Consider the following 144,179-nt stretch of genomic DNA (forward strand, 5'->3'; position numbering starts at 1 on the left):
AATGAAAAACAAAACAAAACAAAAACAAAGAAGTAAAAACAAATTTAACTACTTTGGAAGTTTGGAAGTATGATATCAAGTATACACAACATAACCAAACTATTCTACTAAGAAACCCATCCCCTTGGTATTTTAATCAAAAAGAAGGCTTACAAAACTTAATAAATAACAGTAAGGTCAGAGATAGAAAAAAAAGTTTTTTCCTTCTGTTTACTTACATTTCACAAAATTATTAAGGTATTTGTCATATGAAATGTCAGTCTTTGAAAAGTTCTCTCAAAGTAAATCATTATTGGGTAAATCTCGTAACCCCCTGTAGACACCAGATTTGTATCTCACTGATTGAGGGGTTGAATCAACCATCTCTGTCTGTGTGTATGTGTGTGTCAGGGGAGGGGCCACGGTCAGGTCTGCAGCCTCATGGCAGTATCAGAAGGTACATGTAAGGCCTGCAGCCAACAAGGTGGATTGCACAGAGCGCACATGGCAGCATGGAGAGCCATGTGGTTGGGTTGTCAGTCAAGGAAGGCCTGCCTGGTAGCCCCCAAATCCTCTGAACGGCTGCAGCACAACTCACTGGGGCTAGGGGGACACTGAGGGGTCAGTGAACGAGATGTCCCACATGGTTGGAGTGGCCACAGTAACCAAACTTGATAAACAGACACACACAAGGTCTCCATCTTGCCCTGGCCTGCTCTCCTGGAATGTGCCAATGTGTGACTTCTTGATGGCAACCATATTTTTCTCTCCTCCCTCTCTTTATTCTTTCTTGTCTTCATCTCTCTTCCTTTACTCTTTTCTTCTTTTTGAGGGTAACTTAAAACAGATTGTAGTATTTCGCTTGAATTGTAATGGGTTAGTGTTTGCTGTGTGCAAAGGAGATTCCCTACTCCACAACAATGCCTCCTGGTTGGTAAAACCCTTGGAAAGGTGTAGAAATAGAGCTCAGAATGATGTTAGGAGGTAGGCGAGGAAGTCCTTTTGTTCCTAGTAGCCTGCTATTTGTGTAATGCTTTTGTGGAATCTTTTTCCTTGGTTGTATGTCGCTCCTGTAGAACCTTTTTGCCAAAATGCCCATTTTCTCACTAAATTAAAAGAAATCTTTTAGAGAAAATGTGTAGCTTTTTTTTTTGGCCACAAACTCAAGGTATCAAAAAAACAAAGACTTTGCAAGAGTTCATGTGAGCTAAATCTCTCAAAGTCTGAAAATAAAGTGTAACACCTGGTAAAACTTAAAGCTTCTGAACCAGTGTGTAACATTCCCCTAGTCAGAAGCATAATTTTTGAAATTCATAACAAAGAATTATAATATGCTTATATTGAGTGAAAATGTTGTTGAAGACAGAGCAACACTGTTAAAATTTCTGTGACAGTAGACCTTGCTGCAACTACCTGCATCACACCATAAAGTAGTGACAATGGTGGAAACACAGTCTATATAGTCTCCAAAAGTCATACTTATCCACCAAGTTAGAAATCTCAAGAGAGAATGTTGTGTCACGTCCTTGCTTCATTACTGTGCTGCAGAAGTTTCTCTCACACATTGGAAAGACTGCTTCAGACACCTGTAGATTTGGGAGAGGAGTCTAATGTCTATCCCTGAAGCACACTGAAATTCTGGCTTTATCTGTCATCTTGTTTTGTCTTTATTTAAGCCTATGATACTGTATCTTCCTTAAACAAATTATTTTACTTATTCTGAATAACAAGATAGATATAAAGCTACTGGATAGATCCCAGAAATGGGCCACTGAGATGAATAAGAGGCTGGAACATCTCACCTATGAGGAGAGTCTGAGAGAAGTGGAACTGTTTAGCCTGGAGAGGAGTAGCCTTAAGGGGATGTCATGCAAGTATATAAATAACTGATGGGAAGGTATGAAGAAGACAGAGCCAGACTCTTTCAGTGGGGCGCAGTGACAAGACTGGAGGCAATAGAAACAAACTGAAACTCAGGAGGCTCTGTCTGAACTTCAAGAAACAATTTTTTACTGTGAGGGTGACTGTGCAGTGATGCCAGGTTGCCCAGGGAGATTGTGGAGTCTTCATCTCTGGATATTATAAAGCTGCCTAGACATGGTCTTTGGAAAACAGCTCTAGGTGACCCCATGTGAACCAGGGTGTTGAATAAGAAGACCTTCAGAATCCTCTTCCAATCTCAACCATTTTGTGATTCTCAGAATTATTCAATCACATCTACGTAGTGGAGATGCAGTATAAAGTTCATGTGTTTTGCTAGAAGAGTGATGTTGAAAGAATTCACTGCTGCTCTTAATGAGAGGTATATATTACAGAGAGGACTTTGAATGAATGGTAATACTGTAAAAGAACATTCCAACATAATGGCATAAATGTTGTAACTATTACTGCTATTGTTGGAAACAATGTTAATCCCTTTGCAACTTTTCAACTCAAAAAAAAAGCTGCAGTAGAAAACTTATTTGCTTTCTTGTAACTTGCAACTGAAACATTGTCTCGATTAACTGATCAAAAATACCCTAATAAAAATAGGAATTTTCTGTTCTGTTTTGTACCAAGGGAATTTGGACTGGTATAAAATAGATTACATTATGTAAATGAACTGCTGTGTAAGTAATCCTGACTAATTAAATTTGTAACTGTAAACTATAATTGTTTAAATAAATGCATCTACCTATTATTGTGTTGAATATAAAATAACAACAATAAAAAGTCACATCTAACAAATATTTGAAAATTTTATAACTTGACACACTGTAGCAAGATTGTTTTTTTTTTCCCAGCTAATTTTTTCGTGGAGTAGAAATTTCTTTGATGGTCATATGGGAAGGTTTTGCTGAAGTCATATTTATGCTACATTTTTAGGGGAAAGCAGTTTGTTAGATTTGAATGAGGTAGGTAGATAAACAGTCAAATTTCTGTGAAGACCTATTGATTTCTCTTTTACAGTATCACCTAAGTAAATGGAAATTTATTGAATAAATATTATAAGCTTATTCTCTATACTGGAATAAAGCTAAAATTGATGGATTTAGCATGGTTTCTAATAAGAAACTTATTTTGTAGCAATCTGAAATTCCAATTTTTACCATACTGAATAAATAGACAAGAAAATTACACATTAATTAAAATATTCCCATGTTGACTTTCTTGTACTATTGCAGTCCTTTTATAGGCTGCTTCTTCATATACCTTCTGGGATGTTTCTTATTTACATGGAATCCTGCAGGGTTCACTACTGAGATTGTTTGGTTGTGCAGAAATTCACATCAACTTTAAAAACTAACCATTTAGATTCATTTTTTCTAGCAAACAAAGGAAGTAGAAGATGAAGGCTTGTATGCAGCAAGGTCCCAACATAGTATACTTGAACTCAGAATCATTCTATTTACACTAGACTAGATATAGTTATACTGAGCATTAAATGACTCTCTAAGTTAAATACTGTGGTCTGCTCTTCCATATATAGGTTTTCAAAAATCTGACTTGCAGGAGTTTCCAGAAAGCTCTATCAAAAGTCAGGAAGAATTAACTTCCTTTCTGTTGATTCAGATTTGACATTATCCCCATCCATGTAAGAATGTAATTTAACTAGTTATTAAAAATGATCTGCCTGCTGCAATACGTACCAGATGCTCCAATTACTTTAAACACATACTTCACTTTTTGGAATTTTTTTATCTGGGATGAATAAGGCCTTTGCTATTAAAAGCTCTTTACCACTGGTACTGGTGTTGTGCAATTGAGTTCTGAACCAAATATCAGTGTCCAAGAAATAGTTACAAATAACTGTATGACATATATAAACAATATTTACGTCCATTAAAAAAATTATTTCCATATTTTTTTAAATAGTACAAATATTTTTAGGTTGTCATTCTGTGATTTATGATTTTTAAGTAAAACTCAGTGTCAATACAGAAGATTGCTTTTCAGCACTTCAATTCCTTTTGTTTCACTTCCTGCTCCATTTATTAGAATATCCTTAATCTATGTTAGTTTCTAATGTGGTTTTCTAAGTCTGTATCCCTTTGGAATACAAATGATTTATCCCTTGCAATGTATCATACAGAGGTTTGAGTCCACTTTGCCATCACGTTTCACTGTTTTGTGTGGAGATTTGAGGGTTTTTTTGTTGTTAATACACCTTAGTGTTTTGAAAGGTTGTCAATATCCTTGTTTCTTTTTTTGAATTATTGACTCCAGTTAATATCAAGTGCACAGCTAAACTAATTTGTTTTGTTGAATTTGAACAAAAAAAAAATTGGAGTAGAATGATCTGTCAACATCTATTATGACAGAGAAGCAAAGTAATTTTAGAAGTTTTATATTCCTGTCTGAACATTAGATTAAAACATTATGCAAATAAGGGAGATAACAAGAGTGTTCTTAAATTTACAAAAAAGTTAATAATCTCTACAGCTGCTTCTGTTGACATAAATAGAAATTTGAAAGTTGTATTAATTAGCTCACCTTTCAGACATAATGTATTTTTGCAATGCATTACTTGGGTTATTAGACAAATATTCTCAAAAATGCTGTGTTAGTTTTTGGGTTTGTTTTAAACTGAGTTTTGCAATACACCTATGAATTGCTAGTTGAATGGTCTTTGGTGTAGCCAAAAGGTTTAAGAATTTGCCATTCATTACTGAAAAAAAAGACTAACTTGAATCTTTAAGGAAATTGGTTACCTAATTTGTTAGATTAGGAAATGATTACTTAGCCAACAAAATTTTATTAAAATAGCTACACGAGTTTTTTATGTTTGCCACACCCACCTTTGGAGATTCATTTGACTGATTTTATTTGAAGATTGAAAGGTGCTTAAAATTAAGTCTTTAGGGGAATAATGAAGTAACAGATGGGAGTTTCTGTAATCTGTTTTCTACAGTTATTTGATTATGTGATAAAATTCTGATCTTAAGCATATATAGAAAAATTTCTGTGATAAAATAAATTCCATACCATAGGTAAGTTATGTGCTTAACAAGTTAATGCAAATGTGAATTAAATATCTTCATTTCTGTCATGCTGTTATACAGTTCAGAATAAATATTTTATATTCTTCCTGTGTCAAAAAAACTTCACTGAAAAAGTCCCTGCTTAGCCTTAAAGACCATAAAAGTCATTCACCTGCATGTATATAAAATGTCTCATTAGCATATTTCCCTAAAATGATGTTATCAATGTATTCACTGGATATATTGTATCCATTGGATACAATGAACAAGTGGTAGTGTGAAGGATGATTATGTTTGGCTTTTGCAGTTTTAGCAGGCACATGGAAACTTAAGAGTTTTGTCAAAAAAAAAAAAAGGCAATGATTTAAGAACAAAACTCCATGATCACATAATGCACACAAGATCCAATTCTGTTCCTGATTCCACTGAAGTTAGAAGAACAGAGAATATCCAAAAAGGTATGCAAAATGAAATATCATTTGTTATTAATATCCAATCAAGGATGATACTAAATTGCCAGAGACCTAGAATTTAAAAAATTTGAATGAGTTTTATTTCCAATTATGTGTCAACATTTTAATTGTATCAACAGTAGATCTAATTCCAGTTTAAAAGTACCACTTGGCTATTCTCAGATAATTTACTGTCCTTTGATCTTCATGCCCTGTGCCCAAATTTCCGTAACTGAGAGTTTTTCTTGCCATTAATTGGAGCTATCTTTTTAATTTCTATTTTGACTTCATGTAAGGTTATGAATTGTACCTGTAAATTCAAATATTTTTCTTTTTGCTTATCCAGTGTAACATGTATTCCTAGGAATAACTACAGTTTCATATTTTTTTTGAAAGTAATTACTTTTGTTTTTAACACAGTTACTATGTGTCTATGAGGATGGAGGCAAATAGACCCCAACCTCCTTTTCTCATGTTTTTAACGAGTTAATTTGGATCACAATTGTGTTGGCTGATGAGAAACAAGTGTACTAGCTCAGACATCTCCTCCCACCTCTATACCTGGGAAGTGCTGTCCACTTTTTCCTCACTATTTCTCTGCAAGACAAGACAGAAAAATTCTAGTTTTACTGTGTAAAAAAAACCAAACAAACAAACTAGCTTCTTCTGGCAGGAGACCCTACCCCAAACAGACCTACAATCTGATTAGAGAATGCATACAATGAAAGTCATCATGCAAATTATCATGCAAGTTCAACTGCTGATGCCGGGGTGCTGTCGTGGTGTTGAATACGCTAAAATCAACCTGGTTCACCAGGCTTTGAATACACATCCTGTTTTTGTCAGATAAGATGGTAGCTGACCTGTAAATTTGTGACTAGCAGTCAATCACTTTATACTATAAAAGTCCAGTCCTTCATACAGTCAGGTTCTTCTAACATAACCCTTCCTGGGTGTATGTGTGGAGTTTCTACCTTTGGGTGGGGATGACCTCCAAGGATACTCCTCAAGGCTGAGCAAAAGAGATCTCCCCACAGGCGTTGGTATGGGTGAATTACATCAAATCTCTACTTAATAATTATTTTCTTTTTGCTAGCTCTAATAAAATTGTGTCAATAATTGTTTCAATATAGTGCACTATCCTATCTTATACTGTCCTACTAGTAGTTTTAGCATTTATATTGTGTAGTAACTAATTCTGATTAAGATCTTTTGTCTGATCATTTGGAATAATAAATTATTCTTTTTATATAAATATTCTCATTTTACCAATCATTATATCTGCAGGACAAAAGTGGTTCAATCCCACCTATATAATTCCTTAAATTTAAACTGTTGACTAACAACTGCTGCCCAAGAGCGACTTGTGGTTATACATATGACCTGCTTCAGACAGCAGGGTTGTGAGTCAGTAGATCACCAGGGTGAAAACCAGGAGTGCTGCTTAGAAGATAGAGTGACCAGCTTCAGCTTTATCCTTTCTTGCAGCTTAGTAAAGAGGTGTTTAAAATTAAGAAAGGGGAATATGGGAATCACTGTATGATTTATCAACAGTGCTAAAGTTATAAAAGGTACTCTTTTTTTCTTTCTCTTTGTTCTTAGGCTTTGTCTTCAGTAACTTGACTCAATTGTATGTTTCAATGTGTGGGTAAAACTTCCTGCAGAGAACCTGTAACAATCTCATAAAACAGTAAATGTTGTTGAAAAAGTAATAAAATAGACCCTATATCTCTATTTATGCCCACTCAGTTCTGCAACTCATAAACAGTGGCTGTAGTAGTCTAGCAGTTATTTATATTTTTGAACCAGAACCTTATTGCAACTCTGACATTTTAATTCTCAGAAATAAATAGACAGTAACATATATTTAACAGAAGGAAAACATTGTCACCTTCATGATTTGTCATGAAAGTAATTTTTTGTAGTTTTAGGGATTCTTGAACCACTGAAGACTAATAATGCATACCAGAGGTATCTAATTCTTCTTTCTGCCATTTGTGCATCTCTGATACTGCCTGACTTAATGGATTGATGACACCTCTTCTCATCTATGTAGAAATGCCTCTAATCATGCAGTAAAATGTATTACATCAGTTATAATCAATAGTAGAAGTCAGGGGGTTTCCCCTGCCTTTTATTATTATTATTTATTTATCTATCTAATATGTAACGTAATGGTCTGTGAGAAACAAACTCTCTGGGAGTATTGTAAGAAATTAAAACACAATTTCTGAGCAGCATAGACATTGCTAGAAATAAAGAGACAATACTATTTACCATGAGGTGCAATTCCAAGCTTACATAAGGCCAATTGTGATTGATAATGGTTGAATGCATTGCAAAATTTTTACCATATTTTCTGAAGACTAGAAAAAGCTTTAAAGTGCACATGAACTAAAAAATGTAGAAAATTACAAGAACTCACACAGCATATTATAAAAAGGGAAATAAATAGGAATATATAAGAGGATATTAATTTCAACAAGACTATAATATTTTATGATGCCTAGTAATAATTGCAATTTTAATAATTAGGCACTATGTGGGAGAACTGACTTTATCATAGTGAATTAAGAAATTAAAAAAATCCCAACTATTATTTCAGGATTAAACATGTAGAACACAAAAACATTGGTCTATACTTTTAAAAAAAAATCTACATAATTAAGGCAGAATTCTGACATAATTAGTCAGACTATCTCAGCAGACATTTCAGAGTCTTCACTGGCTATGATATAGTTATTAAGAGATGTAGGAAGTTTTTGCATTTTTCATAAATTCTCCATTTTATTTTGAGCCAGAATCCAGAATGCCAGTTTGGCATAAAATTTTCTCAAGAATCATAATTCTGAGGGATGATATAATTAAAATATCATTATAAATATTTGTCATGATTTTGTTTATTGACCTGTTAGAAATGTATTAAAAATATTTATTATTCTAGTAATGATAAAAATATTACTAAATACTCCTCTTTGAGCTAACATTTTTTCAGCCAGCTCTATAAAGTCACAGAAACAAGTTTGTCATTAACTTAAGTTGCTAAACTGGGATTTTAATGTGCTTGTGCTGACAAGAGGTACATGTACCTGCAAGAGCCAAAATCAACAGTGATATGTCATAATTTATACTAGAGAACAGCTTTTTCTCTTCCTGATTTTTTCTACAGGAAAAGTCCTTGGGCATCTTTCATTTCATCTTGAGTGTTGTGATCATCTAAATGTTATTTAAAATATACCACCAGCCATTAATTTTCTTTGGAATAATATTTAGTCTTGGAAAAACAGCAAAGCAAATGGAAACAAGCTCGTTAATTTTTTTCCTCAAATAAAGTTTTGCAATAAAATAAAAAAAAAACCCACTGCCTAATTTTTTTCAGCATCTCATTTTTATAATTATTTTTTTAATACCAGTAAACACAGGGAAGGATAAGAAGTGGGTTAAATATAAAGTCAAATAGCTTCTATGAAGCGGAGTCCATTAGTTACAGTCAGTTTTATAGAAATAGCAATAAAATCTAATTTAAACTTTAAAGAAAATTTGTAGTTGAATCTTTCTAAGTACTTACATAATAAAAACTTTTTAATTAAGAAAATCTTTTTAATTATAGAAATTGTTAATCTTGACATGAGTATGAAAACAGAGATGGGGTTATTAATTTCAGTCTTTCAAAGATGGGAAGAACTGCAGCAAGAACAGTGGGGAATTTTCCATTTTCTTATGTGGCTTATGTGAATCCACATTCAGTTCTCTGCTACATGCACCTATTGGAGCTACAGGCATCTAAACCCAAGTTTGCTAGGTGTTGTTTATTTGGGTTGTACCTTGGTTTGCTATGTATTGAGAAGGAAGAAGAGAAGGTAAAAATTACCCTGACTCAGATGAGATTTCTTTTGGTTACCTTCTAGTTGGTGAACCAGGTTTTGTCTTTCAAAATGTTTGAATAAAGTGGTGGAATTGGTGTGTGATAGACTTGGGAACTGCTGAACATTCCTAAATTGTTTAGGTTAAGTGCACAAACACATAGAAAGGTGGCTGCTTTAGAATTGTCTTACCTATCATCTTCTTACTGCAACTGAACAGGATTCATCTAATCTATATTAAACATCTCCTTTAAGATATGACAAATTTTACCTTGAAAATGCTGATTTTTATTTAGTGACCACCTAGGGTCACACATTCCTATATAAATATAAACAGTTCATGTGTCTAAATCTGATGAAAAGGTTTTTATCTGTCTTTACTATTCAGGGAGATTTGTATCAAATGGCAAAAGTACTTTACTTGCTATTGTAGCTCTGTATTGCAGTATTGCCATTGTTAGTCAATAGCCATACTGGGGCTTGTTTGGAATGGAGGTAATTTTTCTTATATTAGCTTGCATAGTGCTGTGGTTTGGATTTGTGATGAAAACAGCATTAATATACTGATGTTTTCACTGTTGCTGAGAGTGCTCACACTGTGTCCAGGTCTCCTATGTTTCTCACCCCACCAGGGAGGAGACTGGGGGTGCACAAGAAGTTGGAAGAAGAAACAGTTGTGCTCAGTAAGAAGGAGGAATGGGTCACATTCAGAGTTCTGACATTTGTCTTCCCAGATAACTCCTAGATGTGATGAAGCCCTGCTTTCCTGGACATATCTAAGCATCTGCAAGATGATGGGAAATAATTAACTCCTTGTTTTACTTTGCTTACCTGCACACCTATTGCATATGCACACCTATTAAATTTCCTCTATCTCAACCCATGGGGTTTTTGTTTTTTGCCCTTCTGATTCCCTTCTGTGTTCTGCTGAGGGAACAAGTGACTGACCAGCTGTGTAGGTGTTTAGCTGCTGATTGAGGTCAAACCACTGCACTAACCATAACCTCTGTATCGCTTTTGGTAGGTCCCAGGACTGAGGTCTGTCAGGTCTGATTTCTGAAAAAGAATATTGGCTTGTCTCCTTCACCGCTGTTTGTCTTTGATGGTGGAGTCCTAGTTTTACATAGATAGCAGTAGCAAGCATCTAGGATCTAAGACATCTGGATAAAGGAAAAATTTATCTAATAGAGGACACACGGAAATTGCACTAAAACCAAAAAATATAATAAAAATAAAAAAAAAGACAGGAAAAACCTCTACTGTTCTCCATAGAATCATTTATATCATTCAACTACATGCAATCAAAAGGCAGTCAGATGCAATGCTACCTCAGCATAAGTATTTAGAAGTTGGGACACAAAGGAACGACATTCACAAGAAATTCAATGCCAGTAGTTTTTCTTCTCATAGGACAATTTATTTTACTTTTTCTTTAAAGATTTCATTCTCTTCTGATAAACAGTTTGCCTACCTTCCCTTTCATCCAACAGAAATTTTGTAAAAATAAAAAAAAATATCTTTTGGCTGAGGAGATTTTAGAAATACATTCAGTTCAAAAATTAAATTGATGCCATGGACACCTTTTCAACCTTCAGGAATCCAGATCTTCATTTAACTTTTACATTTGATCTACACAATATAATACTACTGTTGCATTTTTGTCCTACAGTGACATCAATTGTCATTACTATGCAGTTTAGATACTAAGCTTACAACCTCAAATGCTGCAGTATAAAAACCAAAAAGATCTTCCACAGAGCTTAACCACTCTTTAACACACACTTAAAGAAGTGTTGTTTAAATTAGACTAGGGTGAAACAGACTAAACACAGGAAAACAAATGTGAATTCATGAGAAATTAATTTTAGAATACATTGAGAGAGGGTAGGAACACTCCTCTCACTGACAAAAGGAGAACTCACAGGAAGTTTTGTAGTAGGCCCCATGAGAAGTGTTGTAGTCCTGTGAACTTGACACCTTTTCAACTTTAAAAAAAGCAAAAGCCAAAAGTGCAGTAGGCTGTCTGCTTCTACAGATGAGGCTTCACTGTCTTTTGGGGCCTGCCAGTACCTTATGTTATGACAGCAACTTGAAGTCAATTCATGGATTTCACCATTGAAGAAGCCTGACATCAAGAGTTTTAGGAAAATATTTTTAAACTATTTCTCATTTAAGAACAAGATGAGCTACTACTTAGTCATAGTTCATTTTTCTCTGCTGTATGAACTGTCTTGCACACTGGAAAGATAGAAAGGTCTTTCCAATTGCTCCTCAGAAATTATTTTTCCTCAAGCATCAGAAAAACTTGAAAAAGGAAAGAAGTGGACATATTACTGATTCTTTAAAAAGAAACTTGAAGTATTTTTTCATCCCTGCAGTAGGTTAAAGACAGAAAAGAGCCTGAAAGGCAAGTACAAAAGAAAGCATAAAAGTATTTTTATGGATCTTCTTTTCTGCTTGACAAGTAAAAGCTATAGGTGTTCATTTCCTTTTATTAAATTCAGTGTTATTTATTTTTCCCTCACAGGTATTTATTTACCTGGGAGGTTTTAGTAAAACTTTTTCCTTTGGGTTTTGGATTAAATAACGCAAACTGCCTAAGCCAAATTTTCTCATACAACACTGTTGTAAATCTGCACTAATTTTAGAGTGTTCAATTCTCTTAAAATTACCTCCATTACTCTTTTTCATGCTATGAATTTGCATCTTAGATTATATGATGGGTGTTAGAACAGGTTCCCCAGGGAAGTGGTCACAGCACCAAACCTGACAGAGCTCAAGAAGCATTTGGAGGATACTCTCAGGCACATGGTGTGAGTCTTGGGGATAGTCCTGTTCAGGGCTGGGAGTTGGACTTGATGATCCTTGTGGGTCCCTTGAAACTCAGCAGATTCTGTGATTTTGTGATTTTGTTTCACATAAATTTTACCTTAAGATCTTCATTTCAAGTACTTTAAATAAAATCATTTGAATCTATGAAATTTGACTACATTTTACATCCATTTATCATCTGCTATGATTCTCCAAATGTCCAGCTGAACGATCTCAGTAGACAGTGGGAGATCAGATACAAGATTTACAGAGGTTATGAGAGTACATATGAGAGTGGTCAGTCCTGTCACTAGACATCACTGGAAAGAGCCTGGTTCTGTCTTCCTTGCAACTTCCCTTCAGGTATTTATGTATATTGAGAACATCTTCCCTGACCTTTCTCTTCTCTGGGCTGCACAGTCCCAGCTCTTTCAGCCTTTCCCCACAGGAGACATGCTCTAGTCCTTTAGTCACCTTGTTGACGTCCATGTCTCTCTTATACTGAGGAGCTCAGAACTGGACCAAACACCCAAATGGAGCCTCAATAGTGCTGAGTGAAGGAGAAGGATCACCTCACATGATCTGCTGGCAGCCATACTCTTAAAGCAGCTCTGTTAGCTTTTTTTGCAGCAAGGACACATTGCTGATTCTTGTTCAAGTTGATGCCCAGCAGGACCCTCAGGTCCTTTTCTGACAAGCTGCTTTCCAGCTGGGTAGTCCCAGTTTGCACTGGTGCATGTAGTTGTTCCTCCCCACAAGCAGGACTTTATACTTCCCCTTGTTGAATTTCATGAGATTCCTGTCAGTCTATCTTTTTAGCCTTTCGAGGTTACTCTGAGTGGTAACACAACTCCCTAGCATATCAGCTACTCCTCCCAGTTTCCTGTCATTAGCAAACTTGCTGAGGATGCACTTTACCCTGTCGTTCAGACCATTAATGAAGATCATAGAGTCAAAGATTCATTGGAAAAGACTTCTATGATCATACAATGGAGTCCAACCATAAACCTAACACTGCCAAGTCCGCCACTAAACTCTGTTCCCAAATGCCACATTGAAATTCTCTCATTCTGCCATTTATTATCTGAGAGAAGAGACTGATCCCCACCTCACTACAACCTTCTTTCAGACAGATGTAGAAAGCAATAAGGTCCCCTCTGAACTTCCTTTTCTCTAGACTAAATTATCCCAGTTCCCTCCTTATAAGACCCTTTGCCAGCTTTGTTGCCTTTCTCTGGACATACATCAGCACCTCAGTGTCTTACTTGTTGTGAGGGACTCAAAGCTGAACACTATTCAGGGTACAGCCTCACCAGTGCCAAGTCAAGGGGGATGATCTCTGACCTCATTCTGCTGGCCACACTATTTCTTATACAAGCCTGCATGCCACTGGTACGTTAAAAAGGATCAGACCCATTACTAACCCCTTGGGTGTGTTTTTGTTTACTGACCTCCAACTAGACCATGTGTTACTGATCAGCATTCTCTGGGCTTATCTTAGGTCTCCCTGTTAGGTTTTGTGTATATCAGTCTGTTATACACAGGAAGGAAAAAAATATGCAAAATCTTTACATTAATTCTGACCTTATGTCACGGAATGGATAATCATCACGGCTGGGTTTCGCGAACCAAGATTTGGGAAGGGTTCTACCTACGTTTGTTACAAGTGCAATGGTGGCTAAAAAGACCAATACGAGACAGGCACGTCCGGTTGCAAAAGGTACAGCAGAAAGACTCCTTAGGTAGTATATTCTGCAAGGCACGATTCTTTCTGCATTGGCTTTTCTCCTCGAGAGTGATCCTGCTGCTTTCTCAAAGGAAGCAGCAGCGTTAAACATAGTGTGTCTCCAGGTCTCCCAATTGGAGGCCAGAGTAGACCAGTTATGTTGACCAATATGGCCAAGGTTGAGATGTTGTTTCAGGGACTCCTTGTATCTTCTCTTCGGGGTTCCTCTCATATGGCAGCCAGTGGCAAGTTCGCCATAAAGCAAGATCTTAGGGAGGCGGTGGTCCTTCACCCTTGAGAAGTGTCCTGCCCAGCTCAGCTGTGTTCTCAGTAACATGGTCTCAATACTTGTGACTGCTACTTGTTCTAGAACAGATGTATTGGTCACATAATCTGACCAGTGGATGTTTAGGATTGTATGGAGGTAGCGCTGATGGAAGCGTTCTAAGAGACGCAGGTGGTGGCGGTAGATGACCCATGATTTGGATCCATATAAAAGAGTAGACAGCACAATGGCTCTGTAAACACTGATCTTTGTACTTTTGCATAAAGCAGCTCCCGGACACGATGGTTTAAGGTCTTAGTGTGGGCCTTCAGTCACCTTAGGTTGAAAAGGCTTCCATCAGTATGGAATTGGATGTAGATACTGTCCTGATCCTCGAGGTCTGCCGTGTTGAAAGCATCGTGTTGAAAGACTGTGAATGGGGTTGGTGAGAGAACGCAGCCTTGTTTCACACCATTCTTTATTGGAAAGGGCCAAAAAGTGCATTGCCATATCTGACTTGGTCGTGTTGATCTTCATGGAGTGAGATGATAATTTTAAGGAACTTGGGGGGACAACCTAAACGTTCCAAAATCTGCCACAGACCTTTTCTGCTCACAGTATCGAAAGTCTTGGTGAGGTCAACAAAGGTTACATAGAGATCTTTGTTCTGTTCCCTACACTTCTCTGAACTTATGTCATGGAATGGATAATATAAATATAATTATAAGCAGAGATAATAATTTTCTAATGCTAAAAATCTTCATGAGATTAATACATTTTATTTTCTTGATGGTTGATCATAGTGGGAGCATGTACTTTCTTCAGCTTTCATGAAGTTTTATGTAAACTTATGTATGCACAGATATTACTCATCTGCACATTGTTATGAAGGTGTATATATATTAAAAAAATTTTGTGTATAATTTTAGTGAAAGTTGGTTGTTTTTTTTTCTGAACCATTCATCATCAGTACCATGCATCCACCAAAGCAAATACGATTAAGTGCTTCTTTTGGAATTAAACAGCATGACTCCCGTTTCACTTAGAGTTTGAGGCCCTGCTATTTCTTGGGGGATTAATGCATTTACCGTTCAAATTTGTTTCTCTGACACAGCAGGAATGTTCATTTCTGATGCTTCTTCTTTATGTTAACAGAGCATGAAATAAACAAATAACCAAATAAAAAATCATGATTTATAACACTAATTAACTAGATGTGTTGACATACCACAGATTTCATTTACATCACCCTCACCAGGACAAAAAAGATCCTGTTTTTGTAAGAACCATTCTTATCTTTTCCTACCTGAGTAATATGTAGCCAGGGAACAAAGAAGGAAAAAAAGAATTTTTATAAATAACTTTACAAAAATTTGTGCTACATAAAAATTTTTTATTAACACAGTTAAAAACAATTACAAGAATAAATTACATGAATCATATGAAGGTGCATGCAAATATCCTTATAGCAATCAAACCAACAGATATGCTTGTATGTATTTGTACAAGTATTTATTAATTCACACTTACAATCATGGTAATTTGGTGATTCAAAAAACCCCTTTAACTCACCTTTTGGTGATTAAAAAAAACCGTTTAACTGATAGACATGAATTTTCCTTTCCTCCCCAACTGAAAAGTAGAGTGAATAATTCAGATAGGTGGGTCTGTGCTAGATATTCTCACCAAACTCATCATCTCACCAAAACCCTAGGAGCTATCTAATCTAGTCACCTTTTAAATACCTAGTCTTGATGGTAGGAAGAACAGGTGTCTTTTGACCAATACCTTGACTTAAAACCTGACTAATATAACAAATTATCATAATGGACTACTTTATTCACAGTCAAATTTTCTGACAATAGACAGTGTACAAGAGTTGGAAAAAACTAAGTAGCATGGTCAAAATTTCACATAATATTCTGAGTTGGAAGAGACCCACAAGGATCATCAAGTCCAACTCAAATGAATGGCCCACACAGGGATCAAACCCACAACCTTAGTGTTATTAGCACCATGCTATAACCATCTGAGCTAATCTCAAGGTCAAAATAAAGAACATTAAGTGCCACACATTTAATTTTCTTTCTAAGAGTGCTTGTATTCACTTTATTGAACAGAAAGGTTCAGCTGGTCAAGGGGTATAAGAATTTTTAAGTTCTCCATATTAATTTTTTTTTAAAGTAGAATTGAATTTTAGCCTAGAGATTCTCTTCTTTGATAGATGATAAAAAAATGAAAAAATGTTTTCTTTAAATATGGTTTTATTTTTCATGTGGCTGTTAGAGGTTGGAAACATGGAGATACACATGCACAAATAGGAAAATAGTTACTTGCAGTGCACACAGTACACAGTTTAAAGGTGGTTCAGAGAAGAGTGGATTTTTTTTATAGTTTTTCCTCTTTATGGAACATTTAGATAAAGAGCAAAGAGTTGAGCTATTGCTGGATTTGTTGCAGAAAAATAAATTACACTGCAGTTAGGAGTGCTCTGAGACCCAGAAGGAAGCATAATAAAGTAGACCAATGAAAGAAGATAGAGGTATTTTGAATTTTTAAAGGTAAACCAAAACAAAAAAAGAAACTAGAAGCTCTTTACCATGGCTGTAGATACACTATGGAAAGCTTTTCAAGCAGGTTATAAAGATCAAATATCTAAATATTGTTAGCTTTTGTGGTAACCTGTGAATATTTTTTGTTATTCTCGTAGGAAATTCTAGTATTTTTAACATGTTTGATGTTTTGCATCTAATGAGACATGAGCAAATGTATCAATGGTTGCTCAGCTTTGCAAACAGATAAATGTAGTGAGTGTTTTTCTGGAGGGGAACTGATCTGGAGGAAGGGAGAAAGGAGGGGTAGGGAGGATGAGATCTGTGTAATGAAGTTGTGGTGCTAATGCCAAAAAGTTAAAGGTAAAATGTAACAGTTTGTCACAATTATGTTTCATATTGGCAGGTGTTCTGAACTTTCTGTTTGATAACTAGACATATAAATTTCAGTTCTTAAAGCTTTGCAGCCAATTTAAGGGCTCATTTATTTCCCTGACAGCAAGATATATATGCTGCCTGGCATAGTGAATTCTGGGGCCAAATCCACCACTTTGTTGCTTGTGTGTCTTGTGGGAAGTAAATAGTAGCAATTTTTCAGCACAGGCGTACCAGCACAAGGTGTTTAGCAAATAAATGAACATAAGATGACCTGTGGTGTCCTGAAATTACTAAAATTCATGAATAATAAAATGATCTATAGATTGTTAGCAGAGGGCTATAGCAAAGGCTAATTTGCAGTCACTGAAGCTTTACAGGATAATTTGTAATTTTTGAAAATTTAATGACTTCATCAGTTTTTACCTATTTTTTTTACCAATATAATTGTCTGAAAGGTACCATCAGCAGAGATCTTCTGTCTAGATAAAATCACAGTCACCTATATCATCGCATTATGGGTACTTAACTGACTTTGTAGAACTTTTCTCTTTCAGCCCTACAATATGGTACCTACCAAAAATATCTCTTTATCCTATGAACACATATTTTTCATTTTGTTAAATCATTAACATAAGAAACAATTATAAGGAAGAAAAATCAATGTTGCAACGCAAAGGGAAGAGGAATCGGAAAAAAAAAAGAGATTTTGTGAACGAATTACAGTTCTTTGAAAATAAATGAAGGCACTCTAAAACAAAATCACAGATATAAGAAGGAAAATTAAAAGGCTCAGCACATAATATTTTAAAAATTCTATGACATTTAGTTAAGACTATGAAAAGAAAAGAAGGAACTCATGACTTTAGGTCCTTGGTCATATCTAATTTTATTTATTTATTTTCATTGTTCGCTGACACATTTATACTGAGATAACCAAGAGAACAGGGACTGAAAGCATAGTTGTTCTCTTTTTCACCTGAATGGCTGAACACTTACTGCAGTTATTTTTTTCCCAGTTTAAAATATTTTTATTTCTACTCAGTGTATGACATCTTGGATGTTATTACTGGAAAACAGGATGTAAGGCCTGGTTATTTTTTTAAATGATGTCACTGTTTTAGCTTATCTGAATTCTCTGTTTTACCTGTCTCATATGTTTCCTTTGCATATTTATAAAAACATACAATCTTCACTATATTATGTCCCCCTTTCTACACATCAAACTCAGCTCTCAGTTGTATAAAGGTGAATATATGTTGATGGTTTCTTACTTAATGTATTTTTAAGAAAGAAAAGATCCACATATTACTATTGAAGAAACAGTCCCACACTAAGTTTTAATGGGGAGTAGCATCTTTTAATAACAAACTTAAGTATCAGGAGAATGTTCTGTTTGCAGTAATATACATTTCTTTTGGGAAATTTTGTACCATGGTCTAGAAAAGCAAAAGTAGAAAATGGGAGCATCATTGTAGTTTCTGCTTTCCCTAAATCACATTCTTAATTAAGGAAGCTAAATTTTGAAACCATTTAAAAAGGAAAGTTAATTAACATCATTTTGTCAATGTAGAGAAATAGTGACATTTGTAGATACTTGAGAAGTACTTTATGGGGATATTTACAGTGACAATATTAAAGAAAGAGAAAGTGCAAATGAAATATAGCAATATCTGGAAATTACCATTTAAAGAAAAAATATTCAAAGGAGGAAAGAGAAAGATAAAATAAATGAAATGAGCAGTTAGTCTGCTTATTTTAAAATTGTAATTGCTTTTTAACCTTTAGAATATTTCTAAAGGCAAAAAAATATATTAATTTATAAAGTCTTCTTTGGTTTTATTTTTTAAAGTAGTTATTCTCTGACAATGCAGAACAATTTTCTCCTTTTAAAGTGTTCTTGAATTATGATTGAAAATTTATAACTTAACAAGTACCATTCCATGAAGTATTTATATTGCTCTTCAACTTGTATTTTTGAAACAAAAAAAAAAGAGAAGAAAACTATTAATTTACAGCACTAAGTTTCTCTAGACAATGGACTTCCTGAATGAGACTTCACATAGGTAATCACAGTGACCTTGTTCTTTGTAAAAATTTATTGCAATCAGAGCATATGGACCACCTAATTAGTCCCAGAGCTTCAGAGTTGGTGCTTAAAACACAGTAAGTGAGAATTGTTCCTTAAAAAGGTCAGCACAACTGGAATGCCTAGGGGCTTTTCGATTTTGGTTTTATTCACCTTCTCAGTCAGTAAGGAAATGTATCCTTCTGAGGTTTCTTGGGCAGTGTCTAGAAGGAGAATAAATAAATAAATAAATAAATAAATACTAGGAATCCTGATCATGCCATGTTTACTAGTCTGCTACTAATTTTTCATCTCATCTTGATCATGCTTTCCCAGAAAATAAAGTTGACTAAACCAGAAGGAGTAGAAAAATTAAGCAGAAGTTTAATATTGCTTTTACCTTGCGTTTTTTCTGTCATTTTACTCTATAACCCTGTTTTATTCTTTCATGCTATGAATAGGCTGAGTGCTATATCATCTTTTTAGTAGTAAAATTATTACTAATTTCTAATAGCATTCTAACTTTTTGAAAGGTTAAAAGTAGGGGTGAATGCTCCTGAAAAGGTTGGCTTCTTGCAGACACTGTAAGCCTGTCAGGGTGATATCAGGCAAAGATACAACACCCAACATACCACATACTACTGACACACAGTTCTGCCTCTACCTGTTTGGCACCCAGGAAGCTGAAACTCAATAAACCTGTGAGTCTCCAGAAATTACCTTTTCATATCATACTAATCTATAAGATTGCTTTACTTCTGTGGTTGCATAACGGGTTTTCTGAATTTGTAAGGCTGCTGGATAACTTCATTCATTCTAAAATTGCATGGCAAAGCTCATGTACTCTGCAGGTAGAGAAACAGAAATTAATATTATCTACTAGGATGAAGGAGAGTCTCCTGCATCACTGAGGCTGTAGAATAGACATTACATATTTTTATCATCTTCACACTGTGTGAAGTTCACCTGTTCATTCAGTCTCCTTATCGTGGTCTAAATTTAAATAATCAGCTTAACTGTTGAAAGTGAGTGTAGCACAGACTTGACTAAGTGACACATCGGAGATCTAAACCATTAAATCAATTTAAAAACTCACTGAATTTAACTTGAGAGTTGATCTAGGAGCAATTATTTTATTGGGTACCATGGAATGTCTCTCCACCAGACTTTTTCCAAGGGTTACTCTGTGCAGGTTGTCCTTAATTGCTTTTGTTGCACTAAGTAGACCTGGCACTAACACAGCACTTTCTTTGCTCTACAGCAAACAGCATAAACTCCAGCACTACAGCTATCCAAAAAGAAATACATTGTGCCTGCTCAATAACCTTTGGGTAGGGAGATGTGTGAACCTCACCAAACAGATGCATTAGACCTATTAAATCTCTGGTCTGATAATTCTAATAGCCAGCATTCAAGCAAGTTAATTTAATGAGCTTAGTGCAGTAAGAGCAATTTCAGCTGTTTTCATGTATTTGAGTACTATATTTCTTTACTTCACCTTTTTAGTAAATCTCATTAAAACCACACAGATTCAGTTAATTTTTTTCAAATAGCCACTCTTTACAGAACTATAGGAATTAAGTGAAATTAATATAGTGTTCTGAGAGCTGCTTTGCACTGCCCTTGAGTTTAAACTTTTATCATTTATATATGTCTGGGTGGAGCTCATTGGATCAGATCCTAAATGACATTGTTTCCACACTTCAAGAGATTGTGTATGTTCTTTATGCAGAGATTTATTTTAAAAGTTCTTCTTTTTACCTGAATGTTTTAAGCACAAAGTAACTGAAAATGTAGTGCTGTTTCTTGAATATCTGAATGCTAGTGGGGTTTTCTATAGTCACTTAAGACTCTGACAGCCAAATGCTAAAGCAATAAATGCTAAGAACAGAACCAGGAAATCTGATTAAACTTTGCGAATGAAAATTTCTAACATAACTAAGGTTCCTTGGAAAATTATCCATTTTAATAAGCTAAACAGATAAATTGCACAGAAAAAACAGGTGCTTTTAAATGGCAGTATTTTGTGCAGACTTCCATATACAGTGCTGTGCAAATTCAGTATGGTACAAATATCTCTGAGTGACAACCTTTGTCTGAGGAAATATAAAGATTTACCCAACAGAAGGATCGTATGTATACAATGGTTAAATGATGTAACAAAAAGCTATGCAGAGAAACACCGAGATCATTAACCTTTCATATTCTTAGACTACAGACAGATACATAAATTAAAACAAAAGTAGAGACAGATTTTAAAATCTTCAAGAGATTTTTTTTCAATGTTTTTTTCTATTTTGATGCTCCATCACACACATTGCAAAAAACAATAATCCACTAAAGCCTACACCTCACAAAAGATACTAAACTGTTCTGGTAAGAAAGAAAAATATTGTCTAGGTGGTCCTAAGGGTCCTACCTATACTGGTGATTTTGCCGTCTCTACCCATATACAGGATCCGAAGATGTACCTTTACATCTCATGTTTTCAGTTTTAATCTGTGAGATCTAACAGCATCACTGCTGGAAAACCAGGGGCATGAAGTGGAAGAAACAGTGATGCCATAACAGCCATTGTTTATATACATGGCCAAAATTCAGCCTAGGATGCTTGGGGAAGGAGAAAAAGAGGGTTCCCTTCTTCTTCTATTTGGTGAAATGGAAATAGCAATACATATGGAAAAACACTTAGAAGAAACACATAAAGTTCTTTTTCTTTTTTCTTTTACCTTTTTTTCTCCCCAGACATTACATTCATTGTCTCCATGTTTAATATATAATGCAGTCATTCGTTTTCTGTTTTACTAATAATCTTTGTATATCTGTACTATAGACATTGAAAGCACAGTAATAATATTGCCAGAATAATGTGTTGCAAACTGACCCATTTGACAGCCACAACAGTTGTTTTGGGCTACAGATCTTCTCAAGAATCAGGATAGATACTTAGATGATTAGTCCAAGCTAAACTCTGTGTTACTTTGTGCGACATCCTACAACTATCACATTCTCATGACTGCAAAATGTAAGTGAGGCATATTCCAACAGTCACTGGATTTGAATGGCAGCCTGTTCACTATATCACATTCAAATATATAATACTTCTGGTAAATTTTTCAGGACTATGCAAAAAAGTCCTTTGATTAAAAAAAGAAAAATCACAGTAGCTATTACGCTTCAGGATTACAGGTTTATATTTTGAGTTGTACAGTACACTTTTTAGCTCCATTCATAGACTACAGTTCATTGTACTGTGCAGTCTATACAAGAGCTTTGAATCAAACAGACCCAGAAATAAGGAGAGGTGACTAAAGAAAAAGACACGGTTTTTAGTTCTAATGAGAGGCGGTCAGTTTGGTACCATGACATCGCAATAAGAATCATGGTGAGAGTCACAGTCTATTTTTGCTCTGATGCTGACTGTCTCCTCCTGTGATCTCAACCAAATTAATCAGGGCCTAATTCTGTCAACTTTAGTCACAGTGATTAATTCTTTACTCAGGGAGTAATCCCATATATATCAGAAAGTTGGGAACACTGAAGTCTCTTTCATGAATATCAGAAGGCTGAAGCCACTCAAAAATTGACCCCTTTCAGTATGAAACGTATCTCACTGAATTCCCTCTAATGACCAAAAACGCTCTGTGTACAGAGTTGAAGTGGGTGTTTTTTTGTCAGGTGTTTTAAAAATCTGCCATATCTGCCCAGTAGCGCTAATATTGGCCTTGGACTTCAGATATTTATAAATAATATTGTTCTACAGATTGCATGACTGCAGAACATAACTTATGTCAGGGCATTATGAATGCTGGTTTCTTGATAGAGGCAAAGCTACTGCAGCAGTCCCGTGCCTCCAGGTCCAATCAGTAGTGAGGCTGGGCATATATTCCCAGTAGGTACATACACATAAAGCACAGATATACACACAGCTGGCCACACAGATCAGTGCAGATGAAAACATTCATCACTCACAGACACAAACAGCACAAAAGCATCATCCTGTTCCCATCTCTCACTATATATCTACATGTATTTATATGTATAAATATACATATATGTACTCGATGGATCCCTCCAGCAGCTGAGCTCACCCAGTCTGCCCTTGGATCCCAGTCTCTCCAGTTGCTATCATCTGGATACATGATCCCCCAGGGCTGCAGTCACACTCCAGGTGTACAGATCATTGTACACACACACACACACACAAAGGTACAGATGAAGGCAGATATTTTAACCAATTCCCAGACCACATGCTCCTCCCAGCAGCTCTCTCGGACTCCCCTGGACCCTCTGAAAGCCAGCTTCTGCTGTGGTGTCACCCTCAGAGACACATACACTTGCCTGGCTCCCAGGTCACTTCACCTACTCAACTGGCTCATCTGGCCTATCTTTACTATCCATCACACTCGCACAGCCGCACTTGTGCAGTTGTCGGCACCATGAACACAAGGGTCTCTGGCCCCTGGTCTGATTCCAGTTGCTGGAACTCAGACCCCCACACACATACACCTGTGCACACCGAAGACAGATCCCCTTATACATGAAAGAGTGAGAAGGGAATTTAACAGGAAGGTAAAATAGGTTGAGTTGATCAGGTACAGGGAATGGTTGAAAACTATACAGACTAACAAACTATTTACATGCAGATGTCTTTTTTTTTTCCCTTTACCCCTTTATTTTCTCATTCTTGTTCCTTTTATTCCTTCTCTAAACATTCTGTAATAGATATTTTGTAATCCCAAATGCTCTTATCTTGCATCCCATAATGTGTTGCAAATCCCCTGACTAGTGGCTCACCCTTATTCTGTAAAATGATCTTACAGACATTTCCTTTGACTCATGGGATAGCTGTGACATGAGCCTGACGTTCTCCTAGGACAGCCCTGGGAACGGCCTGGACAGAGTCTCCCTTTCTCTGAGTCTTTGAGTTCCCACTTGACGTTGTACTTCTGTGCTCCTCTGAGTTTGTGTAGATCGTCACTGTGATGGGTTGATAAATCCCATGGTGGGTCTGGGTGTAGCTCAGCAGTTCTCCCTCCTGTCTCTGTTCCTCTAGGCTCACCCCTGTCTGTGAAAATGAACTTTTTTAGCAGAAAATCTAAAAATTGTTTTTTTGAATATGGTGTCCTTCCCTACATAATAGTGCCATCTGTAACATTTTGGATTTACAGACTGAAAAGACTGGGAAAAAAAGAAACAGGACAAAAGAATATAAAGGGCATAAGTGAGTGAGGGATACAAACTCTAAATGTAACCAAGGAACCTTGAAAAGTATAGTGTACAAGTTAGAGTAGCCTTGAACAAGGCTACGAACTTCTGTATTTAGCATTTATATAGTCAATAACTTCAATTGACATTGACCTTGGGAGTAAAATGGGCCAATATTTTCACTTGGGTGAACTGTTATTGGAGAGTTTCTCTAGTGTATTAGGCACAAACATACGTTCCATCAACATCAAGTACATGCTATCTTTTTCATCAGTTTTCTTTTATTTTGTGCTAACATTGTTATTGTGATAAGGACAGTGGAAAAAACCCCACATTTTCTGAGAGTTAACTTCATCTCTGACATAATACTATATTTTTTATTTGAAGAAAGCTTTGGACATTTATTATATCAGTAATAAAATATACTGCATGACTGAAAAAAAAATGTAGTTATTCTTTATAGGTTTTAAGATTAATTTCTTTGTAATTTCCAGGAGCAAATTTCCAATTTGAAAACTTCTAAATACAGTCTAAAATGTAATAGATAAAATGAAATAAATGTGTATATCCAGCAGAACTGCCAATGAGAGGGCACATTGATAGAATGTCCTACCTTAAATGACTTTAACTATGCTATGATTCAAAACAGAGGAATAAAAGAAGTGATACTGACCGTTCAAACAACAATGTATGTCAATTGGCAAAGAGTTAAAAGAGACCAGCCAAACCAGAAAAATGATGGCTATGTTATAAGTTACTTCAGTAACTGGGTTTGCTCAGCCTACTCTACCAGAAAGGACAGAATTTTGTTTCAAACCCACTGTTAGATCTATTTCTAGGTTACATTGAAATTGCAACCAAAACTTGTGATTGCTTTTAAGATCTAAGATTTTAAGTTTCCACTTTATACCAGGACAACCTGCTCATGCCCACAGAAATTAGTTTCCTTTTATTGCTGGTTCAGCTACACACAGAAGCATCTAAGAAGAAAGCTTATCTAGCCCTTCTCTTCTGAAATATTTACCCACCACACTCCTTAAAGCTGGAAGAAAGAAAAAGGAAATCAGTAATGCTAAATTCACTGGAATTGAGGAAAAATTAGATGGTGCTGAAGGGAAGAAAGAAGTGACATGTCTAACTGGATCAACTGTCCACGTTTTACTCTAATTGAGTTCACTAACTCCATTCTGTCTTGCATGGGAACATCTAGCTTCTGTTTATATGCAAAGGTAAGTTGTCATATTTCAGGAAAGCACCACTGAAAGAGAAAGTAAGGAAAGGTTCATGTATAATAAAATGTTTGCATATCTTGATTTGAAGAGGAAAACAGAAATAGAAAAGTAATATAGAAGAAAAGAAACCATGGGAAATTTATTTTTATGATCTTAAAAAAGTTCTATAATTATCCATTATATAATATAAAATCTAACAGGAGAAATTCTGTGTATGTGAAGTAATGGTAACAATTTTGTAAAGATTCTAATTTACTTTTTATATTTTAGAGATGTCAACAAGCATCAGGTAAAGAAAGGCCCTTTCATTGTGTGTAGCCTTATACATTGAAGCTGCCTCCCCTACAACTCCCAAATAGAATGGTATTCATTATCTTGATCAGAATGAGCTTTTTACTTATGAAAGTGCTGTCAGTGTGGGCTCTTTCCTGATTTTAAGACTGATAACTGACCATTTATTTTCTGCAACAGCTTCAATATCTCCACAAAGGTAATATTTATATCTCCAAGAAAATTCTAAGTTTTACCTTAGTGAAGATAGCTCAGAAACAATCAGAAATAAAACCACTAGCATACTTAAGGCTCCCGTGATGAATATAGGTCATTAGAATTTGAAACTGTATTCAGATAGGTTTTAACACGCTGGATGTTGGATAAGAAGAATTTGGGGTGAAAGGAGACAGAAATCACGCAATTCATAGATAACTGGGGGATAAAAAAGTGTGGGACAACCAGAAAACTATCTATTTGGAAATTAAAAGCATGTGAAATTAAAAATAAAATAATATTTCTTACTTTAAAACAGTATTTTTACAGTACTCTAGTGTGCCTCTCTCCTCCATGGAGGTATTGCTTTATTTTTGACCAATTTTATTTGACCAGGTAAGGATTCTGATTGCCTCTTCTGCAGAATTTTCATATTTTCCCTTTTTTTCATTAGGTGTCTCATTGTTGTTTTATGCCTGTAAATTGTCTACTAATGATCAGATCAGTTTGATATTTCCTAGTGATTTATCTGTCCTGAAGCCAGGTACAAGAGGTATCTTGGCCCTGGTATCCTTTTCAGCAGTCACAGTATCTCAAGCATACTGATGTTCTATGGTGTGTGGCTTTGCTATGATGATACATATTGCTCTGGAACCTTTTCGTAAACATGAAAGAGAAAAGCAGGAAAAAAAAGTGAAAGGATAGACACCCTGTAATTTCTTTTGTATCTAGAAATTAGAATATTTTTATAAATATCTGTTTCACAGCCAAAGTTAACTTTATTAACCTTCTTTTCTAAACATGCTTACCTCCCAGACTTTATATTTGGAGGACTGCTTGTCCAAGATCTTTCTTCTTTTGGTGTGCCATCTCTTTGAGAATCCTCTCTATTCTCTTTTCCTGTCCTTGGTCAACATTCTTTCTATTTTGTTGTTACTCTCCCTTTATTTCTTTCAATTTATTACTCAAAGCATATCTCTGAAAGAAAAAAAAATCATTGAGTCTCTGTTACCATTGCCATTACCATCACTTGAGAGAAAATTGGGGCAAAAAAGATATACTGTTTTCCTTTCACATTCCCTACTACTTTTCTTCGTATTATTAGGATTTAATAGATTCTATGAACATACTCAAGCAATAAATAGAACAATAGTGTTGCTTTTTTTTTTTTTTTCTAGTTCAGAAAATAAGGAAAAAAAGCCATAAAAAAAGATCTTGCTATGAGTCTGACAGAATTCAAGCTAAGTCCTCGCTTTCAGGTATGAGAAGCTGGCACTGCTTATTTTCTTAGGTTATGTTCCAAGACCAAGAGATTATGCTTATGTACACTGCTTCCCTCTATCCTTCACATCCTTGTGAAAGCTGACAGGAGCTGTTAGCAATCAGTGATTTTCAGTGCTTGGTTTCTCACTCCCTATTCAGCTTAGACATAGCAAAATCTCCTCAAGCAGAGCGATGGTCTCTATCAGTGAATTATCATCAAGGGCTCCCAGACCTCACAAATGCTAAACTTGTCTCTCCCCAGAAGTTCCAGATGGTTACAGAACTAGAATCTCTCTAAACTACTTGCATTTTAAAAATGATAAAACAGTCTGTCTCAATTTTTCAGTCATTAGGATAGGAAAAATTCTGTGGACATCTTAAAAAAAAAAAAGATCTGTTTACATATATGTTACCATAGGGTACTAATATCCCCTTAAACTATACTTTTCACATCTGTACTTTAGGAAAATGATCAAGATTGTGTGCTGTGATTTAGTTGGCAAGTGATTTTCAAAGGTGTCTCTGTGGTTTGGGATTTTACAAATTTCAGAGAAAATTACTCATACTAATATGATATAGAAGTCACAAAAAACTTCTGCTCCTAAAATGCATACTACTTTTGAAAATTCCCATTAACGATAAACACTAACAGAATTGACGAAGGGTTTAATGTTTTGTTCAAACAAGCTCTGGTAAAATTGAAAATCTACTCTTAAAGAGAGAGATGAAGAAAGAAGAGAGATGTTTCAGCTGTTAATAACTAATTCCACTGCACTGCAGCATCTGTTCAAGCACTGATTCTTTAGACAAAAAGCTTGATCTCACTGACATCAATTTGTGTATGTACAGAGCCCTGTAGAATATGGGCAATGTCCCTAAATCAGACTGCAGTGTGCTGCTTACATCACCTGTAAGAAGTGATGGCATACTGTGAAATGCTGTAACTACAAACTGCAAAGAGTTAATCTGGTTAACAAACTTTTGTTTCTAGCACTCGGCTTTAGGATGGACGTACATTTATAGGACTGTGAACATATACCTCGTCATAAGAATTTCAATTATCTGTAGGTTTCTTGACAAAAGAAAGCAAAAAATCTACTCAAAGGAATTAACTTTTATTAATTTTGTATATTGATATGGCAAACTCCAAATAATTTAGACTTTGGAGCTGCTGTAGCGAAATAGGTACTTTTAATATGTGATTTATTATACCTTGAAATAGATGTCCAAGTCAGCTATTCCCAACTAATATTAACTTCTCTTCAGCTGTTGCAATGGAGCATGTTAGAGATCTTAAAGCTAGGCGAGATAGATCCCTCTATCTAATTCCACTCTTAGACATAGAGAAGGGCAAATCACTACGAGCAGCCAATATTTGTTAACATATGTATACAACTCTTTTTATTTCTCAAGTGTCTTAGTCCGGTTAAACTGTAACAGTCTTAGTTGAATAAAATAGTTCTTCTTGAATTAATTCTGGGCATACTATAGTAAGAAATTATTTATTTGTTTTCTATTATTCTGCAAAAATTGATATCCTCTCTATTGATAAATTATCTTAATGAAAATAAGATTATTTAAGTAGAGTACTGCAACACTATTTATTTTGAATTAAATATCTTTGGTACACTATATTATGTATTTCTCATAGATGTTTTGTAGTTCCTCTTTTTGACTAACATATGAGGAAAATATTCTCATTATAGTATGAAACTGTAGTGTCTGTAGACAATATGAAAATACAGAAGCTTGTTTAGAGGCATAGATGAAAGAAGGATAGAAAACAGTGTAACAGAGGTTTTAAACAACCTTATTAATACACTATAGTGAGTAAAGTATTCTCCACATGATAGGAGTAGTGGAGGCCTGGTGGCTGTGCAGCTCTGATGTCTCAGGACTGTGCATCTCTGTATGCGATTTTTGCAGATTTTGAGGGGCTTCAGATATCATATACTAAATAGTAAAACTCCCAATGCACAGATAGTATTAAAAATGCGTTAATATTTTAAGTAATGCACTAGTGCTAAAACAAAAGTAGTACAAAGAAAATCTCTAAAACCTGTTTTATTGCTTTCTTTTCTTAGTGTTTTTATTTTGTGGGAAACATATATTCAGAGCTAATTATAAAAAAGACAAATTTTCAAAACTTATGAAATACACTGGAAATAAAGCAAAATGAATATATGAGAAACTTAAATATTCTGAAAATAAATACTCTGAAAGAACATTAGATAATGCTCATAGATAAAAACACTGTATATGTCTTTGCCAAAGGACAGTATTCAAATAGGAAATCTCATATTTTGGTTCAATTTTTAATAATCTATTTTATATTTTACTTTCCTTCTGTTTCTGCATGTATTTTTTGCACAGAAAGCTATGGGACAGTAAATTAGAGGTTTTGTTGCTGTATATTATATATTTTGTGTATTACAGTAATTATATTTCCATGCTAATAGTCTACCTATAAAAATTCTATTACTTTTAAAATAAATAGAATAAAACTTGTTAGGTCATAGTATTGTATTTCATCAAACATATTTAATATGGTTATAAAAAGAACCACTGCATTAAAACAAAAGTAAAGCTGCTAGTACAAACATCATACACAAAAGTAAGATTTTAAATGCAGGTATATGTAATCGCTTACAGTTAAAGCCACTCTTACAAGGAAGAGGTTGTAAAATTAGCATGCTTTACTGCAAGAACGAGATTTGTCAGAGGATACTGGAAGAGAAGGAGAGCTATGGTATATATGGAATAAGGTGTAACATAACATTTCACCATGTCCACTTGTTGCCTTGTTCCAACCCTTTAGAAGTGGTCAACCACAGAAGATAGCAGTAAATAATTGTCTCTGCATCCAAAAGAATATAATTTCGGGAAGAATATAGTATCATTGCTTTCAGATCTTGCCTGCGGTTGTTCCTTTTCACAAAGTATGTTCCTTCCTTGGTCACTAAATAGAAAAAGCCTGGAGATACTTGGGTGCAGATTGTTTTCGTACTGGAGAGTAAGGAGAGTCTATGTCTTGCATCTGGATGATATAGCTGCAAGGAATCTAAGAGAGGATGAAGGGGCTGATCAGGCATTCAGCACCTGTTATCTGCCTCACTGGCATCTTTAGAGGCCTTATCTGAGCACACTGAAGTAATAGCAATTCCAAAGCTCTTCTACTCACGCTGTCATTGCATTGGTCATCTGCTATTAGGCTTACCAGCATTTGTTATCTATTAGTGGATGGGGTGTTCATGAGAATCGGTAAGAGTATATTCTTGTCCTTATTCAGCTCAGCTTTACCCATGCAGTTTCACAGCTCAAAATGAGAGAAAAATCCTAGAATTTAGTGTCTGAGCCTTTTGGCATTGCCTTCTGTATAAACCCTGTTCCAGGACAAAGTGATTCTGAAAATCTCAACTATTATGCACTGGGTGTCTGCTTCTGTAATACCTCTAAAAATTTTATAACCTTGTATCAAATCTGCTATTGGAATAACCAGGAATTTCTGTTCAGAAAGATTTGTTTGTCCTTAGTGGTTGGAGTACAAGTCGTTTTAAGGTCACCAGTTCTCTCTCCCATCCAGTTCTGTAGTAGATACTCTGTATTCTGATTTTGGAAGTGGACTAGAAATAGAGAATTTAAAAAAAATACATCTATGGTATGATTGTACTCTACAACAAAAGTAGATTAGAGTTTTGATTTTTTTTCTCATGTAGTAAATTATTGAGTCTACTTCATTTACCTTCAGAGACCAATAGAGGAGTTTTAGTGTGTTCCAGACATTTTCACCACTAAACAGGATCATCTGCATCTTTCTTGGATATCCACACCCCCACCCCCAGCCCCACAAAATACCAAATCTACAAGCCATTGTTACACTTCAATTACAGAGCAGTCTTCGTGGAGCCGTTGGTCTCTAATTAAGAGTAAGTAATAAACCATGCAGAACAAGGGAATTCTCATGCATACTAACCCTGTAGAAAAATTATCAGGATGTCATAAAAAATAGTTTCTAACTCTGAAGAAAAATATATGCAGTGATAGAGAAGAAAACAAAGATTTTCAGGAAGAACTGTTTGTCTGGTTCTAATTCAAAGAAAAGAAAGAATAAATTCATGTTAGATAACACGACAACAGGAGCAAAGAAATACCTCAGAGAGAAAAGAAGTAACAGAAAGAAAATAGTTCAGTTAATAAATAAAGGTGTTGAAAGTAATACTAAATGAAAAATTATCTGGATGCTGATACTTTTAATTTTTCTTGAATAATCTCTCTTCAGCAGGAAAGCTAAAAGAAAAATGTTGGTATGATTAGGAATATGGTGAAATTTTTTTACAATGAAGCCTGGAGATAGGAGCACAGACAGTACTCGGGAAAGATTAGCATATAAACATCAGTATGAAAAGAATCATAGACAAGACTTCTCGAGGTGCCCACTATTTGCAGTTCCTGGACATTTAGCAGACCATGACCCTATTAAAGCAGTTATAACGAAGTATATATTCAGCATATGTGTGCCACAACGAGATCAACTGCCTCAGGTCACTGAACTCCTCTGAAAAGATTAACACTTCAGGTAGTTGAAAAAAATTTGACTTACATATCTTTGAAAATCTGGCTTTTCAAGGATAATTTAAATTTTATGAATTGTTAACTAATATTCTTGTCAAGTAAAACTAGAAAATTAAGAGACAACAAAAAAAGCATTTAAAATTTAAGATAGTATTTGTTTAAATACTTGATTTTCTCTCGTATTTGGCCAGAAAGTTTTGAAAAACAAATACTTTCTTTTAAACAGGAATGTCCAAAGTCATGCTGACAGTTACTCTAATGTTCTTGAATGTCACTGACAACTTAGGAGCAGAAGTTAAGGATTGCAAAGAGTGATATCAATATCTATAAGAAGCTTGAGAAAGCCTTAATAGCACTTGTTTACTCTGATATGATAGAGCCAATGATAGCATTGCATGTCTAGATCTGTTCAATGCATGTGTACAGAAGCATAGTTTCTGAACTGTACCAGATCTATCATTCTTTTATCTTTCATTTATTCCCTTAATGCTACATTCAGTCTTTAAGTATACATAACCACCATACAAGTATGTACAAATATTCAAACATTTTCAGTGCATCTTTTGTTCCTATCTAATGACTTAACAAGTATGTTTGTCACTTGAGAAAGGGTATCACTCAGATATTGGTTTTGATGCTGGCTTTCAAACATTTGCAATTATGCGTCTTAACTCCTCTCCGAAATGGCTGGAAGACCATAACAAACTGGTTCTATTGTCCAGGAAAAAAATTTATAGGCTGTATAAACACAGACATGTACAACTCTATCACGGTAGCAGCAACTCCATTACCTGTTTGTTTTTATCAAGGCAGATGAAAATATAGACAGAACAAACGCATAACTGCCTGAGCCCATTCATCTAAATACAGTCGGGTACCTCTGGAGGGCTTGTATCTACAGAACTGAGACAAACTGTTCTATATCCTCAACTAATGAGAACAATGAGGAAGGAAACCAAACTGCCACTCAAAAGAGAAGAAAATTAGGCTTACTTTATTAATTTCCAAATATCTCACTATCAGGGGAAAATGAAGGCAAATTGGAAAGAATTCATAGAATAACTGAAGAGGTTTTCAGAAGGCTAGATGAATTGATTACTGAAAGAAAATTAAATAACCTCAGTAAAAGTAAAGGCGTATACAATTGCTTCATTAAACAAAAAAATAAGTATATAATTACAATATTTAGATGTTTTAATACCACTAACTTCTGACAATGCGAAGATAGAGGTTCAACAGTCTGTCACAAAATATATAATTTTAATCTGAAGTTATTCTAGAATTATGTTTTGATTCATTTTTCCAAATGTGTGCTTACACTTTAGTAGTAACTTCAGCATAGAATATTTGAGATCTGTAGGGGTTGGGTTTTAGGAAGGATGCTGGATGAGGCATCCTGGGAAATGAAGTCCTGAAGTACTCCCAAACATGGGCAGCGAGATACCCATGGTGTTTGGTTGTCAAGGTCAAGGGAGTAAGGTGTCACTATTCGAACCCATATATAAGCTGTTGCCTCATTTAAATAAAGAGGATTTGGCTGTTGAACCCCCAACCAGCTAGCCAGGTCCATATGGTTTATTCACTTATTATATTAATAACCTATAGCTATCCACTCAAAATTCACTTGAAAATTACAGCTGGTGGAAAATTCAACTTTCATAAGTGGAATGAAATATTGCATGCATTAGACTGGTTTCTTGTTTACTACTACACAATTTCATAGCCTTCTGCTTCTGTAGTCCCCATGAAGTGATATCTAATTTCCAAATAGATTAATCCTCATCATTTTATTTGCTGTTGTGTCTGACCAGCTTCCCAACATTCTTCATGATTTCTACAAAAATAATAATTCTGAGGAAATGTGGATGAAAGTGCCTGATGCAAAACTTTTCTGAGGTTATCATTCTATACCATTGCTTTTAGGTGCTGCATTCTGGAATTCATGTTTCACGGAACATGGGTATAAAAAATGGCAAATAAAAATCAAGCAATGATGTTAATAGATGAGTTTTATTCTCCATCATTTTTCCACCTCAAATATTTTTTGCAGGCTGTTTTTAAATAAGACAAAGACTGGAAGCTCACTTTCATAGAATCACAGAATGATTGAGGTTGCAAGGGATCTCTGAAGGTCATCATCTGGTCCACCTTTCTTGCTCAAGCATGGTCATCTTCAGGTGGTTGCTCAGAACCACACCCAGAGAGCTTTCCGACATAACAAAGGATGGAGACTGCACAACCTTCCTCAGCATATTGTACTACAGCTCTGTCATCCCCACAGTAAAAGTGTTTCCTGATATTCAGATGGAGCCTCCTGTGGTTCCACTTGTGACCATTGCGCTGGTCCTGTCAAAGGACACCACTGAGGAAAGACTGACTCTGTCTTCTTTACACTTTCCCTTCAGGAATTTAAATATATTAATAAGATCCCCGTAGCCTTTAATTTTCAAGGCTAAAAAGCCCCAGTTGTCTCAACTTTTCCTCACAGGAGAGATGCTCCAGACTCTTAATCATGTTTGTGGCCCTTTGTTGAACCTGCCTGGTATGTCCATGACTGTATATTTCTTTTTTTTTTTTTCAGAAGTCATCTGCTCCTATAAATGACTTTGTATCTTTGAAAAATCTTATCTCTACATATGATGATGTTTATAGAAAAAAGATTACTGCTAGCTGAAGACAGCTTTTGAAAACAGGTTCTCAACTGGTAGCAAAAGATTAGAACTCATCTATTTTGTTACATGTCATGTTTTCAGGCTTGTTTTTGTTAGGGTATTTTGTTGTTGCCCCTTTTCCCTGGCTTGTCCATCCCAATGCAGCCTACCACTGCAGAAAAAAAAATGTATACTCCTTATTTGTAAAAATTACATCTGTAAAGCTACTTAGTATCATGATCTGGTTAATGATTTAATAATTTTATTTTTATGTGGGAAGTTAGTTCGTCAAGACAGACAGAAAACAGATAAATCTGTGAATTTGTCAGATCACCCAAGAAGGAATAGTCTGTTCTTCATTGTTCTTGAAGGATATTGCGGTTTTGCCCAATGCAGTCTCAGCTTTTAATTAATTTTGGCAGTACCTGATCACTTTATGTCTCTGCTTGTTCTCATGATTGATGCTGTCACATGCTCCCTATGTTGTTCTTATCTCAACCATGAAGCAAACACAATGGCTAACATTTTTCTTGATCTGTTTGCTTTTAATTTCAGAGAGTGAAAACAATGAATACTAATAACAACATGATGCCTTTACAGATAAGTTAAATTATTCTCCTTAGGTAAATGTTACAGGAGTCAAAACAACAAAAAAAATTTCACTGCAAGTGCTATAGATTCTTTTTGTTTGGTTAGTTATTATCAGAAAATAAGTTTTGAACAAACATGCAGCATGACTACAACAGACAATGTACCTGCTCACCAAGCTTTTAAATGCTGCTATTTCACACCTGTAAAATAATTAGGGTCTTAGGTATCAAAATGTATTTTCTCTCATATGGAAAATAATAAGCAGAAAAGAAGAGGTGGAATTCTTTATTATTGTAACTTTTTATTCCTACCTTATACGTTTTACAGCACTTTCGTTTGTATTATTTTTATTAACCTTTCCATAACTTTTATTACTGGTGTTTTGAAATATATACCTCCTCCCACCACTAGATGGAACTAAAAAACCTTGTAATTTCTCTTTTTTCCTGTTCACGGATACATGCCAATTTCTTCGTGATAAAAGCCTGCAACTAGTCCACAACTCGAACTTACAGAGTTAGGGGAGGGTTACTGAAGCACAGTAATTTCTACCTGGTGTAGTACTACCTTTGTTGCTTACAACTCAAACTGCCAAAAAGGAAAGATATTTAAAACATGTTGTACCTTCATAGCAACAAAAGTAAAAAAACCAAACAAAACCCAAAAACCAACCTGAGGAACCTGAACTAATTCCAGGGGACCCAATGACATGCACCCCAGTATCCTGAGGGAATTGACTGATGCAGTTGCCAAGCACCTCCTCATGATATTTGAAAAGTAATGGCAGCCAGGGGAAGTCCCAGAAAACTGGAAAAAGAGAAACACTGTACCCACCTTTAAAAAGGGTTTAAAGGAGGACCCTGAGAACTACTGACCTGTCAGCCTCACCTTTGTGTCTGGGAGGATCATTGAACAGATTGTTCTAGAAACTGTGCTAAGGCACATCACACAGGGACATGATTTGAGACAGCCATCACGGCTTCACTAAGGGCAGGTCCTGACTGACCAACCCAGTGGCATTCCACAGTGGAGTGACTACATCAGTGGACAAGGGAAGGGTTTTAAATGTCATCTGTCTGGACTTCTGTAAAGCCCTTGACATAGTTCCCTGCAACATCTATCTCTTCAAACTGGAGAATGATGGATTTGACAAGAATGATGGATTTCATGATGGACTGTTAGGTGGATTAGGAGCTGATTAGATGGTGACACCCAGAGGGTAGTGGTCAATGGGTCAGAGTCCCAATGGGCATCAGTGATGAGTGGTGTCCCCTAAGGGTCTGTATTGGGACCAGTGTTATTTAATATCTTCGTTAATGACAAAGAGAGAGGGATCGAGTGCACTCTCAGCAAATTTGCAGATGATACCAAGATGAGTGGTGGGGTTGACATACCTGAAAGATGGGATGCCATACATGGGGGACCTGGACAGTCTTGAGAAGTGGGTCCATGGGAATCTGATATGGTTTAACAAGACTACGAGCAAGGTGCTGCACAGGGGTCAGGGTAACTCCCAATATCAGTGCAGGCTTGGGGATGAAGAGGTCGAGAACAGCCCTGCCGAGAAGGACTTGGGGTTCCTGGTGGATGAGAGTCTAGACATGAGTCAGTAATGTGTGCTCACAACCCAGAAGGCCAATTGTATCCTGGACTACATCAAAAGGAGTGTAACCAACAGGTCAAGGGAGGTGATTCTGCCCCTCTACTGTGCTCTGGTGAGACTCCACCTAGAGTACTGCATCCAGCTCTGGGATCTCCAGCACAGAAAGGACATCAACCTGTTGGAATGAGTCCAGAGGACAGCCTCCAAGATGATCAGAGGGACGGAGTGCCCCTCCTATGAGGAAAGGCTGAGAGAACTGAGATTGTTAAACCTGGAGAAGAGAAGGTTTGGGGTGACTTAATTGTGGTCTTTTGGTACCTGAAGGGAACTTACAGGAAAGATGGAGGGAGACTATTTATAAGGGCTATAATGACAGGACAAGGGGGAATGGATTTAAATGTAAAGAGAGTAGGTGTAGATAAGATGTTAGGAAACAATTCTTTACTGTGAGGAGGGTGAAGCACTTGAACAGGTTGCCCAGAGAAGTTGTGAATGCCCCATCCCTGGAGGTGTTCAAGGCTAGGTTTAACGCAGCTCTGAGCAACCTGGTCTAATTGAAGGTGTCCCTGCCCACAGCAGGGTGTTTGCAACTAGCTGATCTTCAAAGTCTCTTTCCAACCCAACCCATTCTACGATTCTGTGACTTACTCTTCTTCTGAAAAGATACAAATGTGCAAAACTGTTAGTTTTATGATGTATTCATGTTAAAGAATGTATAATATAAAGTATTTGTTGATTTTGTTTTGAGGATCTATCACCTGCTCATTTCCTGAATATTTGTTACTGTAGATGGATGATATCAATAGACTGATGCAACAGATCATCTGCATTTTCTCCATACCCAGCAAAAATAGTTAATTTTAAAACTTTTAAACTAGCATAATTTGTGTTGTATTCCTCAGTTCATTTGGAATCCTTTAAACTGACCAGAATATCCCGTGTTTAGACTGAACTGAAGTATTACTTCTAATTAGAAATACTTCTTTCTCTCCTGAATAGTGACTGACCTGTCAACCTTTCTGTTAAAATTTTCAAATAAATATTTTCTCTCTTGTCTTGTGACGCATTATTATATGTGTAAATTTTTTACAAGGCAAAGCTGCAATAAATACATAAGAAATGAGGGCTTTTAAGCATTGTTCTACAATTTCCAGAAACCTGAGAGCTGCTGCTTTTCAACTTGATACCTGGAAGCTCAGTCTGACAAAGGTCAAGTACATATAAGTTGGGAGGTGTTTCCTTTGGTGCTTTTTTTGTTTTGGTTTGGTTTTGGGTTTTAATGAGTTTGTATTAAAAATTTAGTAATTAGCATATTAAACACCAAATGATCAATATGCAAGCGTCATAGACTATAAATGCTTGTTTATGGTTTTGTATACCTGTGTATAATAAGAAAAAGCAGCAAAGGATGTCACTGAATTACATATAACTAAGCTTCTTGATATTTCTCACATTTATTTCACAGAACACAGTTAACAGATGTGGTTTTTTTTCTTTCCCTTTATCTCTATTGTTACCAGATTTTCTTATTCAATTCCTTGACCTTTTCCTTGTTGCCATTACAGTTCCTTTAATTCTCTCTGAATTTCTTTCCTTTCTACAGCCTGCACCTAGATCTCCTATCTCTTAGAAATGTATCATATCCCTAGTGTTGTCAACATTTATACAGAAGGGCAAAACACTGTGATAATTTGTATTACAAACAGAAAACTGTGACATATGATCAACTCCTACCTAGAAAAAAATAGCATTTTTTTTTGACAAATGAACATCAACCTCATATCCTCTAAGTAAACTAGGTTGAACAGTAAAGTAAAGTTGGATGAAATACTGTTTACTGAGGAGTTCTGAGACGGAGAGATAATATTTAAAGAGGAAGTAATATCTTATGCTTTTTGCCTAAAACCCTTACTGCAATGTTTCTTTGACTGTATACATTAAGCTATTAACTGCACAGAGCTGCTACCTGTTTCTTTTATTTTTTATAAAGCAGCCTACATGCTGCCAGCCTTCTGCAGCACCAGATGACAGTCTGCTAAAGCCTGTCAAAGAGCTGAAGACAGTTTGCATGCTCTGTGAAATCCCTGAAAAAGATTAAGAAGAGAAAACAACTTCTTGTGGTTTCATAAAGGAGGTAGGAAAAAAAGTCTGTATGATAAGGTGTGGTCTCTTAATTTAGTTCATGAGTCCCCCTCAGAGTTGGGAAGAGGGAATAAAACTCATGTATTAGAGTTATGAGCCCTTCCTTCTTTTTTTTTTTTTTTTTTTTAAGATGAGCTCCAGAAAGAGCCTTTGGTGCTAGAAAACAGTAGCGTAAAATAAGTACCTATGCCAAAGGTGAATATGTGAATTGCTCTATAATTTTATTGTTGGATTAAGCTACCGTAGAACTACCGTCTTTTGCTGCAAAGATGGGTGCTGCTCTTCAGGAGTGTCTCTATTAAGAATTGCAGTGATTTGCTGTAGTATTTAATATTTTAGTACCTTGAGGAACATCTAATTTTAGTACCTTAAAATACAACCACATCATGTCCCAAAGGTTCTTACATTTACTTTATATGATTTAATCTTCTCAATTCATATTATATAATAGCATTATGTTATTATTACTGTGTCAACTTCTCAGGAAAGTAGACATTAACCAGTATTGAACTGTACAATTTACTACTGCAATTGTACAAGTATGTAAGGTATTTCAAACACTAGGTTATAAGGGTCCAGAAAACTAAGACAATCTGAGATATGGAGGTAGAAACGGGAATACTTTGTTGACCACATGTACGCTATTTAAGGGTCTTAGGGGCTGGACATGTTAATGAGGAGGACGAGTTATGTTAATTAGGGGATGGCTTTGTGCTAACTAGAGGATTACACAGGTTTCTGCTACAGTTACACAATTGATTAATATTTCCCTTAACCAGGATTACATGTGGGGGAGGAAAACAAAGGGCTTTCAACAAGGTTTGATAACTTCATCTCAAAATCTTTCCTTATCCTACTGAAGGAACCAGGTTAATCCACATGGTTGTACATCAACAGGTCTTGTGAGGAAGGTCCAGTCCTTCAGATTAAGGAATTTCTTTCAGCCTCTGCTGCCCGAGGTTTATCGCTTAATCGTAGCAGTTCTTTTTCTGTTGGTGTCCAAATTTTGGACTCCAACATTAGGTACATACCTGGTGTAAATCAGAAATCTTGGTAGACTTAAATGGAAATAGTGGTTTTTACCAACTGAGGCTAGGACAAAAAACAAAGTACATTCCATTTCTTGCCAAGACTTTTATTGAAATTGCAATGTTTTCAGTATATTTCCCAAGTGAATAGCCTAAATGTTGCATGTGATTATACATTTTCAACCTTGCTTTTCAAACAATGTTGCAGTTCATACTCTGAGAACAAGCAAACAGACAAGAATACTGAAGTATATACCCGGTTCTCAATACACATTGATATTGCTCTTTACTTGTTTATCAGTATTATTTCAGTAGCTTAGGTGTTGAAGCATTGTTACAAGTTGACTAGAAAATATTTTAAGCCCTACCTCAGAAATGCCGGATATTTCATGCCACATTTCCCATCCAATTTTTTTTAGTTCTTCATTCCAGTTTTCATTTTACATTGGTAGTCATTTCAGTAGTTGAAGTAGTACTTGAAAAAACTGCTTAAAGACCATTTTTTGTCAAGCATGTACCCTATGCCTAAGTTTCAAGTAAGTTAGCAAATGAGTTTATATCAGAAAATGTTTTACTGGAAGATCAGTGCACTGATATGTTGTCACACACAGTTTTATTTAAATACTACAATTTTGCATGATGAATCCAGTTTAGAGATGATGTACTAGACCTAAAGAACGACCAACCTGTGCTCCTTAACTTTTTGTCAGATGCACATTGTGCTGTTTGGCTTCACAAGAGCTCTTAAGATAATTAAAGATCAACAGAGAGCTTTACCCAGATTGCTCTCTGGAAGTCTTGATTTGTTCTTTGCACTCACAGTGCAAAAAGGGTGGTGGAAGCTCTGACTCTGTAAAAATTCACCCATATATGAGAATAATACCAAGAGCTGGAAGTCAGCTTTTCGTTTATCCTTTGATTTAGTTGAATAACTCAAAATTCACCTGTTTATATGTTTTCAATATGGTCAATTTTCAGAACTTCTAGTCTGAAATGTACCTTTTATTCCTACAGTTTGAATCTGATTTTTTCATTTCAGTGTTGTTCTGTAGATAAAGAAAACTAAAATAATAGTTTGTTCATGATCTCTTATGTTGTCTTATGACCTCTTCTATAATCACTAACCTAACCTCTTTAAATGGAGCTTAACTGCTTTTACATAAAAACCAAATATTAAAGAAAAAAAAACCACCAAAACGAAAATCAATTACAAAGAAAAATATATCTCCCCCAATATCTTTATGAACTGAAATAAGTAATTCATTGGCCAGCACCAAGAAGGGTATGCAAAGAGAAATAAAACATACCCATAATCCTATCTATCTATTAAAATATGAAGTCACACACTAGCTTCCTAAATAGGATTATTATGGGCTTTTTTATGGCATATAGCACAGAAGTCCATCAGCCTTCTGGGTTGCATTACAAGCGTTGTCAGCAAATCAAGGGAAGTGATCTTTCACCTGTGCTCAGCACCAGAACTGGAACTCCGCAGCTCCAGTTCTGGGCTCTTCAGCTCAAGACAAACATGGAAAAATTGGAGACAGCCCAGAGTAGGGTAGCAGAGATGATTCAGACACTGGAGTTTCTGACATAAAGAAAGAGGTTCAGAGAGTTGTGTCTCGCAGCTGGAGAGTCAGCTACAGGAGTTCATTCCAGAGGACAGGGCTGGCTCAGGGGGATCTTGGTAATGGGGATAAATACCTAATAGGAAGGAATCAAGAAGATAAAATCGAACTCTTCTCAGTGGTACCCACTGACAGGACACACAACAATGGGCACAAATTAAAACACATGAAATTCCATTTAAACACAAAAAAATACAGTGTGTTTTGTTTGTTTGTTTGTTTCCTTCTTTTTTTTTTCATTCGTTTTTTTTTTTTCTTTTACTGTGAGGGTGATCAAACATTTGCACAGGTTGCACAGAGAGGTCGTGGAATCTTCAACCTTGAAGATATTCCAAATCTGACTGGATATTTCCCTTGAAGACCTATTCTAGCTGACCCTGCTTTGTACAGGAGCAAGATGGACTAGACAGACTCCAGAGGTTCTAACGATTCTGTGATTCTATTTCTGTGAATTTAAAATCAGCTGTAGACAATAGATATTTCTGCTTTATTTTAAACCTTGATAACCAAAGTAGGACCTTGTACAAATTAAAGAACTAAATGGCAGTGAGAACCTGTCCTTTCTATATATAAAACTAACAAGAATTTATTAGGCTGTTAACATTTTTGACTTAGCTTAATTACAGCAATTAAGAGATTACCTGGACTGAAGCACTTATCTGCAGCAGTTCTAGCCTAGAGGTGAAAATCAAAGGGAGAGGAAAAAGGAAATAGTTCATTTATTCTCTGTTCAAGACTTTAAGGTATATTTGTCACCTTTCCACAGTTTTTAAAGCAAATTTATAAGTGACTGAGCTCTTTGGAAGAGAAAAATGCAGTTAAAGGTCTCATGGAATTTTCAGTCTATTTACAGCTTTGCTACTAATCCTGGGATGAACATAATCCATGATTTTTCTGCATCGGTCCTTGAATTTTGTTGAGTGCTACCACATTTGGGCATCCTAAAAATTTGAAAGTTCTAACAAGTGGAGAGGGTGATGGTACTATCATAGAAATATGATTTTCAGATATAAACCCATTTGCTAACTTACTCATCATACTCATCCTATTGAGTATTTTCACCAACTGAGCTTACGCTACTGAAGTATAGGGTACATGCTTGACAAAAATGGTCCTTAAGTAGTTTTTTCAAGTACTATTTCAACTACTGAAATGACAGACACCAAATCAAAACTGGAATGAAGAAAAAACAAACAAAAAGGAATGGAAAATATAACATGAAATATTTGGCATTTCTGAGGTAGGGCTTAGGATATTTCCTAGTCAGCTTGTAGCAATAATCTAGTTCAACACCTAAGCTACTGAAATAACAAGAATAAGTAAAGAGCAACATCAATATGTACTCAGAATTGGAATTTTTTTCAGTTTTCCATTCTTGTCTGTTTGTTTGTGCTCAGAGTATGAACTGCACCATATATATTTCAACCCATATATGGATGTGATTTTTTGCTTTATTTAAAGACAGGTCTTCAATGACTTCTAAATAACAGAATAGATCACCAGTTCTTTCAAAGCAAAACTTAAAATTTCAAGGTTTTCCCACATTGAAATTGTGATCTAATTTGTCACAAATTGATCTTTTGCATTTATCACAAATGTAGTCTTTTGCACAAATTGCTCTCATTTACATTACCTCTTGTAATCTCTATTTTAACTGGTCCTAAATATCTTATTGGACTAAAAATATTTTAAATCAGGTATGGTGTCCCACCCCGAAGAGGAAGGAAGGAAGCACCAAAGATTCGTAGGTGCTCATGGTCAAAAAGAATGACAAAAGTCAGAGGATCCGCAAAAGCTTATAAAGCTTTATTGATAAATTATACAGTTGACATGAAAAATGATATATGACTCTTTTATCTCCTTATTTGAGCACAGAACAGTGGGGTTTGGATAAAGGGGTAGGGTGAAAGGGAAAAGAGAGAGGGAGATGGATTAAACATAGGAGAAAGTAAGGAAGAAAGGAAGAAAGAGGGATCACCAATCCTGGCTCCAGCATTGATCCACCAGGTAGGGTATCCATGTGCCTCTGGGTTTTGTGGGGGTACCTCTTTATAGATAAACTTCTCGTTTTCTATATAAATTGTTATCATGTGCAGTCCGTTCATTTAGACCTTTCCGGAAATGAGTTGGAGGGCAACATGGATCTTTGATGGTCTTGACTCCCCCCCACACTGTCCATGTCTGCTTCTCAATCTCATTTCTGCATTTGCACTGTCATGTGTAGTGCTTATCTCCAGGAGCCAGAACAAGGACATTTTTCCAGAAAAGTGCTTCTTGCCTCCGTATGGCCCCCTTCTCCAGTCACATCCTTTCTTTCTCACAGCATGTTATGGTCAACAATCCTTTGTTGGCTCCACAGTTATCCACCTATCAGTGTTTGAGTTATACACATTAGCCCCCTTATCTTCTAGACTTCTACAACAAGTAAGAGAGATTTTACTTTGTTTGTTTATTTGTTTGTTTTTCCAGAGCAGTGAGCCAGTTCTCTGAGTTCCTTCTGAGATAAATTCTGATCGACTGATTGCCCTGTTTCCGATTACTCACCCTCACTACATAACACAGTCTTTCTAGAATGAAAGAAGTTCATCCAAGGTGTTCACCAGTGTTGGTAGATTCTTCCATTTCAACTTCTTTATTAAAAAATTAATTTTAAACTTGTATTTTTCAGCTTGATCTTTGTTCTTTTGTTCTGGTTTGATTTGGTTGTTGGCTTCACCCGCTCCTCCCACCCCAAGTTACTTGTCATTCTTGTCTCATTCTACAAATAATTAATAATCCCCTTTAATCCCAAATCTCATGTCACTAATGGGAAGTGTTGTATGCATTTCTCTAATCATTCAACCCTGAATGCAATAGGCTGGTCATTCTGTAGTTTTAGAGGTAGGTACCTTATCTCCCATGAATGGATATAAAAGTAATGCAAGTGAACAGAATGCCTGAAATATGCCATACTGGGGGTATATAGGGTACTGTTTCGAGTCCAAAGAGTATTTTGTGCTCCAAATGGGGAAGTGTGTTGGAACTAAAGATAAGATGATGAACTAATGATTCTACTGAAATTAAAGGGGAATGGGAAAATATGGAAAATGCATACTGTATAATTCAGATACATATTATGAGTTTTCACCTTGCCTTACTGATCAGATTGGGTAGCAAAATCTATGGGTTTTTTCTATCACCTTAGAGGAAAATATTATCTTCCATAGTCTTCTAGGGAAATAAGTTCTACTCAAAGATTGGTATAGTATTTGAATACAAACATCTATTTAGCTGATGTAAAGAAATGAAGACAGCTGTTCAGACTTCTGAAACAGGTAAAATATATATATATGTGTGTTTCTTTAAGCTAAAGGTCATCCATCTGTCTTAGAGTACTCTCTTATGCATTTCTTACTTAAATCTACTATTTTGGCATTATGTTACTTGCTCATCAACCAGTTCTGAACTGCAGTTCAGAGAGAGCTATGAGCTCTCACAGTGATATATTGGTATTCCTATGCTGTAGTTTAAACTTCAATATTCAGTGAATCCTATATACTGTGCATATGTAAATATGTATTTACATGTGTAAATGAGCTGCAGGGCCTTGGACATTGAAAAAAAAAATGATTGAAGAACAAGCTAATTTGAAGAACCATTTTTTTACTTCCTTAGTCTCCAAGATCAAAGCCATAGCCATAGCAAGACTCATACTCTGGGTATATTTGCTTTCAGAGCTTGACTCTCACCTGCCATATTGAATAGATCCTGTGAAAATTTCCTTGAGATTGATGGATACCATACTTCTGCTGGGTGGAGAATTTTCGTCTTTTCTTTGGGGCAAAACCAGGATCCATCACCTCTGTTTCTTTAACCATTGGAGGAATAGACTGTTGAGAGGAATAGATCATGGATTCTCTGGGATTCTAGACAAATAATCCAAAGACACTTTACAAGGATACTTTGATCTTGCAACTCAAGAATTTCACATTCATATAATGAAGGCAGACATGTAGTCAAATGTGTGGTATGTGCCAGAAAACATTTAGTTCTTCTTGTAATGCAATAAGAAACAAGACCATTTAAACAGAAACCACAACACACACAGTATTCTAAAATAAGTATTATGGAAACAAAACTATGTAATATCACATACTTTAATAAATGCAATAGGAAAAAATGTATTTGATCATTTATGACTGTGTTGAGGAATACTTTTGTGCAGGTGGCTCAGTGTGCAAGCATCTGTGTTGTTGGAAATGATATAACTTTCCTACTTTTTTTCTTTTTAATAGTTTTAAGTAACTTTTAAATTTATTATTTTAGATGGTCATGGGTTTGTCCACATTTGCCAGTGAGTGGCTAGGTTTCTCTTCACAGACTTTTGTTAGTTTGATATTTACATCATCAAGGCTTTGGGTTTCTCTGCACTAGACCTGATAAGTTTCAATAAACAAATCCTGAGGGAGTTGAAGGTTGGATATCTGGGATCCTAAATTTACATATTGAGAGTAACCAGAAGATACAGAGGAGATTAACAAAGATATTACCCTGAAAGTTGGAGACTCTCTGTCTGAGGAAGAATGATAAGAGTATCAAAGAATGCAGACCAAACTAGTATTAAGGGCAAGAGATCAATAACCAATACACGATAGAATATTAATAAATGAAGAGAATTGGGTAACTTAGAACCAATAAACATTAACTTCTTTGTTTGCTAACAATGTATAAATCCGTGAAAAGTCTTGAAAGGGACACATAGAGATGGAATGATTCACTACATATCTCTGGTCAGAACAAAATAATGCCTAGCTCACTAACAGTTAAAAGGTAGTGTTGAAGGGTTTCATTTCTTTCCGATGGTTTTTTGTCACAGTGTGAGCTGCAATGTGAGCTCTGAGGGAGCAGGAGCTGGAGAAAAAAGGCAAGAGACCCTGAACTACAGACCTTTGCATAACAATGGGCTTGGGGACCTGTGGCACAGCCAAGTGATCAGACACACTGAGACACAGCAGACTTTCTTGGCCTTAGACTGGGAGCATAATAAAAGTCCAGGGGTTTCTTTGTTCAGAGTCTCTTCTTGGAGACACCAGCTCAAGCTGTTATTTTGTTATTCATTTATTACATCATGATTAAATTATTGTAAGTATCTGGAAGTCTGACACTCTTCTATGGGAAACCCGGTATCAAGCCAGTGAGGAAACCTGGTCTCTACTGTGTGAGTGTGGTGTGTGTAGATATGAAGGGGCTTCAGTCTGAGCTCAGGTGGTGTGAGACTGACTGCTGGAGTAGCTCCTGGATGGTTGGACAGGGAAGTTTCCTAAAGAACTGGATGATTCTTATGTAAAAAAGTTTTGGAGGTTTTTTTAAAAAGTCTGATTTCTCTGCAGATCAGCATTAATTTAAATTTTTTTCACAAAATCACAGGACCACGAAACCACAGAGAAACACAAAATCACTAGGGTTTGAAGGGAATTCTGGAGTTTGTCTAGTCTAACCTGCTCCTATACAAAGCAGGGTCAGCTAGAACAGGTTTTCAAGGAAAATATCCAGTCAGGTTTGGAATATCTCCAAGGTTGAAGATTCCACAGCCTCTCAGTACAACCTGTGCAAGTGTTTGATCACCCTCAAGTAAAAGAAAACAACAAACAGAAGAATGGGATTTCATATGTTTTAATTTTAATTTGTACCTACTGCCCTGTGTCTCGTTAGTGGGTATCACTGAGAAGAGTCTGGTTTCATTTTCTTCATTCCCTCCCATCCACAATGACAAAATTTCCATGCACCCTCTCTTGTCTGGGATGAACTCCTGTAGCTGACCCTCCAGCTGTGAGATCCAGCTCTCTGAGCCTCTTTCTGTATGTTAGGAACTCCAGTGTCCAAATCATCTCTGCTGCCCTACTCTGGGCTGTCTCCAATTTTTCCATGTTTGTCTTGGACTGAAAAGCCCAAAATTTGACACAGTACACCAGATGTAGCCTCAGCAGTGCTGAGCACAGGTGAAAGATCACTTCCCTTGAGTTGCTGGCAACACTCTTCCTAACACAATCCAGGAGACTGATGGACTTCTGTGCCACAAGGGGTCCTTCACAATCATTTGACCCAGCTTTTACTGTTACATGGGGTTATTCCCTCTCAGGTGCCTGGCTTTTATTTATTAATTAAATTAATAAAAATGTCCTAATTTGAATTGAAAGATGAAGACTAATTAATTAGACTTAAAATCCCTAGATGATAGTTGATTGCTAACTATTAAATATTAACTCTCCCCTGTCCAGTTGAGAAGGGGAGTGATAGAGAAGCTTTGGTGGGCACCTGGCACCCAGCCATAGTCCAACTGCCACACCGTTTGATTAATTAAAACTGATTATTTCATTTAGTAACTGAAATCAGAAAGAAAATCAACTTTAAAATTAACATTATTTTTTTGTGATTAAAAAGTCATTGTGATTTGACAGAAGTTTAAAGTAAGAATTTTGGGTACTTTTATTTCTAATTTTAAGTGAAAGACCCATTTTTTAATGATTCTTTTATTAGCTGTCTTATTATTTTGATTTCTCTGGGATATTTTTTGTAGTTTTCTGACAAGATAAGACATTACAAAACCTTTGCATTTGTTAATCTTATCTTGGTTTTCTGATGATGACAAATATAAAACTAAGATTTCAGAAATCATTTATTTTATGAAGAAACTGAACATTATTTGCACATAATGTACAAACCTTTATACTTGGAAACAACCAACATTATTAAATTTAAAGGATAAGGATAGAATTTGACAATAAAAATATATTTTCCTCCCATCAAGTGCATTTTTAACTATTTTTATTATTTTTATTATTTTAAATGCATTTTGTATGACACTTTTCAAAAATACTCTGCATTCAGCTGTCTAGTTGAAGCTGAAATTACATAATTTCATGTTACTTTCTTACTGTACTATATGTGACAGTTCTGCATCAGAAATGCATCGTATTTGAAAAAAAGTTAAAAATACTGAGAAAAAAAGTAATTTCACCTTCACGCAGACTTCTTTCTTATAAAAGAAAGGAAAAGTATTTATAGTTACATAAATCTGAATTCTGTACAAGGTCTAGAAATAGGTATCTTTGGTATGTAACCTCAATTATACCACTTTTAAAATATGAAATTACAACCAGATAGGTAAAACTCCAATTATTCTCTTCTTATGGTAGAAACTTTCTTGTGCATTATATAAGGCTTCTGTGCTCATCTTTAAATTTTTAAGGGTTTAGAAACTGCAAACATTTCTAGAAAGAAATGGGAAGAAGGGAAAAGAAGGTCCTTACTCTGACTATTGTCTATAAATAATATTCAGTTCTAGTCCTTACTCAATATCTTCTCTGTTTCCCTATTTTTCTTTCTTTCTTCTGATATTAAAGGGGACTGGTTACAAAAAAAGACTTAAAAAAAAATAAAAATAAATCCCATGCCACCAGAAACTACAACTCTTTCATATTCTCCTTCAGTCCCGTAAACCTGACATTTCTACTACATTGAAATGTTACCTCTCCTCTTCTGGTTCAGTTTGTTGGGACCTAACTAGTCAGGTGTAAAGAGACCCTGCTGGCAGAACTTGATATAAGACATTAAACTTCTTGCTTCCAGGAGGAAGGGCATTTCTTTCTGGTTGTGGGAAAGTGTGGTGGGCAGAGAGTCTTTCCGCCATTGTTTTTCATCATTCTGGGCTTGGTGAGCATTTTGCATGGAAATCACCCTCTCTTTGTACACTTCTGTTATTAGCATTACTGCTGTTACTGTTCATTTTCTTATCTCATTGCTGTTTTCAGCAGATTTTTCTTATCTCAACCCATGATCTTTGCCTTTTGTACTTCCACCCGGAAGGGGAAGGGAAGCCAGTGCCCACGTGGTTTCGATGGGAGCACTCACTTGGACAATACCATTTCTAAACCACAGCAGGTGAAGGAAACACCATGTAAAAATTTAGCACAGCAGGATCCTCATTTTTCATTCATATCAACAGCTTTCCTACTGTTGCCACATATCTGAGATTTCAAACAAAAATCGTAACTAAACAGCAGACACACAACTTAGATACCAGAGTATGATAGGCTCCTCTAGAGGATGATTCAGAACATCTGCCTAAATTAACACTTACTAAATATAAATTCAGCTTTTTAATATTTTTCATGTTTTGAATGGAAGTTCTACCGACTGTAAAGCAGCAGACTTGAGCTGCCTAGCATCTACCTAGCAACTTCAGATGTTCAGATTCAGATTAGACCATGCATTTTGCTCTTTTATTACCTTACCTTAGTCTGAGATTTAACAACTGCAGTAAGTATTCTTAGATACCTTTCTTGGATTTGGTGAGGGATGAAGAGGGCTAAAAGAGAAGGGGATTTTGTAGACATCAGCTGTAGTTATGTAGATTCTACAAGTAAATCTGGCATGTGGTATATTAATCCAGTTGAAGATATATTTATAAGCACATAACTCATCCACATTTTTCTCTCATGTCAGTTGAGTTACCCCCTTTTATTTAACACTAGAAATGACAAGTGAATCCAGCTCTGTGTTAATAACTTTGCCATTGCTTTCCTTCACAGTCACCACATCCATGTATGATAAAAAATAATAAACAGCTCATTTTAAGTTTAGAAAATTTACTTATTCATGAAGACCCATATTTATTTCAGCATCATAATTTCTTTCTGTTTAGAGACATTTTTCCTTGCAGATGTGAAGTGTGATTTTTTTTATTTACTTCCTTTCAAATAACACAAGCAACACAGAGGCAGAATATGGCTATTATAAACAGAAAACTGAATCTGAATGAGACGATTCATTGTTTTCTAGTCACAAGTCCTTATGCAAGAACTAAAATTCTATATTATACCAATGATAGATTTTTATGTGTGAAGCTCTCTTTTGTCTGACAGATCTAAATTTCTGGCAACCATGTATCTCATTAAGGGTCTAGAGTGTATACATGGCAATATTTCTCCATCAGGTCTAAAACTGTTTCACATGTTTCTTCCAGTGCTGTTTCAGCTGGCAGCTAAACGTTGGTATTGTTTGAATAAGCATTTTAAATACTACATTGAAATTTTTTACTTGCAGCATGTCAATATATTGTATTACTAAGATATTTCCCAAGAGGACTAATGTTCTAAGAATGAAAGTCACTCTTCACTTTCCTCAGATTCCAGAAGATTAAGGGAAGGGGAAAATAGGATTCACATAGCTTAATTTAAGTACTGGCAACAGAGTTTTTGTACGAGTTTCCTTTTTTTGACACTACAATTCATATTGTTGTTATACATATTGTACATACATTTATATGTATATATAGTACACATTTTGATGCTGCAGTACATTCTTCACATTCGTATCTTCATATACCCTAAGGCATTTAAAACCTTCTTTCAGATTTCTAGTGCTTTTCTTTTCCAACCATTCTAATCTTATGTTCACTAATCTCCTTTATTATGTTCCCTTATATGATCCCTACTCATTCATAACACTCCTGTAAGAAATAGCATCAGACATTAACACCATAGAAGGCAATGAAGCTAGAAGTCCTATTTTTAGTATCGTAATATGTCTCCAAGTTGTTGGGGTTTTTAGACATTGTTTTTCACATATTTTGCATTTTTAATTCCCAATTTTGTTTAATTTTGATGGATAAGTGAAGAGGAAAAAGATAGACTTTTCTTCTTTGTTTGTTTGTTTGTTTGTTTTTCTATGTTTTGTTTTGTGTGGGTTTTTTTGCAACAATACAAGTGAGTTACAAGGAACAAGACAGAGTCCATAAGTATTAATTTGTAAGAAGTAGCACGAAGTGTAAAAATATGATAGATATATTCCAAAAGCAAGATATTATTTTTGAATTTTCACAACAATTTTTTGTTTTTCAGTAGCTAAACAACGTTTAGAAGACCAAAAATAAACTTTTGACTTTTTCCATTTACTTATAAAGTCTTTTTTTTTGAAAAATATGCAAATATTATAGTATAGTAGGCACAAATCATATTTGCAAAGTAAAAAGTTTTTCAAATACATATAATTAAAATAGGTGAGAATTTTCAGAATCAATATACTCTGCAATTGATTCATAATTGAAATATTTTGCAGAACTTATATGACACTATTTTCAGTTTCATCCCAAATTTGTTGTTACTGCATTTAAATACATTCAAGTAGAATGTTTGCTTCATCTCTTAATAAACACATATCACTGATACACATGTACAATCAGAAAACTTGTTGTCTGTGTAAAATAATCCTGTTCTGTATTCATTGCGTGCGTATTTATAACCAAAACTGGAACTGCTAAAAAGGATTTCACAGTGCTGTAAAAGGCATCATGAATTATTTACAGTAAATCAAATTTTATAACCCTTCTCAATCTTTCATAAACTGTATCTTCCTATTTTATTTGATATTTTATCTAGAGACTTAAAGCAGCATAAGTCAGGGAAATCTCTTGAATTCCTGAAAGATTTGTAGAAGTACACGAAGAAACAGTTCTTACAGTACCTTCTGCATTTGATGTAGCTGTAAGACTATTGATATCCTATAAGTATTTAATATTTAAAAGAAAAGGAGCAAGATTTTCTGAAATGTTCAACAACCTCAGTCTCCTTTCATTCTGAATTAAGGTTACAGGAAGTTGTTAGAAACTGTTAAAAACTTTTCTCAGACTCAGACTTTGACTCAGGCTTATTGTCCTCACTGTAGAAGAGAGCCAAATTTACCATTTTAAATGTATGAGAGTCAAAATATAGGTCAGAGATGAGGAATGAGAATGTCCCCTCAGAAGTGATTTTAGACACTGGAAAAAAAGAGAAAAGTTCAGAGAAGAAATCCAAGAACTGTTAAAATCCTTGAACATCATCTGTACAAAGAAGTGCCTAGAGAGACTAATTTATGGAGATAACTCAAGGTAATACCAAGATGTGTCTTCATTGTAACTGTAGATGTAGCTGAGAGGTTGGTTGGTTGCTTACTTGGTTTGTTTGTTTGTTAGATTTGTCAGACAAAGACATTACAAGGAAAATGCAGTTCCTGGAAGAGAACTGATTTTTGAAAAAAAATAGGAAATCATTTATCTGAACTTAAAATTATATTCTCTTAGGACACGAGGCTTCGTCAACAACTAAAGTTACTGGTACAAGTTCCCCAGGCAAGTAGTCACGGCACCAAGCCTGTCAATGTTCAAGGAGTATCTGGACTTTAGTCATATGGTTTAGTGTTACGTAGTCCTGTGAGAAGCAGGGATTTAGAACTAGTGGTCCTTACAGGTACCTTTCAAACTGATATATTCCATGATTCTATGATTAAAAATTGTCTCTGAGTTATAAATATACTCAGAAAACCCCCATAAATTTTCATTATCATCAGAAAAAAAGGAATATAAAGAAGCCATAGGAAACAGGCACCTTGGAGCCAAGTATTTATTGACACAAGACTATGAAGAAAAAATTGTTTCCTTTTATCTCCGACTGAGAGATGCAAGAGTCTATTTCAACGTGCACCCTCCATATGTTTTTGTCTTCATATCCTTCCAGGTTCTTCTTTGCTCAGAGCCAATTAAGCTTTCCACTTAACAGGGCACATACTGGAGTTATTGTATCTGTAATGATCCCCATGGTTTTCTGAAGAGAATTTAATGCCAAGAATTACAGGGTATTTTTGACTTTACCTTCCACTACATTTAAAGTGTGAATTATATGTTTTGTTTGTTTAAATCTGGTTTCCCACACTTATATAAGCATACTCCTTAAGGAAATATAAAACAATGTGAGATTAAAAAAAAATCTTTTAAATCATATTGCTTTTCTATCTCTTATTTGCAATTGAAATATCTTTTTTTTATGAGAAAAGAAAGAATTCATGTAATGTGTTGGTTATTGGGGTCTATAATGTCTTTATAGCTCCTGAAATTAATAATGCATGAAGAAATGTGTTACATGTCGCACACATGGCAAAGCATTCAACAAAGAATAATTCTTACATGTAAAGCTAGTAAGAGTTTATGTAGCAATGAAAGACAGACTATGTTTGTGTTCACACTTCCAGTATTTAGTTATTTACTAAACGGAGTCAATTTTATGCAAATTTCTATCAATGCTTGCGTTTCAGTTTCTGCTGAATGTCTGATTTTATTCTTTGTCTCATTTTTTAACAGAATTTGAAGAGGATGACAGTCTTAAGTACTGTAACATATAGGATAATGCAGGGCAATTATAAATGATTTTGCAAAAAATATTATTGAACTTTCGAATATTGGATAATATAATGTCCTAACTGCTGATACAGAAGCATTTTCTCTTCTGGTAATACAAATATTAGATTAATCACATTCTTTCTGAAATGAATTGTTACTTTTGCATTGATCACAGCAGAAGAAGTATTAAGCCTTTATGCAAAAATTGTTGGAAATTACTTAGTGTTATTACTTTATTACTTAAATGCTCATCATCTGACATATCACCCAAGAATATAATGTACATTCTTTTTAAATAATAATTTTATACTTCTCGTTCTCCCTGCAAAGCACAGGAGAAAAGGTTCCATGGCAAATTACAGTACATGTGACACTGACAATGTGTCCAACCCACCTAGCTACAACCTCCTTTCAGGTAATTGTAGAGAGCAAACCAGTTAATTGAGAGGTCCCCCCTGGGCCTCCTTTTCCCCAGTTGCTCCTTGTAAGATTTGTACTCCAGTCCCTTCAACAGCTTTGTGCCCTTTTCTGGACATGTTCCATCACTTCAGTGTCTTTCTGGTAGAGAGGGGCCCAGAACTCAACACAGAACTTGAGGTGTGGCCTCAACAATGTTGAGTACTGGTGGACAATCACTTCCCTAGTCCTGCTGACCATACTATTTCTGATGTAAACCAAGATGTCACTGGCATTCTTGGCCACTGCTGACTCATGTTCAACCAGTTGTCGACCGCCAGGTCCTTTTCCACCAAACTGTTTTCCTTATCCCAAGCCAGTAGTGCTGCACGGGGTTGTTGTGACTCAAGTGTAGGACTCAGCACTCCACCTTCTAGAACCTCATGCAGTTGGCCTTGGTCCATTGATTCAGTCTGTCTGGATCTCTCCGCAGATCCTTCCTACGCTCAAGGAGATCAACACTCCCCCCCCCAATTTGGTGTTGCCTGCAAACTTACTGAGGTTGCACTCAATCCTCTTGTCCTGATCATTTATAAAGATATTAAGCAGGACTGGCTCCAATACTGACCCCTAGGGAACACCACTTCTCACCAGTCACCAACTGGATTTAATTTCACTCACTAACACTCTTTGGGCCTAGATATACCACCAATTTTTTATCCAGAGAACAATGCACCCATCCGAGCCATGAGCAGCCAGTTTTTCTAGGAGAATGTTGTGGGAGAAGAGTATCAAAGACTTTAATAAAAAAGAAACTTTCTTTATGAGTTTGACAAGCCACAAGTGAGTCACCTAAAGTAAAAGACTCAAACAGGTTGGTAGTTAGAACTTTTACATCATATACGTTTCAGCAATGTAACAATGGGGAAATATCTGCTTTAGAGTTAACTTTCCTTTGAACGAGAATGATGTTGAACGATTGTAATTTGAGGTTGACTGTAAATGAGCAGTAATATTCTTGAGTACTTCACTTGACATACTTTGTTTACAGTATTTGCTTTTAAAATGCCATATTGTTGCCAGGGAAATAAAGTATAAGTACTTTGCATAAAGAAACGAAAAATTTATTAATTTTGTTTTATTTGTTCTATATTCCAGAAAACATGTTGCATTTTTATGCACAGAAATAGTTTCAGAACGTGATGATTATATGTGACATTCCATTGCAAGGGAAGATTGTCAGTTACTGAACTTTTTATGGTACTTCAATTTTTAGACCATAGAATGGAGTGCTAACATTTATCAATTTCACCTATGTGCAACTGGGAACATGTTTTAAAAATTTATTATTCAAGCAACTTTGAAAAAATAATTAAGCATTGAGTCTACTGAAGAGCATTAAATGCGGTGTCACACAGAAATATATAGCAGAGAAAATAAGTTAGAAGACTTGAATGTTGTTTAATGAAAAATTTTGAATGAAAAATTATGAAAAAAAAAGAAAAAACTCATAATATATTGATATAATAAAAGTAAAGATAGAATACATATAATGATGCATTAAATCAAAATGCCAATTCAACTTTTTATTAATAGCAAGATTTTGGAATTATTCTATGTGTTCCCCATAAGACAGTAAAAAAAATAAACTAAATCTCCAGGACTAGAGGTTTGTTTACTATTTCATGACAGATTCTGTATTTTTACAAAATCTTGCATGACTCATTGAAGGATCAAGTAGAGAGAGGTGTTACCCAGTTCAGGATGAAGTCTAGTTATGACAGGAATTAGTGCTTTTACACAAATACAGGTTCTACTATTATGTGTATATATTACTTTTATCCATTTAGTACAGTCAAAGTATTGTAAAGTCATATGAATAGAATTTTAAAAATGCCTAAGTTGTTAGAAGATTAAAATACTAAGACTTTCAGTAGACTTCTAAGTCTCCACATCTGCTTTAAAACTTATCTGCACAATACAGTGCATTCCAGGGTCCTGGCTTTCTGGTCAGCCCAGTGATCACTAATAAATAAACTCTGATTCAAGAACCCGTTTGTAGGAACTGTGGGGAGTGGCCTAGCTGAAAAATCTTGTCTCACTGACATCCAGAAACAGAAACACTAAAGTAGCTCTGATTTCTGATAAGTGATCTAGAAGTTAATTATAAAAGTCTCGTAGATTCCACTATAGTTTCTTACCACTGTCATTTGCAACACAGTCTTGTGTGAAGCATGACATGCTTTCACACTTGAGTGGAATACAGAAAACCTTAATATCATTGTATCATTCAACCAATAATCATGCTTGCAGACCTTCATGAAAAATAAGAAAGGAGAGACCACAAAATAAAGATGTGGTGAAGAATAAGAATCAAAAAATTCTTAGACAAGCCAAATAAACATTCTGGTTATTGTCAATTTAACCTACATCAAAGTTTCCTTCGGAAGACTTCCTAATCCTCTTTATTTTGTCACCCGTTCTTTGTATTTGGCAGAGCCAAACACCTGTTGGCTGAAAGTAGTCATTTTACACAGCAAAACTTCTGACTTCTGTCAGCTGATTTCCAGTGTTAAGTTTTGGGTTATTGTGTGTTGCTCTAATTACTGGTGACTTGGCATGTTTCAGAATACTGAACTTCAGATCAGCAAGGGTTGTAGTGTAAACTTACTGAGAAGTTTGCAGTTAACTTTATAATTTTTTTCCCTTTGGATTTGATACTAAAATGTATTTGTAGTCTTTCCAACAGTATTTTGGAATATGGTCTTTGAGTGAAAATAAACATGAAGAAACTTTATATTGAAAGCAAAATTCAATCAGAAAAATGGTATGTGTAGCCCTCATCTTAAAGACTTTGCTGAAAAATAAAGACATTCTCCAGATCTCTAAAATGTTATGTACAAACATAGCCCAACAAAATTTCAAAAATGTAATAATCTATTTTCCATACATATTTTATAAAATTCTTTGTACCTAATATTTGTTTCATATGGTAAATCAAACTTGATTATGGTCAAAATTATGCGGAACTTAATGAGTTAATATAACCCATATATTTTTAGGAGTGGACCTAATTTTTATTTTGGTATTATCAAAATTTTAGAAAAAGATGTTATACTTCAGAAATTTTTCCTCTCATTTAGTGGAAAATAGAACCACAACTTCTTCATAAGAAATGCAAATATAATGTCAACTTTTACTATTGGTTGTAAAAGCTTTTGCTGAAAAGTTTAGAAGTATTATCAGCCTAAAAAACATACTAAAGAAGAAAAATTATAGAAAACAAATATTTTTCTTCCCTGTAAATTTAATTATGACTTGTAATTAATGTTTCCATTTAATATTTGAGAATATATCATATTTCAGCTCAGGTTTTTCAATGTACTGCATTGAAACTCATGAATTTGTATCAAATCTGTCTGTTTAGGAGAATCAGATTTAGAGAATATCTTATAGTCTGTAAATGTATCAGAAGGTTAATTTAAAATGCCATGAAATTGTTCTAATACATTAGAGGTAATATAATTATTGACTTAAGTTTCAGGTAAGGGAATGGAATTAAAATTTCACTGCACAAAACAGCCCACATTGAAAACGACATATCAATTTTTTTAATGAATGAATGTTAGGTTTGTTGTTCAATCTGTCTCAATTTATTGAAGGAATATTCCTTCAGAAAAAAAAAAAAATCACCTAACACAGATTGGACATAATGAAAATATGAAAACATTTTACTGAACAAAGAGTTTGGTTGAGAAATCAAATATTACCATTCTTTTAGAAAACAAAACAAATTACCCCCACATTCAGATTACCTCGGAAGAATGAAAGAAAAAACAAAATATGCCCAAGTAAAATATTTCCTCCAAATTTTTATTTTTTCTTTAATTTCAAGATATTCCAAGATAAAATTAGTTTCTTACATTTAAATTTTCTTCACATTTGCCTCCTCATATCTTTTTTATTTCAACATGGTCTTTCATAGTGTATATAGCATTTTTTCTGAATATTTGGTTTTCAAAATATAACACAACATGCATTTTCTTTGCATATTAATTTTCTTCTATCTCTACTGAATTTTTTAATAATTCAGTGTATCTCAATACATGATAGACAAGCCTGTGCCATGTTATTTTTCATAAATTTTCTTGGGACATCAACCACCTCTCTAGGAAGCCTGTTACACAGTTTGACCACCCTCTTAGTAAGGAAATGCTTCCCAAAGCTGAGTCTGCACCTTCCCTGGTGCAGTTTTGAACAATTCCCACACGTCTTAATACTGGATCCCAGGGACAAAGGATCTCCACCTTCACTCCCCCTCCTCAGGAAGATGTAGGGAGCAATGAGGCTGCCACTTAGCCTCCTTTTCTCCAAACTAGACAAGCCCTCAGCTGCTCCTCATGGGACATTCCTTCCAGTCCTTTCATCGGCTTTTTTTTGTCTTCCCTGGACTCATTCAAGGACCTTTACATCCTTCTTAAACTGATTCATTGTATCACTACTGCATTTCATATGGTACTACAATCTTGCTGTGGCCTTCTATCCTCAACTGAAATTTTCCATTTTACTTTAAAGCACCTTGCTATCTTATGTCACACATCCCACGCAGCTTGGTCGTGTTTTAATTCCTTGATGATTTTATAATAGTCAATAACAGGGTAATAATGCAAGCCAGTTAGATATTTCAAAAAATATTTCTGAATGTCTTAAGAGTGAAATATAAATTGACAATTTTGCCTGTGGCAGCTATAGGAACTTCATAACTAGTTGACCAAACACTAGTCTAGTTTATTCTTTTTCAGTCTTGCTTTTTCAGCGCTTAGCAATAATTTTTTTAGTAATAAAACAGAGATACAACTCAGGAACAGATCACAAATTGTATTATAGCATCACATAGTGATCTCAGTTGGAGCTTTAACACTATAACAGAATTGCCCAACTAAATCCAGGGGTGCCAGGTTAAGTTATTCAGTGATAGCTCCAACATACAGATGAGGTCACAGCAAAGTTGAAATTTGATTTTTACTAAACTACATTTATCTCCTTGAGATTCCAGAGCTGTATATGAATATTCATAGCCTTGAAGACAGCAGCTGCATTAACAACTCAAGTAGTAGACAGTGATTTTTAAAGAGTTAGCAAATAAGTGACAAATGAGTGACAGAAGCATGAGAACACAGGGAAATGAGCAGTGAGTGGGTAGATGGTTTAAAAATAAATGGGGGAATCCTTTTTTTAAATTAGTTTTAAGAAGTAATATTGATTTTTCTGAGAAAAAGTAATAAAAATAAATCAATGAACCACTAAAATAATGGGACTAATACTAGAGTTAACACTCCTCTTTGAAAGACTGTTATTATGCCTGAATAACCGGTGAAGATCTCAGCTATTTATCCTTTTATTTTAGCAGACCAAGGCACAGGCACTGAGGTGGATGTGCACTGTTTTCAGTAAACATTAGCAGGGTTCTGATAGTGGAACAAAAAGACAGAACTGTAAGTGATGTCTATGTACAAGAGTGCTCTAGGATGGTAAGTTAGAATGATAATATCCAAGTGCACACCTATGCACATAGAAGCCTAATAACATTCGTTACCTGCAGTTGTATTTTAGAGTACTGCGTAAGGTGAGTTGAGGAAATCACCAAAGAAAAGATCTGGGTTTGTAAATACTGCAGTACATCCCTGTACTAAAGCAGATCAGATATACAGAAGGAGTATTTTAGCAAATAGTGACACCTGAATGAGGACTATTTTAGTTCATCTGTTCTACAGATTATTACACCTATATGTTAATCACTGAGTTTTATCAGTATCCGACTGCCTACTTCTCTTTATTTTTTTTCTGGCATGTTTGACGAGTATATTTTTTGCAAAGTTGCAAAGACTTTAAAATTTCTGAAGTCTATAAATATCATGAACAAACCAATTGTGAGTGAGTAAATAATAAAAGTTTCATTATTAAATTAAATCTGAATTGGTCATATTGTTAAGTAGACCTTTTTGTACCTTTTTCTTATAGAATTCACCACACATACACACACACATGCACAAATTCTGAAACAAGAAAATCTACTATTTTTTTATTTAAAATAAAAAGTAAGATATCAGAGTAAATTCAGAGTAAGAATAGAGCAGACATAAAAGAACTTATAAACAAATGCATGTCTTTGAGTTACACTGGAGGTCAGTCTGTATTTTTGCTCTTAGAACTCAGTTTTGGCATATGCAAAAACTCTTTTCTTGCTCTTTCTCTTTTTGGTTGGCATCACCTTGTCCTGTAGCATTTTCTCTCCCTAAGCATTTACTCAGAACTGGTGTGTGAAGGAGCAAGATTCAGGATGGCAGAGGTTCCAGGTGCGGAGAAAGACATACAGCAATTGTCAGGACTTTATTATATGGACTTTACTGTTATTATGTGGTTTCACTGTATTCACATTACACAGTGCACAGCCTGGACTTGCCTGGACTTGCCATGAGTTTGCCTGCTCCCTGATTCCCCGCTCCCTTTGCTGATTGGCTGAAGAAGCTGCAGAGAGGAGACAGCTACTCTTTGCCCCTTCCACGTTCCTCCCCCTTTTGCCTGTGCCCCTATCCTGATTTGTTCCCCCGTTTGTCTGTCTCATGCTCCACCCCATGTTCTGGCCTTTTCCCCACCTGAACTAATAAAAAATCTGGTGCATGCCTCAATAAAAGCATTCTACCTGCACGCTACTTTGTCTCCTGAACCCATCCATGCTGTGTCACGGCCCCATTCCTCACTCGGACCGTGGCACTGGTGCTTACTTTTTCCAGAAAATACTGCTACTACCATTACAGAAGACCACACAAGTGTAAAAGAAACATTACTTTCTCCTGTAGTCTATACCTTTCATAGGGAAGTACCAGGCAGTCCATAAACTTCAAAAAACTAGGACCCATCTGTTATGGTTGCTGCTGTAGAAACAATGGACATTTTCACAAGTCTCTATTAGTTTATTTGGAAGTGAAATTATGACCTACATTTGCACATGTAGCCTTAGATGAAGCCATGATAGAAGTGGATAGCTCTATACTTATTAAGAAATATCTGTCCCTGTTTATACCTAACCCAGTAAGATTCTGACCTTCACATCTCTGGAAAATATCAAGATTTGCATATTTATTGCTAATATACGCATTTTCTGTATCTCATTCCTAAAGACTATAAAGCTGCTGCAAAGATACTCTGCTACTGAATTTATGGGAGGCTGTGGAAATTGATACTGGGAATGGGAGGAGACTGCAGTAAGAACATGTGTAAGTAGTACACGATGCTCAGCTTTAAGCTAAAGGACCATCTGTAGCTGAAAAAATAGATTTACCTGACCTCAATGAGTGGTGGTTGATACCTGTAGTATTATGTAAACATGGACAGTTCATCTGACTCCAGGTGATTTGTCTTGGCACTCAGGAATAGTGAACAGCACCCAGGCTGGCTAAATGACATCAGCCTTACATAAGTCCTTGGAGGATACATATTGTTTTCCTGTTGTCACTTTTGATATTGTATCTGCTAAGAGGTAGCTGAGGTAAAGGGGAGGGGTTCATCATCCTTTTCTTAAGTTAACAAAATTAAAACTTTTTATTAAATAAATTTCTCTATCATTCAACTCAAAGGTTTGGGTTTTTTTCCTGAGCTTTTGTTCTTGGTGGATCAGCTTACACTTATTGCATTGAATAAGGTAATACAATACGAATAATATAAATAAAAATAAACAAATACACTTTCAGATTTTGAGGGACTTTCCCATTTCTGAAAAGATCGCTGCTTTATTAATATATTACTTTTTTCAGCAGAATAAATAGTAAAGTTCATTTAATAAGGGATGTATTGACATTGGTGACACTATTTCATTGTCTTAAACAATGCTCTATTGTTTTTGATAAAGATCATCCAATTTTGACCACCTACCCATCCTTTAAAAAAATTTAGATGTTAATTATACAACATGTGGAAAAGACCTAAAGACTTTATGTTACTGAAGTTTGGAGGGAACCCAATAAACCCATTTCAGTCTAAAACACCATCAAGGGAACTGAAACAAGTGTGTGTCAGGATGTTTAATATTGTAGCCTAGGGGGCATAACACTTGCTATATGTGGGAAGCAAACAGCAGGGCTTTTCACTAAAAAATGAGAAAGAGAAAAAACTTGTCATCGCAAAACAGAAAATCATATTGTTGATCCGTTATAAGAGCTTCTCCACACACTCAAGCTGTGCCTTTCCCAACTAAAAACTCATATTAACTTTTGTGAGACATTTTTTGTTGCATAGCTAGGAAGAACTGAGAAAAACAAAAAATATTGTTCTTTTTCCAGAAAGTCTCTTCATGGAAAAACTCCTTCCATGTTTTTCACTTTCACTGAAACAGCAAAATGATTACCTGATCCATCCTCTATTATATTACTTAAATAAACAGAGCAGAAAACAGAGCGTTAAAAAATTCAACCCCTCTTCATATGTTTATATTGAAAGTACAATATTTGGAGAGTTTCCACATGATTATTATATTAACAAACCAGAATGTTTTCAGATGTGATTTCTGGGTATCATCAAATTATATTTTTGAGTATTCATTACTTTTTGATTTAATTTTTAAATTATCTTATGAGTCAAAGGAGTGTTATTTTCCCACCTCAAACTTACATTACAAAATAAGTGTAATGTTCCAGAAGCTATTTGTCTAGCAAATAACTCCACACATGCATTTGCATTTATTCTTTAAGACAGTTATTAGACTCTTTTTATTGAAGAAATGTTGACTTGACAATAAGGACAGTAAAGGATTCTGGTATCCTCTTTTGATAAATAAGAAAACAAGAATTCATAAGCAAAGCTTTTCAGGTGAAGCATAACTGTAATTTGGATTTGTGTCTCAAATTGGTGAAAATGTTACGAAGCAACAGTCCGAGGGAGATCAATATTCCTGATTTTAGATATTACTTGTCAAGGAAAAAAGCCTTGCATTTTTGTAGGACAACTTTATGTTTTTCTTCAGGAATTTCATTTCCCCATGTTTTCAAGAGTGTAATTAGGGAAAAGCTCAGAAGATCTTATTATCTGTCTATAAAAATATAGATCTGATAGCCTTTGTCAGGCTGCTCTTGTTCCAGTTGCAGCCTAAGTAAATGAAATGCAAACTGCTTCAGTAATATGAAGGCTAATAGCCTCCAGGGCAGTTAACAGCAATTTATCTGTGTTACTCTTGAATAACCACAGTTTCTCAGACCCTTGAAATTACCAAACTTCATTGTAGGCAAGGGACAGTAGGGTGACAGAAGCACTTTATCTATGGTCTGCTCAGATTTCTGAGGTAGCTTGATTACTTGGAAGCGATAACTGGCAGTGAAATTGAAATTTTCAACAAATTCAAGGATATTTCATAAGGCTTTCATTGTTCAAATAATTTTTGGTTCACAATGATAAATTTTTAGGTCTGGGTTTGGTTGGGAGTTTGTTGTTGTTTGATTTGTGTTTTGGTGGTGGTGGATATTTTGTTCTGGTTTTGGTTTTTGGTGTTTTTTATTTGGGTTTTGGTTTGTTTGTTTTTTTTGTTTGTTTGATTTTGGGTTTTGTTTTTTGTTTTTTGTTTTGTTTTTTTTTTTAAGACTGGGATGGAAACGCAGCATGGACTTAAGTATCCTCTATAGTTTTGAAAAAAACAGACTCTAAAATATATACCTGTCCTTAGTGTAATGCTCTTGGGTAATGTCGTGAAATGTGGGAGTTTAGTCAAGACCCTGGTGTCTGTCAGCATCTTGTAATGAGACTGTTCACCAAGAGATTCACAAGGTCAGAGGGTACTTTGAGCACTCCTTTAGGAGGGGTTTAACAGAGTGAAGACCCCTCAGTGGGTCCTACCAAGGTGTTATCCACTGCTGGCAACTGCAAGGACTCACTTTTACAGTTTACAGAATAACATTTTTTATTAATACAATTTGTGACAGATTAATAAGATTCAAAGGTTGTTGGTGATAGTGTCTACTGCAAAAATATGTTTAAAGTAATCTACTGATACATATATTAAGGAAGCACAAGCTCTAATACAAAGCAATCTACTAATATGCTATAGGGTAAGCACAAGTAAAAGCTCTAGTCCTAAAAGAAGCATTTAACCCATTTAGAGTATATTTCTCACCCAAGGTGTCCCTCTGGGGGGGAAAAGGTGGACTCAGCCTGTCAACTGACCCCAGCAGTTTCAGTGGAGGTCTTCTCCCACTTTCCCCCTATCCCCAACTTACTTTTATACTGCTTTCTTTATGTTCGAGTGGAGTTTGAGTGGTTCTAGTCACAAATACTTTTTATTTCTGATTGGTGTACCTAATGGGAGGGGGGGATGGTCACAGCTTGGCACCTGAGGAGGGGGTTCAACATGGTTGTTGGCTTCAGCAGCAGAACATCTTGATTCACCTTGGCAGACAGATACTATATGGCCTCAGTACCACAGTGTTCTCCCATTCTGCTGGGATTTGAATGGAGGGGGGCCACGTAGTCTCCACTTTGTTCCATGCTCCTTTCTGTTCCTCTGAGCAGATGTTTATCATTGTATTGGAGAGCAGGTCAACCTCAGTCCATTGAGGGAGTTGCAGCTGCTTTTTACCCTAGAATTCTGAATATCCTCTAGATTTAACCCTATCCATAATTCCACAGGTAACTTTATGTCAGTACTCATTTAGGGGGGTTGTTAAATTATATTTTTAAATTCTGAATTCTGTCACCTACTCTGGTGTCATGGGTTGAGCTGCCCCCTCCCCCTGGGGGGGTTGGAAGTGGTTGGTCCCAGATGAGTTTCCAGTGAGGAGCCAATCGGAACTGGTTTTTTTTGCCCCTGTGAAATTAGATATTACAACAGCCAGAAGTTGTTGGCAATGTGTAAGAAAGAGATTGGGAGCTATGATGTGAGAGGAGGGAGGCCTGTCAGCCCCTTGCAGGGGGCCAGGCCCTCTCCTCCCCCCAGCTGGACTGCGGAGAGCCCGAGAAAGTATATTGACTTGACCCGGTGCCCGTGGTCAAAAGGCTAGGGGGCTTTTTTCCCCCCACTGCCCAGGAGAGGTGGTGGTGTGGACTTAGAGGCCAGCCAGGGGGGCTGGAGCTAGTTAACCCCCTAACAAACAGGCTCAGTATTGGAGCCGAGCCACAGATAGACCAAGGGGTGGTCTGGAGCCCGGAGAAGCAGCTGCGATCATGCAGAGCTGGAAGAACAGCAGGCAGAGGAGAGAGACGGAAGTAGCCTTGCTGCTAACCTCTTTCCCCCCTCATAATGACAGGGGAGAGGCAGTGACCTTGAGCTAAGGCTGAAGAAACAGGAGATGGACCAAGAGGCTCGGAGGTGCCCTACATGAGGTTTGGACGAGGGTAGCTGAAAACCGAAAGACGAGGAATGCGGGTGATGGGCCCCCTTGCCACGGGGCAAGTCAAACTGATGCTGCAGCTGAGACAGAGAGAAGCCAAACCAAGCAGATTTTTCTGGGTAAGGACTTTTGGTGAAAGCTATTTGGGGTAAAAATACTGAGCAAAACTCAGAAACCCTGCAACTTGGAGGGAAAAAGTGAACATCTTACTCTCTGGGAGGAACCGTCACAAACCAGGACAAAAGAACTCACAAGCTGAGTCCCCGGACCTTCGTGATGAAGACCTGGTAAAGCAAGTGTTCCCTTGTAGCCCAGGAGGAGAACTCAGCAGAGACTGAGCGCTGGTGGGGGTGCAAGAAGACCCCTTCCCTGATAACCCAATGAGAGAGAGACCCTTAACTCGCCCTGAAAACTTCTCCTGAACTGATGTGGGAGGGTCCAGGGGTGGTAGAAGTTGCGTTAATACTGTGTATTTATTTACTTCTTAGTTTCTATAGTATTTATGGTATAAGTAATAAATTGCAATATGATTCCCCCATGCCGAGTTGTGTTTATCTGAAAACTTCTCTTCTGTGTTGAGGTAAATTGTGGGGGGAGCTTGGAGATTGGATTTTTGGGGTCAAACCCCCACATCTGGATATTGGATTCCTTACCAGGAACTCAGAATATTATTGTGGTAGCTCCTCACTTGCATGTAATAGATATCCTTTCTTAATCTAACCTACTTGCAATTGACCTCATACCTACAGGAGCAAATAAAAAACATGACTTCATTAGGCCCACTAAAACCTGAAGAGAAAATTTTGGTTCCAGTAAAGGCTACCTTCTCATATGGATGACAAAAAAAAATCAAGTCAATAAAAATAAAAGTAAATGAAAGCAAATTCCATCACTGCATTTACAAGTACTTTTCAAATCAAAATTCAATATTTAAACTAACAAAATTTGTTGCAGCAGTATCTGACACTACAAAATTGCTAAGTCCTATGACATTTATTTCCCTCTAATAATTAGATTGAAAGATTACATTGTCTTGAAGTAGCAGAAAGAACCCTTCTTATAGTAGAAATATTTGAGTGGGTTTTTTTTCCTACCAAAGATTCACTGAAGATCACAACTGGTATTTTTACTTCCCTTGTGACACTCTTCCACCTTCCTTTAAAATCATTCATTTCAATGACTTGGATTCATTTTCCTTGTTTATTCTTTGTCTTTATTGTGATCAATGGTTCTTACTTTGTCTTTAAGATAAGCAGTATAAGAAATTATGTTAGGATGTATATTTCCCATTCTATCTGCTTTGATAGCACATATCTTCTGCTAATGATGTCAAACAGGACAATGTGGATGACGGTCTGACTGCACTGAATTGCTTAATTTAGCGTAGACAGCATAGAATGCTACCAGAATAAATCTACGACCATTAGTCCAATTGCTCTATAGTGATAACATTTCAGGCAAGGAACTGGATGGGTCTGCAATCTGAATTAAATGAACTCCACAGTCTATAGAACACAAGGCAGTACAAGTGAGTATACTTTAAATATGAGATTTTGTTGATGTGTCCACACTTACATATGAAGACTGGAAATAACATTTGACGGTTTTTAGTTTGGTTTTTTTCTCCCAGTCACTATATTGTCATGTCATTTTCCATATTATTTCAATTCCTGCAGACGGATTCTTAATGAGAATAGGAACCAAACAAAGGAGGAAAGGTTGTGTATGCTAATTGATGAAAAAAGTGAACAAGCTAAAGACTTACATCTGTATTAGAAGCATAAAGGCTTACAAAGTCTGTGTGTATGTATATGTGTATATATATGTATATATATACAGTTTCTATATTATATATACACAGTTTTTATATTATATATACATGTCTAATACTCTTTTTTGTGTAACTGAATAGAAAAAAAAGAATTTAGCTCCGGTAATATATTGTGAAATATTTGACCTCCTAAATGGGTTCAAGTGTAACTTACTGTTTCCCATCACAAGGTCACTGCTGTATCTGAGAGCCTTGAGAAAAAAGATAATTGATTGAGCTGATCTGTGTGCCTTGCTCATCTCACTAGGTCTATTTCTCATCTGCCCTGGGTTAATCACCAAGTCCACAGCCTGCTGATGTCCTCCATTACATCATAATTAGAATAAGCGGGCAGAGATGGGGAAAGCTGGTGAAATTATTCATATTTTCTTCTGAGGAGCCAGATGTTGCTGGATAGATTTCATTTGATTCTATGACAGTTACAATAATAGTCTCCATGTGCAGAGAGTTGATAGTGACATCGATAACAGGGTAAGGAAAGTGAAGTGAGGCGTGCTTCTTAGTTAATTATGATTATTCATTTTTGTGGATCATCTCATCTTATTTGACAATTATAGTAGATTGGGGAAGGATTTAACACATGCAAATAAAAACTACTTAAAATATAATTCCACAAAAGTTGCACTATATTCTCTAATGTAAAGACTCTGCCATGTGCTTCTTATGGATAGTTAACAGATTTGATTTCTTTTTAGGACATAAAGTCTCCTGTGATGAATATGAAGATATCTAGAGGAAAATCACATTTTCAAAAATGCATTTGCATTTTGCGTAAACAAAAGTCAGTAGTTAACTTTCAGGAATAATAACATAACAAATATAAGAAAACATGTAATGACTAAAAAAAATTTTATTTCTTGGAGTGGTGAAGCAGACAAAAAAATCTATCTTGCATTTGAATCTAGTTCTGATACTGTAGTTAATTTAAAACATATATTTTAAAATATTTTTGATGATTTAATTCTAACAACATGTTTCCATAATATTCATATCTTGCAAAAAGTGTTACTTTCAAACTGAAATACTAACAGTAAAATAAAAAGAAACATCCAATAAAATATCCTTTTCCTGTAAAAATTAATGCATCTTATCAAATATTAATTCAGAGGTTTTGGAAATATGAGCAGCTGTCTTGAATTGTTATATATTTTATCATTTATGCCTTAGAAACTAAATACATGTGCATATATAAATATATATACACACACATATACATATTCACATATATAAAATGTGATGGCACAAACATTCATGCAAGTTGAAAGGCAAACATTTGTGAAATATTTTCTCTCTAAAATTATTGGAAGTTACCAAAAAATTTTAGTTGATAACACTGATCACACTGGGTTTGTCTGTATAAATCAGATTATAACTATTCCTGAGTTCAGTCTCAAAACATATATTTTGTTCTGATTGCACTCTATCTATGCAATGATACAATAGAAAAAAAAATTGAATACCACAGTCATATAAAAGATTAAAAATACACAAAAATAAGCGGTTTTTTAAAATTGAGGGGGGGTATTAACATATTTTTTGTTCTTATTTTGTTATTATTGTTGTTTTGTTATTATTTTCATGGGTTTTTTCCGTATCACTGGTTAAAGAAGAAGCCTATGCTGACTTTGTGGTCAATGGCTCTATGTCCAGGTAAAGGTCAGTGATGAACAGTGTCCCTCAGGCTCTGTGGTGGGACTGGTGCTCTTCAATATCTTCATCAATGACACAGACAGTGGGATTGAGTGCACCCTCAGCAGGTTTGCAGACAACACAAGTTGACACAACAGAAGGATGGGATGCCATCCAGGGAGAACTGGACAAACTTGGGCTGGAAAACTGGGGATTGGAACTTGATGGTCTTTAACGTCCCTTCCAACCCAAGGTGTTCTATGATTCTACTGAAGATTTCTGACATTTCTCTCTTCCTAGTTGTTTACTGTAGTTAATACTAATTTCAAGTGCACACGCCACTAAAAAAATTGCTGAATTATTATATGACAACATTAAGAATAGGCATATTTACCATTGAATAAACTTTCTAATGGTAGTGACAAAGACAGAAAACTGGTGATAAATGTGGTCATTTGAGTGCAGAAACTTACAAACAAACAAACTTGTTTTGAAAGGACCATATTGTCACAAGGATTTTTACCTTAACTTTGCTCCAGAGTTATCTTTATTTCTCTGTCTTGAAAACTGCAATGTTGTGACAGATTTTTCTCACTTTATCATGAGATAAAGTCTAATTCAAATGAACCCCAGAAACAGAGCATTCTATAATCATCCTGATCTAAAGTAATACAGATAGATACTTCATCTTAAGTTTCATACTTCATATGCGCAGCCATTCTATGATAATGGGAAGCTGCCAATTAATGACTATCGAATTTTTGTTTTGTGACACTACAAAGCTGAATGGGACAAACGTATCCTAGCTTTGATCCATCTCATTAAATATAGTAAATAAATATCTCATTTTTCAATTATTCATATGGTAAAACTACCAAATTATGTAGGCTTTTGTGCATGTAGACCTATGGAAATATAGTCTGGTTTTCTTAAAAACTTAGCAGTACATCTAATGTATTAAATACTACATTCACCTTTTATATCTTAACACAGATGAAAATATAGCTTTATTTTGTCTACTACTTATAGTTTGACATATTTCTGTATACACTTTCTTATGTACTGTTTGACACACGTGCCAAGAAGGAGAAAGGTAAACAAATCTAGCCTGTCAGATATCTGGGTCACCATATTGTTACAAATAAACAAGCTGTTGCAGCTACCATATCTCTTTATGAACTTTTGAAAGTTAATTTCATAATGACATAATTTGTGTAGGGCACAGATGTTCACCTCTAATCACTCTTAACAAGAACATAAATATAAAATATTTGTTGGAAAACTCTACAACAGTCTGTATATAAATCAACTCCAGACACTAAATACAAAATTAACTGCAGGGAGAACTCTTTAGCAGGCTATGATAAATTTAGGGTTGAAATATGCTCTTGACTATGTAGGTTGTAGTTCCACTGACCTTAAAGGGCATTTCCCAAGCATCATTCTGCTTTATTGACTTTAATCAAGAGACTTCTTGACCTCTACCTGAAAAAATTTATCATAAGGCTTATTCACATGAAGCACCTCTTATTTATCAATGTCTTACAGAGCAGACATTATTTTTATAATCTGTAGATAATTTTTATTTTTATATCAGAAAATATATGTCAAAATGTTTCCTAGGGCTAGAATTTTGGATTAGTCAGTAGATAATAAAGTAGTGGTGCAGAAGGAGACTTACATATCCAGAAATACAAAGTTAAGGCTGTATTTAAAAAAGATACAAAAGTAACCAGATAGAGGAATAAAGAGGTCAAGCACATTAGAAAAACCTCATCTAATTACAGAAAAGTTATCTGAAGGTATCTGTTTATGGGATAAATACAGGACAATAGAGTAAACACATGATAAATACAAGTTATAGTAAAAAGAATCTGCTTTCTCTCTATGCTGACCAGCTACAGAACCTGAGGGAATGGTCTGAAGTTGTGTCAGGGGAGGTTTAATTTGGATATTAGAGAGAGCTTCTCTACTTAGAGGGTGGTTGGGTACTGGAACAGGTTCCCGAGGGAAGTGGTCACAGCACCAGGCCTGACAGAGTCCAAGAGGTGTTTGGATGACACTCTCAAGCACATAGTGTGACTCTTGGGGATGGTCCTGTGCAGGGCCAGGAGCAGGACTTTGATGATCCTTGCAGGCCCCTTCCAAATTGGCATATTCCGTGATTCTGCGAAGTCACTGGCCAAATTTTTTGGGAAGTCTGTCATGGTACTACAAGGTATATTTGTGGAAAAAGTACACTCTGACCAACACTTTATTTTGAGATTTACTGTCTGATTTTAAAAGCCTTGTTAATTCATTAACAGATTTATTTTTACATACTCAAAAATAATTCACACGTTGAAAGAGAAGGTTTATCATTTGTAGAAATAAATGCTAGCTATGAGATGAGACAGAGAGGGTATTATACATTAAAAATGTAATTTGCTGAAAAATGAAAATCATGTTTAATTATGGATTATAGCTAGTGAATCCATTTATATCAACTACATAAATGATCTAAAAAAATGATCTAATGATCCTACTTTTATGCATTTTATCCATTTGTTCCAAATTCATCAATATATTAATTGTATAATTGCTAATAAAGAGGATATTATCATAATTCCTAGAGAAACTTTCCACAGAAAGTATAGCATTACATCAGTTTCTAAAGTTTTACACATTTTATTTTAAAAAGACTGAAGACCTATCCTGAGACTAAAAAGTGTTTCAAGCAGGGAATTTCAATCAATTTAATTAATTGTCCATTAGTAAACTTTTGATTTCTAATTCTGAAAATAAAAATAAGAATCAAATAAACAAATATGTAGGAAAAACACCTTTCCTCTCTACTTCCTTGTGTCCAGTTTCCCAGTCCATGTTATATCTGATCCCTTTGGTAAGGTGAGAGGTAGTGCAGCAGCTGAGTTCTATGCACTGCAGGTTCTAATCTATTGCTGTAATGTGGGTTCCTCCATCAGCTGCAGTCCCTTTGCAGTCACGTTTCCTCCTCAGCCTCCTAACTGTCTGTTCTGGGGTGGCTACTTTCCTTCCTGCCTTGCTCTGGGTAACTATTTTGCTTTTCTTCAGTGTTTTTTCTTCTCTGGTGTCCCTCCTGCCCTGACATCTCTCTTGTATCTCTGTCTGCGTGTCTTCTTCTGCATAATTGTGCCTTTGTTTCTCGAAGAATCAAATCTGAATAAATATTATCTTATTTGGTAAAGGATTTTTAAATTATAAATGAGAATGGAGCCTCATGGAACACCTGGGCATCTGTCCAAACATACATAACTTTAACTGCATAAGGAAATTATCCCAAACCAAGGGAATTCCACGTCCTAAACCATTTGAAAGGTTATTGTGGCCAAGTGTCATGAATTGGCACAGGAATAAGGAGAAGAGCATGGACAGCCTCCAAGCAGGAATGCTGATGAGGGAAGAGAATAGAAATCAGCCTGGAGGACAAATGTCATGACATTTATGAAAAGAACATCATACCACAATGATGTGCCTAATATTGTATGTTTTATGAATATGAAAGAAGAACACAAGGTTAAGAAGTGTAAATAAGAAAACAGTAAGCTGATTATAAATAAATCTTCTTTAAAACAGTTAGTGAGGATGCAAGCATTTTCTTTATATTTGCCTTATCTATCTATTTACCTTACCTTTTCAGCTCTGAATAGTAACTTTCAAAGTTCTAGTTTCGGTGACCACAAAGTAAGATGCTAGAGAGATGGTCAGATGCAAAGAGTAATATTCACTGCTTTGAAATCTGAGACTGCTCAAAGTGTCTTGAATAGCAGTTTCTTTCTGTTTTAATTTAACATACCTGCCTTCTTGTAATTAGGAATGTTAAACATACCTTTATTTTCATATTCTGTTTGAGAATGGAAATATTGAAACTTTAAAGTTAGTAATAGGTCAATTATTTTGCCTCTTGTTGTAGTCTGTATTGTCGCTACTATTGCAATCCTATGCTTTCAGTGAAGCAGATCTCACAGAAAACTAAAAAAGAATGATTTTTAATTGAAGATTTAAGAAAAAATAAGTACTTAATTCAAAAATTACCAGAACTTTTAAACTGAATTGTTTTAGGACTTTTTTGCCCTCCAAAATTGCTTTTTCAACCTCCTTTTTAAATTAAATTCTCTGCAATCTTCTAGGAGACTGTAGGTCGTGTCAGAAAGACATTTTCCAGTTGTTTAACATCCAGTAACATAGCTCGCTTTCTTCAAGAAGAGTTAAATAGAAAGGTTGACCAATTACTATTTTTCTAAATTCAAGTTGCTAAAAATAATAGATTTTCCTGAAGTTTTACCACATGTCTAATTGCACTAATACAAGTGATTTATATGTGGATACACATGGAAAGAGTTTTTTCACTGGGTTTAACAGCCTATTGGCTCAAAATAGCAAGAAAAAACTCCATCATTAATTTAATGGATTGAAATTTTTCCTAAAATGACAGACATCATGAAATTTTGTCTTTTAATTTTATTTTGACAAAGTAGATGAAGACAAACAAGTTGCTCCTACCTCAAGATTTGCAGTCACAGCCCAGAAAAATGTTGTATGTAGTTAAACTGCTATTTTTCTCAACATAAATATTTTTACACGTACATTTAATTTGAGTTTTGTTTTGTCAGAGCATGTGTAGAAAATACTTTTTGCACAGATTAAAGATACAACATATGCAATCCTATTGAACCATGAGTACAGGAGAGAGCTTCCTAGCAGCAATTGCTTCAAGTGAAGTGCTGTCACAAACTCCAAGGCTTTGATGTGCTCAGAAAGGGTGGAAAGCATAAGGCAAAAAGTAAGGGGTGGGCATGGAAACGAGCAACTCAATCCCTTGCTTGTTTCTATGTTAGCCAGCAGATCAGAGTATGACAGGGTGTTAGGGGAATGCATTCTATAACCTTTCAAATGGAGTCATAGCAATTGCTTTCACATATGTTCCTCAGCTTCCCTGAGGATTTATTCATTGCCTTGATGTGGAATGCTTACTATTATCTCCCAGCATAGGCACTACTCGTTAAAGCCAGGTTAGACTTCAGAGGAAAGAGAGCAGGAAAAGAAGAATAGTACTCCTTTCTAAAGTGTCTTCTTTGTTGTGGGCACTCCAAGTCTTTCTCCATAACTGCCAGTAACATGCTTAGAGCATAACATAGATCTTACACAGAGTCCCTGATGTAATTGATGGGTTTAATCTGTAAAAAGCTGCTTTTTTTCCTGCTGTGCTTGAAGTTCTCAGACTACATAAACTGCTTCAACCTGTCTCACACGAGAATAAAAGATTCCCTGTAAGTCATTCAGTCACAGATGGGTGGATAGGCTAAGAAGCAACATGACACACCATGTGATACAGAAAGTTCAGATTAAAATTGAGATCTTATTCAAATATTTCCTACTTACACTAGCAGGACCTGTTTTAATATGACGTGCATGCCCTTCCACTTCTTTTAGTATTATATTTCCTTTAGAGTTATGTCTTACTAGCCACTGCTGGAGTATCATTCCAATCACCTTGAAGAACAGGAGAAGAGTCACTGAGAAATAAGGTGTACATCTCTGGAAACTGTCCATGCCAGAGTTTTCTTGATTCCAAATTAGTTCAAAACATGTGATTCTACCAATATTTAGTAGTGTGATCCATAATGCATAGAAAGTGTGGGGGTTCCTGGAAGTTGTTACCTTGGGATAATGTTCTGGCACTCAGAAAAAGCAGTTTTGTCCAGAAGCAAATACAGGTCACACCTAAGCTTTTAGTACCTGCCAAGGTATGTGCCTGATTGTTATAACTTGAAAGTGTGTAGGTTAATCATGTGCCTCATGTGAACTATGTGGCTTCTTCATGGAAGACACACTGGCTCTCAAGCTGTCTAGACATATGACCTTTTCTTGTTGCAGCATTTAGATGTTTGGTATTTGGGGAATCCTATTTTCTGTGTCTACTGACATAACACCTGGTGTCTCTCAGCTGTCTCTGATGCAAGTCATTGTTAGATGTAAAACTGTAAAATTGCAGTGTGACCTTCGTTTAGGTTACTGAGAAAATTGCTGAACGGTTGATCAAGTACCAGGTCAGTTTCATAATTGTTGTTAGACAACAGTTTGGAATAGCTTAAGATATTAAGGCCTGGGCTATGATTATTTGTGTAACTTCCCAGATATTTATTTACATCAAACGAACTTGCACTATTTGAGTTTTCTGGAAAAAATAACACAAAAAGAGAATGTTCCTTCATTTCTCAGAGGTTCTTTTCCTCATTTGATTGTTAATTTGTGAAGAAAAGGTTCACTGTTTTAGAAGAATATTAATAAGATCCTATCTATTTCTGTCATCTGAGAAATTATTAAAATTATTACAGGTGTTCATCATACTAGGTCTCCTCTAAAAGAAACTATGGATTACTTATAAATAGAAATGATCCTTTTGACAGGAAAATAATAAAAAAAAGTATTTTATAAAAAATTCAGGAAGGTGTCCAATATTTTTAGTCATGTGTACAATCTTATTTGAACTCTGAGCTAGAGTGACATATAAATTGCCTGTGACATATAAATTTCCAGAGATGTATCATCAAAGACTTAGGTTTTTTTAAGACCTGAAGTAGGATGCTTTCTAGAAAAAAAAGTGTCTGGTCATTACCCTATACATAGTTATTAATCAAAGTTCCATCTCACCTTTTCGCATACAGGGTAGTTATTCTTAAAAAAAATAAATCTTCAAACTTGTGCTAACAAAAGCTTTTAGACATCAAGCATTTTCATAAGTCAAATGTCATGAGTGCATTCAGATTTCTCTAAAACTTTCACTGGCCACTTGGAATTTGCATTTAGGTTGAATTATGGTATTCTGTAACCTTGAATTTTTGAACATTTACCCATCTGCTTAGAGGATATTTAGAGTTTCCAAACATCCAGAAATCCTGGACATACAAAGGTCAACTCCACTGAGCATATGGAAAGAGACTGATGCAGATGCAGTGTAATAAGCTTGCTGTGAAAATGCCCTATACATTTCCAGTAAGTAAGATACAAATATTTATTCACTAGGTTTATTGTTTTTGAGCAAGATGCCCTATATATATCCAGTAAATAAGATACAAATATTTATTGTTAGGTTTATTGTTTATGTGCAAGCACTCTAAGTATTAGGATATACAGGAGATATACAGGAGATACACAAATCTGTACAAATCCTGGAACACAGTGAGTTTGCTATCCATGAGTTCTATGGGATATTTTATTTCAGAACTGACAGAAATGTATTCTCTGTGAACAGAGTTTAAAAAGTGATTCTGAAGGACATGAAAATGTTGTGTGTTATTATGTTTAAAACATTGAAAAGCCCCAATCTTTTGCTAGTGAAATTTGCAAAAACAAACAACTTCTCTCTTCCCACTGAAAAAAAAACCTCCAAAACCTGTGCAGGCTCTTACAGGTAAAAAATAAACCACAGTTCATATTAAGTAAAAGAACACTGAGAAGAAAATCCATATAGTCCAGATTCCACAGGTTGCAAACACAAGTATTTTATTTTTATGAGTTCTATCATGTATCTCGCTTACATTTTTACAGTTATTCTTCCTAAACTTGTATATTTCTCTGAATTTTTCAAGTTCATCACTTTTGTGTTGCCACCCTTCTTCAACCACTTGCTGATGAAAATCAAGTTACCTTTTTTTTTTTTTAAGTGAGTAGTTATAACAAAATAGAGCCATAAAAAATAGGTTTTATCCTTGGAATAAGAACTTTTTATTGTATTACTTTAATGTGTGTGGTAAAAAAAAAAAAAAAGGATTTTACTCCTTGATTATGATGGCTCTGGGGAGTAAGCGAACTTTGATTTGCTTGAAATCCAATATGTTTAAGCTGTAAAAATTTGTAATTAAAAATGTATGCATATAAACTTTTTAAAATTTGCTTTGTGTCTCTGGGAAATTACCTACAATGCAAACCAGTCCATTACATATTTTATCCCATTTATACTCCAGTAACTTATAGGTGTTTGGGGTATCTATGATGGGCACCATGGGGAAAGAATCTGAATAAAAGTCTATGTTCCCCGAAGCAAATTTCTGGTGTAGATGAACCATTTCTCAGCAAGTTAATGCTACAGATATACTCTATTAGTTCCCTTACTCCTCTGGGCAAAGTTATACTGAGTATTTGCACCAATGGGGAAAAAAACAGGAACATCTGTTTCAATCTTAAGACACTTGTTGATGGAGCTAGTAAGACAAAAGTATTTAGTTTGTCTCAATACAGAAAATTTGTAGCAATAGAGGCTAGAAATTACATCTGCAATGCATTTTTTCTACCCCACTTATACCACTGGGTTTGAAATCTTTTTTTATTGTTTATAGGTTTATAGTAAAGTTTTATTTAGACTTTTTGTGTGCATTGTGTGCATAACCACTTCCTCTACATTCTTTTAAATTGAATGCAATTTATCTTCTTTTTTATCTTTATAAGCTTACATTTTTTTCCATATTACCCTTTCTCCATCAAAGTAAACTTCAACTTCCTCATGATTTAGGCACTTCTTTTAAATGCTCCTTCACCATGAAATCCATTATTATTCCTCCATTTTCATAAACAGTGTTGTAATTCAGTATGTAAAAGCATAAAGACATGAAAATTAAGTTTATTTATTTTTCACATGTAGCTCAATAATTTATATTTACATAAGCTTTCTGTATTAAGTTGTACATAGAGAAGCAAAAAAGCGATAATTTTAAAGACATCTAGCTATTTTCTGTCAGAGTATATGTAAAATCAAATGGAACAAAGAGGTACCAATGGGTACCAAATAAATCTACTTCTTGACTTAGGTGATTGATGAAAGAAATACCAGTTTCTGCTAATGAGAGATTATGAGATATGTTTTCCATATTTCCATTTTCAGCTAGTAATAAGACATGACTGTATATATTTTTTCCAAAAAAATACCTGATATAAGGTGTCATGCATCAGAGAAGACCAATATTGGTCACAACTAAAGGATTGTGTACAATTTTTTTTTAGAGATTAAATTTAATTCCATTTCATCCTGGTGTTTCTTTGTCTTTTTGGATGCAGCATCTTCAAAGGCACATTTGAGAACCACAATAATGGAACAGTGTTTATTGTTGCTGTCAGTAAATAGTTAAGAAAGCATTTTTTCCCTTTCACAGAATAAATAAATAAAAATCTTAATTGTATCACCACGAAACAATGTAGAAAATGGTAAGGAAGTATTTAGAAATACACTATTTTATCTATTTTACCCATTTTTATTGTTACAAGCCAGTAAGGAAATCAAGAACTACCAAATAAGGGAATTGACCTTATCTTTTATTCCCTTAGTATCCATATGCTTAGTTCAAGCTATTTATGTAGCAAGTGAAAAGGGATATTCATGAAGGGAACTCCACACTCAGACTCATATCACTGTAGAACTCAAACTCTCCAGAAATATTCAACCACATTTAAAAAGAAGTTTAGCATAAAATAAAGTAAGTTTTAAAATAAAAACACTAGTACCAATTATTTGCTATCTTGTTTTTTGATATTCAGCCCTTGCTGGTTGCCTGTTCAGCGTGATTTTTATTGAAGTCTACAAGAAGATTCCTTTAGGAATTGCTTTCACAGATCAGATTAAAAGTTTTTGATGAAGAAATAAGACTACTCCTGTTCTCCTCTCCTCTCCTCTCCGACCCTCTCCAACCCTCTCCTCTCCAACCCTCTCCTCTCCTCATCTTCTCAAGTATTGTTTGAAATGCTTGTTCTGGTTGAAAATACTCAACATTTATGCTATTTAGCAAATGAGAATAGTTTACTTTTTATTAATTCTCCTGAAGTCATTGCATATAGGAGAATTGTTTATATTTTTCTATAGAATCATAGAACCATAGAATAGTTTGGGCTTGAAAGAACCTTTAAAAGTCATCTAGTCCAACCATACCTGCAAAGAGCAGAGACATCTTCAACAAGATAAGGCTGTTCAGAGACCCATCCAATCTGTCCTTGAAAGTTTCCAGGGATGGGGAATCTGCCACTTCTCTGGAAAACCTGTTACACTGTTTCATCACCCTCATTGTAAAAAACATACTTATATCTAGTCAGAATCAACCCTCCTTCGGTTTAGTACTATTTCCCCCTGTCCTATCACAACAGACCCTGCTTAAATGTCTGTCCCCATCTTTCTTGTACTACTTTAAGTACTGAAAAGTCACAATAAAGGCCCCCAGAACCTTCTCTTATCCAGGCTTCTTACAGGCAAAAAATAAAAAGTCATTCTCATATATGTTTGGTTATGTTCCTGAAGTCTTTTGGTCTGAAATGGCAGATTTCTCTTGTATTGTCTGTTTATTTTCCATATATTTTTTTTCTGATGCTTCACTTAGTTACTTGAAAACTAAAGTAATGAAATTAATTAAACTTCTTAAAAGGTAAGAAAGCTGCTGTTATCAAACGATCTTTTCTTTACAACTTCTGTTAAAAAACATATACTTGTTTAGATGAAAAATAGAACAACTCTGATATATACTCAGTTCCTTCTTGTCCTGGACAGACATGAAATTCTTCCACAAGTACAATAAGCTTCCAAAGCTTCCACAGTGCTGCTAGTTTTTCAGCTGTTTCACCAGAATCACAGTTCTGTGAGACACTGCTGATGTCCCTCCTTATCCTTGGCTAGATTTTGAGGCAGTACGATGATTTGAAGTGTCAAGAACTTGCTATTTACATTTTTGATGTGAATAATGATAAAGGTTTCTTCTCCATCCTGGTCATTAATTCCACTTCTTATATGAAGGTTCATACTGCAGACAGCTTGGAGAGTCCAAGTTGCACTATTCTCTTTGGTGATTCAGCAGGTACTTTTGAAAGCTTAGTGGGAGCTCTGGAGAAACATTTGTTAATTTGGATTCAGAGCTACAGTACAGGGATAAATACAAGTTTTTAAAAAGGACTGCTAATTAACTGCCTCATAGGTGAATAAACCAGCTAATTAGGTTACTTGTTTTGGTTCAATAAAATAGCAGGAAATATAACAAAATTTATTCTAAGGAAGACAGTTTGTATATATATATATATGCTTGAAAACAAATTCTTGTGTCATAAAGAAAGTTTGCTTTCAAATAGCAACAACCTTCTGCTATATTTATGGTTAATGGGATTTTATCTCTAATACTTTGAAAAATATTAAACAGTAATATGGCTCCCTCTTTTTCCCTTTCTTATTTAAATACAAACGGTACATTGATGGAAGCAAAAAGATTCCAAATAATTTTTCAAAAACTCTTTGTAAGTAATTAGAGTTGTGTTCTTATATTGAATTCTAATTCTTCATGTAGGAAATTAAATTAAACATTATATGTACCTTTACAGCATCTTTGCTTTGTTCTACATTTTTGGCACTTAACAAGTGTTCAGAATATACAGTCAAAATATATTTTACTGGGCAGGAGAGAAGAAACATCAATCACATATATATATATGATATACATATACAATATTTATCTCATATTTCTCTGTGTTCATGTACAAAATGTTTATATGTCCTGTATGAGGGTCAGAGCAATCCAAAACACAAAAATTATGTGGGCAGAAAGTGGACTGAGAGCAGTTTTGAGGTGAAAGACTTGGGTGTGTTGGTGAAAAAACAGCTCAACATAAGCTGCAGCCCAGAAAACCAACCACATCCTGGCTACATCAAAAGACTGGTCAAGGGAGGTGATTTTCCACCTGTACTCTGCGCTCACAGATCCTACCTGGGGTACTGTGTCCAGGTCTGAGACTGGGTATAAGAAGGGCACAAACTTCTTGGAGCAAGTCCAGAGGAGGGCCACAATGAGGATCAGAAGGCTGGAGATCTTCTATGAAGACAGGTTGACATGTTGATCAGCCTAGAGGAAAAAAGTCTCCAGGGAGACCTTATAGCAGTCTTGTAGTACCTAAAGTGGGCTTTGAGCAACGGGGTCCAGTGGAAGGAGTCCCTGTTCAAGGTAGGGAATTTGGGACAAGATGATATTTAAGGTCCTTTCCAACACAAACCTTTCTATGATTTTTTGAATCTATGAAACACAAGGAAATATGAATGAAACACATTTTGGACAATAGTATAAGTTAGATGAGTCTCCATGATGCAATCCTCTTTAGCCTATGCTCTCCAGTGTGAAGACAGTAGTAGGATAAATGAATCAAATGATGCATTTTTACCACCCTTCACACCGAGGAAAAACACATTATTCCGTAACATTTTAAAGTAGCATTCAGATCAAGAAGTCTACTATCCTTCCGATGACTGAAAATTTCTTTGAAATCTGTTAAAAATGTCCACTAATCAATCAGCTAGATTTATCTGTAAAACTTCCTTTACACAGTGCCAACCTAAGCTGAGTCCTGTTCTATAATCATCGATTCTGCATTCCTGGTCCACTGATGTTTCACACCAGACTCTTGTTATGGATTCCCATTATATAGATGTCCCTGCTTTGTGGAACAGAAATTTTAGTTTCTAAAATAGGGTCTTTGTTGAGCATAAAGCATATTTCCAAACCGAAACTAGAAATTCACATATATTAGACTTTGAGACTGTTCAGGGCTGGCTTTTCTACTCTCTTGCAGGGAAGATGAAATTCAAAGCTTCCAATACTTTAATTGGACTGTCTTAAAACGTGTTTCTACTTCTTGTTTTCTTGTTTGTTTGCTTGTTTGTTTCATTTCTCCAATGCTCCATAAAGAGTAACTGAATACACAAGAGGGAACCTCAATTAGAAGACAAAAGGATTCCTGAATGCTTGGCAACAAAAGTGAAAAAACCTACTTGAAATATAAAGTAAGAGTAATAATTCTGAATGACATTTGATGATTGAATGCTTTTATAGTACTGTCAAAACACTCTCATTTAGAATGCAAGATTCCTATTGATGCTGTTTGAAAGAAAATCTACCATTGACAAATTCTTGCAAATAATAAGTATATTAGAGACAGGATTGGTGTGAGTTTGGCTACAGAACAGGAGAAAAATGCATCAAGGTTTTGGATAACATGAAATAAATTATTTAACTGGAGCAAAAATTAAGCTATAGCATGTGGGACTGACCCAATATAGTTGTAGAAGTAGAAGTGTTCTATAAAACATGAATTTATTTACACTGAAGTACTATATTGCTCTACTCATCACATTGGAAAACAGAATTCAAGCTAAAAGTTTAAAGAGTTTTAAAAAGTGTACAGTAAAAGAAGTTTGCTACAGAAGAAGGAAAGATTTTTCTCATATTATATTTTCCCCCTACAGGATACTCATATTTCTTACACAGACTAATCTGCAGCATCTGTAATTTAATGACTGATCTTAAGCTTCCTGACTTCTATTTTTCTATCTCAATTTCCTAACAGTTTGGTCAACTCCATGTCTGAGGAAAAAGCATTGCAGTACATACTGCAATAGGACCATCTCCAGAGACTGAAATCAGACTGTTGCTTAGGGACTGAGACACACATTTTTTATATGTTTAGTACAATTTGTGAGACCTAATCTGCATGTTTTCTTATAAATATTTATTCTACAAAAGAGTGAAATTGTTGTGAGAAAAGCTGCCCGCAGTAATATTTATGTGAAATCTTAAATTACATGTTAGTAGAATAAGACATAAGAGGAGGAGTTCACATTTCAATCCTTTAAATCCTAATATATGAGTGTGATGAATCATACAACAGAACAGGAGAGAAGAAAAACTGCAGATACACAAAAAATGTACTGACTTTGTCAATCTTCCTATTTGCATCTTTAAATATAAAAGACTTGCTGTTTTTCAAGATGGTAAGGAAAAATAAAATAACAGAGCTAAATTGTGTCAATGATAAGATCTACAGTAATTCTTTGAATATAAATCAGTATCTCATTGTGTCCATATATTTGTTTCATTAGTTCTGTCAACATTTTTAGCCTTTGAATTTCAAAATATATTTTAGAATAATCACAGTACTACGTATTGTGTTATATTTTGTGTTAAATTCACAAATTCAAAAATTAACTCACAAGAGGTTATAAATTTGAGTTTACCTGTCAATTAAGACTTTTCAATGGATTAAGTATGGAGTTGGCCACCACATAAGAATAAGCATCAGATAAATACTGAGATGTTTAGTTCAGTCTGAAATGGTGACAGAGTAAAATCACTGTCAAAGCCTCTGCTCTTCAAAACCATGTACTTCAGAAGAAAAGTATGGATTTTTGGATCACCCTCTTAGATGTTTATGTATGCAAACATTAATGTGCAAATGCATTCAAAAAAACATTTTAAGTGTGCAATTTTTGTCCCTGAAGGCCTATGCATGAACTAAGCCCTGGACTGCTGTGCCTGTTTTGGTTGTTGTGACCCTAAAGAGAGTAGCCCAGATTATTACACATCATTTGTCTCAGTACAAAACATAAATGACTCTCTTAAAGCCTATACAGAAATTAAAAAAAAAAATAAAAAAAAAAATTAAAATATCATGTGGAAGATTTTCCATATAATGTATAAAGAGTGTTGTATAACTCCTTCATAATCAAAGTTAATTGTTCGATACTATGTACATGCCAAAAAGTGTCAGTCTGCATCAGGTGCCACACTCCGATGTAAAAGTACGGTTTTGAAGTCAAGATAAAAGGAGATTCATAGCACCACCATGTTTAACATTTTTCTTTCTTAAGAATGCTTGTAGTCTGCAAAGTCAATATTAACTGCAGTAGCAAAAGTAAGATCTTTGAAAGCATTTATATTTAATACAGAGATAACATTTAGTGTCATCTCAGTTTCACTGTTGGTTTGCTTTCTTTGTTTTGAAAGCAATTCAGTGAGAATATTCAGTATTCTACAGCATTTTCCCTACCTCAGTTTAATTGCATTAAAATGAGTGCAGGATCTCAACTGTGGAATAGGAGCTGTGAATATTGAGTTTCATTATACTAGAAATCTTAATTTAAGCTCAGTTTCATTGTTGGTTTACCTTATCAAAATGCTCTCCAGCAAGCTGAGCTGACGAGATAATGCGGAACAGGATATTAGTTATCACCCACCAAGTACATAAACACAGAACAAAAGTAAATAACTGTCATCCCAAAATTATATGCTCTTCCCTAAAGAACTGCTGTTCATAAACATTGAATTAATTCAATAAAGGTGTGACTGGGTATATTCAGTAGAGGAGACTGCTTGGTTATTTTGTCCTCTTATGGAGAAAGATGTGAAGGGGAAGCAATTGCAGTGGTAGAACTTCTGAAAATTATTGAAATTAGTGCCTTGAAATTATTAGAATTTTAGGTTTTATATATTGAATTTTTTTAATATATAAAACCTAAATCTATTAATACAGTTTCTACTCAATGCGTGTTTTCTCAGTATTTCAGTATGTTACATTTTACATCTTATTAACATGATGAATAAGACAACTGTTAAACTGATAATGTTATGTCATTCTTTTAAATCTCTACATAATTTTGCATCTTTATTTTCCTTGACTAGCCCAAGGAGTCATTCAAGTGATTGTTTATTTAGCCAGGGTACAGTATCATTTCATATGCATTTCATCCACAATCCATTCTTTCAGACCTTTCTAGAAATAGGTCATAGTGCTTCAAGGTTCTTGGATGGTGTTTAATCCTCCCCTGTAGTTTATAACCACTTCTCAGCCTCATTCCTGCACTTGCACTGTACTGTGTCATGCTTACCTCCAGTAATTAAAACAAGGATATTTGTCCAGGAAAAGTGCTGCCCTACCTCCACCTGGTCCTCATTTCCATTCACGTCTTGTTCTTTCTCACAGTGCATTATTACCAACAATCCTGGGTTGGCTCCACAGCCATTGTGTATGTTTGAGCCATACACGTTAGCACCTTATCTTCTGGGACTCTACAGCTACCGCTGCCTCGATGGGTTCTTTTGGGCAGTGGTGGGTCTGACATAGTTGGCTGAAACTGGTTCTATCACACATAGGAGAGGCTTTCACCATCTTCTCACAGAAGACACTCATGATATCCCACTACCAAAACCTTGTAAAAAAAAACCCAATACATTTGCTCGTTAACAGAATTGATTAAGAAGTATCTGATGGAAATTTATTTTCTTTTTCTGAACAGAAAATACATCTCCAAATAATAAATGTTTTGTACTGAAGTAAATTGAGAGTTTGTTAATAATATATTTGATTTTGTATTAGTCCAAAATTGTTTTTAAATAAGACATTGTCTGGTCACAATAAATCCTGATTTTTAATTATGTGTCAGTTTAATATCAATACCACTACTATGTCAGCTGAAAGGTATGCATTCACATATTTATTGTACCTATTCTAAATAATCTTACTGGTCAGGATACATCTTCTATTATAAATTTTTCATATGCATCTTTCAAATCAGGTAGCCATGACACATAATATGAAAAGCCATCCATTTTGGAATCCAAATTTGAAAATAGGAAATTATGACAAGCAAACAATTCCCATAAGCTGTTCCAAAAGAAGAATGCTAATGCCGTAAAGGACTGATTATTTTTGAAATTATGTTATTGTCAGATCCTCTTGAAAAATATAGTCTTGAAAAGGTGATATTTTGACTTTTCATCCAATGAAAATAAATACTGAAGTTTTCTATGTGAAACTGTACAGAAACACAGTGTGTTGTACTTGTTATCAAGTTTCTGAATTTCTACATCTGGAAAGAGTGATCTTGGTTTGAGAACAAATGTGCAATATTGTAGTTTGTTTTCATGTTTATATAATTGCACAGAATTTGTTTCTCTAAGTATCTGGTATCCAGTAATTAAGATAATAATATAGGTAATTTACTTAAATTTGTTGCTTAGATGAGATATTATGAATAGCATCCTTCCTTTACCAAAAAAAAATTTAGTAAAGCAATTAATTTTAACAAGGTGGAAGAACTGAGAAACAGAAGGACATCATGGTAAGTGGTAAACAGCAGCTGCTGCTACAGTGTGTATAATCTTGCTTTGCATTGACTTCCTCTTTACACTAAATAAAATAAAACCTTTGCAACTTTGAGAATATGAATATGCAAGTTTTTTTTATTTCAAAATAAAAAAAATAAAACCTAAAATAATATAGTAGGAGAGGTTTATCGAAAATTATTTCTTTCTTCACTGTTTGTGAGAAATGTGATATTTTAGGGCAAAATTCTCCTAATGAATGATAGTGGGGATAGGAGATGAGAAGGTCAACTAGAATGGAGGGAAATTACTGTTGATAGGAGGAAATGAGGGAGTGCAGTTAAATATTCTACAACTTTTACAGTGATCCGATTTGGTTTTTTTCTGCAAACCTGAAAAAATTTAATTAAAGTTGATTTGCTTAGTGTGCTTAACTCTCATTCTTTCTCACTATGCCCAACTTGTACTCTGATTGAAATATGGAATATACAAGGTACTAAAATGATTCAACTCCTTAGGAAGATTTCTTCATCTAACAGTACACAGGCATGGTTAGCCTACAAAGAGTATTAACTGGAATATAGATAACACCAATTACAGGTATGCCTAAATGTGCATTTATATATAAAAATGACCCTTAAAATCACCATAACTTCCTAAAGCATGTTTCGATTATTGCTTTTAACAGTTTGCTATTTTTTTCAATGAGGTTACACACACAACTTCACTGTAGGGAATCTTTACAATATCTTTCAAGTTTTATATTAGTCAGAGGTTCTTATTTTCTGCTTCATGGTGTGTGGTAAGAACTACAATAACAATAATCTGGTGGTAATTACTGTCTCTAAATTACTTCAGTTGAGCTTTCTCTACAACTTTACACACTAATTTCTCAAAAGGTAGTGCACAGGATCTCCCCTTTTTCCAAGGGGAAAAAACAGCTTTTGAGAAATTGAAATTTTATTTGTTTCTCTCAAATGAAATCAATAGGTTAGATGTGTGAAAAAGTTAAGTATTTTCTGTGTGTGAAACACATATCGAACTATTTTGTGTGCACCAAAAAAAAAGATAATTCTGTGTAAGTCTTGTGATGGTTTGCTTGGGTAATGATACTGTTTTATCTGTTCGCAGTTGTCACAAATGCATCTGCAAAGCTTTATAAGTGAGCGCTAACAAAGCTGTTTACACATCTGTTTGTGTTTTCAATTACGTACTAACATATAAACAACTAGGAAGAAATATCTCTGGTAGAGCAAGAGTATATAGAACATACACAAATTAGACATGTGTCTTCGTAGTGATAGGAAGCTGATATTTCCATAATGAGCAGGTGTTAGTTAGGAGTCCACTCCTTTTATGGCTAAGCAAGAAGTTTTTGAGAAATAGTGAAGAAACCATTTGTACTTCTCAGTCCATATAATGAGTGCATCATTAGGAATAGTGCACTTGCCTTGGCAATAGAATTCACTCCTTTGAGATTAGGTGGATTACAGCCTTTAATGAGGGGATTTCAGTCTATGTAGAGCTATGGAAGTCCCTCCATATAGAAAAAAATACAGTAATTTCTTGCCAGTAGAGCTTTTGGTCAGGATGCAGGTTTACCATGATTGCCTCAAAACCTGTCTTAGCACTGGTCTAACATTATTTCTCCACATTTTTCTGTGAAGAAGTCTGACTGTAATCATCCTAAAACGGAAGAAGCATAAAACACTCCCCTAAAGTTTTCTCTGCATAGTTCCTGATGGATTAATAATGTAAAAACCTTATTCAACAACTTCCTTTGTATTCCATTAGTCTGTATGTATTAAAGAAAACTATTCTGCTCAGTTTCACTTAGTACAACAAACAGCATTGCTGAGGCCCACCCCCGTACAAGTTACAACTGGAGAATATATATCCTTCTTTTCAGTAATCTGTCCAGAGTTGTGTGCCCCTTTGTCAAAAATTACACACAGTAAAAGCATGGAACACCCTGATTTGCCATAGCCATACCTCACTGATAGAGTTTACAATTGTCTCCCTAGACATCTAGTATCAACTTGAAGCATACTGATAAGTTTTCTTATGGACAAACTTGTCCTTAAGATGGATGGATAATAAGATGAACAGGGTTACTTGAAGAACCTATAAATCAAGGTAGTAAGTTGTTCTCATCACATGCACCAATGACCAAGTACAATTTAGTGTTCTTATAACTCCACTGAAAATATTGAAAAGTTCAGAATTATTTTTATTTCAGAATTTATTTTTTACTTTTTTTATATTTTTGCTGTCAGCCAACTACAGAATTTTAAATATTGATGTTTTCTGAGGGAAAAAAAAAAACCACAAATCTTCAGTAACCCTAGTAAAAATATTTACTAAAACAGTACTAGAATCTACTAAAAGAAAAATGTTAATGACAAATCAGAGTTGTAAATAAAATATTACATAAGTAAGGAAAATTCTTTAGGGATGCACCAGTCATTACACTATATATTTATATTCTCTCTTTCCACCACCTATTCAAATGAAAAATCAATGTCACAGCTCCTGTTTCCACAAAATATTACAATATTTTCATTAAAAATAATAATTAAAAATATATTGTAAGCTCAGCATAGTCATCTTTCTCCTGAGAATAATTGGCACTTTTCATATTTAAATGTACATCTTGGGCTTCCAGCTCTACAGAGCTGAAGTTGTAACGTCTAATATTTTTCTGAACCAAATACATAAAGGCAGGGGAATGGGCAAAAATAAAAGATAATGTGCAGGCACAAAATATCAGTTACATTTAGCTGACAGTAATTTTTAATGCAGTAGCTGATGTCTGACCATGGGGAAATCATAATGTTTTGAAGAGTTTACTTTTTGGGGGAAAAGGGTATAAAGCATTTCATGACTGAGAGCATTTCCTTATGAAAGGCAAAGATTGGATCCATATAGTCTTTCTGTACATGAATTCACACATCAGAAGAAGAAAATTTGGAATTAGAAGTCCATATACAGTTGAAGAGCTATGATTTCACTGGGACTTTAGATGTGTGGTGGGATAAGTTGCCTGACTAGGTGTTGTATAGAATGATTACAACCTTCTTGGGAAGACAGCTTAGGAAATGTTGAGATGGGGCTGTCTTGACATAGCTCAATGACATGAATGAACAGACAGAGATGTTCTGCTTGATGTAACAAGGAAAAAACTCATTGGGGATGTGAAGCAAGTGTGTTATGACAAATTTTGAAATCTGTAGAAAAGTTATCAAGACAAATAGCAGATTCACAAACACTGAACTTCAAGGGAAGGAAATTTTGCCTTCTTCAAGAATCCCCTTGGCAGAATCCCTTGTGAAGCTTCTCTGAAGGGCAAAGGTTCCAAGTAGAACTAGTTGATCTTTAAAAACAAATTACGTGAAGAACAAGAACAGTCCTTTCCAGTGTGAGTCTAATCTGAGAAGCAGAAGGCTCATATGGAGAAACAGATAAGTAAACAGAAAAAGGAAGTATACAGGAAATGGAAGTGAGAATGAGTTTACCCGGAAGGACTAGAAGGACAACACCAGAGAATGCAGGAATGGAACTAGGAAGACAAATCTCACTCGGACTTAAAGCTAGTGCGGGAACAAACTGAGCCAGCCGTACCTGCAGCTCAGTTAATTAGGATCAAAAAGGAGTGTTTTAGCCTTGACTAATGTCTTGACAAAGACAGTGCTGTGTTTTCTAAACAGAAAACCACTTGACAGTGTGCATGGTTTACCGTGACTGAAAACAGTCACAGAATAATAGTATGATTTTGTGAAGTCAGAACATTAGGTCAGCAAAAATACTGGGAATTCTAGTTAACTGAATGACAACACCAGCTGCTGTTTATCAAATAACACTAATAAAAGAGAAACAGAGAGAGATCTGCAGAGAAATTCTGAAAATTGAATCGTGTTTGCGCAATCCCATTCACCCATCATCAATAGCTAGCACTGGATACACAAGTCAACAGGAAGGGCTTCTGTAAGTTTAACAGTTGAAAAGAAACATCAACAAAAACCTTAAGAAAAATTTTGTCCTGCTACTCAGTAAACAGAGTACCTAGTAACAAAAGGACATAGAAAAGACAAAGATACTTAGTGTGTTTACTTGTTTTTGTTGGTTACTTTCTCCCTCAGTTTTCACTGGTCAGTTCTTGGCTCTGACTTTCCAGTTTCCAAAGTTATTTCCTTCCAAATAAAAGGAATAACACATCACCTATAATCAAGGATAATACAACTATTTAAAGTAGCAGGACAAATTAAGGGCCACGGAGACAGGTGGGATGTTCCCAAGGGTGCTGGGAGAGGAGATCAATGCATTTGGACATTACAAGGCTGGGTTTTGTGATCTTTGATAAGTCATAGGAAACAAAAGGTTCCTGAGCACCGGAAAGACCTAATGTCACACTCATCCTCAAGACTGTGAGGTAAGAGGATCTGGACAACTGAATGGAAACCATTTTAACCTCCGATCCAACTTGAAAAAACAAGAATATGATTGGCCAGAGTGGATTACCCAAGGCAAAATAATGCTTGACCAACCAGTTTGCCTTCTGCAATAAAACAACTAGCTCAGTTAGACAAAAAAAGTATGACCATTTGATGTTTTTTACAGTTCTGTGATCCTCTGTAATAGAAAAACAAGGCACATGAGGAAAAGGTGAAAAAAAAATGGATTTGTTTATGAGGATAAAGAAGGATCTTTCTGCTGTCAAAGCAGAGTACAATGATGATATAACCTGTTGCTACCTACTGGTGCACAGGGTTAGGACAAGAAATTAGAGGCATGGTTTGGAACAGTAGAAATTCTGGCTCAATATAAGGAGAAAAAAAAAATGACCAGATGGAAGTCAAACACTGGAACAGGTTGGCCAGAGAAACCATGGGCTCTCTATCTCTACAGATTTTCAAAACTCAAGTGGACAAGGTGCTGAGCAACCTGTTCTCAGTGGACATATTTAAGCAGTTGGGCCAGGTGACTGCAGAACCCTTCCAATCTTTAAAATTCAATTATTGAAGTTTATAAAATAAAAACAGATTACGTCCTCTGATATTTTTCATAATATACACCACTTAAATACTGGGGAAAAATACTCCCCTACATGAAATTATGAAAATAGAAGAAATACAAATACTGGGAGAAAATTATATCTGTCTATAAGAATATGAATAAGAAGAAAAAATTGTAAAGTTACTATTATATACCAAGAGTAAGAGTTTCCTTTACTCTTTTTAATGTTTTTTTGGGTTTTCTTATTCTTCAAAACAGCTTTTATTTCCCAGATTTTTTTTTTAATTACTATTATTTTTCTGACAAAATATTAAAATTGTTAAACCTTACAAGTACTAGGCCTTTGGGAAGTCCAGAGCAGAATGTAAGCCAGCTCCCAGAGCATAACTCCATGAATAAAATTTACTTGCAAGATTGTCAAGGAAATTTGCTTAGATTCTTTTCTCTTTTAGGTATATAGCCACCACGTGGCATCTTACTGGCTAATACAAGCCTAAAGCAATGGAAAAAGAGGGGAGAAGTCAATGTGAGTATTATTCCATAGTATGATAAATTATACTAGGAAATACTGAATATTTGTAGTTACTACCAGAGCAAAGGAGTACTATGAAATTTCTTGCTTTATTTTATTACGCACTAAACTCTTCAAAACAACTATTACTTCTAGATGTCATCTATAAATCAACACAGGCCAGTGGCAGCAGAGTGATGGATATTCACCCGTCTAAGAGATTTGATCATAAGACACAAGCTAAAATAGTGACAAGGCAGAGATAAATGTTTGTGTTCAGATTAACATCCCAAGGTCAGAGTGCTTAGGCATATCAATGAGGAATTTCAACTAACACTATAAGAATATTAATCTGGAAATGTGTAACAGCAAACTGAAGAAGAAATTGAATTTTAATGAAGTTGTCTATTTTGATTGTCCAAGAAAATATTTATGGTAAACTAATCACACAGAGATTGGAATTTGTTCTTGCACAGGACCTGTTTCCTGAAAATATCAGTCTCGTCCCGGGTTTTAAGGACAATTTTATTTTTCATTTGTTTATTTTGCAAGGATCCTAGTAAAGTCTTTATTTCTTGGATGGAAAAGCAGAACAAAATAATGTCATGACAGTCAAGTACTACTAATTGTAGGATGATTGTATGTGTACACAAAGTCGTGTTAAGGTTTAACAATATTTAACATTTTCATTTGTAGAAGTAAATAACGGAAGATAGCAGGAGAGATATTTAAAGAACATAGCAATTAATGTCAAAAAAACATATCAGCTTCCTAAAGCAGACAGCAGACAATGTTTTTCATCACTAAAAATATCTAAAAACTAAGGTGTACTTCTGTTATTAGATTTTCAATGTGTATAAGTGTAGTAGCTGTTTTAACAAAATGCTCAGCAATGCAGGCTTGTCTGAGTTCAGGGTCAAGCCTGTAGGGTACATCTTTGTTCTGGTGTGTGTTCGTTCTTTCTCATTCTCTCTCCCTTTTTCTTTCTCTCTCTTCCCACCTCCCCCCCTCCCCCCCCCCCCCCACCCTTTTTCTTTCTCTCTCCCTTCCTTTTTTTTTTTTTTTTTTTTTTCTCCAATGTAGTGCTCTTTCACTTTGTTTCTGTACATTCTGTGAACTACAATATCCAGAAAAAAATCTGAAATCATAAGTAATTCATGCAGTCTAAAATAACTCTAAAGGAAAATCAATTTTGTGAAGTTCACTGTACTAGATCATTTAAAATCTGTATACTTATAACCTTGGACCCTCATGCTTCTGTAAGTACAAGTGGGAAAGAAGTACTAGCTTTTAAACTTAGAAAAAAAAAAAAGAATGCCAAGACCCTTAAACTTACTATTTCTGTAATAGATGGCAGAGTTATTTTGAAATGTTAGTTATTTTGAAATGTTTATATGTATACATGTATATATTTATATACATAAACACATACATCCCCCCTTCACAAGTGAATCATCCATTAAACTATTACACATAGAACAATTTTAAACTACTAAAGTCTTTTCTGGTTTTACGAAATTTTGATGAAGACAAATAACTGATTTATTTATTAATGTCAGCCTGTCACTCCTACTCCTTTTATAATCAGGAATAGTTTTATTCCCAGTTTTAAGAGTTTGGGATGAGCTAAGGTGTGTAATGTATTTACATGCATACACAAAAAATCCCTATACAATATACTAAGTTCTTGCACCTATTGCAGACAAGTGAATAAACTAAAGTGAAATACAGGTGTATTTTGCAATAGACAAGCAGGAGAAGTTTATAACTCATTTAAATGATTTCTAATTAAGTAAGCAGGTATTCTCTCTTACTGTCACTATTTTGCAGGGATATTGTAAGGGAAAGAAAGGGTTGCTACTGTAGAAACCAGTCCAATATTAAGAGATTACTCTCAGATCTTACTTAAATTTACTGAGATTTATATTTAAGTTTAAGAAAAAAATGCTCTTAAATAGCAAATTTATTCAGGATAATTGACTCATATGAATATTTTAAATTTAGAAAAATATGTAAATAATATAGAAATCATATAATATAGAAAAATAAATATGAATACTTTAAATTTAGAAAACAAAAAACCTGAACAGCTCCTACAAAAAATCGTACGGACACGCGGTTAAGGCAAATTGGTCCTAAAATATTTGAATTAATTTTTTAAGAATTTTCTTCTTTTACTTCATTTTCAGTGTGCAAAAGGAAAAAAAATAGAGACTTTCGTCTGCAGGTTGAGTAGTTAATTTGGCTCCACACCCTTAGAGAACTGAACTTGTTGTAGCAAAAATCTTTGGAACCCTCTGCAGGTCAATTTTGATGCATTAAAACAGGGTAAGAAGAATCAGAAAATAATAATTAATCATTAACTGTGAAAAATGCAGTGAAAAATGTTAATATGATTGCTGTCTTCATATCTTCAGTTTCATTGTTATTCTGAAAGTATTTTGGAACTTTTGGGAACTGCAAAAGGACATGATTTTCGAAGTTATAAGGAGGAGAAATTGGGTAGGAAACTTGTTTCTATAAAAAGGATTGGCATGACTGTCTGCAGGGACATCAACGAAATAATTCACTGTATTTAAATGCTTCATCCAAGAAAAAAAAGAATAATATTAATTATAGCCTTTAGCTCTTTTCATGGCACTCCTTTGGTAATTATAGTTCAATACAAAGAAAAGAAGTAATTTAAAGATGTACTGCTTCATAAGATACCCAATTTTATTTTTTTCTTAGAAAAGAATGTATTTCAAAGGAGAACTTTGTTTTAACTTAGATACGCACTGTTTGCACAGAAGTAATGAAATAAACTGTAAAGATATTTCTGTAGTGTATGCTATTTTTGTAGCTGCATCCATGGTGGTAAATTTGCTTATTGGTAGTAAGTTAAATGGCATCAATTTTGATGATACCTGCTCAAGACCTTATAATTATTGCTGGTGAATTTTAATGTGAAATTTTATGAGGGTTGGTTCTTTGTTTGTTTGGGGTTTTTTGTTTGGGTTTTTTTGTTGGTTTTTTTTTGTTTGGTTTTGTTGTTGGATAGAGCCTACCTAAATCTTCGTTTGGGAAGCCTAGCCATGATGATGATTTGTTGTTGTTGTTGTTGTTTTCCTTTTGTATGCTGAGTGCTATCGTACAATACTAAGTTAAACAATTATGTAGAAACTTAAGATTCTTTCAGAAAATATACAGTGACATGGTAAGGAGACAACAAAGTCTTAAAGGTCAAACTCAAGACAGAAGAAGATTTCAGTTAGGAAATGTATCTAAATTAATGGGAGCTTGAAATTTTCTGTATCGTGTCTCATCACACAGACATGTAGATGCACTTCTTTAAATAAATAATTGATACATCAGACTGCTAAACACCATCAGGCATCTTCCTTACATAAAAAAAAAAAAAGCGCCTCTTTGAATGTCATTTAAGACCTGAGATATCTAGCTCACCAAATTCACTAGTTAGTTATTAAATAAGAATCTTGTAATGGAGGATAAAACAGCTGGATGCTCTGGTAATCTTCTATTTTTAGAGAACTGTTTAGAACTATGAACAATGCCTCTATCAGAAATTTGAGCAGCACTACATGGGGTAGAATGAAGCCACATTTTGCAGCTTAACCCTAGCAGACAGCTCTGCCCCAGTCTCTTGCTCATTTCCCTTCCAGTAGAACAGGGGAGGGACTCATGGGTTGAGATAAAGACACTTTCATGGGTAAAGCAAAGCTGTGCACGCAAGCAAGACAAAATCAGGGATTTATTCACTACTTCCCTTTGGAAGGCAGACATTTAGGTATTTCTGAGGAAAACAGGGATTCATTCAGGTGTAATGGTTAAATAAGAACACAAAGGTCTTAATTCTGAATGGTCCCCCCTTTCTCCTCCTTCTGTGGTTTTACTGCTGAGCATGACATATGTATGGGATATCGCTTTGGACAACTAGGGTCAGCTGTTTTGGCTGTGTCCCCTCTTAACCTCTGGTACCGCCCAGCCTCCTCACTGGAGGGGCAGTGTAAGAAGCAGAAAATGCCTTGATGCTGTGTAACCACTGCTCAACAATAGCTAAAACATCCCTGTGTTATCCAGACTGTCGTGGTCAAAAATCCAAAATGCAGCACCTTATGGGCCGCTGTGAATAAAATTAACTCCCAGACAAAACCAATATACTACCAAAATCAGCCTATTATAGTAAGTAAATGAGACACAAAGCAGTCAGTAGTAGATAGTCTCCTGATGCAGCCATTTGTTACAGCAGTTAGAAGTGAAAGTTTCAACTTTTCATATGTTCTTATGAAGAATGCAAATGGGACTACATAGCACTACATGAAGTTTTTCAGATATAATTAACTGTCTAACCTAAGACAGCAATCTGAGCTTTCACAACCAACTCTGAGAAATACATGCTTTTGAAAGACTACTTTTGCTGCTGTCTCTAAAGACTACTAACCATTTTGCTGTTTTCTCACTCCTTTTTACTCCTGGAGCCTCACATTTGCTCTTGAACTAAAGATCTGCCTTCAAAAAAAAAAAAAAAAAAAAAGAAAGGTGAATATCCTTCCACGCCATTCGCTCATAGCTGGTTCTTACCTATTATATTAACCTGGACTGAAAGAATCCTCCTGGCTTCCAAAGTCTGCATTTTTTCAGGTCAGGACTTAAACATATCATCTACTAGGGATGAACTCTAACCAGTAAATTATTAGAACTATGTAGAATATTTATTTAAGATATGTACTCCATATGTTTGCATATTTATGTTAGATGTGCTAGGAGGATTAGATGGTATGCAAATGTGCATGCATCTTGGTTTGCTTCACACTTGGTTTGCTGCACACAACATACATGCTTGAATTGAATTTAGATCATTTAGATTTATCCTGTGATACCATCACAAGGATTTTTTTCACCTGGACTAAATTTCTTGCATTTAGTTTTATGCTTTTTATTTTAAGTAAAAATATTCTAACATGTCTTATTGCCATCTAAAAGTTATTTTTATGTGAGATTTAACTACTATTTGTATATCTTTTGTAAATTTCAAAGGCTATGTGTAAGGATTTAAGGAGCACAGTTGCCTGTCTCAAACACTGTTAAGGCCATAGAAGGACTTTGCCATGAGATAAGCATAGAAGGGAATGACAGGATGACGTTAGCTCCAGGTCTAGCAGAGGCAAGATCTGGTTGGCTTATCCCGGTTAACGCCTCTGTTAAGATCCAGTTATTAAAATTATTAGAAATGCCTCTGCCTGAATTAATGTGCAAATGAGACTATATGTCAAAGTCAATAGTATGGATTTTATTTAACAGAAAATATGAGGCAGAGAGAGATAGAAAGAAATAGGGAAAAGGAGGGAGGGGAAGAAAGAGAGTGACAGAGAGAGATTAAAATAGAAAATGTATCACCACTGTGGAACCTGCAGCATTCTGTGGCTCTTGTTCTTCTGGTCTTCTTGGTGGTGAGGGTCCCTCAAACCATAGAGTCCAATGGATTAATATACATTCAGGAGATGCCCAGACACCTCCCCAGGGAGGAGCTTTGCAGTCTCTTGCTCTGGACTTATTGCCTCACTTGGATCACATGCAGTCCTCTGGTGGTGGAAGGCCTCAGGAGTGAGTCTTGGAAGGTGCTGTGGGGGTCTTTGATGGTTTATGACCTCTTCTCAGCTGCGTCTCACATGAATGTCCCGTGTGTACATCTTCCTAGGGGAAGAACCAACTCCTTTGGTTTGTGTGTAGAGATTTTTCCCATCACACACCCAAACCCTTCTCCTCCACCACCTGCTGAGCCATGTTTACCTCTCCTCAGACCTGATTTAGTTAGACAATAGTCTTATCTCAAGTTCCCAGTCATAGTCCAAATTCCAGTTAGGAGGCATTTTTGGGAGGTGGGAGGTGGGTGCTTCAGTGGTCCCAGACAGGCAGTTGCTTCTTTGCAGTTTGACAAAAAAGTATTTCTATGAATTTGACAATGTTTAAGATATTAACAACATTTCAGTCCCTCACAGCATCCAGACAAATATTCGCACTGTGGCAAACTGTGTAAAGAAGCAACTGTGCATACACATAACACAGGTCAAAAAAAGATCGCCCCAAGTTATTGGACAGATGGCATTTGTAACAACCAATGACCGCTGAAGCCCACCATGGATGTACCTCTGTGGATACCTGGAACTTGGACTGTAAAATAAGCCACCACAGTGGGAACTTGAGGTAAGATAAAGGTTGTACTATTGTCCAGGTGTAATCTCAGACCTAGGAGGAGGTTAATAAAGCTGGGGGAGAAGAATATATCACTGATAGTGAACACAAAGAATGCAGAATTTATGGCCCACAAGGGAAGCCGACTCAGCAACTGTGCTGAAATCAGCTCGGGCTGAGTAAAAGGTAATTCCAGCAGGGGGAGATCACAACCCACCGATTTTCAACCCACCGACCCAAGAAATCCACCAACTCAAAAGAAAACAAAGACTAAGCATGTGGACTAATTAGCCTTAGAAGCAAGGCAATAATTTAACCAATAGAATAAGAGAACTGTGCATCCAATGATCATTAATTCCTTTGTTTGCTAAAATGTATGAATAGTGAAAAATTTTGAATTACCTTGGGACCCCCAACACGGAGAAGCCCAGGGTGAAGAAGGACCAGTGGGACACCACTGGGTCCATGGGTGGTGAGTATCTTCTGCTTGATGTGCCTCTCTCTCACTATTTGCTTCCCCTTTCTTCTGTTTCTTTCTGTCTCTCTACCTCACATTTTATTGTTAAATAAAATCTGTATTATTGACTTTGGCACATGGTCTCTTTTGCACCTTAATTCAGGCAGAGGCATCTTTCTCTGATTGGATCTTAACACTATGACACACTTCTGAATGTATATTTCCACTTAGATAGCAAACCCAAAAAAATTCATTTTCAGTGGTGTATAAAAAATATTTTTTTCTCACTGTTTCTGAGGATTCTAAATGTTTTCCTTAGTGATCCTGTGCCAGATTGAAAAACATGAAAATTTTCAAAATCTGATGATATTTTAAATAAAAAAATTGAGCTGAATATTTTTTTTAATTTTTGTTTATTATTTTATCTTGATGAAAACGTATTTTCATATTTTTACCTTCAAGGAAAATGTATTTTAAAACTCTTTGTGAACAGAAACACATTGCTATTATTTTAAGAAAAATACACATTTTCTCTATAAAATTATAACACTCAGTTTTCCTATTTTCATGGAGTTTGGATGTGCAGAAAACAAGTAGGACGCAGAATTGACCCAAAATAGCACTTTCCTGGTAGTTCCCACATGTTGTTGTAACATTTTGTTTCATGTAGGTACGTTTTTCAGACAAACACATTTCAAAAGTACTTCGAGCACTTAAGGTATTCTAAAAATGTTATTTAGTAATGAAATCATAGTAAAGAATAGTTTTTTGAGACAGAAGAGGTTTTTTCCAGCTTTCATAATACCACAGGGTATGACATGAAAGTATATCCCTAAGTGAACTATTTTGTTTCACCTTAACCCTTAGCCCCTTCAGGGGCTTCCTTACAGAGAATTTTTTCCTTTCCCCCTAGAATTGTAGTCAATCCATTTTTCAGTAGGTTTATTTATACTGTTAATGGTTCAAGGAGCATTTTGAATCGTAGGTAGTGAATGATAAGCATAAAAGCCTTGGAGTTTTTCTGTTCAGATAGGCATTGATGGAACTTTATGATGCTATTTTTATACTTGCAACCAAGCTCTGAAGCCAGTGAGCCTGAAACATGGCTTCCCACCCAAGGTATTCAGGAAGATATTGCTGCAGTGCCTGAAGTGTCTAATGCAAACCATGAACTATTGTAAATTGAGGCTGTAGTAGGAACATGTGAGATATCTGCAGTCTTTTTATCCACCACCATTAACACGGTATTGATTTGTGTTGTAGGCTCTTTATAATGGAAAATATCTCTCACTGCTTCGTTCCCTGTGCTCAGAGAAGCTCTCTAACAGAAGCTGCAGAAAAGTAAAAACAAAAGGAGGGTAGGGGAAATGTAAAGATGTAGTTTCTACTACTACCTTTTTTTTTTTTTTAATTTTTAATAAGGTGACATACGTCTTCTTTGAATCTGTCCTTAGGTTTTTCTTAATCAGTGATTATGACTAGTAAGTTTGAGTAATAGTTCCTTATTTTGTTTCTGCTTGCCACAAATAGTCTTTATTTTCAGACACATAAAACTACCCATAAAACTACCTCTATTTCCTTCAAGATAAAGATGTGCTTTTACCCCAACACTTACATCTGAGCTAGTCACCCTGCTCCTCTATTTAGGTAATGGTCATAAACTGGTATGTCTAGACCATGACATCATCTCTTCTGAGTAGATGCCTCTATCTGGTCAGACTAACCGTGATGTAGTAACCATATTTCTTTCTATTATTTACATTTGCAGTGTAAAAAAAGGCTGACAATGACAGGATGAACAAGAACAGATGATAAACAAGAAAGAAAAAATTAAGAATGAGGTAGATACTTATTTTAATTCACTGGTATATGACTATTGTTTAAATGTGTACAAAGCATCAACTAAGGTAGAAGAAACTGTCAAAAACTGTTTTACCAGTCTTTGCATTTTTCATAGCTGTATTTGAAAGTATTAGTTTGGGTATAAACTGACAACAAAAAAAAATGTGAAAAGCAGAAAATAAGTTTAACACTGATTGAGGAAACATATAATGTTCTCTTTTTTTTTTTTTCCCTAAGTGGAACAATATGTTAAACACTTCTTTTCTCACTAAGAGTATGCTACAACTCACATTAAAATACTGTAGAGCGAGCTAACAATAATGATTTATAAACAATATCAATAACTTTAATTTTCGTTATTTAGTGATTGTTTGGTATTTGGAAAGACTGTGTGCAAACAAGTTTATCTCAGTAAAACAAACAAGAAAATAAACCCCTGGTTTTTGTTGAAAATGTCATCACATAGGAACAAGCATAATGAGTTTACGCTAATTTATTTATTGTTGTTGTCTCCAAGATGTTATCTGTTGTTTCCAAGCAGTTCCTGGAACATTACAGATAGCAGTAATACGCATTTAAACTTTTGCCAAATTCCAGAGACATGGCTCAATGCACTATAAGAGAGTACTTTTTAAAGTCTGATGGTTTTGAGTACTGTTTTTTCTAGTAATGCAAAATCTTCCTGTGTATATAGCATACCATAGCGTAAACTATGATAAGCTATCAGTTTAGAAATGCAATATCTTTATAAAGGACTAGACTGGTTCCTTAATATCAAAGTGGTAGCTTCTGTGATGGAAGATATGCCTATTCTTGATGATCTAGTCCCCCCATTTTATTTTTAGCAAAGAGCTGAGTTGCTTGCATTGACAGTTTTCTAAACAGGAAGAAATATGTTATTGAATATTTAAGATTTTTCTCTGTGACTACTATTTTCTCTGTAAGGATAACTCATTGGTACTAATAATTCTGCATTCTACATGTATAAGATATGTAGGTGAAATCTTAAAACAGAAATATACTTTTCTATCTTGTTTGTTCTGTGTTAACTCAGAAACCTGTATTTAACTGCCAACACAGCCATTGCTTCCAGTTATGAACAATAAATCAGCAATACAAGATGAACAACAAAGGAATACTCACATGCCAGAGGTGGACAGGAGAAACTGGCAACTTTTGATTTTCATTTCGATAGAACTTCAATAATTTATTCAATACTAAGGCTAAAGCCAACCTGAAAGCTAAGACAAGTGAGATATCAAAAGTATTTGTCCAGGTCTAGCAAACTAGACTAATACTAGTTGAATGAGCTAGAAAAATAAGAAAACAAACATGAACCTTGCTATATAATGATTGCTAGCTGCAAAATTTTATAACAGATTTGAGTTTGGAGACCAGAAGGTGATAGAAACCCTGATGATGAATGCTAATTGGTTTTCAGTGCAGAGAAACCAAAGGGACCTGGCCTAGGGCTATATTCCTAATGAGATCACTGGTTGTTTATGCTAAAAATCCAGAAAGGAATAAATAGTGAAGGCAGGAACCCCTTTGGTGTAAGACAGGCACCCATGTTCCTGGACATCTGACACTGCAGAAGACTAAGTCTAGGTTGGAACTGTTATACATGGGAGCTGGGAGCCCAAACAGGATGCAGTCAGAGCACATCTCTGATTCCTCTGGGTTCCTGATATAAGTGGACCAGAGGGCAGGACTAGAGTAGGTCTGAAATTTGTCTCTGTTGTAGAGAAAGACATTAGACTAGAAATTGCTATAAACCCAGCTAGAACCATTCTATGTCAGTCAATGATGCAATTTTCTTCTTGTGGCCACCCAACTTGTAACTGCTTGTGACAAGGTTTTTCATGGTACCTTCTCTTCTTTATGAAAACAACTGTGTATAGGTATATATGTATGTATATGTATATGTGTATATATATGTATATATTTATGCACATCATCCATCCAGATTTCAAAGGTTTGGACCTTTTGGAGCAAGTCCAGATGAGGGCCCTGAGGATGATCAGATGACTGAAACACCTCCCCTATAAACACAGTCTGAGAGAGTTGAAGTTGTTGAGCTTGGAGAAGAGAAGAGTCAAGGGAGAGGAGAGGTCATTGAGGCCTTTCAGTACTTAAAAGGGCTTATAAAAAAATGGAGAGTAGGCAGATACATAGGCAGATAGTGATAGAACAAGGGCAAATGGTTTTAAACTAAAAGAAGAAAGATTTAGATTAGATGTTAGGAAGAAATTCTTTACTCACAGGGTGGTGAAGCACTGGAACAGGTTTCTCAAAGTTGTGGATGCCCCATCCTTGGAGGTATTCAAGGCCACGTTGGATGGTGCTCTGAGCAACCTGATCTAGTGGAAGGTGACCCTTGTCATGGCTGGGGGGTTGGAACTAGATGATTTTTAATGTTCTTTTCAACCCAGGCCATTTTACAATTCTATGGTGGTTTTGACAGGACAGTGTGCAGCCATTGGACCATGTAAGGAGCTTACAGGTGCATGCCCAACCTGGGGGCAGGAGAAAAGGGTTAAACAGGGCTACAACTGCAGACACTCCCAAGGGCTGGAGGTTTCAAAAATACTTTTGCTATAATCTTTGTGCCCAAAACGACAAATAAGGAGACAGAGAAGCAAGAAAAAAACATAACTGTGAAGAGGGAACACACACCTCTTAATCTTTCTTATCTAATAAGCAGAAGGGACAACTAGGAGTGAGAGCATAAGTTCTGTGGTGTCTGTGCCAGCAGCAGTGGCAGGTTCAGCAGCAACAGTAAGATTGGTATTGGGATTGTGATGCTTCAGTGGAAATGATGGTGATGATCTTCATGGATTCCTGGCTCAAACAGGAAGAAAAAGCCAGGCATAGGACCTCTTTTCTTTCAGTAGGTACAATTAATTTACAAAGTAGCAAGAACTGGGCAGGGACAGCCATTATTCCTGTGCTGCATAATCTTGGGGAAATAGAGTCTAGGTAGTTGTTTTATCTCAAATCAAAACAGCTGAACTTGCTCCACTCCTGTCCTGTCCTCTCCTCTCGTCTCCTCTCCTCTCTGCTCCTCTTCTCTCCTCGAGCAATTTTATTTATGTTTAACTGTGCAGAATGATCAGCTATATCTTTTCATGCTTATAATTCCCTCCTCAAAAACTGTCTTGCATTCTTTCCCTGAGTGTATTCAAACCCACATTTTAGTACACTTTGCAGCCTGTGTGCTGTGCTGAAGCTTGTCAACGCAGTTTTTATATACTTTCATAGTTAGGTTACTGACATCTCTTATCTAGAGTTGCTACCTTTGACTTAATTTCTTCTCTGACTTGAATTTATCTTACAGAACACAATTTCAATATTGTTTTAAAGATGTGAAGAATATTTAGTTGTTTTTGGTCTTCACAGATAAAATTACAAGGTAGTTTACAACTAAGCATAATTTCGATGTTCAGTAGCTGTCTTTTTTTTTTCCCCACCAAGTATCCGAAGAGATGAAAGCAGACCTTAAAAGATAAAAGTGAATTTAGAAACATAATGAAAGTGGTTTTAATATCTTAGCTTTTGCCATAAGCTTTGCTATATAACCATGTAAATTGACTGCTTCCGCATGTTGCAACTGTATTGTGCATTTTTCCCTCTTGGATAATGTGCTTTCTACTACTTCAAAGAATTCTAAAATAATTGGACTTGTGTTAAATGTAGAAAACCAGGGTGAAATTAATTGAAATTGATGTTAATTGTATTATTTTCTTAATTGCTGCAAATGTGGGTCAACACTGCCATGGACTTCATATAGATTTTAATAGAACTGTGAATTATAAGATATTTTTGGATTTGCTTCAAGCATTAAGTTCTAAAAAAACTTTAATGATTGAATCTCATATGTAATGCCATCCCAGTGAGAGCAGATTTTGAGTAGCACTTCACGATTGGATATTCACTTTGGAAGTGTACAAGACATGCATGGCTTGTTGTTCTAATGAAGAAACTCAAAATATGTTTTCTAGCAGACTTACTTAGCTTCAGATGGAGAATCTTTTTATAGATAAAGAAACAGAGGGCATGGTTCAGTTGTTAGCATAAAGGTGTGACATTTCCTTGGGGTACTCTGTATAGCATCCAGTTGCTGGTGTAGACAATCAGATATGGCCGTAAAGACCTGTGTCACACTTCTCAACTCTGTATGAAAGCTTCCATTGCCTTAGGGCATCTGAAATGACATTATCCATCTGTGTCTAATGGAGATGAGAAGCTGTAAAAAAGATTTAAATTACTCCAAGTAATGTGGGTAAATGTCCATGCAAGACACAAACAATAAATTAGCTGTCATCAATACACTGCTTCTTGGAGAAATTAATCCGAGTATCACAAGAAGAGAATACCGTTTTTCCTATCTGTGCACAGGACTGAGATACAATGCCATTAAAAAAGAGTATATGTAATGATGACCACAGAAATACCATGGTATACTCATGGTTTACTCAGATGTAATATTCTTATAGGAGAAAAACAGTACATGTGAGACCCTCAACAATTTAGTATAGGGTAATAGAAAAAGCTACAGAAGAATGGTGTCATTATTTTAAAGGAAAATGGGAAAAAAGTGGATAAAAGAGTAAAAAATTTGCATGTGGCATAAAGGTTTTTCAAGGATATCTTGTAAAATTTTCAGAAAAAAAAAATTAAATAGTTATTCATTTTGACATTGCTTTTAAATGAATCAAAAAGGAACTTGAAGTAGATTAATAAAAAACCCAATAGAGTAAATCTTGAAAAAAGTATCAAAAGTTAATTATCAGAAAAGGTGGTTATCCAAAAAAAAGATATATTTCAAAATGGAAAAGGTGTATTCAAATGAAAAGAGCATGAACTATAGATCTGTAAACAGGTATTTTTACCAATGTATGCACTATTACCTCATTTACCTTTCATATAGGCACCTCAGTAAAGCAGATATTAAAAGATTTAGAGAAATATCTTGTCTGAACTATCAATAATCTGTATGAGAACGAAGAAAATTCTCAAAGATTCCATACTGTCTAAAAATGACCAAGGTACAAAAGCTTATCTCATTGCAAGTTAAAAGAATTCACATATGAATTTGTGGATGTACTAATTAATAAGAAAATTATCACTTCATTTGACTTAAGTAGAATAAGTAGAAGAAAGTAGTAAATTTGTTTGCATTTCTAAAGGATTCCAGGTATGATGTAACGTGTATGATGTAACGTACATGATGTAACTCTAACTAACAGAAATTTTAATAAAAAATATGATTTGTACATATTCTTTATCTGTACTCATGCTTTAGCTGTAAAAAAGTGTACATGTCTCAAAATTTTTGGAGCTTCTTCTAGCATATAAGAGGATGCATAAGAGAAAAACAGCAAAAGCTAATTACTGGAACTACATGACCATCAGTGTTACTTCAGTCCCTGGGAAGGTAGTTCTAAAAACCATTTCCAAACATGTCAAGGACAAGAAAGTGACTGGTACTGGTGAGATGCCTCTTGAGTGCTGGGTCCAGATCTGGACTCCCTGCTGCAAAGGAGACATGCACATACTGGGCCCTGGAGACAATTTAGTGTGTGAAACATCCCTCATACATGGAGAGTCTGAAAGATCTTGGACTGTTGAGTCTTGAGAAGAGAAAGCTCGGGGAGATTAATATTGTTTAATACCTGATGGGAAGGTGTAAAGAACACAGAACCAGACTCTTCTTAGAGGTAGCAGGATGAGAAACAATGGGCAGAACATGAAATATGGGAAATTCTGTGTCAATACAAGAAAATATTGTCTTTCCACCAGGGTGGTCAAACACTGGAATGTAGGTAGGAATTTATTGTTAGTCTGTAATTCTTAAGGGTCTAATCAGAATGCCACATTTATTTTTTCAGTCCCATTGCAGTTCTATAAGTTTTTCAGTCCAAATTTATAATGGAAAAGCTCATTAATAATTCCCTAAAATTACTATGCTTTAAAAGTTAACAATATCTACACCCTCTTTTTGATGTTTTTCTGGCTTGTTCATGTTTTTCTAGGCCCGAAGACTGGTCACATCTCTCTGAAGCAGGGATGTGGTGGAGTGTCACAGTGAGTTGTCAATACCCCAAGTTTTCTGTAGGAGGAGTTTGGTGTCCAGGGGGAGACTGATGCTCAATTAAAGTCTAAATGCTGAACTGCAGCTTCCACCATCCATTACGAAGCAACCACTTTATCACTGGTTTTCTCATGCCTGTACTGTATGTGGTATTCGCAGGTTTTCAGCTACAGCGCAGTTGAGGCAATGGTCACTAGACCACTAGGGAACATCTAAAATTAGGTGAGACCAAGACAAACCCTGACAAGCCCTTAGATACATCACTGCCTTGTAAGTACAAAATCTGTGGTCCTTTATTATTAATGTCACAATCATATTTATAGTTGCTTACTTCACCCTGTTTCTTACTCTCTTTTCCTAAACATTCAGTGCTGCCATAGATGGAACTTACATCTTAGGGTCTTAGGATGCTTGATCTGTTGAGGTGAGAAAAGTCTGCTAAGGGTTCATGCCATTTATCCCTCAGGACTGCCTCCACAAAATAGAGTTTTCGAAGGATCTCCAAAACTACTTACTTAAGAGGTACAAAGGTCACACAAAGCTTGAAGCAAATCAACAGACACCTTATGAATAACAAATTGATCTATTTTAGGAACTGTACTGTGTGCCTGAGATTTGAAAGGGTCTGCCCTCCCCCTTGCTCTGGTTATTCCTGCTATTCTCCCTGTCCTTTGAAGTTCAGAGTCTGCTACACACTGTATCTTGATACCTAATTTATAAACTACACTGTTACATCTGAAGGAACAAGGTTTGTGATCTGAATCTGGGAGGTGATATTTCTATACATCTTAACGTAGGAAAGTTGAGTAGAAAAGGTTAGTTTCCACTGTCAGCCTTGGTATTATGAGGTTTTTAAGGGGTGTTTGTTCTTAGTGTTTAACAATGATGGCTTAAAAACAAAGAGGGAACTTTTTTTTTTTCCTTAGAACTTAATTGTACTGAGTTTTATTTAAAATATTTCAGAGACAAAATTGGTCATAAAGAGTACATTCTTTGACAGAGGTCAGGATACTGTAGTATAAGTAAGCCTCCAGAAAGCAAAATTAGGTTTCCCTGCAACAAAATAGGTTAAAATGGTTCTCTTAGATTTTAAGTAACTAAAAAAGTGACATCATATTTAGATTTTAAAAAATGCTTTGGCTTATTGTCTTCTTAGCTTTTTTTTTTTTTTCTTTTCTTCATTGTTTTTTTCCTGTCTGTTTTGTTTCATATTTCTGGCTAAGTAGTGTTTTCATATGTCTAGGCACTACTTTTGCTGAAATGGATCTGAAAGGTATTATGAAGTTGAGCACAAGTCATTATAATACTGTTGTGGGAAAAAAAATATTTTTTTCTATCTGAAAGAATTGTGGTTTCTAAGAGGGGTAAAATAATTTTTTTTTTGTTCTTCTTTTTATTCTTTAGACATCAGATAAACCAGGTTTAGACACTGTATATCTGGAAAGATGTGGCTAATTCAAGAAATTCCCTATGGAAAAAAACAGAATGATCAGAGGTGAGGTCAATACAACCTCAAATTTAAGAGAATTTGTGCTAAGGAGTTATGTTTACATTCATGTGTGTTAAAAAAACCCCAAAACTATTTTAAAAAAGAAGGCAATAATTGATGTCTCATATCTACAATAGAACAAGAAATAAATAGATCTAAATTGTAGCAAAGAAAACTCAGGATATATATTATCCACTGTCATAAGAGCACTAGCACAGCCTGCCTGATCTGCTCCTTGCCTAAGTTCCACAGTAGGTATGCTATGCCTGCTCTTGTATCTTAGCAAGTTTGAATTTGCCTTGCTTTTCTCTTCTGGTTTGAGCTCCAATCTGCCTTTTCATTATAGACTTGCATGGTACTCTCTTGGCTAAACCTGGTTATCATCATTGGACCTACATTGCTCTTCTTGTACGGGAGCTGTGGATCTGCATTTTTGTTGGAGGTGTTCATTGTCCAGCCTGCCTTGCTGTCACTCCCAGCTTATCTCCTTACAGGGTAGTTCAACTCTGACATCTCCATTGCAAGAGGTCCTCAAAAACAAGCTAAAAACTTTTTGCAAATTTGAAACAAATATAATTTTGATTTTTGGGGGGTTGTCATGGGTTTACTTGTTCTAAAGAAAAACAAATGGGAATTTTTCTTTCCCCTGCTGCATGTGGGGGAGGGATGTTGAATGGAGAGGACAGTTTTCTGCTTTGGGTGATTAGCTACACAAAGGAGCTGGCTGGCAGAACTACATTCCAGGCTAATAGCCCTCTCTCGGGCTGAGGGGGAAGATGGGGAGTTTTTCTCCCCTCTCCTCCTTGGAAAGCGGCATTTCATTTTTTGCCTTAACGGTAGCAAGGGATGTGTATGCTGGAAAAGCTCTGAGGCCATTTTGCTGTCAACTTGGTCATCTGGTTGCTCTCTGACCTTTGCCAGGTTTGCCTGTGCGCTGCTCTGTCTCCAGCTCAAATCTGCTCAGATTTCATCAGAGAGTTTTGTGCTCATTGACGAAAAAAGGGGAGTCCTGACCACAGCCAGCTGCAGACAGCATGAATTTAGTGGGAAAGAAGAAACCACCCTTCTTTCCCTTTTCCCCCTCCCCCTCTTTGGAGGGGGGGGGGGAAATCTCCATTTTTTGGCTTCTCCTGTGATCCAAGCCCCCCCACGCAACAACCACCAGAGCCCAACAGCGCCCCCTGCTGACCAACACTGAGCACTGCAGGCTCTGCTCCTCCAGTGATCCAACAGCGCTCCTGCCAACCGTGATTAGAATCGCGCTAGAGGACAGAGAAGTATCAAATTGTTCCCTTTTTTGAAGTGGACTTTTGGGTACAGGATTATTGTTTAGTTGTTTTTGTGTTCTGTTGCTGTTTTTGCCAATACACATATACCGTTTAATAAAGGGTTGTTATTTCTTCCTTTTTCCATACTTCCTCAACTGGAGCCTCTTAATTTCGGATTTACAATTGCTGAGAGAGAGGAGTTTGGTCTACCTCATCCTCCTTAGCAAAACACTTCAGTCTCCTTAAACTGAGAGACGGGTGAAGAGGACCAGGCCTAGGCACGTTTCGTCTCAAACGTTCTGAGTATTGCTACAGGAAAGGGGTGATCAGAGGAGAGGTTCTCACAGAGGCTGGGCACACACCAGCATCTTACCTTACATCTGCACACACCAGCATCAGCAAGAGCCTAACAACCTTCAGATTCTTACAGAGTGCTATCATATTCCTGAAAGAACAAATTTACCATATACCAATACAAATAAAACATAATCAGCAAAGGTAGTGGTCAGAATTCATTCTCACTCTGACGAAAATCCAAGGCCACCTGAAATGAGTTACAGTCTGGTCACTTGACTCAGAACAGCATTCCCAGATGGCAACAGAATTTACCGGTTCTTTATGCTGATAAATTTGAAATATTATAGACCTTTGCCAGTCTAACTTATGCTTGTCTAGTAGTGTATACAGCATTGTGTTTGATTATAATTATGAATTTCAATGATAGTATTAAAAGGATCGTTCTCTCTCCCTTAAAAAAAAAAAAGAATAAGAAAAGAAAAAATGGGCAGCTAAAATACACATGGATCTAAAATATAAGAAATACAAGATAAAGAGAAATTTTCCAGCTTAAGGACTACTGTGAGCCTGACGTCATATTAGCTTTACCTTGTTAAACACATAAGGAGAGCACTTAATTCAGAAAAAATACATAAAATTAATGAAGTGCAGTAATCATTAATACTATTAGAAAGTGGTTTAGTAAGGACTTTAAGATCTTGTGTTTCTTTTAAATCCTTAGCAAAATTCAGCATTAATTTCTACATAATACAAAGTCCCAGAATTGTCCATGGACATATCATGCGTCTGTACATCTGCCTCATTATCAAAAGTAATTGAGAGTTCTCATTAATTTGGAGCATTTGTGCCTACAGCACATAAATACAGAACACAAACTTCATAAAAGTTTCAGTATTTTTTTAGTTGTTATTTTAATTTATTATTAGTAGTAATTCATTATTATAAATTTTTAAAAGTTGGGTGTATTGTCTCTAGCTGAGATGATTTTTCCCTTAGCAGACCCCAAAGTTCAGTGTTTTGTATTGGTAGCTAGAAAGGTGTTTATAACACCACTTCCGAGCAGCACTAGCACAGCATCAGGGCTGTCTCTAACATTCTGCCCTCCCACCAGCAGGCTGGGGGTGGGTAAGATCTCAGGAGGGAACATAACGAGAACAGCTGATCCAAACTAACTGAAGGGATATTCCACATGATATCTGGGACAAACTGGTTATTTGTTATTTACAGTATTTGCCCTCTGGAGCAACCACTACATCTTCTGAAGCCCTGTTTCCTGGGAAGTGGCCAGACATTGCTTGCTGATGGGAAGCAGAGAATAAAATCTTTTGGTTTTATTTTCTTTTGACTGTGTGCTCATGACCTTCACTTCTGAGTTAGTAAACTATCTTTATCTTGACACATAACATTTTTTTTTTCATCTTATTTTCTCTCCGTGTCCTGCTGAGGAAGGGAGAGATAGAGCAGCTTGGTGCGTGCCAGGCATCCAATCAAGGTCAAACAGCCACACTTGGTAAAGGTAAAATGGCATTTTTTGAATACGCAGCATGTAGAGTTAGGGACTGATAATATTTCTTGCAGTATTGCAGATTTTCAGGTACGTCGTTGTGCAAGCATCTGTCATTTTTATCAAATGTACGTAAGGCATAAATTTTCTGATTCAATTCTATGTTAGAGTTTAATTTATTCCTGTCGAGCTTTATATATTGGCAAGGCAGGCACGCAAGCAGAGTTAGTAGAAAGAGGTCAAATAATTGAGGCTATTCTAGAGTCAGTCTTGTGCAAAAAAGAGAAACACTAAAATTAAGAGAGATAAAGAGTAGTGCTAAACCTTTGAACATGGATCCAGAGCCTACAGAGTCCCTGTAAAAGTTGGTATAAGTCTGACATTTAGTTTACAATTTTTAGGGAGGGTTACAACATTTTTGTTTTTACAACTTTTTTAGGTTTTACAACTTCAGAAGTTTACAAAGACACTAAAAGGGTGAATGGTGTATTCTCTGGAAATGGTCAAGGTCAGGTTGGATGGGGCTTTGAGCAACCTGGTCTAGTGAAATGTATCCCTGCCTATGACGGGGTGGTTGGAACTAGTCGATCTTTAAGGTCCCTTCCAACCTAACTCATTTTATGATTCTGTGATTTTTCCACTCTTCAATAAACCCTAATGTAGCTAATGTAATTATTTTCCAAAGAATAAAGAATATACAATCATTGACAATGATTTTTCTGATCCTACTAATGAAAGAGAAATAATGCAAAACATAATGATACTGGCATTTCAGTCTGACTTTTCAGATAATTATAAGTGCAAAACCGCAAAAGCAGCATTTGATATATGAAACCGTTTACACTTTTATCACAGATATGTATCTGCCTTTATCATTCTATCGATATTTTTATTCTATATGTAAACCCTAAAAATATGGGTATTTCTTATGATCACAGTGATGATAAATATTTTATACATATGCCCTTTAATTTACTCAAAATCCCCAATTGAAAGAGCTATGTTAAAGAAAGCAAAACACAAGGTAGGGTACAAACTTTGATACAAGTATGCTTCTCAGTTACACAATTTTAAGAACTTTTGCTTAGTAAACCTAGCTTCAAACTTTCACTTTCTACTACAGGAAGCAGCAGAAACTGAATAGTGTTGTGATACATTTGAGAGAACATTTCCAAGTATTTTACCATCAAAAAAGCTAACAGCTAATTCAGGTTAGGATTCATTTTGAAGCTATGTTTAAAGCTCTAAAAGTTAACCTTCAGAACCTGAGCAAGGATCAATTTGTAATCAATGAAAGGAAAATAAACACCTACAGAAGAAATTTCAGATTGTTATAAGACAAACAGCTACCATAAATCAGGCATGGAAATATTTATTCCTCTCCTTTGGCCATAATGAGAGCGTAGGATAAACTTAGATGGCAGCTGGTAGAGATCTAAATTTAGATGAAATTGCTGTGTGCCTTTTTACATGCCAGTAACTTTCAAAGGCTCTTTTCCATTAAGCTCAACTTTAAAGCCCATTTCAAAGAATAAAATGCATCTACTCTTTTGTACTTAATCATACTTGTCAGGGCTAATAAATTAAACACATCCAGGACCATTATCTGACACCAAAGCCAGGTGCCACAGAAAGGTTTGTGCCCATACTATTGAACTCTGTTGCTCCCTTAAATAAGTGTACTTACCAGTCCCTTACACAACAAGGACTGGACTCTTGCCCTTAAGGCAGGGCAGAGTCGGACTGTGCCTGGGATTGTCTCCACTAGTTAACCAGGTATATAGTCTGTCCCAGCAACTGGGAACACTCCATGGTACTGGCATGTTTTATGAAGTGATTAAGTTGGTGTTTCTCAATGTGCTTTACTGAGGGTGTATAAAATACAAAATTACTGATACATTAACAGACTTCAATACTGGCAGACATTATTTTGGTATTTACCCAAGAAATGATTATGTTCAACTTAAGTGAAATGGATAACGTGAAATGAATATGAGCTAGGAAGAATAGCAATAAAGAGGTGGTTTCTTAGTACATGTCATTGTTTTTCAGATGTTTAAAAGGACTGCTGAAGCACCATGCAGTTATATTCATTCAGTACTTCAGAGCTCTGTAAGGTGGTAAAACCATAATCCTTTTAATATTCTAGTCTGGAATTTTAGATCATTGTGCTGGTTTTGCATAGTTTTCTTCACACTGGCTAGTATGCAGAAATGTTTTGGATTTGTGCTGAACAGAGAGTTGATAATGTAGAGATGATTTGGTTATTGCTGAGCAGTACTTACTCAGAGTCAAGGGCTTTTCTACTCTTTGTATTGTCATGCTGGCGAGGAAGTTGTGGGTACATGGGAGGCTGGGAGGAGACACAGCTGTGACAGGTGACCCAAACTGACCAAGGGGTTATGCCATACCATATGGCATCATTCTCAGTATATAAGGTGGGTGGAAGAAGGAAGAAGAGGGGGATGTGTGGAGTAGTGATGTTTGTCTTCCTAAATAGCCGTTATGTGTGATCGTGAGAGTCTGGAAAAAAGTTATTACTGGCTCGAAACAACTCTGTGTGTGGGGAAGGCAGATCAGCTTCTGCCAAGTTGGGATTCTGCTCTGCCCCCCCCAGTACTCTGCCTCCTTGCGAGCCACCGGTGCAGCTGTCAGTCACTGGTACGCCGGGAGAACTGCCCCACACCACACTCCCTGAAGCCCCTAACCCAGCCCCAGAGTGGGACACTGGGAGTCCCTCCTGGGGGAGTTGGGGGTGACCACAGGTGCCCAGAGCAAATAAAACCAACTTCCTCATGTCCTTGGATTTGTGGTAGCTAGATCTACCCCGGATAGCTAAAATTGTCTCTTTATCTTTCTCTCTCTTTATTCTTCTTCTAATGTCTATTACTTGATATTTGGGTAACTTAAATCTGGATAGGTTGTAATTTGCTGATTTAATGCTTCATGAAATGCTTTGCATTGATTGAATGTTTGCCTTCAACTTTTGCCAAGTTCCCTTATCGTTTAAAGTTTTCCAGTAAAAGTGTGTTCTTTTGACCTCTAAAAAGCATTGTAGTGTTTTTCCTGTGTGCATCCTTCAGATACTAGAGAACTGAAGGCCCTTTTAATAAATCCATCAAGTGGGTTTTGGGACCCTGTATCTTTTTGCTGTAAAACCCCTTTGATGAGCTTGTGAGGCGAGGCTGGGGTCTTATGGTGATGGGGCCCTGCTCTCCCTGAGATGGGTGAACTGACCATGGGAAGCAGTGAATTAATTTCTTGCTTTACTTTGCTTACATGTGTTACAACCTGGTTTAGAAGCTCCACGCTTTACTGGGTGTTACACTTCTATTTCAGGCTTGAAGAGATTTTGCCTACGCAAACTCTTGCAAAGCCTTTTGATTCTTTGGAACCTCGAGTTCATGTTGAGAGAAAAACTATGCATTTGTCTCTCAAGAGATTGCTTTTAATTTGGTGAGAAAATAGGGGTTTTGGCAAAAAGGGCTTAGCAGAAATAAAATGCAACTTCACAAAAGCATTACAAGAGGTTACTGAAACTAGCAAGCACTGCTAAGTGAACCTTTGCTACACCCAACAAACACAAACTTAAGTGAAATACTCATAACTTAAGTACAGACAAGTTGCCCACAGAAGTAAAGGAAGAGGGATTAAGAGAAGAAAGAATAAAGAGAGGAAGAGAGGAAAGAGACATATTTACCGCTCTGGTGGTCACATGTTGACAGGTCAAGAGGGCAGAGGCCAAGGGGGAAATACAGACCCTATTCATGTGTGTTTACAGGCTCTGGCTATTGTGGCCACTCCTTCTAGGCGGGACCTTTGGATCACTGCCACTCACTGTCCCCTTTGCCAAAGTGAAGGGTACCACAGCCAATTAGAGGCTCCAGGGGGTGGAGGGCCACCAGGCAGACCTTATTGAGAGCCCAGCCACATGGCTTTCCCTGCCATGTGCTCTGCATGGATGTGGCCTTGCTGGCTGCAGGCCTAGGCCTGGCTTTCCCCCTTCCCCCCCCAACACAGACAACATGGTTTATTTGACCCATCAGTCAAACAATCCAGTGAGATACAAATCTGGTCTCTGACATTGCTTTCCATATTAAACTGTTTTTATCTCAACCCATAAGTTTTCCAGCTTTTACACTTCTGATTTTCTCCCTGATCCTACTGGTGGGGCAGTTAGTGAGCAGCAGCATGGTACTTGGTTGCTGGCTGGGGTTTAATATGGCAATGATAAAGAAAACAAAATTTCAAAATGGATTTTTTTTTCATGCACTATATATGAATTGTACATGTTAGTGTGACCTTAAATTAGTACTTTAAAATCCTGTTTAAGTACCATGCAGGGATAATTTTATGGGTAGCAAACGGGAAAAATGCTGGTTTCTGGCCAAGGAGAAAGACCTCCTGGGTACAACAGAGAAAATGAAAATGGGAAGTGAAAGTGACCAATATCACACTCTGCTTACGGATGCCATGAATTGTTGTGTGCGCTACTTGGAAGTAACCACCTGATGGTTACACAATAAAAGAAACCCATCATTTTGCAACTTTGCTTTTGAATATCATTACATCCCAATGATAAAGATGATAAATGAACATTCAACTAGCAAGCAAAATTTAGAACAATTTGTTTTCTAGCAAAACAGGGGTATGCTCTTTAATTGGAACCAAAGATATATTTCTCACTAAAGTGATTTTTGCTATTTCAATGGAAAATTATATTTGAGCAGCTTTTCTTTATCACATTATGTTGTCTTAGGAAAGACTCCCAAAGAGCATTGAATAAAAAGCAAGAGACCATGAAGAAGCCATCACTGAGATGTGTGTCAGAACCACTCTATGCTGCAGCACTTTGGGCCAAACTTTGGCAAGGGGAATAATAGCTAGTTTGTCAGAAACAAGGCAGAGGTGTTTAATGCTTGCTTGCCAACATGGATTATGGACCAAGATCTCAGTACCGTGAGACAATGACTGCCAGAATGATTAACTCCCAGTCAATCCTGAAATTGTGTGGGATCTGCTGGTCCAGCTGCATCCCTATAAATCTATGGGTCCTGATGGAATTCATCCCAGAATCCCCAAAGAGCTCAGTGATGTCATCACAAGACCTCTCTCAGTGATTTTTGAGTGGTCTTGGGAACCTGGAGAGGTCCCAGCTGACTGGAAGCTGGTGAATGTTGTCCCGATTTTCAAGAAGGGCAAGAAGGAGGACCATGGAAACCATAGTCCTGTCAGTCTCACTTCAGTGCCTGGTAAAGTTGTGGAGATTATTCTGGGAGGCATTTAAAAACACCTGAAAGACAATGCAGTCATTGGTCACAGCTAGCATGGCTTCATGAGAGGAAAGTCCTGCTTATCAAACCTGATTTCCTTCTTTGACAAGGTAATCCACCTACTTGATCAGGAGAAGCCAGTTGATGTAATCTTTTTGGATTTTGGTAAAGCTTTCAATACCTCTCACTGTATACTTCTGGACAAAATATCCAGCACACAGCTGGATAAACACATCCTGTGGTAGGTGAGCAATTGGCTCACCAGTCAAGCACAGAGGGTAATAGTGAATAGGGTAACATCAGACTGGTGACCTGTCACTAGTAGGGTTCCACAGGGCTTCATCTTGGGCCCTGTGCTCTTCAACATCTTCATAAATGACTTGGATGCAGGACTGGAAGGGATACTAAGCAAGTTTGCAGATGATACAAAACTGGGAGGAGCTGTTGACTCTGTCGAAGGCAGGGAGGCCCTGCAGAGAGACCTTGACAAGTTAGAGGACTGGGCAATCACCAACCATATGAAGTTCAACAATGGGTAGAGGCAGATTCTGCACCTGGAATGGGGCAACCCTGAATGTACATAGAGGCGGGGAGTGAGATGCTGGAAAGCAGTGCCACAGAAAGGGACCTGGGGGTCCCAGTAGATGGCAAGTTGAATGTGAGTCAGTAGTGCCCTGGCAGCCAGGAGGGCCAACCATGTCCTGGCGAGCATCAAGCAAAGCATCTCCAGCCGGTCAAGGGAAGGGATTGTCCTGCTCTGCTCTGCACTGGTGCGGCCTCACCTTGAATATTGTGTGCAGTTTTGGGCACTGCAATATAGGAAAGATATTAAACTATTAGAGAGTGGCCAAAGGAGGACAATGAAGATGGTGAAGGGCCTTGAGGGGAAGCCGTATGAGGAGTGGCTGAGGTCACTTGGTCTGTTCAGCCTGGAGAAGAGAAGACTGAAGGGAAACCTTCTCGTAGTCTACAACTTCCTTGTGAGGGGAAGAGGAGGGGCAGGCACTGATCTCTTCTCTGTGGTCACCAGTGATAGGGCCTGAGGGAATGGCCTGAAGTTGTGTCAGGGGAGGTTTAGGTTGGATATTAGAAAAAAGTTCTTTACCGAGAGGGTAGTTTGCTGCTGGAATAGTTTCCCCTGGGAAGTGATCACAACACCAAGCCTGACACAGTTCCAGAAGCATTTGGTCAATACTCTCATGCACATGGTGTGACTCTTGGTGATGGTCCTATGCAGGGCCAGGAGCTGAACTTGATGATCTTTATGGGTCTCTTCCAACTCAGCATATTGTGTGATTCTGTGATTCAAATATAACTGTCAGAGGATTTGCTTCTGAAAATCAATTACAAACATCAGAACTGACTTTTTAATATTGTCATAATTAAAGGGAAATGGTTTAAGTATTAAATGTCTTCAGTAAACACTTTTGTTCATAAACTCTTTGCTCTATACTTTAGTAATTAGACATAAGGTAAAATTATTCTCCAAATGCCAGAAGTTGATGGCATTACAGAATGTAGGTCAAAGCTAATTCATAAAGGATACACATGTTGAGAAGGAAACAGAATTTGTTATCAGCTACTTTACATCCTTTATAAAACTAAGTCTGTGGACTAAGTGCTACAGAATTTATTGAACAACAGACTTTTATGGTTTAATCTATGCTATTTGTTTAATCTTCATTCCATACTCTCCTTTGTCATCATACCTTTTTTTGCCTATCTAAAAATGAATTTCCTTTGTCTCATTTAAGTTCATGAGATGTTCAGAAAGTAGAAATATTTGGGTTTGGGTGCTCAAATATTGATTAATACTGACTAATGTCATAATAAAAAAGGTAAAAAGGTAAAGGTAACCCACCCAAACTAGTAGGAGTGGAGAAAAACCAAAAAAAAATTAAGAATTCTACTCTTTTCTATAAGATTGATGTTAAACTGTAACAACTGGAATGTAATAATTTTATATATATAAGAATAGATATATAGATATATTTATGTTGGAAAAATTACAAAAATTAGGATATATCACCTTCTTCCAGTTTCTTTCTTTCTTTCAGGATAACGCTAAGACAGACAGGGCCACACTCTTGACAGCAGATTTGCGTTAACCTACACTGAAGTAACATTTCAGAAAGCAACATCAGTAAAACATAATTTTAAATTTCAGCAAGGCTGATACCCCGTTAACAGCAAAACCTGCATGAACATCAGCAACAAGAAGATTCCATTTTGTGAACAAGAATCAATTATTAAAAGAGAATTCTATGTAAGAAATATTATAAAAAGTTCTTCCTGTACTCTTTTAATCAGACTTCAAAGGGACTTTTCTCAAACATATTAAGAATATGCTATAATTCAAAGGTTGCATTTATGTTGTGATATTAGCTGTAAGAAGCGAGAGAACTGAAATATGCACACTGTAAGAAGAGTAGTCTTTGTTTCTTCTGAAGAGAAATAATCATTTCAGCAGCAGAAGTTTCTCATTGGCTTTTAAATTTCAAGTGAAAAAGAAACCTATCCTACATTTTCTGGAATCTGAAATAAAACAAAGAAATCATTTCAATCTGAATGAAATAAAAGTGACTAAGCCACTTTTAAGTGATTTTTGTAAAGGTTAAAGATTGGATAAAGACAGTAGTATACGGAGCAATGAGAAGGATACTTCTTCACTATGCGTGGGTGGAAGTAATAATAGAATGACATGACCAATTCTAGTATCTGCAGTCCAAAAAGAAAATGATTGAAACATGACAAATTCAATCATTTTAGTTTAATCAAAAAAGTTACAGAATAATTTGATATTCATACATATAAAATCTATATATTTGAATGTATAATATATATTGAGAGTGAATATGTGATAACAGAAAACAGCTTAAAGGAGAAGAAAAGAGCAAAATTACACCTACTGAATTGATCAATCAACAGCGGAAATGATCATGTGGACTTGCAACTACTGACAGACAAGCTTAGATATTTTTTCTAAAAATACATCTAGTTGAATTACAAATGAGCAAAGAGAAGCCTTACTTTTTTTATTTTATTGAATATTTCTTTTGCTGGGCTTTTTGGTATTAAACTGTATGGTGCTCACAATTCTAAATGAGCCAGTAGTCATTAGAAAATTTGACAATTCTCATTATGTTTTTCCTTTTTTTATTCTCTTTTGCCTTTTTTTTATCTTCTGAAGGTTACATGTGAAAAGTCAGTGAACTATAACATATCATTTATTTGTTTTTAAACCAGCTGAGATAGGCAGTACAATAAATAGCAACATCACAGCCTTTCTTTGGAACCTGATCCTGTGGTATAATCTTTCATAGATTTTTGGATTTCCTTTTACACATATGAATATCCCATCCCAAAGTTGACAGTAGATTGGCAATATTTCTTTTGATGTGTCTCTGAAGCATCCCCACCATCTAACTTAATAATAACAGCTTTGGGTGTTTTTTTCTTTTTGTTGGTTTCTTTGTGTTTTTTAGCTAGAGACAAGTCTAAACACTGGGTGTTTTCTATCTCGTGCCATATGCATTCTTACTCTATACACTTAAATCTATAATGCAGCAGAATTTGTATTATTTCCCAGAAATTGCAATGTATTTTTAACACTTATTTGCCTATCATCATGTAGAATGTCTATTTGTGGATACACGAAGCGGTTTCTGGAGATGGAGAAAGTATTAAAGTACTGACCTTATTTGCTTTATATGTGAAAATACCCTGGAGGCATAACTGTGAAGAATGACCAACAAATCAAAGGAGGGACGGAGGGAGGGAGGAAAGAAGGAAAGACAGAAGGAAGAAAGGAAGGAAGGAAGGAAGGAAGGAAGAGGAAAGAAGGAAGGAAGACAAAGGAAGAGGAAGGAAGGAAGGGATGTGACAAGTATTTCAAAGGTAGATTTCATGAAAAAGCTACTTAGACTTAAAATAGAAGTTGCAATAGTCTCTGCTTCATAGTGAAAAAAACAGTTGGGTCAGATTTGTGCAGTGTGTGTGGGTGAGAAAGGAGACAACAACAACAAAAAAAGAGCAGATGTCAAGAAACATTTGATTGTTTAAAGACTTATGAACATGTGGAATTGCCTATGAAGCATAATTGTTGAGTCGAAAAGCATTGAAACAGTTGCAACAATTAAATGAGACATTCAGCTCTAAAAAGGACTTTGATGGGTTGAGTGATCTTTAGTCATTTTGCCACCAATATCTTTATATTTACATTTAAGGTTTTTTTCTTTAGCTGAGTAGGGCAATATTTTTCCTTCCGTTATAAGTTTTCAGGGTATTGCACAATAAATTAGGGATTTGCAAGTTCATCTAGAAAATTTAATGAGAAGGATTTTTATTCTTTTTTTATTTATTTATTTTTAGGGAGGGAAAAAGATGAGAAAAAGACCACAAGCAAACCAGAATTTCTGAAAGTTATTTTAAACAAACAATTATATTTTGTATACTGGGAAAATATTGTATTCGATCCTTCTCCACAGGAAAATAAAATGAAGTGATTTGGAAAAGTAATGGGATTTTATTTCAATACATTCATCAGTACTAATCTCTATGTTGATACAGATATATCTGTGAAAAAAAGGAACCACCTTAATTGTCTAACTCATTTATGCCAGTCCTAGAGAAGATAATAAGATGATTAATGTAATTAACATCAGTAGAGTTTGGCTTATGTGTTAGAAATATAAATGGTGGGTGCTTGGAATGCATAATAAGCACTCAATTGTAATTAGTACTTCATAATCTTACTCCTCTGTTGGTGTAAATCCTTAATGCTTTGCTAAAAATATTAGTACCATGTTCTCCTTTCATGCAAAAATTAAATTAATTTTATGAAAATGTTGCAGAAAGTTGAAAACCTAAAATATATTTTATTAAATATATGTTGTTACGGACATAAAATATCAATATTTGCCTTTTAAATTGAAAAAATACAGGAATTTAATTCTATTTCATTTTATTTCATAAACTATATCATTTACTGTATAGTTTTTCTTTTAATTATAAACCTATAATTAATAAAGGAAAAGTTCTCTTTATAGTCAGTGAATGTTAACCATGTATTGTTTAACTGTTCTTTCATTCTGCATAGAAGAATTTAAATAAATTCTTAATAAATACAGAAACATTTCTTAGTTGGTTTTCAGTTTTTGTAGTTATTGGTAAATTACTTTCAGTTTTCACTCATAAACATAGTTACAGTATTTACTCCTAATGACCCTAATGACTTAAAATAATTTTACTGCTTTCTTTGTGTTGACAGCCACATTCCTACAACAGGTGACTTTTGCTTAAGTTGTAGTACAGTGCTGTATATTTGAAGGTTAATTTTTAGATTAAAAGGGAAATCAATGAACTGCAGCTAAGATGTATGTCAAGTAATCTTTCTTTTCCACGACTGCATTCTATTTTTAAAATTCAAGAGACAAGCAATATGCAGAGTAATTTTAATTTTTTCCAGGGCAACTCAGACAACTCCTTACTTTTTTCAAAGAAACACATAAAAAAATTTGTCCTGGTGGAAAAAACCCACGTATTTCAAAATTTGCAGTGGTATCTCTCTCCTTAATCAACATAACCAACCTAGAAAGAAAGAAAAAAAACCCTCAGCAACAAAAGCTATTGTACAGAATCAAAACTGTTGATGTTTCTTTGGAAATTCAGTAGAACTTCTAAAAAAGCTGGGCTTAAACTATGGAATGGCATGAGGAAAGGGACTTCACTGACAGTAGAGGAGTAAAGAAAGAGGTTTTGAGGAGAACAGTATTACTCCTTTTGGTGACACTAAACCATTCAGTGGTCTTGGTTACACCATCAAATATTAGTCTCAGGATCTGAGCAGGAAAAAGAGCACTAGTGAATTAGGCTAGGCACTGGATGCAGATCTTCCACACTGATCAATTGCTTCAAGACATCAGTTGTTTTTCCGAGAAAATAATTGGGCATAGCTTGGAGCTAGTTCCCTTCAGTTACAACTTTCAAAAGGCAACAGGATGGCACTTCAACAGGACTGGCCTCTTCACCTCTACATGATCCTCTAACAGTAATACCAGAATGCTTTGCACTTTCATATACTCTCACAAGGTCTGAAGTCATGCCCTAAAAAACACAACATATGCCATCATCTTTAGAAGCACCACTTAATGCATACAACAGAATTATCGCATTTCAGATATTTCGACCTGAAAAACTTAAAAAGTAACACTTATGACCTCTGGTCTGAACAGTAATGGAGTCTGACAACATGTTAAAAAAAAAAAGCTTTTTGAGGCAGTGAGAAAGATGAGCAACAACATGCCCATACAAAAACTCACCCAATCACTGATAACAAATACAGGATCATAAATGATGTTATGGCTCTTCCAGAGTGCCAAGAACACTTAGTATCCTGGTAATCTGTCAGCAAAAAGCCAAACGTACAAATGCTTTTTGAATACACATAGGAGTTGCACACCCTCTTGACTCCACCAGAGTGATTTGAGAGTATCATACCTTACATGGATAACGTGGATGGCATCCTGCCCATGCTGCTGCTATTGGCAAAGGGTCAGGGTGTCAAGAGGCAGGGGGCAGGCAATTTGTCTAGGACAATGACGTTGGTCAAAGGACAAGATATCAGGAGCCAGGGTGTCAGTACCGCATGAACTGAGATGAAACCTGAATTAATGTAAATGTGTTATGGATGCCTTCAATTAGTTTAAAGGGTTGAGTTCTACCTAGACTAAACTTGAGTTTATCCATACACTTATATCTGGAGCTACAGATTAATGCCTGTCTTTGTTTTATTTAGCAATATAAAATACAGGCATAGCAGCTCACAGCCATAGCCTCACGTTGAAACTTTGTCTCAGTAATCAAAGTAGAAACTTTAACCTCAGTCTGCGTAACTCAGGTATTGTCAAACTCATCAGGCTACAGCTATGGGCTAAATCTATCTTAATTTCTTCTTCTAGAGATTTTCTGTTTTTACTAATAATCAAATAGTAATTGCCTGTAAGAAAAAAACTGCTTCATATACACAAGAAAAGCATTGTAACTACTACGGATAGAATTCTGAAAAATTACTCTTTTTTGTGGGCATGACAACCATCTCGTTGTCTTCTTGCACAGGACTGTTTCATTTAATGTAAGTGGGAATTAAACTTCTAAATCATAAAGGTAGCTTGTGAAAAAGTGTAACATCAAACAAGCTACCTGAGTGCAATACAATGATTAACCTTGTGGTAGCTACTTGTATGCTTGAAAGTTATATTGAAAATAACATCAGGGAAAAAAAATGACAAACAGCTCCATTAGAAGCTGAAGAGAATCTTTTATTCTTATTTGAACATTGCTGACAGCATGAGCTATAAAGAAAATAAGAACTGTGTTGTAGAAAGTATTTTTTTATTCAATTTTCATTTTTCATTGAATAGTTTAAAATAAGTTTCCATCTCACGTAGTTTGACCAAAAAAAAAAAAATCACCTGGATTTGAGAATCACTTCTTTCTTGTTAAGTTAAACCAGCTCTTCTGAAAATCCATCACAGTATATCAGTTACGCCATTGGCACAAATATAACTGGTGATTTTCAAAACATTTTCCTTACAGTGAGAGTGAAAGATATCTAAAGAACAATGAGAATGAATTAATTAGGAATCTGTAGAATAGGAGAGAAGTCAAGATTGGGAAAAGTAGTACATATTAGCACAGATCTAGCTTTTGACAACTACAGAAATAGCAGAAATCAGTCCAACTGCCTCTTAGGATTCTCACTGTGTAAAATTAGGGTGCAGATCTCCTTGTCACAAGGCATTATGGTTATTACAAATGTATGGGGGAAATAATTCCCTTGATGGCCATTAGAAAATAAAAATATAACTTCAGGTGTGTGAATTTGCAGATTGCTAGTGGGTGGCAGAATAGTCTGGGAAAATATCTCTGCATATGAGTCCTATTACTGTGCTACTTCAGAGTAATCTACTTTTAGCTAATGGTGAAGACAGAATGCTGGACTAATGGACCTCTGGGCTGACATGCTGTGTAGCTTAGTCATTAATATGATTGTTTGCAATTGCCTTTTTTTTTTTTTAATAGTTCAACTGTCCACAAAAACAAGAAGTTTTCTGACAATGTATGTCTATGGATTCTGAAGACATCAGGGTAGAATAATGCTACGCTTTATTGTCAACTAAAGGATAACAGGTCCTTCCTCTGGAAGATTTTTCAAGTTGCGAGCCTAGTCTTCTGCTTGGAAAACTTCTTGTACAATATGTTACTTACATATATTGGTTTACAGAGGCTTTGTAAATTTTAATCTGAGAAAGACAAATATATTGTTGCTGAAATCAGTGATACCATTTTATGGTCAGCAGCAACAGTATGTGTCAGTGTGACAACAGGTTGAGGTGGCCTTTGTTTTAGGGTATATCAATTATTGTTGTAAATATTTCTCCTTCAGTTCATTTACATTCAAAAGAGTGTTAATGTCTCCCCTATTAGCCAGACCAACATGCAGGGAGTGAATATCTATATATCTATCTATCTGTCTATCTCAACCCAACACAGAGTATAAAAACTAAACAATTAGCAAAAGAATTTTGATGAGAGCAAGGGACTTGAGCTGGTTTCAACCCAGATGTTCCCTCCTGATGACTGAGGATGCCCAGCATTGTGAGAGTGAGCCTATCAGGAAGACAAGGAGGTATCTCATTGTTATGGTAATTAAATTGTGCATTGCGATTGCTGTATCTTGCTAAGTATAACACAAATTTTATTGTGTCATGCAGTATATTTTGTATCACTCTGCTAAATCAGAAGTACTGTGTAACATTAGTTATCTCAAAAATAATGAATTTGATATTAAGTAGTACACCGTCCATGTGTGAAGTACTTAAAAGAACTTGATCAGAGCATTGGATTCTGACACTGATGCTGAGGTCTACTATTATTTTTTGCAATGAACATCATTCCTAGAAAATTAATTTTCTAGAGTATGGCAATAAGTGATAAAATAAAAAATCACATGTACCTGTACATATATCATCATACATATATAACACATATGTGTGGACAGCAGGAGTTCAGAAACAATGCAGACGATCAATATGATCAGCGATGTTCAATTTATTATTTAAATGAGTTAACTTTTATACAGTTTAGTTTGTTCCAGGTACATGCTTACAACAAAGTGATTGGATAGCTCAGTCTGTGCACGTGTCTCATGCTTTCAGTTTATTGGATCTGAAGCTCTGTCCACACGGCCTGATATCATTTTTGGCACTCAAAGTCCCTTCTATTGATCCACCTTTAGGGATTTTCTGAGATTCTGCAGGTGCCTCATTATCTCCAGTTTCCCAAGGCTTTCTACTATAAACATACTATTTTCTCATACCTTATAACTATAAACACACAGCTAACAAGTATAAACATTGCATAGTTTCACACAGCTTGCAGCTTCTAAAGTCATGTCAAGCAATGCCTACAAAATGCAGGAGAAATTGCTCAGAGAAATCTCTCTGCTCTGGCCACACATATGTACGCGTACACATATGTATATGTACCCAATTTTGTGTACTATGTGTAGGATAGAGAGGAAAACTAATTCTAACAGATGTGTAAGGAGACTTTGGGTTTCTGATTTCCTCAGAGTCTCTGGGGGAAAAAAAAGTCACCATCTACACTTGGAGTCTTGTTTAGTGTCATTTTTGTTCATAACACTGCCCTATCTAATCTCGGTGTGGCAAAGAAAAGCTGATGAGTCATTATGAGATAAATGAGATACTGCAAGAGCATCATAAAAGTAATGACATTAATATTAACTTTTAATTTGGCATATTGACATTAAGAGACCAAGTCTACTTTGCAAGATTATATGAAAGCTTAAGGGGTAAAATCAACATTCCCCTTTTACTAAAACAAGATGATTGTAAACACAGTATGTTTCCCACACTTTGTCACTTGCAGAATATTTGAGTTTGGTTTTATTCCTTTTCAGAATAACAGCATAAAATCTTTTTCGGATCACTATACTCAGTGACTGCTTCATTTAATAAAAATTACCCAATGTTAGTATCTTACCAAACTAGTTATTTATTTATTTGTTTACACTGAAGTGCATTTACCCTCTGTTGTCCCAATTACATAAACAATCTGAAAGCTTTTGAATCTAGTTGAATAGTTGCTACTGTTTGCTACAGCTTCAAATTTGATGCTTATTTGAATTCCGTTTTCAATACCATGTTCCAAGATCTCTATGGGTCATTCTCTTTAAAGCTACATCCCCTGTTAAGATTTTTTTTTGTTACCACAGAGTTGCAAAGCAGCCTTGAAACTAAAGAAAAGGCTTATAGGAATATAGAGTCATAGGACAGTTTTGCTCGGAAGAGACATATGGACATCTGCTAGTCCAACCCCTGCTCAGACCAAGGTCTGCTAGAGCAGCCTACTCAGAGCTCTATATGGTTGGATTTTGAGTATCACCAAGGACATATAGGAAAAATTTCAGTTACCTTTCTCTTCCATTTCTTTATTTTATCAAGTTTTACCCAAATGGCTTTTGTTTGTGAGGGAAAAAAAAGACAAATAAAGGAGTAGAATATGAACAACAAAATTACACAAAGGCATTTTTAGTCCTGGGACTGAAAGATAAAATGGATCACAAGCCATCTGCCAGGATTTGAAGAATTGTATTGTCTTTTGTTTGTAGATGGACTCTTTGATGCAACTGCATCCTCAAGCATAATTTTGTAATGGTCTTCACAATACTGCAGTTACTATGGTGGTTTATAATGGATATTCAAAAATGGGCAGAATCAGATGGAAATCAAATAAAATATTTCTGCAATACATTTTTTTTTGCAACAGGTACAGCAATTACAAAGTGACTTTAGAGATTTGACATATAAGCCAGTATATTTCAGTAGTCCAAATGCTGTGTTTTGTATGTTGCAGGTGCCCATCATAAGGTTCCAGAAAACCAGAAACCCAGTAAATTAATGCAAAGGTGTTACAGTTAAGTAAAAAAAAAAAAAATCTTATCCTTACCATAAAATTACAGAAATCTTCAATTACAGTGTATATTTGTTTGCTGGTGTATGACAAAGGCTTTTGAACTCAGTTTAACTATCAATTACAACTAATATTTTTTTTATAAATCACAATTTTTGTGAATCATTACAACTCTCATTTTTTTATAGATGATTATAACTGCTTATTTTATTTGTTGGAATAAAATAACGTACTAACTAACTTGAATGAGTTGAGCTCAGACTTGTAGTTTTACTCATATCTTATAATCCTTTTAAAGATACTCTATTATGCAAAGAGTATCTTTGCATAGACTTGGTAAATCCAAGGTGTAGCCAATGGAAAAAGGCAAGTAGCTGTCAGGATTTCCCATAAAGAGACTCACCAATATTTAGAGAAAAATCTAGATAATTAGAAATTCTTCTCTGATTATGTTGAGACATTCTGTACCCAGTGATTCACCAAAAATGGAATTTAGCCTCAGAATAAAAGATATAACCTTAAGGGTATACAAACTTTCTGTATATATATAGGTGAAATGCTAAGACTAGGGCTACTCACTGTTATAAATTATATAAATATTAACAGTTCATCAGGACAACTACGTCGTTCGTATTCATTATGACACTATAACCGTAACTTTGTGCTTAAATAAGTAGTAGAGACAAGACATAGTAAAGTGTCTTATATTCAGTCTGTCAATACAAACCTAGTTGACACAGTCTTGATTCCTTCAGTAGGAAAAAAAGTATTTTTGCAAGAACAAGTTGAAGGAAACCACGTGAATATACCTTGAAGTGTTTATCATTTGAAAATAAGTAAACCAAACTTTAAACCTTTGCAACTAACAATTCAGTTTTCCTTTATTTTTTCGGGTTTTTTTACTCTTCCCCCTTATTGTAAGGCATGAAACATAAGACATACTACCAGAAAATTATCCTAATTGGTTATAATAAAGCGAAAAAGAGTACAACAAAATGCACAACTCTTCCTAAATGTAGACTCCATAATTTTTTTATTGGAACATATAAATGCATATTTCATCTCTCTACATCAGCATTCTGCCTTCTGTAGGAATCTGTTAAGAAGTTAACAAAAAGGTTCAAATACCTCATATTGCAGAGGATGTTTTGAGTGTTGAAAATCCTGGAATTGTCCTGTGATTTCCTTTTACTTGTGCAGATATTAAATCCTTCTGTCTACTCTTCCAGTGAATAGAAAGAGTCAAGATGATCTTGTCCTCTCTGAACTAAATATCCTATTTCTTTTCTATATGCATAACACTCCAGTTGTAATGACAATGGAACTACTCTAGGTAATAAGACCTTTCTTTTCTAAAATACTGTTTATAAGTTATGCTTATTCAGTTCTGTATTTGAAAACAATTTAACAATTTTCTGAGTGGAAAAAAGTGTGATTATTCACAGGATGAATTCAGATGTAGATTCAATTTTTCTACAGAGACAGAGCCTCTCTACAAACAAGATACGTAAATCCAATTTCAATAAGTTTTGTGAATCATCTTCTACAGTAAATTCAGAGTTCCTTGTATCTATTAACATCTTGATTTCTTTAGCTGATGGAAACTAAATAAATGGAGTAATATATAAATATTTCTTTGGAATAGAATATAAATATTTGTTTATTAGTTTGAGTCTCTTGCCATTCATTCTTTGGTATACTCATGGTTAATATGCAGAAAGTGCCTCTTCTGAAATGTATTTCTGTGTATACTACAGCTTTTAAAATGAGTGTGACTATGTTGGAGATGTGACTATAATCTTCAAATCTACTTCTGTTGCCGTAGGAAACAAAAATTGCAAAACAGAATTCTGTTTTTATATTATGCAGGCAAGACACATGGATCCTTAGTCACTAAGGTTCTGTCACTAAAACATCTTAAAAGGGGATTTTTATTGAGTCAGCTGTCTAAATCAGCTTTTCCATCAATTTTGCATCCATTTGTAGTCAAAAGTAATGAGTGTCTCAGCTCATAGGTTTCAAAGTAATGTATTAGAAAATCAAAGTAAGAGTGCACTGAATGGAAACTGCATTGAACTTCAGAAAGCAATATTGATAGTTTTTTTTCCTGCTGAGGCAATTATAGTGAACAGCAAAAACTGGTTTTGATGCTATTAGCTGTTGACAATTTAATTATTCCAAGGATTTTCTTAAGAAGTTCCTTCAAAGTATTAATGTGTTGCCCAACACAAAGTTAAGTTGATTTTTTTTTTAAACAAGGAATTATAAATTGCTACTAGGTTGCATTTAAATCATAATATGTATGAAAGCTTTAAAACTAGAAATATGTTTTCTCTGGAGGGAGCTGAATTAATAAAGGCAATGCAATAGGTCCAGTTTTTAAATATATGTTATATTCAGTAAATTAAGAAAGAGTAGAAACGATTGAGGGGATTCCAGCTTTGTTAGAGCTGTTAGAAAATCCTAAGTGTCCTTTCGGACCATGATGTCGATGAATCCTTCATGGTCTATCAAAAAGGATCTGTATTTAATTATTTTTTTTTAAAAAAAGATTAATTTGAAACATTGACCTTGCAATAATACAGCAATGATTTTTTTTCTGTGTGTTTTAGTTTTCTTCTTCTAGTTATTTCACTTTTTAATTTCTCCTACAGACTCTCAGAAGCAGCTAGGTTAGAAAAGACTTCTGAGATCATCGAGTCCAGCCTTTGATCTAACACTACCTTGTCAACTAGACCATGGCACTAAGTGCCACATCCAGTCTCTTCTTAAATGCCTCCCCCCAGGACAGTGACTCCGTACCTCCCTGGGCAACCCATTCCAATGCCTCCAATGCGCAATCACTCTCTCTGTAAAGAACTTCTTCCTAATATCCAGCTTAAACCATACTTGGTGCAGCTTAAGATTGTGCTCTCTTCCCTTATTGCTGGTTGCCTGGGAGAAGAGACAATTATCCACCTGCTACATACAACCTCCTTTCAGGTAGTTGTAGAGACTGAAAAGGTCAGCTCTCAGAAGCAGAAATGCTGCATAAATCATTGCCTAGAAAATGAACCTGAACTTCCATAGAAATTCATCAATTAATTGAAACATAAGGAGATAAAAAGATCCCAAGAAAGTTGTATGTTGTGAAATTTTTGTTCATTTCAGATCTGAAATATGGAAAAGTTGGAAGAATGTCCAGGTAGGTGTTTATTGATTGCATATACTATACATGGAGATTATACTGCAAAAAGTTTTGCTCAGAAGCCAGGAATGACCTCAGAAGCTTATAAAATTGTTTAGTGCCCCATTTAACAGTGAAATACAATTGCGGAATTATCTCTGATGGACTCAATTGAAAACTGATAACCTCTATTAGTCATGCCACCCAGAAGCAAAACGGTTTAAAAATTGTGTCTTATCAAATTTTGTCTCCTGTGATGCTTCCTTCTTGAACTCAAATCATACAAATTTGTACTGTATTTTTTTAAAAAAGTCTGCTTTTTCATCCAAGCATCTTTATGTGGAAGAGCTTGCTGCCCAGCCTAACCATTTGTTGATAGGATTCCTGCTTTCTAGACATGCAGGTCTTCAATGATAATCTAAGATTAGCTAAGCAAACTGGTAAATAATGGGAGGTTATACTTTTCTGTGCAAAGGTATGATAGCACAATTCTTTTTGAAATGAGTAGTGTCTTCCATCATCATAAAACAGGAATTCAGTGTTGTCACTGACAGGAAAACAGGCTCAAAAAAAGTACTGCAACATTACTGTATAACAGTAATCTGTGTTCCAGGCATGGCATGATGAAAGAGTTTAATGAAACATTCATAAATACTAGAGCAATAAAAGGTACTCTGCTAGGGGCTCTCTTAGTTTAACATCTGTTGCTTCTGTGTACCAGTTATTGTAAAAGAAAGAGATCTGAGACCTTGAGTCAGCTGTTATCTAAGAAAAGAAATACAGAAATTCAAAAGCACTCTATATATGAATTTTGTTCCTGATTCAAAAGCCTTAGAAAAGAAATTTCCTCTCTTCCCAGAGCACTGGAAAAAGCCTCATAGGATTTCAGGACCTAGAGATAATAATGCTTTAAGGGAAAAACACTTAAAAATCTGATTTCTTCTCTGATAATTTTTTTGTTTATTTATTCAGTAGTTATTAAAGGAAAGAGAATTTGTTTTTATAACAGTTGTTTTCAGATTGTCTCTTTAATTTCCCAAATTGTTTCAATAAATATAAATAACAATGTATATGTATTTGTTAAACAGTAAGTTATAAAAAGTTTTAAATCTGAGTTCTTTTAGCTGGGGGGTTGGTTCGTAGTAACTGAATTTTTTTCTAACTTAAAAACATCACTGCAATAAATATAGACTTTTACCGGAGGTGAAGAAAATGTGCTAATTAACCTTTCCTTACAATAAAATCTAGATTTATGAAAGCATTAATGTCGCTATGTTATGCAGATCCACCAGGGAGAGCAAGAGCTAAAAAAATTGAAAACTGCAGTGGAACTCAGCATTCATTTCAGGCCATACTTGCAGCTGTGTTAGTAGTGGTAAAGGAACTTTAAATTACATTGGTAATCTGCTTTAACATTCAGGCTTGTTTGGGCATTAAGTTTTTTAAAAATTCAGCTAAATGTACCTTCTTTAAGTTGAACAGTCTCAGCTCTCTCAGACTTTCCTCGCTGAAGGAAAGGCTCTAGTCCCTTCATCATCTTCATGGTCCTTTGCTGGACTCTCTCCAGTATGACCATGTCTCTCTTGTACTGGAGAGCCCAGAACTACACACAAGACTCCAGGTGTGGCTTCACTAGTGCTGAATAGAGGGGAACGATTATCCCTTGACCTGCCCTGTCTAATGCAACCCAGGATGCCGTTTGCCTTCTTTGCAGCAAGGGTACATTGGTATTTCATGTTCAACTTGGTGACCACCTAGAAACCCAAGTCCTTATCTGCCAAGCAGCATTCCATCTGGGTGGCCCACAACATGTAGTAGTGCCTGGCATTGTCCGTCTCTGGGTGCAAAACTTTGAACTTCCCCTTGTTGAACTTTATTAGGTTCCTGTCAGTCCATTTCTCCAACCTACCAAGAACACTTCAGATGGCATCACAGCCCTCTGGCGTTTCAATCAATTCTCCAAGTTTGGAGTCATCAGCAAGTTTGCTGAGGGTGCACTCTCTTCCATCATACAAATAATTAACAAAAATGTTGAATGAGATGGAACCCATTATCGATCCCTGGTTAGGTGCTGGCCTCCAGCTAGATTTTGTGCCACTGATCACTGATCCTCTGGGCCCAACCTGTCAGCCAGTTTTAAATCTAGATCACTCCTCATTTGTCCTGTACATCAACATACTGTCTATGAGAATCTTATGGGAGATGGTGTCAAAAGCTTTACTGATGTCAAGATAGACAATATCCACTGCTTTCCCTTCAACTACCAACTCACACATTTCATCACATAAAGATATCAGGCATGACTTTGCTTTGGTGAATTTATGCTGAATATTCCTGTTGCCTGTCTCCTTCTTGGGCGTGGAAATATTTTCTAGGATTTGTTGTTCAATTGCCTTCCTGAGGATCAAGGTAAGACTGAACGAACCTGTAGTTCCTTGGGACTTTTTTCTTACTATTTCTGAGAAGAGAAGTGGTATTTGATTTCCTTCAATCTTCAGGCACTTCTCCTCATTGCCACAATTGTTCAGAGATTATCAGGACTTGCCTCACAATAACATCAGTCAGCTCCATCAGTGGTTGTGGGTGTATTCCATCAGGGACTGTGAACTGCATAGCCACTTCGCACAAATATTCTGTAACCTGATCCTTTTCTACCAAAGTATGTCTTCCAGCCTTTCCACTTGGTGTCAGGTACCTGGAACTCCTGAAGACCGGTGTTGTTAGTAAAGACTGAGGCAAAGGCATAATTCAGTATCTCAGCCTTTTCCATGTCGTGTGTCACTTTTCCCATTCAGCAGCAGGCCCACATTTCCCCTAGAGTGTTCCTTTTGTCACCTATGTATTTATAGAAGCATTTCTTGTTGCCTTTGACATCGCTGGCCAGATTCAATTACAGGTCTCTCATTAAGAAAGCATGCTCTGACAATGTCCCTATTTTTCCCATGTTACTTGTCCCTGCTTCCACTTCCTGTAAAATTCCTTTTTGTATTTGATTTTTTTCAAGGATCTCCTTGTCCACCGCAGAGGCCTCTTAGCTTTTTTATCTAATTTTCTTCTCTTTTGGGTGGAATACGATTGACTTTGGAAGAGGTGATTCTTGAATATCAATGGCTTTTCTTAGGCTCCTTTCTATTCCAGGTTCTTATCCCCTGAGACTCTTTCAAGAAGATCTCTGAAGAGGAAGTCTTCTCTTCTGAGGTCCAGAGTTATGATCTTACTGTTTGCCCTGCTTTGACCTCAAAGGATCCAGAACTCATGGTTGCTGAAGCCAGCTTTGACTTTCATGTCACCAGTGAATCTTTCCTTGATTGTTAGAGGTACAAATATTTCTAAATATTAATCATGCAGTTGTCCTCTCTGTAAATTAATGTATTTTTAAAAAAAAATATTGTGATTACCTTAGAGAAATGAAGGAAGTAGTACTGAAATGTCTTCTTTATAGACATTATCTTAATTACTAATACAAACTCTAAAGTAAGCATTAACTTCTCCTGTTTGGCACAAGAAAACCTGCAGTTCCAACAGACTAGAGTTGGGGAAAACAGACAAATTTTGCCTCATATATTTATTAAAAATATATCAAAGTGTACCACTGCCACTTCATTAATGGTTACTCTTTCAAGGACCGACTCCAAAAAGTATGTTATTCTAATACCTATCTATGACTGCATCAACTCTGTGTCATGTTATTTCAGTAGTGTTGAGGGTGAGCTTGAAGGGTTTTTTGGGGGCGAAGATAATGACGTAGCTGCATGTGAACTGATAAGGTATAAGGATGGAAAGTTTGGGTGTGTAAGGACTTAAAGAGCACAGTTGCCCATCTCAAACACTGTTAAGGCCACAGAAGGATTTTGCTGTGAGATAAAAACAGAAGGGAGTGACAGGATGTGCTAACTCCAGGCCCAGTTGAGGTGAGATCTGATGAGCACATCCTGGTTAACACATCTGGAATAAAAATCCCCGCTGTGTCAAACTGTAAAGAAACAACTGCTAATATGCATATCACCAGTCAAACAAAGATCACCCCAAGTTATGAGACAAACAGCATTTGAAACCACCAACCACCAGTGAAGCCTACCCTGAATATACCTCTGTGGATACCTGGAACTTGGGCTGTAAGACAAACCACCCCAGAAGGAATTTGAGATAAGATAAAGGCGGTACTATTGTCCAGGTGGTACATCCGACCCAGGGGGAGGTTAACAAAGCTGAGGGAGAAGAACGTATCACGTAAAGATAGTGGACAGAAAGAATGCAGAATTTGTGGGCCACAAGGAAAGCCAACTCAGCAACTGTGCTGAAATCAGCTCTGTCTGAGTAAAAGGCAATTCCAGCAGGGGGAGATCACAACTCACCGACTCATGGTCCACCAACCAAAGAAATCCACCAACTCGAATGAAGAGAAAGGCTGAGCATGTGCACTAATTAGCAGTAGGAGTGAGGAGATAATTTAACTAATGCAATAAGAGAACTGTGTAGCTAATGAGCATTAATACATTTGCTAAAATTTATAAATAATGAAAAATTTTGAATTACCTTGGTACCGCCACCACCACCACCAAGAAACCCAGGGTGAAAAAGTTTAAACAGGATGCTGCTGAATCTACAGGTGGCAATCATCTTCTGCTTGATCTCTCTCTCTCCTCTCTTTTCTATTTCTTTCTATGTCTTTACCTCACATTCATTGTTAAATAAAATCTGTATTATTGACTTTGGCATATGGTGTCATTTTCATCTTAATTTGGACAGAGGTATCTCTCAATAATCAGATCTTAATAGGCTATCATCGGAATATTTCTCCTTGAAGAATATCACAGTGAGATGTCATATGCTAGTGAAAACGTGAATTAGAAATATCTGCATATTATCTCTGCTGACAGGAATACTTTCCTAAATTGTGTCCTTTGTAATGAACCACTAAAACTGCTTCTGCAGGTATCATAGCACAAGACAAAAGAGAATTCTGAGAGATACATTTTGGATTTAGAATCAAAAACATTTGATTTGAAAGTTCTGTAAAAGAAAAATCATTTTCATCCAAATCAGCTGTGTTCATTTATTTGCAGGTTATACTAATCTTCTAAAAAGATTGGTATAACTAATGAGTTATAGTATAACTGAGTATTTGAAAGCAGACTAGACTTAGACTAGAAGCACAGACTTAAATACTTATATCCACAATTGTTATATTCAAAATGTTTTCAAAGGCTATAATTTTCTCTAAAAAGGAACATCTTAAGTCATAGAATAAAAATGAAAAAAGCTTTCAAAGCTTCTTTTCGGACTCTCAGTTTCAAACAATATAATTCATAATGTGAGGTTTTTTTATTCTCCAATATGTGATGAAAAAGAGGAGAAACAAGAGTGTATAAACTTTCACTTTACCTTTTAGCAATTTTTTTTTAATTTTTTGATAATATCTAACGGGTTGTTGTCCTGCAGTGCACACTTCCTTGTTGTGTGTTCTTCAGTCCTTAGTAAGATAGACAGAAGATTCAAAACAGAAGACTCTTCAGACCTTCAACAGGAGTAAGTTTTTGGAATTGATACTGATTGGGTATGCTATGTAGTGGGCAAAATCTCTCATTCAAAATCTTCTGTGGACTTCTGTATGACTAGTGTGGAAGTCACTATAGTGACTTCTGTATGTCACTCAACTTCACCTAAATGTAAAGAAATAGTATAAAAGTGAGCTAAGAATGGGTAGAAATTAGAGAAGACACCATTGTAACTTCTGGGATCAGTTGAAGCGCTGAACCTGTTCTCTTCTGTAAGGGTGCCGATTGGGTAAGAACTTTATGCGCGTTAAGTGATTATCTTGAGTTAGTTTCATTGGTGATTAGAGTTTGTTATTTGTTATTATTGCTTCAAGCTTATTTTTGCAGTCAGTTACTATCACCAGCAATCTTCAAACCTTAATCTATCCCAATTTTCTGTTATCAGTGTGTTTGTTAATAAAGTGTGTTACTCCATAAACTGTTTAGCTTCAGTCCTTCAAGGGCATTAGCAGTTGCTAGCAGTGGATAACTCACTCAACAAAACTGGGGAGATTGAGGAGGAAGTCTCCCTTTCTAAAATGTAGTAGAGGATTTCATTGTGATACTCTTGGACATGTTCCTGAACAAGTCAGTTGAATCACCTTCCTATAAATGGATGGTTCAGTGGAGTCCCCCTAATGGGAAGCTGTCAGACTGGTCAGGCACGATGTTCCCAGCTTTCCTTGGATGTTGGTAGACTGATCAAACATTAAGGATTCAAGGAACTCCTTCACTTTTACATGACACTCTTCTGTGTTTCATATCATGTTCCTAATTCATGCAGCAAATAATTTAAATTAAGCTATCAAGAAGACTCTCTATAGAAGCTGCTTGCTTTACACAACAATGTCTTTAAACTACTGCTGCTTAAGTGAAGCTATGGTGAACATGCATTTTTTATTTTTTATGTTTACACTTGGGATTGTGGGCATGTATATAAGTCTGTTTACTTAAAGTCTACCTGTCAAATGTGCCTCATTGTGAACGATGTCCCTTATTTTAGACTCAAACCTGATGTTATGCTAAATTTAGTCTTTTAAATTACTTATATCAGAAATGCTGAATCAGTATATTGAAGTGATTCAAAATGTTATGCTGAGTCTGCTTTCCCAGTAGGGACTGTGACAGTGGGCCTCACTACTGGGATCACATTCACTGTCAATACTCTTTCTTATTTAGCTGACAACACAAGAACTTTCCCACAGAAGACATGTGCAGGAAATAATGAGTTTTTTTCAGTGCCAAGTAAGGCGAACGGGAAGTTAACTCCATTGTCTTGAATACCGTGTTTGATACTCGAATGAATCTTGCATTTCACTACCCCTCCTCTCCCATCTACCTTTGAGATAAAACTACAAGGGAGAAATTCCAAATGCTCCTCCTACATAAATTTGCATATAATTTTATTATTGTTTGCTTCTTTGAGAAATGAATGTAAGGCTGACCATCAACAACAGTATTCAGATATTATGTGTTGTATTTTTAATGTCACAATTTTCCTTTAAAAATAATTTAAATAACAATAAATTTAAAGATTCCAGATTCAGTCCTTTGCCATTGCATTTCTCCAAATAACCTTGGTATACTGTAGATGACTTTGCAGAAGGTCTTAGTTCTTTTCCATTGTCTATCATCTTTTCAATGTTCAGAAACTGAAAAGACAGTACTAATGAAAATACTTTATACAAAGCCTACAACTTATAAAACACAGTATATTGAGGATTTATTAAATACTTTATTGTGTGGGAGTTTTTGTTTTGTTTAAGATTCAAGTCTAACATCTTTGCAGTATCTGATACCTGTAGCAGCTTGACCATTTTTTATAGCAGCAGAAAGATTAATGTGGTTGTATAACAGCCTAATTAAGTATAAATTTGGTTTCCTGGGTGTCTGAAAAGTCCTTGAGGTTTCTGAAACAGAAAGATTAGAGAGAAGGTTATTCTTTCTGGAACAAGAACTGGAAAATAATATTTTCACAAAGCAGATTTTTTTTTTTTTTTACTTCTAAGAAAGAATCAAAAATACAAACAAAATGTCTTTAACAGAAAACATTTTCTTCATTTTTTAATGCAGAGTATTTAAAATGTCACTGTGATTCATAGATATCGTTCTTTGGAAATTCTTCCACCCTATATTTTAGAAGTCAGCAATAGAATATATAAGGGTTAATATTTTTAATATGCAACAGTCATCAATATGTGTTTCTAGTAATTTTTCTGACAAAGCTCTCATTCTCTGTGACAGAGCATGATTTATTGCTCAGAAAACTCAGAAGCATCTCTAAATTTAGGCAAAACAAGTAACAAATCATGTACTGAAGTGCAATTATTGGTAAGATTCTTTTTGTTCTCCAGAGGAAGAGATATTTGCTAACAAGAAACATTAGCATTAATTTTACCATATGATTGGTTTGAGTATTTTCAGCACTGAAGAAAGAATCCCTTTCAGCTTCTCTCTAAGCAGCCATCAGATTCACTTCAGTGTTCAGTCCTGCTCAGTAGCCACAAAAGCAGTTTTTAGCCTGTCCATCATACAAGGTAATCTCTTATGCTCTGCTACGTGCCTGCACATTTTCATCTTGCTTTTGTCTTCTCTACCTTCAGAAAGTTTGTTTTCCTTTGCTTTGCTTTGTTTTGTTTTTTTCTGTTTTGGTTTTTTTCTTGTTTTGGTTTGTTCTTCTAGCAAATCCACAGGTCTTTTGTGGCCTTTCTCTGCTGTGCAACTGAAACAACTGAAAATTTATGTTTGCTTCATCTTTTTCCTCACTTCAGTAAATTTTCCACTCTGATTTTGGATCCTTCCAATTTTTCCGTGTTATTTTTTATCATTACTACACCTGAGAAAGATTTTAGAAAAGAGGAAGTCACGTCCTCAATACAGTACACTTTTCACCATTTTACACTAACTGGGGCATGTTTCATATTGATTACCTGCTCCATTTTCCCTCTGTCATTTTTTGAATTAGCTTTTCGTCCATTACTTGTGACTTCTTGCCACAGAAACTCCTGAAAAATATTCACAGTCTATCTGTCTTGTTGTACTACATTTTTACTCTTGTTTTGTACCCAGCATATGAACATATTCATTCTTCTTTCATTTCTCTTTCCAGTGCAAACTTAAAACACCATTTTAAAGTTTGTTTCACTTATCATGGCAGCAAATTACTGGAAAAGAAATGTAGCACAAATAAAAAGCATTTGGTACTCAGTTGCCTACAGAGAGCCATCTACTGCAATTTGAAATACTTAGAGCTCTTTAACCTACACTCTAGAAGCAAGCACTTAAAATTTTCTTTCATCTATGTGGAAGATTTTAAAGGTTGTCCTGAGAGAATTTTTTTCTATAAATTTTAAGAGTATGATTTTGATCTGAAACGGAAACAAAAGTCTTCCAGTTTATCTGCAACGCGAGATTATCTCTGGCCACGTCCAGGTTATTAACAAAAATGCTCTTCAAAATGACACACTGTTATCATGATACTTCATTATTTCAAGGAACATGAACAATCTTGTTAGCAAGTGTAATAGCATAGATTAGTTTTGCCTTTGCTTACAAAGTAAAATGTAGAGAACTTTCCTTTTTTTACTTCCAGAAGAGCCTGTCTCTCAAAAAACACAAAAAACCCCAAAGATCAAACTGTTTTTTAAAAAATTGTTTAGCAAAATTATTAGAAATAGGAGACATGGAAGCAATCAAGAAGTCCACGAACAAATAACAAGCATATTTTTTATGCCCTGTTTAGTTTCCACAATCCTGTTCTAATTTTCTGACAGCTGGTTTCTCAAACTCTGCAGTGACATTTTATTAACAAGCCAGTCATGTGCTGTGATGAACAGGCACAACTTGATATCCTTTTGACTAAACCATATCTTATCCCAGTATTGCAAAACCTGTCATCTTCCCCTAAATCAATGGTTACTGAGTGGACAGTAGTTTCACTTGAAATTATCCTGATCGATTTTCGACAGAAGATATTGCATAAAATAATGTGTAGAATTTCTGTCCTAATAATAGTAACAGAAGGTGTTTGCAGTTGTTCAAACTCTCAGTTTAACTGTCCCTCAGAGAAATCAGCAGAAGTTGTACTGATGGGATCTAGATCAATAAAAAGGAGAGTCCTTCCCCAAAGCTACATGGCCTTTTTCTAACCACGCAGTAGGAGCTGCATCTGGTTTCTAAAACTATAGCTTTGTAAATCAACAAAAGAGGTAAAAAATAAAAAAATATTGATGTTTATTACTTTAGCTAGGCAATTCTTTCAACCAAATCACAGGAATTTAAATCCCGCTTTTTTAATTGAAATGGTTTGTCTTTTGTTAGTTACCATGAAAACCTATGTGGTTTTCAACCAAGGGAAATGCAGTCTGCAGCTTTTACAGGAGAAAAAAACACAAACAAACTGAAACAAAACCAAGTCTCATCATTGCAAGTCTTATCTTCCTGTTAAATGTCATCTAAAAGAGTTCAAATGAGCATATAGTGTTCATGCAAAATAAACTTTTTTTACTCAAACTGGAAGAATGTTGCCATTTTATAAGACTATACGAATTTCCCTTTTTTTCCATGTATGATAGCCTTGACATGTTTGTTTACAGGGATAATCATATCATATCATATCATATCATATCATATTTTATAAAATTTATGTATGCTTGAACTCTCTTATGTAAATATTGTGGTTTATATTTCTAGAATTTGTCCCAACCACTGCCTCAGATATGGAAAACTGTCGACCTAAGTTTTGTGAAAACCCAAATTATCACGCAAAGCAGAATTTTTTTTTGTGTCTGAGTGGTTTTGGTTTTTATCATTTGGGGTGATTATGTTTGATTCAATTCATTAAGTTTTAAAAATGTATAATGACTGCAGATAAAAATGTACCTGTGTTCTCAAATATCTTAAATGTAGTAGTGGTTTCTGTATATTGTATTGAAAACAATAATATTTTGCTCTGTATCTTTCATGAAAGGTCAGATAACGTAAAATCATAAATGGTCAGCATAAATAGGTTTTAATTTTATGATCTTATAGAAGAGTATATTCTTCTATACCATATGCTCTGATAGCAGTTTCAAAAAATTTCTCACGGAGATGCAAGCACTGTGATGTGTATGTTTTTTATAACTCTCCCTTCATAAAGCTATCACTTTATTCTCAGGTGCCACCACGTCACTCAGCATCCATGTCATTATATTTTACCATTACCCAGGAGATTTTACTGCTGCTGCAAAGCTGTAAGTTGCATCTTTATCACTATACCTGATAAATGTGTATACTGACAAGCCATCTTGCCATACAGCAGTTATAATTCCATTTCACTCACTTCTGGTATAGACTATAGCTTAAAATATAGCTCAGTCATATCAAACACCCATAATAGTGAATGTGGGTCAAAAGAGGAACATTACAGATACTGACTAAGGGCCAAATATTTCAAAACACTGAGCAAGAATATGCTTAGATTTAACCCTCACAGTATGTTAGGTTAAGATACCAACTTAAGTCTTCCATTTGAAAACCTCACTCAGAAGATACAAAAAGGTCTTTTTAACAGTCTGGATTTTCCTGGTAAGGTCAGTTATCCACATTCATTCTTCCAAATAATTGAGCAAAGCTTAGGTAGTTTTGTTTACTTGTTTGTTTTTGGTTTTGTTTTTAATCCAGCTGTGAATCTATCTGCTTTTTCAACAACCGCCTTTATGTTAAAGAAAAATTACTTACGAAAAGTGAGATAGAGGTCCAGTTCCTTTCTGTGCATGAGTAGATTAAAACCCATATTTCAATTTTCCACTTAAGCACCCTAACCATTGTGTAAGCTACTAAGACTATTAGGATGGTTCCACTTTGAGGAACATAATTCAAGAATTACTGAGTCGTACAAAGAAAACATAAAAAGGAGTACAGCTTTGTGGTTTTAGTAGTTATAGACATTACAAAGCTGGGCAGAAGCCTAAATCTAGTGCCAACTCATGGGACAGCTTCTGTATTTTACCTGGTGGGATTTGTCGGTAAAGCCCATGCTTTTCCTGCCATATGTTAAGTATTCTAATCCCAACATTTCTTCTTGTTTTTTCCTTTCTTTATGATTTTTTTTTTTTTATTTTACTGGGCCTTGTGCAGTAGCTGCAGTAGAATAATTGATAGTTACCTTAAGTATCTTCTTATAACATTCATGTCCATTGCAAGGGCAAAATCTCTTCAAATACAAGAAAACAGAAATCATTGTTTCCACCATTTTGCTGAATCTTATAACTTGTGATTTTTTTTTATAATTAGAATAGAGCAACTCCTCTTTATACGTATTTACACACACATATATACTTACAATAGTTGTTGTATTGGGTCTGGCTGAGCTGGAGTTCATTTCCTCATAGTAGCCCTCCCAGTGCTGTGCTTTGCATTGGCAACTAGAAGGGTGTTGATAACACACCACTGTTTTGGCTACTGCTGAGCACAGCATCAGCACTGTAACATTACTTCCTCGGTCAAGGGCAAGATCCTAGGAAGGGATACAAGTAGGCCAGCTGACCCAAACTGACCAAAGGGATATGATATCATGATGTCAGCTCAGATATAAAAGCTAAGGAAGGAGCAGGAAGGCAGGCATTCGTTGTCTCCAATGGCTGTCTGCTGAGGAACAATCAGACATAATGCTGATGATCAGACAGTGCTGAAGCCCTGCTACTCAGAGATGGCTGACCATTGCTGCTCATGGGAAGTAGAGAATAAACCATGTTATCTTTCACTTCACTTTTGCATGCACAAGCTTTCACTTTGCTTTTGCTTTAAATAAACTACCTTATCCCAACCCATGAGTTGTTTTCCATCTTCCTCTCTCCCCCGTCTGGCTGGGAAGGGGAGTGATAGAGCGGCTGGGTGGGAAAATGGTGTCCAGCCAAGGTCAACCCACCACAGTTGTTTGCAAAAGTTGCTCATACTAATATAAATTTTGTAGACCTCTGCCATGTCAACTTACTCACAGGACTGCTGAACTCTTACCAGTTCAGAAAAGCTGTTACATACAGAAGCACATCTTGAAGAAACTAAGGAAACTTCTAGTTAGTGTGTCACTCAAGTCAACTTTTTTTAATGCTTCATTGTTAAGTAGCAGTTGCCAGAGGACTATCAGGTTTGTAATTTTGAATATATGCACCTGTGTTCAGCAAAAAATCTAAATTTAGGTCTAAAAATTTCACTGCATCTGAAATCCCTGGGTTTTTTACAGTTTTGTATCAATCTGAGGCCATTACTAGTCTTGCTAATATATATATAATATATAATATATATATTATATATATTTGGGATATCTATTTACTAATAACCAATCATACTTGCATATGTTGAAATGTTACAATATAAAACATTTCAGAATGTGCCAAATATGCAGACAAAGTAGATTTAATTAAGTTATTATGTAGTGGTAAAATTGAATGAATCAAAAGAAGTTTGCATCAAAAGACATATCTATAGAGTACACCTTTCATAGAAAATAGTTAACAACTGATATTAAAAGTAAAAACAAAAACATTGTCTATAATATGCAACACCACTACTAAATAATTACAATTCTTTGATATAATTTAAGTACAATTAAGACAACCAAACAATTAAAATATGTTTTGTACATCAAAAGATCATAGATCATGCTGTTTCTATGAGTTGTTTATGTAACAGAGCAGAGGGATTCATGAGGCATATGCATTTTTAGACAAGAAAAGATCATCAAGGATTTATGAAAGCATGTGTATTTGGTTTTGGCAGAAATTAAACACTGCAGAGTATCATGCTGAACAATCAACCCTGATTGAATAGAGAATTGATACTGTATTGCAATTTCCATAAGGACCCAACCTGGAAGGCTGGGTTTCATTATAAGATTTCAAATTCGTGTTTTACAAGGACTACTTTAGCAGTAATTCCTAGATATCTGTATAATAAACTTTTCAAATCCAGAAATTAATTTCTGCCAATTTCATTACAGTAACATAACACAGAATCACAGAATCTACTGAGTTGGAAGAGACCCACAAGGACCATCAAGTCCAACTCTTAGCCCTGCACAGGACCATGCCCAAGAGTCACGCCATGTACCTGAGAGTATTGTCCAAACCCTCCTTGAACTCTGTCAGGCTTGGTGGGGAGCCTGTTCCAGTACCCAACCACCCTCTGGGTGAAGAACCTTTTTTTTTTAGTATCTAACTTATACCTCCCATGACACAACTTTGGCCATTCGCTCAGGTGCTGTCACTGGTCACCACAGAGAAGAGATCAGTGTTTGTCTGATCCCCTTCTTCCCCTATGAGGAAGTTGTAGATTGCAATGAAGTCTCCCTTCAGTCTCCTCTTCTTCAGGCTGAACAGACCAAGCAACCTGCGCTGCTCCTCATGTGCCTTCTCCTTAAGGTCCTTCACCATCTTCCTCGTCCTCCCTCGGACACACTCTAAGAGCTTAATATCCTTCCTATGTTTTGGTGCCAAAAACTTGCAAGCAATATTCAAGGCAAGGTCACATCAGTGCAAAGCAGAGCGGGACAATCACCTCCTTTGACTGGCTGATGATGCTTTACCTGGTGCTCTCCAGGACACAGTTGGCCCTCCTGGCTGCCAGGGCACTGTTGAGTCATATTCAACTTGCCATTGACCAAGACCCCCAGGTTGCTTTCCGTGGCACTACTTGCCAGCATCTCATTCCCCAGTCCTTAGGAACAGGACTGGGTGGCACCAGGGTTACTCCATCCCAGGTGCAGAATTTGGC

This window comes from Corapipo altera, unplaced genomic scaffold (genome assembly GCF_003945725.1).
Source record: "Corapipo altera isolate COAL_440 unplaced genomic scaffold, ASM394572v1 0, whole genome shotgun sequence".
NCBI lineage: Eukaryota > Metazoa > Chordata > Aves > Passeriformes > Pipridae > Corapipo > Corapipo altera.